The sequence below is a fragment of the Poeciliopsis prolifica genome, unplaced genomic scaffold, assembly GCF_027474105.1.
Source record: "Poeciliopsis prolifica strain line A6 unplaced genomic scaffold, Auburn_PproV2 SCAFFOLD039, whole genome shotgun sequence".
NCBI lineage: Eukaryota > Metazoa > Chordata > Actinopteri > Cyprinodontiformes > Poeciliidae > Poeciliopsis > Poeciliopsis prolifica.
Genome location: NW_026562414.1, coordinates 550,345 through 671,035, shown reverse-complemented (window position 1 = coordinate 671,035; position 120,691 = coordinate 550,345). Strand labels below are relative to the sequence as shown.

General features: G+C 38.5%; 7 protein-coding genes across 13 annotated transcripts in view; 2 read left to right on the top strand and 5 right to left on the bottom strand.

The window, feature by feature from the left end:
- Positions 1-5,468: 5,468 nt before the first annotated feature.
- Positions 5,469-22,357, bottom strand: apobb.1 (apolipoprotein Bb, tandem duplicate 1). Its single transcript, XM_055054209.1, has 28 exons — positions 22,271-22,357; positions 21,233-21,441; positions 20,365-20,397; positions 20,159-20,271; positions 19,932-20,077; positions 19,679-19,826; positions 18,934-19,086; positions 18,560-18,684; positions 18,363-18,448; positions 17,626-18,070; positions 17,417-17,531; positions 16,385-16,531; positions 16,081-16,292; positions 15,804-15,999; positions 15,526-15,705; positions 15,218-15,421; positions 14,945-15,112; positions 14,641-14,846; positions 14,369-14,551; positions 14,156-14,286; positions 13,869-14,079; positions 13,614-13,795; positions 13,201-13,361; positions 13,007-13,119; positions 12,562-12,917; positions 6,086-12,031; positions 5,837-5,991; positions 5,469-5,756 (listed from the first exon to the last, which is right to left on the bottom strand). Exons 2-28 carry the CDS (start codon positions 21,285-21,287, stop codon positions 5,469-5,471), a joined length of 10,458 nt encoding a protein of 3,485 aa, XP_054910184.1. The 5' UTR covers positions 21,288-21,441; positions 22,271-22,357.
- Positions 22,358-31,043: 8,686 nt separating this feature from the next.
- Positions 31,044-41,897, top strand: hpcal1 (hippocalcin-like 1). Its single transcript, XM_055054392.1, has 4 exons — positions 31,044-31,436; positions 37,813-38,306; positions 40,014-40,119; positions 41,428-41,897. Exons 2-4 carry the CDS (start codon positions 37,929-37,931, stop codon positions 41,523-41,525), a joined length of 582 nt encoding a protein of 193 aa, XP_054910367.1. The 5' UTR covers positions 31,044-31,436; positions 37,813-37,928; the 3' UTR covers positions 41,526-41,897.
- Positions 41,898-41,946: 49 nt separating this feature from the next.
- On the bottom strand, positions 41,947-48,387 carry pdia6 (protein disulfide isomerase family A, member 6). 2 transcript variants are annotated; one of them, XM_055054391.1, is made up of 13 exons: positions 48,259-48,387; positions 47,832-47,973; positions 47,098-47,155; positions 46,680-46,806; positions 46,461-46,567; positions 46,237-46,361; positions 45,872-45,986; positions 45,045-45,185; positions 44,467-44,551; positions 44,264-44,336; positions 44,025-44,183; positions 43,844-43,940; positions 41,947-42,626 (listed from the first exon to the last, which is right to left on the bottom strand). In XM_055054391.1, the coding sequence occupies exons 1-13, from the start codon at positions 48,275-48,277 to the stop codon at positions 42,555-42,557; spliced, it is 1,320 nt and encodes a 439-aa protein (XP_054910366.1). In that variant the 5' UTR covers positions 48,278-48,387; the 3' UTR covers positions 41,947-42,554. The 2 variants fall into 2 exon arrangements, with proteins under 2 accessions (XP_054910366.1, XP_054910365.1); XM_055054390.1 differs by having other exon boundaries at positions 46,237-46,364; positions 48,259-48,382.
- A 2,501-nt stretch (positions 48,388-50,888) lies between these two features.
- Positions 50,889-54,514, top strand: LOC129375208 (potassium voltage-gated channel subfamily F member 1-like). Its single transcript, XM_055054131.1, has one exon. The coding sequence runs from the start codon at positions 51,084-51,086 to the stop codon at positions 52,581-52,583; it is 1,500 nt and encodes a 499-aa protein (XP_054910106.1). The 5' UTR covers positions 50,889-51,083; the 3' UTR covers positions 52,584-54,514.
- An 11,549-nt stretch (positions 54,515-66,063) lies between these two features.
- On the bottom strand, positions 66,064-71,929 carry si:dkey-90m5.4 (leucine-rich alpha-2-glycoprotein). The gene is made up of 3 exons (XM_055054162.1): positions 70,506-71,929; positions 69,363-70,357; positions 66,064-68,125 (listed from the first exon to the last, which is right to left on the bottom strand). The coding sequence occupies exons 2-3, from the start codon at positions 70,353-70,355 to the stop codon at positions 67,100-67,102; spliced, it is 2,019 nt and encodes a 672-aa protein (XP_054910137.1). The 5' UTR covers positions 70,356-70,357; positions 70,506-71,929; the 3' UTR covers positions 66,064-67,099.
- Positions 71,930-72,333: 404 nt separating this feature from the next.
- On the bottom strand, positions 72,334-118,788 carry LOC129375452 (rho-associated protein kinase 2-like). Of its 5 annotated transcripts, none has more exons than XM_055054542.1 (35): positions 118,355-118,788; positions 113,167-113,248; positions 110,882-110,982; positions 110,136-110,273; positions 108,252-108,512; positions 107,046-107,190; positions 106,814-106,952; positions 104,853-104,944; positions 101,237-101,396; positions 100,199-100,295; positions 100,036-100,115; positions 99,337-99,385; positions 99,106-99,241; positions 98,932-99,023; positions 97,847-98,093; positions 97,122-97,228; positions 96,842-97,001; positions 96,066-96,226; positions 95,475-95,659; positions 95,254-95,323; positions 94,977-95,080; positions 81,059-81,245; positions 80,112-80,205; positions 79,655-79,749; positions 79,165-79,356; positions 78,128-78,296; positions 77,745-77,960; positions 77,149-77,216; positions 76,969-77,057; positions 75,559-75,637; positions 75,190-75,454; positions 74,717-74,993; positions 73,538-73,628; positions 73,266-73,349; positions 72,334-72,857 (listed from the first exon to the last, which is right to left on the bottom strand). In XM_055054542.1, exons 1-33 carry the CDS (start codon positions 118,448-118,450, stop codon positions 73,595-73,597), a joined length of 4,467 nt encoding a protein of 1,488 aa, XP_054910517.1. In that variant the 5' UTR covers positions 118,451-118,788; the 3' UTR covers positions 72,334-72,857; positions 73,266-73,349; positions 73,538-73,594. The 5 variants fall into 5 exon arrangements, with proteins under 5 accessions (XP_054910517.1, XP_054910518.1, XP_054910516.1 ...); XM_055054543.1 differs by lacking the exon at positions 73,266-73,349 and having other exon boundaries at positions 118,355-118,462; positions 118,555-118,788; XM_055054541.1 differs by lacking the exon at positions 73,266-73,349.
- Positions 118,789-120,048: 1,260 nt separating this feature from the next.
- The window catches only part of LOC129375451 (sine oculis-binding protein homolog), a 14,706-nt gene continuing 14,063 nt past the window's right edge, over positions 120,049-120,691 (bottom strand). For both annotated transcript variants that reach the window (XM_055054539.1, XM_055054540.1), the window contains exon 7: positions 120,049-120,691. This exon is cut by the window's right edge and continues 1,803 nt beyond it. The gene's annotated coding sequence lies outside the window, so the exon portion shown is untranslated.

Genomic DNA, 120,691 nt, shown 5'->3' with positions numbered 1-120,691 from the left:
CAAACAGAGCAGCCAAACCCTGAGTGAACAGAGAAAACAGTGAATGAAAGACATAAATATGACCATCCTGACTAATACATCACCTGCTGGCTGAGAGGAGAAGGCTCCCTGTTGATGACTTTTTGATGGATGACTGTCTCAATACCCTTCACTTCTAGTGATGGATCACAGCAGGATTTAAGAGGATGTTGACTGAACCAAAACTGTCGGCTAAGGGATTTTGTGAGACGAGCTGTCACAGAAGAAGGAAACATGCTGATGTAGTCTATGGATAGCAGTTGTACATTTATCTAAATTTCCCTGAACACCTAAAAGCGTATTTCTTCAAATGAGACTTTGCTTTGCAACAGATTCGACACATGCAAAACTGTTCATACCCCTCAAAGTTTGTGCTTCTGCCAGAAGCACATTAATCCTTTCATCCTTTAATTGTCTGCTTGTCCTTGCAGGGTTGTTGTCTGTGTCCAGCAGTGATTGGATGAAAAGTGGGGACACCCCATAGAGGTCTCCAGTTCATTGCAGGGCAACAAACTTTGCTGTGTTTTATTATGCTGTCTTGATGTGAATAAACCTGCTCTCTGAAGGTTTCTGGGTTGCTAGAGAAGATTCAATGCCAGGAAAGTTAGTGCACAGGTCAGGGGTAAAGTTATGGAGCCTTAGGATATAAAACACTGCCATGAGCTCTGGACATCCCAGAGAGCACAGATTGATCCATCACTTAAAAATGAAAGGAGTATCTCAAGCTGCTCAAGGACAGCATTAATCAGTGAAGCAGCAAAAAGGTGCAGTGAAAGAGCTGCATAGCTCCTCAGCTGACATGGCAAGGTCCTCTGATTAGACAGCTTTTACACATGAACACCAAGAAATCTATAAGATTGGCAAAAATAAAAAGTATTTGATGAAACTTCCAAAGATAAGGTGGATTAGCAAAGTGTGGACTTAATGAGTTTGATTACAAACCATATTACACCTTGCATACATACATCACATACAATCCTAATATGATCAATTGAAATTAGCTGTGTGCAAAGTCACCACATGTGAAAGTGTTAAAACATGAATAATGTGTTTTTATATTTGTTTTTGTTGCTTATTATCAATTAAAGATCATAGAGTAACCGGGGTGACTCATCTTGGCATTTTAAACAGCAACCAGAAAAAAAAAGTATTAATCAGTTTATTTAGGAAAATGTTCACATCAGCACATTGAAGATGAAATTACTTTAGCTGTGAATGCACTACATGTCCCATATAATATCAAAAGACACTATGTCAAAGTACAACATTAGTGGTGCTAAAAAGTCATTCTGGGAGTTTTTACACATCATGGCATCTCTGATTAATGCCATGATTTTCTAACTGCCTACAGCAACAAACCCCAACAAACTTTACACAAGGTCAGTACTAAATGAAAATGTGCTTTGGAGTGTCCTTGTTACAGTTTCCCTAAAGGAAATCCTGCTTGACTGCAGTGTCAGCAGTAAATATGTCCTTGTATATGAAAGTGTCTTTGTTGAGGCTCAGGCAGGGTGGGCCAACAGCTCTCGTTTTCTCATGAGATGGACACAAGTCAGGAAATGAGTCTGAAATTGAGAGCACTTACAGTGAGTGCGTTTGTTTGGCAGGACTCCAGCCACAACTTTTCACAGTCATGGGTTGTTTCAAGTTTCTGCTCTGTGGCATTTCAAGGCACTTTATTTTTGCCAAGTCAGAGTAGAAGGAAGGATCCGGTAATTTATGAGCCACGTCAGCTGGATGTGGGTCGTTCTGATGCTGTTGCTGTGGCAGCTTGAATAGCGGCTCATATCAGAAATCAGTTTCATCACTTTTTGAAATACTTGCTTCTTCTCTTATGAAGTCTGAAAATAAAGCACTTTTTTTATACCTTATTATAATCCAATGAGAAAGGGTTTGCATTAGCTATTGGCTAGTCATTTTCTTTTTTATTAAGTAGAACTTCATTTGCCTAGCTGGTCCCTATTCCTATATTTGATTGCACTTTTTCATCCATATTAAGGCCAAAGCCAATAGCTATGATGGAAAAAATGAAGCTTTCTCTCCACCAGTGGAAAGGTTTGTTTCATATTTTTAAGAACTGATCAGAATCTGACAATAAATGTGAAATACCGGGTTATTGATTCAGGAACTGACTGACATACAATAGTTCCACCCATGCTGCCCAAATCTGCACACTTATCAGATTACGCTTCTGATGTGCAATGCTTCTTAAACTTCTTCACATATTATTGTCACAAAAATGCATTTAAAGGGCTATTTTGTGATGCACCAACACAAAGTAGTGCGTAATTGTGAAATAGTAGAAAAAGGCTGTAAACATTTATAAAGTGTGTAACTTTATAAGCCACACTGGGTCAATGTGGCTTCATTCATCAACTCTGCCCAGCCTCGCTACCATTTCTGAACAGCGTCACCGCAGCATAATGCTGCCACCAGTGTGTTTCACCGCTGAATTCTGTTTTCAGGGTGATGATCATATGATTAAAGCACATGCATTCTGCTTCACCTGCATGGTTTATTGAGAATGAAAATACTTTAATCTTGATTGAGAGAATTGAAAAGATTTTAATTCGCTTAAAATTCAAGATTTGAACAGTGCAAAATAATCTTGATTGTTTGAATGTTGAGATTATGTTGAAGTAATAGTTGCTTCAATTTTAGCAACTGTGAATTTTAAGTTGGAATTTCGTTGTGTGACAACAATTCAACTTCCTCAAGTCCTCCTCAAGTCCTAAATGATTGGTTATCCAGAATAACTTTTGTACTGATTTGCAAAAAGCTCCGTTGAAAAGGCGGTGCTCGGTGAAAACCAAGCATTTTGCACAACCAAATAACTGCCGGCATATTAAAGGATTTCTCTTTGATGGAAGAATCAAAGCAATACTCCACGTATGTGTTTGATAAGGGAATAACATTATAACCTAATTTAAAGCTAAGAAAAGTCAAACTCATACTCATCAAAAACATAAGCAAAGATAGAAGAAATTTGTAAGTGTGCAGACACTTCTTCACAGTGCATATGTTTGAGCTTTTCAAGGAAGATTTCCGGGAAGACGAGACTCTGATTAAGATAAAAGTATTGCCCTTCCACCAGATGACAGCAGGAGTGACTTCCTTACCCGGCTCAAAGACTAGAACTATAGAGATTAAATTGAGATGTAGATCACATAGAACATGCAAGTGTGAGTCACACACAGCTAACACCTTTGAGGCATCATATCTTGCTTCAGTGGAGATGACTGATTTTCCGTCAGGGCTATTTGCATTATAGGGAGGAGGGAAACTGCTGCTGACTCCGGCTGAAATACAGACAGATTGATTTAATTCCATTAAGTGAGTTACAGTGGATGAGGCAGCAGCTGATCTGTAACAGAGGGCAGGACTGTTTAATGTTCCCCTGGCAGGACGTGACGGTGAAATCCTGCAGTGTGTGCATGTCTGAATATCACATCACATTACAAGACATAGTGAGACTGGTATGAATGAGGAAAGGGGTTGGTCTAATTCCATATCTACAGTAAGAGCCAATGGCTGCCCTGCAGAACTTAGCAGGGTTTTTCCAGCCTTTTGTCCAATATACTCATGATAGTTTTATTTCTCATTTTGTTTCAGAATCAAGGACAGATAGATTAAAGTAACACTGAATGAGATTTCCATTATACAAAGTATATTAAACCTATTTTCTTCACTTCTTCACGTAAAATAAATTATTCATGTTGCCAGGTAAAGCTAAGCAAATTTTATTCAGGTGATCTTTGAATCTTATTGTCTTCTGATTGCAGCATGTAACTACAGGGATCACATAATCAAATCCATGAAAGGAAAAGTTACTTTCTCTGCTGAAATTTGTATCATAATTCTCAAAACTGCAAAAACAGAAAATGATAAAAAAATTTTTTTTTATAATTTTGCATCTTTTAAGAACGACTGACATTATTAAGCACCACAGTGTAACCTGAACATTTTTAACCTTGTTGTATATGTATTCCAGATTCTCTTTAAAATATTTTCTTGGATTTTTTGACAACATAAAATAATGGATTAAGAACACATTGCTCCTCAGATTGTACCTGTATTCTTCTTTAATTAAAATCTTCCACTAGAGGGCAGAAGATACATTTATCAAAACAGCAGATGTTTTAAGAAAGAAATGTGTTAGGTTCATATAGATCCGATAAATAAATATACATATTTTTTTCTACTCAAAAATAGTAGGTAAATTGTAAATAAATAAAGTCTTATGACTGATACATCTGGCATTTATTTGCAGTAAATTCTTGATTTACTGGAAATAAAGTATATCAAGAAAACTAGTAAATATATACCAATTTGAGTACATATTTACAAATTATGTACTCAAACTAGTACATAAATTGTAAAGAAAGGTTTCTGAAAAAAAAGCTGAAAATAAAACTTCTATTAGCGACAAGCTGCTGTGATCAGCGATTCTAATGAACTGTTCAATCAATGAACTGTCAAACAGGGTGACATGCCCAAAAGACTGTGTGAAGTTTGGCCCAAAATTATCTATTAAATTAAATAATAACTTTATTTTGTTTTTTTGCTTTTCGTAGGGTTTATTAGCCTTTATGGAAGTACAAACAAATGGAGTAAATCAGTCACTTAAAGTTTGTAATACTGGCTTTTATTTTTTGTTTGAGTTCCAGTAAAATGCTACAAGGTCAGAATTTATACAGTAAAAACCAATTATAATTAAAAGAATGTGACAGGTGTTCTATAAAACACACCTATAAATACAATTGAGTTATTCACGCTCTGTCCAAACATTTGCGGTGAACAGATTGTAACATGCAGACTTATATTTTCAGTCTAGGTGAGTTTTTTTAATCCTGAAAATGAAAACGAAGATCAATCCCAAACTTGCCATTGCTTGTCCTCATGTAGGGTTGTACTTCCTCTGAAGTTTGCTGCACAAGACTATAAATAGCATTGTTTAACAGATGTATTAGTTCAATGATCCTGTCCATAATGGACTCACACAGTTTGCTGATTTCATCCAAGTTGAAAGGAGGAATCTGGTCAAATATTTTCCTAACCTCTGTAACAACCTCCCAGTAGACCTGATTGAAGTTGATGAATACTACATCTAAATATTCAGACTTGACAGAATCGACAAACTCCTGTGTTTTCTCAATCACTGGCTTCAGGGTGTCATCAAACTTTTCCAGTATCATGTCAAGACTCTCAACATTTTTCACAAAGTCTATTACGTCATCAAAGATCTTTTTGATACTTACTTTGATCTCAATTATCTGCCTTTCAGTAATCACCTCACCACTTGACAATTCCACTTCAAGACTGCTAAATTTCTCAAAAAATAGTCACAGTACACCTCCATGTTTGCATAGATGAACTGATTGGTTGCCTCCATCTTACTTGCAATGCTACCGGTTAGCTTCTTTAGGATTTCGGGAAGAGTGCTCTGCTCATCATTCAGGGGTGTTCCTAAAGTAAAAGGTTATCTGGCTCATCTGATCATCATAACTGATTGCAAAATTATAGGCTTCGTTGACATGGTTAGTAACAGAATCCTGGAGCATCTCCATGCTGCCTATGATTCGATACTTGTCAGAAAAGGCTTCAACAGAAGACATAATTGATGGGAGTTCTGTCTTCAATTGAGCAATCACATCCTCAGGTGCCTTCATGTACACAATGTTTGTGTTGGTTGTAGAGGATATGATCAGCAAGATGTCAAAATCAGTTTCTGAGGACATCTGCATAGAGAAAAGGAATGTTAATTCAGTCAGCTTTTTAAATCTCTAAATGGTAGTTATTTTGTAAAAAAACAACTTACAGGAGAACGGCCATAGAACCTAGCACTCATTTGGGATTGGTCTCTGCAATCAAGTTGAAGGCCAAAGAAGCCAAACGATGGAGTAGAAACAGAGACATTAATATGGTTGCTGACCATGTTCAGGAGGTCGTTCTCAAATGTTGCAGTGGTGGAACCTTGAAAAGGAATAGAAATATTAACTTCTGAGGTCAGCAGGATGTTAGTTATGAGATGATAATGTATGTATTAGAACTATTTTAATCAACTCACCTTCCATGTCATGTTTCAAAACCACAATAGGAGAAGTGCCAGTGGACCTAAAAGTGATCTTGAGGGCAGGGGCACTCCATTCCACGTCAGTGAACATGTTTGTGTTGTACACTGGGCTAGCAAGCTTTGCATTTGTAGTCATCTTCTGCTTGGATGCATTCAGTTCAACATCAGTCTTTTCAAAGTAAGCAAGGTCACCCAGGCTGCTTGGCTGTTTTATATCAATCTCAATATTAGCTTTCAGTAATGAAGGTTCAAAGTCAATAATTGCCTTTGCACTGTGTTTTCCCTCAGTTTTGAAATTTAACAAGTTTGCTCCATTGTTGCCTGAATAGGCAAGCTCTGCAAAAATACGGCCCATTGAGGCTTCGGCAGCCATCTTATGGTTTACATCTATGCCAAGGACTTTGGTGGTGCCATGATTAACCTTGACATCAGTAATAAACTTGCAAGTTGAGCGGACATTGTTTGTATTTACATACACAACAGCCTCATTGTCCAAAACACCTAAAACTAGATAGTTTTCCAAAGCTCTGCTGTCCATATTTGACTTAAAGGACGACTCCACTGAAAGGTACTCTTCGTCTCTTTCTACTTTCACAGTGTGCTCTGCCTCAACCTTTCCAATTGCGTTTATGGTGGGAATGCTGAGCTCACCCTTTAGCGTTAGAGTGGACAAGGCATTGGGTTTGGAATATGGTTTTGCAATCAGATTTTGGCTTGCTTCCAGATTGAGTATGGGTAGGGCAATAATCGATGATGTTGATATAGAGACAGTGTTCATGCTATAGGTACTGTCATGCGTGCCTTTAATGTAACGATTTTCTAGGGAGAGAGAATTGGCTACCTTAATTCCTCTCTTGGTGCTCAGATTGGTAGTTCCTTTGAGTTTTGAGTTCAGACCTTCAAACACAGATGTTGCGGTAGCTCCTAGGCGGAAAACAAGATCATCTTGAGCATGAAGCAAAGTCTCAGCATTAAGGTTTATAATCGCAGACTTAAAAGAATACTCTGAGCTCAGTTTACCCATTGAGGGTATCTGAATCAGACCTGCCACATCAATAATTGGGACAGTGGTGCTTTTTGTGTAAAGGATCTTGGCATCCATATTAAAAGTCTGCTCAGTAGAAGACAGAATATTTTTGAGTCCACTCTTCTCAAACAAGTTCAAATCATCAATAGGTGGAGAATGGAAGTTCACAAAGGGTAGGTCAAGTTCAGGAATGCTAATTGGATATTCCAGGAAGAACAGATCAGTCTGACCATCCACTTCAATTGAGACACCAACATGATTTCTGGTATTGTCTGCAGTGAAGTTGGAGAATATTTTGTACTGATTGAGGCGAGCTAGGAAGGCAGCATTCACCTTTTGAAAGTCAGGTCTTATGTTGAGCAAGTAATCATTCTGCAGGTCTATCTTGGCATTCAGAGATTTGAAAATGTTGACCTTGGCATTTGCTTTGTTTTGTACTTCAAAGAAAACTTCAACAGGGCAGACTTTGAAATTGGCTATGTTAGAGACCACTCCACTAGCGGCACCATACAGCTCAGTGTCATGTTTTGCTGTAATCTCAATCTTCATATCATAAAGATTGGCAAGTCCTGATGCCTCAAGGACACTACTCTTGATGAACGGTGCCTCTCCCTCATTCTGAACATTAAACTTAACGTAGCTAAAATTGCCAGATTCAACTGAAATGAGCTGTTTCATTTTTAGGATTTCAGACTCTGTGTCACCGGTGAAGGATAGGCGGACAGTCTTGGGGTTGAGAGAAAGTTCAAACTTGCTCTTGTGATTGCAATCATGACTGTTAATTTTCCCTTTTCCTGTACTATCTACATCAACATTTAGTGTTAAGCCATCTTGTTGCACAACTGACTTCTGGGTTGCAATAATGTCACTTGAAATATCAGCAAATGGTATATTTACTACATGATTGTAAGTTGTATGAACAGTAGAGGTCATTCCCCCTGCCACTGCAATAAAGGCTGTGTTCATCAAGTTGGCCGAGTAGGGTGCAGTATCAACCTTAACTGTGGTTTTTGCTTGTGCTTGGGCTAGTGCTTGAGCTAAAACACTATAGAGAGTCACAGATGCCTGATGATCAACACCAAGATAAGTGTGTTTGAATGTTAAAGTTTCTGCGAGGACAAAACGTTTCATCTTTGGGATTGCGATGCGAGCATTGCTGTCAAGCTCATAATTAAGAATTTCTGAAGTGGGAGATTTGCCCTGAGAACTAAAGGATCCAGTGAATAAAGGTGACAAGTTGTTCACAGTGGAGTTCTCGAACTGAGCAGATGTCTTTATAGTGTACAGGGGAGATTGGAATCTAATCTCACCATAAAGTTTACCAAAGCATGGAAGCATAATCTCCTTTGGAATTGTTGGCAGCTTTATTTCTGGAATCTCCAGAGCTTTGGCAAACTTTTTTGTATCTACTTGTGGAATGCTGGGAAACGTGACTTCTAGAAGAGGGATTTCCGGCAAGGTGATCTCAGGAAGCGTTGGGAGGTAATTCAAAGTCAGATCTCCAAAGAAAGCATCTAGATCTGGCATTTTGATTTCAATGTTTACAATGAAATCAAATAATTCAATGATCTTCTGATTGATGGCATCAAATGAAACAGTGAAAGCTTTCACAGTGTACATGCCCAAGATGGTAAACTCAGGCATGTTAATTTCTGCTGGAATCTCAAACTTATGATGGAGCCCCAGCTTTGTGGAAGGCACAACAAGATCTGTGAAAGGGAAGGTGAAGGATGGCAAATTGATTTCAACTGATCTCACTTCATTCAAAAGATTTTCAATGATCTGGAAAACCTCACGAACAATTTCTTCATCAGGCAACTCCTCTTTTATTATACTAATAACATGATTGATGTTGTTTAAAATAATATCTATTCCAAATCTGAATAGGTAACTAACCTCTTTCAAAATGTCGTTAAGATCTTCTCTGATGTTAGGATTTCTGAATTTCTCTTTTATGAGTTCAACAAATGTCTTGGTGACATGTTCATAGATGTCTGTTGCATAATTAACTATTTTTGCAACTTTTATTTCTCTCAGATGCTCTACAAAGTCTCGAATAGATGATAGTACTACATTGGCAAATTCTCGTGCTGCCTCAAGTTTCTCAGAAATCTTGAGAGTCCTGATTATCTCATTTGAGTAATTTCTATACTCTTCAATAATTTGATTAGTGTTGTCCACAATGTCATTGTAGTTAATGGACTTTAACTTTTGGAGCATGGTTTCAATATACACATTGAGCTGTTCAATTATTTTGTTAACCTCAGTTGCTTTTAAGTACTCAATAGTGGCTTGAAAGATTTTTATAAATCTGTTGGAGATGTCTGAATCCTTCACAATTTTTACAGCAGCCTGGATGGTTTCCTGAATTCTCATTTGTTTAATGAGGTCTTCTGCTTTTTCTAAGACAGCCTGAGCCTTTTGGTCAACTTGAAGATATACAACTAACTCTTTCATCTTAGTAAAAATGACATTCATTTTGCCAACAAGGTCAAAGTTATGCATCTCACGCTTGATGTCTTTCATTGTCTTATTCAATATGTCTACTGGAATAACATAAACAAAGAAATCAATTGCCTCTTTTGTATTTTCAGATGACATCAATAAGTCTGAGAAGTCAAACTTGTCAATTTCATTTCTAACTTTAGTCACGATGGCCTGTACTTTAGCTTTGATCTGAAATCGGGCTTCAATATTGGACAGGAATTCAATACTGCTGCCTTTAAGTTTTTCTAGGTCAAATTGTTGGATCAGTTCACTTATAGTTTGAATCACATTAACAACTTTAGCTTTGATCTCATTAAAGTTTTCCAGAACATTTTTTATCTCCTCACTAAAATTTTGATAGAGGAAGTCAGCGAAGGTTTGGATGTAAGATGAGAGATTGATGAAAAATGTCTCAATGGCTTTCCTGAGACTTTTCAAAGCTGCATCCACATTCTCTCTGGTGATAAAATTTTGGCTAAAATTGTTGAAAAGCTGTTTCAATTGATTCACTTTATCTTCTAAGTTAATTTGAGTAATAAGATCACTTACTTCCTGGGGAAGAGTCTCAAGTCTTGCCCTTACCTCACTTTTGTTGAGGAAATTTTGTAGAGATTCTGCTACAATAACAATTAATTCCTTGACGCGCTCCATGAAGACAGGCAGACTTTCAATCAGGGGGACATGAATAATATGACTTTGCGTGCTTTTGTCATATTTGAGGAAGCCAGAGATGGTGAAATCTTGGTTCTCTGTGGAGGCTGTGTTAATGATGTTTGTAAGGATTGTGCCTCGAACCTCAATTCCTACCCTCTCCTGAGTATTATAAATCTCTATGCCTTGACTAAATTCATGCTGATTCATTTTAGATTTAACTTTAAAACTTGTTTTTTGTTCCTGAGGTGTTAGGACAGTATCTATGTTGTTATCATATGTGGTCTCAAAGGAAAGGCGGTTGTCTAGCTTCTGGGTCACTGACGCTCTACATTCATGGGAGCTGACAAAAGCAAGGGGTTGTGCTCTCAGAGAAGACTTGCTATAAAGTTGGCCACTGTGCTGTCGATAGAAGGTAATATCTCCATCTCCACTGAACATGGCATCAAGGTTGAAATCAAAAGGGACAAAATTGCAGCGAATGGTGTGTTCAAAGCGAATAGGCTCGGAGTTAAAGCGGACATTGTTACTAAACCTTGCAGCAAGGCCAACAATTTCAAGTTCAGCGTCGTGCCAAATATGACTGCTCAATATCTTTCCAGAGGTGCTGTACTTTGCACTTGCACTTAGATCTGCATAATTAATCTGGTATGTGTGTTTTATTTCCTCTACTCCATATAGGGCTGTCAGTTTTCCAGTCAAGTCAATCTTGTAAAGTTCTGCCAGTAACCGTGCATCATTATCAAAAGTGGCATCCAAAAGTTTCAGGTGGTTGTTGAATTTTGCAGAGGCAGTGTGAGGCTTTAGGCCAAAGATAATATCATGATTATAAGAGGCATATTCACTTGCACCAGCTTCCGCCTTTGAGTTGAAGTCCAGACTAGAAAGAGTGATTGTCAGACTGTTAGAATTATCCACTTTGATATCATGAATTGCAGCCTTGTTGGTAATGGATAGAGTTGCTCTTGAAGCATCTATTCCAGCATCGAAGGTGTTTTCTAGAGAGAGTGGGCTTTGGAGAGTAGTTGTTCCACTTGTGCTTAAACCATCTTTGTTCATTTTCAGTCTGGCCTCATGTGTAACTTCATTCTCAAAAAGCTTTATGTTGGCATTGCAGCTTACTGTCAGACCATTGTCATCGAAGGTGGACATGAGTATGGAGTAAACGCGATTATCAGAGCAGTCTCCATTCGTCTCTATTCTTATAGTGGCTCTACCAGCACCAGCAGAGGCTTCAGCCTGGTTGTTAATCTTGAAACCAAGAGCTTGAGCGCTTGCGTCACATTTCATTATCAGCTGATTCTCTTTGAAAGAAATTTCTGCGACATGTGTGAAGATGTCCTCCAAGGCTTTGGTGTTCGATTTAACCAAAAATTCACCATTGCTAAGGGACCCTAAAAATTGGTTCTCGGCTGTAAAAATGGTTGAATCAAGTTGGATTTTAGAATCAATCTTTGCCTCAGGCTTGAATGGGAATACAGAAATATCCTGGACTGAAGTGGTTGTGCCATAAATTGGTCCAGCCTTGAATGATCCCTCAAAGTTGTTGTCGACATGAATTTCTTGAGTATTAATTTCAGTCATGCTTGTGTGCTGTAGTTTTGCATTAATACCAAATTGACTTTTGGCTTCGATTTTGGTGCTTGATTTCAAAGTGAATTTGTCTGAGATAACTCCATCTTCTTCAGTACTGAAACTAGCTTCGAATAATTTATGGGTGAAAGAGCTTCTCAAATGACCCTTGATGGATTCAGTTATGGACACCATCCCAGAACCTAAACATAAAAGAAAAGAGAAAAACATATGTGAAGAATAACAAGATGACCTACTAATTGTGATGCCCTAATAATTATGTACGACCAAGCAAATTACATGTCTAAAATTTTCCCCATGAAATGTATAGCATAGTGTCTCTGCTTTCCCAAAAAGATGTGAGCAACTGGTCAGGCCAAGTAACCTGATCAAAGCCAGCTCATAACCTTAAGTGTGCTTATATAAAAGACCTTACATTTTACTTCTACAAATATCTGGCGAGACAATTCAAAAACTTTAAAAATAGTTATCTGGGAAACCTCCATTAGTTATTCTCAAAGAAGGCTGTTTTGTTATTGGCAGCTTAAATACTGACATATTGGTGACACCTTGGGGAAAAAATAATCTTATGCAAAGTGGCAAAATGATTTCAGAGCTTTAGTAATAGTTGTAGTAAAAAAGTAACTAAAATATTTTGACAGGAGACCAAAGTGTATCTTCACTGAAGGAAAGATGATCGAAATTATTAACACATTTAACAATCATGATATACCTTCAACTGCTACAGAGAGGATGTCAATCGGGGAAGTTCCTTTTGCATCAAACCTTGCAGAATAGCTAGGTGGTTCTACGACATCTTTTCCAGCTGCAAGTGTTGCTTCCACATCATAGAGATTGCTGTTGATCAAAGTTGAAAGCTCAATTTTGCTAAAGAGAGGAACAGACACAGTGAAACTCTCTGGAACAGCAATGTCGGGCATCGGGATTTTTCTGGAGGCAATGTCCAATCCAAACTGGGGTATAGACAGCCTAGGAATGGTAAGAGCCGGTGGTGTCTTTCCTCCTAGAGGCAGCGGGATTACAAATGTGAAGTGATCATCGTCGAAGTAGAAGATGGCCTTTGCGTCACTGTTACAAAAAAAGCAAGTCCCATATATAAATGTTTATGAAAACATATGTAAACATTATTAAAATTAGCTTTGATTTACTAATCTTACGCATTCAGGAAGAGTTTCTCTGGCAAGGAAATATCTGGTATGTCAGGCAATCTGAAGTTTTGCATGTAAGGGAGCATTTCAGCACCATACTTTTCCATGTAGTTGTTTGCCGCCTAAAAAAATCACAGGCATGTTTTTATTGTTTTTGGTTTGTCCACATCTTTGACAAATAAATTCTGATGAAGGACATATACCTCCACAAACTTTCTGAAGATATGACGAACTTTCATGTCGGTCTGTGCCACTTGCATGTCAAGAATCTTATTGCCATACTGCTTAATGATGTTACCATTAGGCAAGAAGGTGGTTTCTGTGTCCACATCAGATTTGAACTCCAGCTCAATCTTGCTGCCATCTGAAAACATAATTCAATACCTGCATTACTTAAAAAGATCTGTCATTTATGAATGAATCAGTTTTAAAAAGAGTTTGGAAAAGGTAGGTAAGTTCAAACAGATTTTAGTGACTAGCTCAATTAATCAATTGTTTGGTGCATTCTGCCACAAACTAGTTGTTGCCAATGTATTTCCAATTAGAAAACTACCAAAGTAGAATTAGTTTTACTCAAACTTTCTTACACATAAGAAAAAAAGTCAAATGGGATTACCATATTTAATTTCAATTTTCTGCTCAGAGGAGGCATCCATGACCTTAATTTCATTCTCAAGCTCCAATTCCAGCTCATCATCCAGATCATCATGTTTCAGACTAGCAGTGACAGTGGATTCAGCGTTGATAGAGGGCACCAGGAGCTGGACTTGCAACATGCCTTCCTTTGTTTCCTTCAAACTGAAAAATGTATCAGCCAGTCAATCTTGGGCCCCATCATTGTTATTTTATGTATTCAAATTGCATTTCTTACTTAGCACGTCCAATCAGGGAAAGCTGAGGGACGTTCATGTTGATGAAATCAAGAAAGATGGAATGAGTTCCTTTGGCTTGAGTATTCCCATCAATGACACCGAGTCTGATTCCGACCTCCACGTCAATGTCAGGGATCTGAACGTCCGCTGTGATGACATTCTTTTCTCTGTTGTATTTCATCACTAGTTGGGCTTCAGTTGGTGCTGCTCCTATGGTTGGTCAATCAACGGTGTCTTAATCCTTCTTGATTTGTCCAATTAAAGCAACATTTATACTGATCCCTACCTTCAGCTTTCAAGATAAACTTCAAAACATCAACCTTCTGCCGGCCTTCGTCTCCCTCCTTGAGGAGCTCGTACGTAACAGTGGATGTGTACTCCGTAACTTCTCCTGTGGGATGGAGCTCCACAACGAATCTGTGTTGTTCAGTTAACAGAACCTGTTAGCTAATCACATGCTATTTTTGACATCACTGGTAGTAAGGAACTTCAAACTTACTTGCTGTCACCGGTCAGGGGGAAGTAGGGTGCAGTCTCATGAGAGAATGCATCAGTGTACTGCAGAGCAGAGCAGTATTTCATGCCAATGAAGGAAGGTGTGCACTTATTTAATTCAACTGTGTCTTTCACCACCGGAGGTAACATTTTCACGTTTGATCCGATTACTGCCACGAAGGAGTTTCTAAATTGTAAAAGTAGCAAGAATTTAAGTTCGCCTAAAAGCTATAGTTCAAAATGAAAACAGTTTGAGCATGTTTTTGTATAGCTTACGTCATTTGGATTAGCTTGGTGGGGGTTGCTGGGGCTGGAATAGTCAGCTTGACGTGGTCACGTCCCATTGAGACCTTGGCTTTGACCCCACTCTCGTGGAAGAAGTTAGTGTGCATCTCTAGTCCAGAATTGACATATTCAGGGATGTAGGATCCAACCTGAGTGACAAACTCAATGCCACCAAATGGCATGAAAGTCACTGTGCTCTGTAGGTAAACATAGTAAAAAGATTGATGCAACAAGACTTGAGTTGATGCTGTGAAAAAGTTATAAGCATCCTGTTACTGTAGCCATAGACAATCACCATGTCACGAGCAATCTGAAGTCCGCCTTTGAAGCCAGGGGTGAAAGTACCAGACAGTGCGATCCTTAGAGGTACTCCAGTAACAGTTGGAAGGAAGAATTGATTGTCCATGAAGATGTAGTGGGCAGAGATTGTGTTGTCAGGGCTAGTCATCAGGGATTTTAGTATCTGTGCCAAAAAAGTCCACAAAGGACATTTAGCACATAAATTACAGATTTTTAACAAAAACTAACATTCAACAAGAACTGCTAGGTTCTGCTTCTTTGAACTCACTTCATGTGGGAACATCTTTGGCATCTTGTCAATCAGCGTGCTAGCAGAGAAGGCCATGTCAACGATGTCATTTGTCCTGAGATATCCCAGCTCATTTCCCAACAGTTTCAGATAGACCATTGCTTCCGGAGATGGAGCTGTCTTCAGTTCATTGACCATCTTCTCAAGGTTTTGTCTGACCTCGCTCACCAGGTTGTTAGAGGTCTACATGAAAACATGCACAATTCCTTAAGACTGCCTGCTCTATCCCACCTTCCCAAAAAATCATGAGATGAATATATGTGAGTATAGAATGTTGCTGGAAGTACCTCCCTCTTCATCCTGTTTCTCTTCAGTGCAGGTATGGCATTCTCCAGGATCTCGCTGACTCCTTCTGGCATGTTTTCGGACACGAAGTACATTGTCTTTAGGGCAGTATCGGGGAAAAAACCATTCTCTCCAAACAGGGCCTCGATTGTTGGTTCAAATTTTTCACCTGTTATACCAATCTGCAAAGATTGAGATTTTTTTTTATTCCAAAGAAACTGTTTTAGTTTAGCAAAATTCCTCAGGGCACAAAAGATGTCAAATAGTTTAAAGTGTTTACCTCCATCATGTCAATCTCAAAGCCAAAAGCCCTCAGAGTCATTTCAAGCATAACCTCCTTGGGCAAGTAGCTGACACCCTCAAAAATCATGTTGCCCTGCACGGATCCAATCTTATAGTTGCGTGAAAACTTGATTGGGTCCATTGTGGGTCCGATTTCATTGCCTTGCAGGGCATCCTGAATCTTCTGCCTCAAGCTGTAGAAAGAAAGAACACTCTACTAAAATAATGACAATAAATATGCCTGAATTTTATTCGGCAGCATCGCTGAATCTTACGCTTCGGTTTCTGATTCAGTCGAGGACAGAATGTTGGTTATGTGGGAGATTACAAAGCTCCTGAATTGTTGGTCAGGCTCACTGGACAAAACGTTGATCAGCTGTGTGAGCTCACTCGGCTGTGGGTCCTTCATAATTATAAGATATGCAGCAATGCGTTCTTGAACAGGGTTGCTGTTGTCCAAAAGCACCTGCATAAACACGTCTCTTGTCTGCAATCGACAGACATCAATTAAAAAAAAAAGATTAGAAATGAAATACTGACAGGCAAAATAAAAATACTGACTAGAGTTGTTTTGCTTACCTCATCTGGGACTGGAATCTGCCTGTATACTTGAATAGCAGCCTGCTGCACTATTTGGGAGGCTGCAGGCTCCTTCACACACTGGATCACAGCAGTCCGTAGTGCTGGACTAACAGGAATCACAGCTGGAGCCATATTTCCAATCACCTGAAAACAAATTCAAGCCAATTTTCAATTGGGATTAGCTCACCTTGGAGATTCTTAGAAACACATTCAGATGAAGAAGCGCTGAAGTTTGACAGCTCAGACTTTTATGCCCAAAATTTACGTGGTGCAGATCTAAACTTAGGAAATTAGCACCTCAACCTTTTTCTTGACATATATATTTTTGAATTACTCTTACTGATGGAAATTTATACTGAGTATCATTAATATCAGACATAATCCGCACATTAAAAATATTAGTTATTTTGACAACCCAAATGCCAAAAGGAGAATTTTGGAGGCAGGAGCATCACATTGTGGGATGTTTGTTACTTTTCTGCAAAAATCCTACAGTTAAAGGAGAAACAATGGGAACATTTTTGCTGAACATTCCTAATATGAATGTAAAGAAAAAACTGAGGTGTATTTTTCAACAAGATAAAGTTCCCAAACATGTAACACCAAAACCTCTCAGAGGCAACAAGATGATGCAATCAATAAGTCAACCAGTGTGCAACTGAAAACATATCAAAAGAACTGTAGATCTGACAAGTTTTCCCATTACGGAAACATCTTGAAGTTGTCACAAAAACAATTTTCTACTGTTGAATATATTTAGGTTCATATGTTTGATCCTTATTCCATTCATCTTCCACTTTGTACAAAAGTTACTGGACTGTGAATCTGTTAAGTTTCTATATGTAGGTTACAGATATCATTGCTAAATCCAGTATGAATTTCACGTCACTAGACTCATTAGAAATATGTTTGCCAATAACATGTGGATGTTTTTGATACTTATATCCCCTCCCATATGTTACCGTCATTACATATTCAGTACATTCTGGACTTTTGTTTGTATTGTGAGGTAATAGCTGTGATACTTGCCCTGAGTGTCATGAATGTGTGATCCTTCACCCCAGTACAGTCACCCAACTGGGAAGCCATGAACTCAGCAACAGAGTGGATCTCTGGAATAGTTTTTTTCTCAACCTTGTAAAATCTGTAGAAGACACAATGATAAATGCACAAGAGTAAAATCATGCACATGGTAGAATAATAGTAGTCTGATGCATTTTACACAAATGGTCACCTACCGTTTGACAACATTGCTCAGGGCATACATGATGGGCTTACTAGGTTTGTATTTGGCCATTTCGAGCAAATCATTGATCAGGAGCGCAGAGGGATTGGATATGAGTCCCAATGCGAAAACAGCAGCATCAACCTCAATGTCTGCTGTGTCGAACGTCCTGAGGATGTGCATGATTGCACTGCTACACTCGGGGGTTCCACACTGGGCCAGAACCTGGTAGGTCAGGAAGCGGGAAAAGGCGACGACCTCGGGAAGGGCAGCTTTCAGGGTTTCAATCTTCATTCCACGGACTGTGGAGATGAGGGCGTGGAAGAGGTGTGCCCTCCTCTCTCCTTCGGTCTCAGGCAAATTGACCAGTTGTCTCATGAGATTCACAGCTGCGTCTTTATCCTGGATGTTGCTCTTGTCCTCGACAATCTCCATGGTGAGATCCTTGACATTGTTGTCTTAATATAAAACAATCAGACATTTGTAATAATTGTTATAATCTGCAATCCACAATGCAGTTTCCAAAAAGATAATTTAATTATGCTGGTAGTTTATGCACATAAGTAATCACAAATATGCTTACACAACTTCATTTTCTGTTCTTATCGTTCTTCTGTAAGAATTGTGTTTACTATTTATATATAATAATAATTAAATAACCACAGTCACTAAATTACAACAATTTGTCTTGTTGCCTGACTGAAATTTTTTTAATGATTTTTGAAAAGTGACCTTTAAGAGTGTACTTACCATGTTCAAATACTCTGTCATTATGAGAAGAAACCTGAACCAGAGTCAACTCCTGCTTTCCAACATTGGTAAATCCATATTTTCCCCTGTAAAAAAACAACAACAACAACAACAAAACATGTAAAGATAAGTGAACAGAAGTCTAAGCATGAATCTTTGTTCATTAAATGATAACACTCTTGAAGGATTTGATTTACTTGTGGGAGAAAGGTATGACGAGGTGTTCTTCAGTGCAGGAACCAGAGGTCATGTGTTTTTTCTCATTATCAAATTTGTAGTTACATGTTTGGGAGCTTCTGATCAGCTGAGCCAACGGATAGTGCTGCAAATTAGGACAGCGTGAAGTTAGTAATGTAGACCATTTAAAAAAACACAGATGAAATGTTTGTGTCGTCACATAACATCAAAGTTTTATAAATTGCATTGCTAAATCTCATATTCAAGCACAGATTCAACATAGGAAAATGAATACGATTAAATCTGTCAAGAATACATGTTTTTTTTTTCACAGATTGTTTGTGCAAAACCATTTCCTGTGACCTCCTTGCAGCATGTCTTTAGGGAGTCTTACCATGCCAGTAATAAGTGCCAGAGGGCTGCTGTGATCTCTGATGGGCACAAACTTGTCACATGTGGACAGATCCCTGTGCAGGTTGATGTCAGTGTCAATGTCCTCTCTGGCATTGCTCGTGTAGGAAGTCATGCACTTGCCATGGATAGTGGGCTAACATAAAGATGGAGAATTAGAGAAGATAACTGCATGATGGAAATTAGAAAAATACATTTAAAGAGCTCCCCATTCTTAATGGCAGCTTCAGTAAAGCCTTGTAAGAAGCCTTTAAAATCATATTATGTTATATACACACACACTCATATATATATATAGATATATATATCTATCTATCTATCTATATATATATATATATATATATATATATATAGATATATATATATATATATATATATATATCTATATATATATATATATATATATATAGATATATATATATATATATATAGATATATCTATATATATATATCTATATAGATATATATATCTATATAGATATATATATATCTATATATATATATATATATATATATATAGATAGATAGATAGATAGATAGATAGATAGATAGATAGATAGATAGATAGATAGATAGATAGATAGATAGATAGATAGATAGATAGATAGATAGATAGATAGGTAGATTTTTTGTGTGCTTTACTTTTTATTTTAAGGCTTTTTGCACATCTTTTCCAGGGGTGCCATTAAGTTCAACCATTAAGCATTTTTCTTAGTAAATCCCACTACCATGTTGCTGTTCTTGTCTTCCTCCAGCAGAGGCACAGCCAGGGCAGAGACGATGCCTCTCTTGAAGTTCAGAATAGTTGTTGTTTCGCCATCCGCAGGGAAGAGCTTCACGTCATACTCACCCTCAACAACAAACTTCAGAGGATGCCTTTTAGAAAATGTGATATATTTTTTGTTACTTATATATCAATTTTTCTTCAGAAGTTTTTTATTTCTTTCTTTTAATACCCATACTTCAGGAGGTTTATCTTACCGTTCCATTTCAGCGGCAAAGCCGTCAGAGCTGGCGGCTGGAAGGAACACGGGGTTGCCATTTGCATCCGTGTCCACCACCTCGCTCAGGCTGCAGCCTGTGGTGTGCAAGATGAAACTGCACATCTGTGGAACTTCAATCTCAACCTGTGTAACAAATCAAAAGATTTTTATCCTGTCTTATGAGCAGAAAAAAAATGTAATCTGATTATTATAAGACAATGCTACCTTGCAGGAGGCCTTGGGTCCATTCTTGAGCTCAGAGGCCCCACTGATGGCATTCAAAGATTCAGCTTCATATTGGTATTCATATTTGTGCAGAGGCTTGTACCGTTGGGCCACTAGAGGAGATCAAATAAAGATTTGAAGCATCTTGATTCTGTATTGTGAATCTTTGATCATTTTATAGGAACAAATTGCCAGAAGCAACTTACGCAGACAACTTGACAATGTTTCATCTTGGGCAACTGTTAATGAAAAATCAGATTATTTAGCTTTTTTTTGTAATATTTCCCAAAAGGGTAACAAAATAATTATGTATACTTGACTTGTGCTAGTACAGTTATAAATTATTATGGTTAAGTGTTTCTTAATTGATTGTTTATGGATTTGCTGACTTTTTGAAAACAAAGACGTCATCACAGTCCCCTGATCCAAAGTGATGCTTTTAGTTGTTGAACAGTTTAAACTTCAAACTGATTTGGTATTTTTGTGGCCTTAAGCAGATTTTTTTTTTTAATTTTTATAAATAATTAGACTATATAATAAATACTGTAAACCATTTAATATAACTAGTATATTAGGTTTGGTAACACTTTATTTGACGGATTGTGAATAAGACTCTCATGTCACCGTTATAAGCATGACATAACACCTGTCATGAACATGAATAAGTCTTCATGAATGTTAATGACTGTTGTCATAAAGTGTCATGACATTTTCATACTAAGTTGACATTATTCAAAATGTTTTTGTTATGACAACTTGACATTAACCAAGAAATCATGACCTGACATAAATTTGTTATAAAACTGTTACTGATTAAACTTTAGCTTTAATAACATAAAGCTACGTAATTGTTTTAAGTTTAAACAGTAATACTTTTAGAACAAATTTATGTATCATTTTCTTTAGTTGCTTTTTCAAAAAGGAAGCATGAAAAGTATTTTTACCAGAGATTATGGAGAGGACATGTACAATTCATTAGTTGCAATTCATGTTAAAATATTTTGCCTTTACTGTTTAGATATGATCATATTTAAACATAGACTTGTGATGTGAGATGCGTTGAAAGGTACTCACGAGCCAAGGATGATATACTGAGGAGCAGCAAAAGGCAGAGCTTAGAGACCCCCATGGCGGGCTCTTTGTAGCTCTCTCCTCCCGGGTTGGCGAGTTCTCAGACTGATGTCTCCGTCTCAGCTCGGCTGTTTTATACCAACACCTGAACTCTGTCAGAAGGCTGCGAAGCACAGACTGTGCTCTGAACTCTCAAAGTCCACTGCACACTCCTGTGTGGAGGGACAAAGGCAAAAGGTTTGAGAATGTAGATCGAAGCATGCTTACAAAAATTTGTGCTTTATTTTAGATATTAATTTCTGGCAAACAGTGTTTGAGTGAAATGAGAGAGATATTTTCTTTCTTTGTGAGGTCATTAAAAGTTACAGAAATGCTCTAATTTTATTTGTTGCTTTCAACAAGAATTTGATGTGTTGTCAGCAATTAAAACACACTTTGAAATTATGCTTAGTGTTCACTATTTTTTGAATGTGCATGCACAAAAAGATAAATATGCATCTTGTCAATAAAAGTCATTTAACTATTGCATTCTTTAGATTAAAAGAATTTCATTTGATTTTGTCAAATATTCTAGTGCAACAATGAAGAGATTAGATTTAGTCCACAAAGCATTTCAAAAAACAAAAAATGTCATTCTTGCTGCGGAACTCAAAGGTCACTCTTTCCAGCCTGATGCTGCAGTCTGAATTAGGTCACATATTAGTGATCACTGAGTGATCAAAGCATGATTTAGAAACAAAGTCCCTGAAGTCTTTATTGGGAAAAGATAATCTTATCAAAAACTTCATAACTTCTGAAAACCTCTGATCTGAAGAACAACTATTACTCTAGATTTATTTTCTTAATTATGTTCAGTTGGTCATTTAACATTCTTTTTTTTTTTTTTTACTGATCTTCCTAATCAGTGTTACTGTTAGTATGTTAAACACTAACATTTAACATACATTTTTTAAAAGGATATTTGAGAACTAATCAGACATGGACTTTCAAATGTAATTATTGCTTATTAAGACAAAAAGATGTTATTCTATATGCACTTACTGTGTTTGTCTCTGGAACAAGAGTCAGCTGCTTGTTGTTCCTTTTCCACTGTCAACAGTGAAGACAGAGAAAACATTTACCAAACCTTTTTGGGGGTAAGAAGATGAACTTTGAGACTTTGATCAACAAATACCCAGAAGTCCCTGCATGCATCGATTTGCTGTTAGAATTTGGGACGACAGTTTCATTTGTGTCAGCTTTTTTACAAAACTTTTAAGTTGTTCCTTTCATTTCGTCTTACAATACACATTTCAAATGGCCACACAATGTTTGAGATATCAGAGTTATTAACTTCTTTTAGTTCTTTTTGTTAATCTTTTTCTGTTTCTGAAACTGAATGTTGCGCAATGGTGAGTTGCATTTTGATCTTTAAAAAGTGATGCAGTGGCTGCAGTCACAATCTTCACTAAATACTTAATTTTTAGCCTTTTAGCAGACAGGGACAAATGTTCAGTATCAGTAAATGAATAAACCTGATTGAGAGCTTGGAAATAGATTTTTTTTCCACGACAGTAAAAAAGAGGATTTTTTTCTAATAATAAAATTAGTTCTTAGTAGCAAACTGACAAACTGTCAAAGGGGAAAAACAAGAAAGACTTTGAAATCTGTGATTTTACACTATAAGGACATAATAAGGTAGAAATAGTGTGTGATTGAGAAAGAACCTCATGACTCAATGACTTACTAAATCCCATTTCCGCAGCAATAACCAAAAAATTTATTTTATTTTGTCTGACTAACTCTGACATTGTTATTCCGACACCTTGACTCTGAAGTTATGAAACGCCTATTTTATAACTTTTCATCTTCTCTACCAATTTTCAAACAGATGTGTTCACATTTGCTTTTCCACCAGCAAAAGGCTTGTTGTTCATTCAGATGCAGCTTTGTAAATCCTAACAATTTTGTAATTGTCTTTGCAGTGAGAGGAAGTTCTTAATTGCAATTCTTGTACAGGCTGATATTGTACTGCCTGTGGAAATCAGCAACTGTGCTTCAAATTTTCTACACCAGGTGAATAATCACTGCAGGTTGATCTGCCTCAGTGTGTTTGGAAATGATCTTATGTTGCTTCTCCATTGGAAAGGCAGCAATAGTTGCTTCTCTGATGTCTTTTTACATTGCCTTGGTGTTAACACAGCCTTGTATGCTATAGATAAACTGCAAAGTCTGATAAATAGCAGCATTGTGGTGTGGAAAGGTGTGATGTAAGGAACTGCACATTTAACACTGACAGGTTTATCTTGTCCTGATACGTGAGCCCTATATCTGAAAGATGTACTTTTCTCTTTAGCTATGACTGTGCCAAAGACTAATGTTGTTTACTGGATAAATTATTCAGTGAGCAATATGCTCCCCTCTGTTGGGAATTCACAATGTGCAAAATATTCTAATGTTGTGCATACTTGTTTACTACTCCTACTGATTGTTCTGAGAGAACATAGTCTTTTCTCTTCTGTATATCCTAAACCTGCTCAAAGCATTTACATCATAACTAAGAGATTTTTTTTCTTATCAAGGGCTGCACATATTTTTGTAAACAAGCTTGTTTATGAGACATGACTATGGATTTGCAACCAAGCTTTTTTTTTTCTCTGCTGACCTGAATTGAGTTCAGTTGAACTGACTGAGGTTTGGATGAAGAACAGTTTGGGACTGAGAAAAATCACAAGTGTCAAAAGGAAACAGGATTGGGTACGGGTCTGCAGGCAAACAGTTCTGCGAAAATATACAAGTGCCTTCTCTGAAATACCTTCATAGTGGAATATGTGTCCTTACAAGTAATGGGGCAAAAATGACTGCTGACCAAAAAGAACACAAAGTCTGTCTGAAATTAGCACACACACATAAATTTACCTCCAAAACTTTGGAAAGTATTTTGTGGACTGATGAGACAAAGAGCACATTTTTGCTGTTTGTCCATCTCAGTTCATCTGGCATAAAACATGACAGCTTTTCACAAGCTGAGGACATCAGACTTCTAGCCAAACATTATGGCCGTCCATATCTGGAGCTGCTTTGAAGAAATTGATCAGATCATAAATTTTACAATTTCCCTTCAAAAAAAAAAAAAAGTCTTAGTGAATGTATGTATATAGATATACAACAGCACAAATAGTTCAACAAATGTTTAAGAGTGACAAAAATCAAAAGTAGAGAAAATCTGTAAAGATATTCTAATATAAAAGTGTTCACTGTGTATTAATGTTGCAATATATCAACACTGTATTCATTTTCCGTAAACACCTATTTTCATCAAATTTGGACTTATTTCGGCATTTGACTTCTTTTTCCTTGTTGTGATTTCAAAGGCTGCAATGAACCTGCTATTTGCTCCTGCTTTTATTTTTATCAGGGCAAGGGGATTTCATAAACAGCCGATCTATTTGCTCACATCTTTTGCAATCAGCTTGTGAAATCTGGCAGCAACTCCAGATGAAAATAAAATGATCAGAAAACTAAAAGGGAAGAGCTGAGAAACAAAACAAGCATTAGAAATTATTCATAACCATAAAAAAAACTATATGATGAAATTAATTTATGATACCAAAAAAGAAAACTTACAGAAAACTTGCCAGGCAGCAATGGGAGCTCTTACCTAATCAACTATTAAGTTAAAGGTCAGTGCTTTAATCAGCTGGAAACCCTGGAATTTAAAGCTGTCATTTTTAACAATTATTTGCTTCAACTTTTGAAACATAAAACACATCAGTCTCCTGATTGTAATATTTTCAGACGGAACATGACATGAGAATTTGTGAAAGACAGTAGTTTGTGCGTAATCAGCTGTGCTTTGTTCGGTGTAATCCTTATCTCCAGGCTTCTTAGTCACATTTCCCAACCTGCAGCACAGCTTGTTGCTCTCAGTGGTTTTACAAAGAGCTTTTTCAAACTGGAGTCTCAGCATGATTCAATTGCAGATCCAACACTGTTCATGTCTTTACCTCCTCCGACGCATAATTAGAAGAGATTTATTTGGAAACCAAATGATTGGAATTTGGTGCAAAAATGTCATGAGTTGAAACAAATATGGAAACATCTAATGTGAAATATTTCACATATAACAATATATAATATATGTGATATTTCACATATCACATATAACAATTATAATAATATTCTGTTTGTTCACCCAGTGTATGTCTTCAAAATTATTATAAGGGTATCTATTCAGTTAGACAAATGCAATTAAACAACTGAGAGCTGACATGTGTCCTTCTATCATCTGTCTGTACCCGTTTGCTCTTGTAGGGTCATGTCCCCAGCAGTTGTTGAGCAAGAGACAGCATAAACCCTGGAGAGGCTACCAGTCCATCAAAAGCCACTGATAACACTCATGTGTCTATTTATTTAAGTTTTGCCTTGCAGCACTCCTCCACTCCGTTCACCGAGGACAGAAACTCATGCCACCCATATCAAAAATAATCAGTGTTCATGTTATCTTCCACATACATACCCCACCCTCCCATCCCATAATGTCTTCGGCCTGCTGGGACGCTGTGAAACCTCTGAGCTACAATCAGTCTCATCTACCATGGGAGGAAGTTCAGCTGTGTCCCAGCTCTCTCACCTGGCTCCCACTGAACTAATAAGACATATATCTAAGATTTTGTTATTTTTTTTGTTTTGTAAAAGTAGTAATACATGGCATGTTTTTGTTTTAAATGAAGAAGATAAATCGGTGTGCCTTGCTATGTTAGGAACACTCCTGCATTTGTCATTCCAGTTCTTTCTTTTAGATGTGTGTTGCTCTGTGACTCCATGAGGAGCAAATTTTCTATTTGTGTGTGTGTGTCTAGCAAGGTGACACTACAGCTGACTTTGATTTTATGATTTCTTTTTAAGTTCTGCTGTCTTTTCCTGTTGCCATATTCATTCTTTCATTCAGTTGTTAGTAGTTGTCAGAAAACTGTTCCTGTTTTGTCACTTTTTCTGAAATATCTAAGAGCAAAGTCGGATCCAGTTTTTGAAGTGATGTTAGCTGTTCGATGACGATGCATCTCAAAGAAACGACACAATGAAAGCTTCATATATCACCTGACACAAGTATTCTGCATCACTTTATGCTGCTATCTCCTGCAGTTTGCTCACCTATTAGTCAATCAGGTTGAGCAAACATTGGCTGAAAGTCCAGACACAATGAAGTCATGCACCAGGTATCGCTGTGTCATAAACTGGTTCGCCATATTGTTCTCCTGCTTTATCAACAGATGATAGACAACAGACATGACTGCTCTGATACAACCTTTCCACAGAAGGAAGTCAATGTTCATTCATAACAGAAAAAAATATCCCATAGTTAACCATTTTAAAGAGCTCATTTAACTAGACGGACAGAGAGGTTGTTTTCCAGTTTTAGAATTGAATTGAATTTAATCAACAATTTTGGAACTTTTTTCCCCCCGTTCTCTTGAACAGCTTTATTTGCAGACTTGTAACAGTGCAGTCGATTGAGTGCAATAAAAAGTGCAGAAAAGCAATTGTGATGAGATAGGTGAAGGTTTTATGTCGCTTATCAGCATCAAATAATTCTACTGTTTGAACCCTAATTACATAATTTTACTTTCTACCTTAAATTGAACAAATCAAAGAGCATTTATCCTGAGAAAAAAAAGTTAATTAAAGCAGTAAAAATATAGATAAATCGATTATTTCTCCACTGCCAGTCAAAAAGTTTTGTTTGGTATTTTTTTCCCCAAAAAACTTTTTGATAAAGATCTGTAGTTGCTGAATGTTTAATGTATTTATATTATGAGTGTTTTACCAAATATCATCAGGAGATTTCTACTGTTTGCACTGGTAGAGTTAAACTGGTGCACCAGTGGATCAGTGATTAAAGTGCCCGGTACACTCAGCAGAACCCCTTTAAAACGTGTAATAAGACTTCAAACATATTCATGTTTTGCTGTTGCATAAGCTCACACAGCTTTGTGTTTTTCTGATGTTGGTATGACATTAACATAATACCTGATTTTCTGAGAAGCTGTGAAAAGTATGACACTATCACACCACACAGAATCCAGCAGAATCATCCTTTACAACTAAAAATGGGGGCAATGCCCCGCAGTCTGTTCAATGTAAAGAAAGTCAGTACAATAACTAACCAAGGTCTTGTTGAAAATGGTTTAAAGGTGATGTGACAAACTATCAGTGACCAATAGGACGGTATGACACAGCATGGCACCACTACATCCTAATAAGGTAAACCCTGCCCCCACCGGGTCTAAGCGGGCCTCAGCCTCACTCGTCCCATGAAGCCCACCCATCAGACGAGCTTCAAATGTGACCTACTTAATATCCAGTAACAATTATCTCGAAGCAGAATGGAGAGCATCTGGTGCCCTCTACTGGACGAATGCATTGCCACTGATTTGCACTGTATTTCATCATAACTTTCTTTCTTTTTTTGGTGTATTTTTTTTTTGTATGTGTGTAGCTTGTGTTTTAATGTGGGTTTGAATTTACTGCATCATGTATTTTAATGCTGATTATTCTGTCATTAACCATTTTAACTTGCAGGGCTTAATTCACACTGAATTTCAGTGACACCGATTTCATCATCGCTACTATTCATTAAACAAACATGAATTTAAAAGCTTTGAGTGATAAGTACACTTTGTAATTTAATAATATTGGACAGAATGAAACAGAATAGACTAGTCATTTTATTATTTTCTGTAGGACTAATGTCTTAAAGTAAGGGATTTTTTTTTCCAACTCTTGATGCAACATTGATTTTGTATTTCCTGGATGCTTAAATTTAGGTAAAGCTTCAGATTACAGATGGATGATGCACGTAAACTAGTGACTGCAGAAAAAGCCCAAACATGGCTCTGTATATTATCCAGACCTCTCCACTTTGGTCTCATCTTTCCAACTGAAGCTGTTAAAAAAAAGAGAGAAAAGTTCTTGCTTTCAAAGTCATTGCATAATGTCACTTAAAATAAAATTATTCCATGAAAACAGAAAGCAGGTGATCCAGTTTTAAAAAATTTGTTACAAGTGATCAAATTTAGTTTACCCAAGTAAATATATTAAGTTGTCATGCTAACCTCTGGAAATAGGCACCAGCACTCTTGGCGACCCCATTAGGAATAAGTGTCTAAGATAATGGATGGCAATTGTCATGTTAAACAAATGTAAATAAATTAAGTTTTATAAACTTAATTTGATAAACTTAGTTTGATAAACTTAATTTGGCTACACGGAAAAAAATAGCTTTTTTTTTTTAAGTTGACTAACATTTCTCTTTAACCTTCCTATTATGTTGTAGGTCAAAAGTAGTTTTTTTTAAAAAACTTTTTCTAATTGTCGTAATAGGTAGACTCTAGATATAAATGGAAAATGTATTCATTTTACACATTTGCAATTCCCCACTGCGTCTATATTTTACATAGATACCGTTTGGGTCAATTTGACCCAGCAGTCAAGTTGGAAGGGAAAAAAAGATTTCAAAAAATTCCAATTCTATATGTTTCCTTGCAGTTTGAACTGTATTTCACCACACACACACGCATATGCACACACACGCACACGCACGCCCACTCATCTACACACATACAAATTTTTATGGGAACCTCTTCTGCTCCTGTGGGCAAACTCCACCCACACTGAGCGGACACTCAGCAGAAGTGGGGGAAAACATAAATACTCTCTGTTATAAAGATCATCCCTTGACAAAAAATTCAAAATGTAAAAAAAAAATAAAAAATCAACAAAAAAATCTATTTTAAGAATAATTTTTGTTTTTTTTTTCAGCTGTTTTTTTAGTATATGAGTCATTAGTACACTTGATGCGTACTAATGAGTAAATTAGTAAATTGTTAGAAATAAAAAAAACATTATTGTACAAATATTGATTCAGATTGTTAATGTTGGAGTTAATAATCAGATGCAAAAATGTTTTGGAAAATATTTTTGGTTTTTGATACTGTTGCATGATTAAACACTCCATGGGTCAAACTGACCCAGGAACATTATTGGTGTAGCTCAGAAACAAGCAAAACAGGATTAATTTAGTCATGTTGACCTTTGGACATTTGGACATTCTCTTTACAATGTCATGCTTTTAGTAGGTAATGAACTTGTTCTTTTTTGGGGGGGGGAATTTAATCTACTTGTGATTATAGACTTGGACAATTATACTTGTCCACAATGACTGCTGATGTTTTAATTTTTGGGATTTTGTTAATGCACATCTACAGGCTCCCGATCAGTAATCTCATCCCCTTTCTGCTTAGGAGAATATTTAATTTTAAACATTATTTTAACAATACCAGACTGTTAATATCAGATGTCAAACTGGGTGTAGCAACAAAAGCAACTTCAGGCGTTTATTACTTCTGATCCCCTCCTCCATCTGTATTGAAGTCATGCTGCGGTCTAGATAAACACTCTATGTGCTTACAGAAACAGGTGTCAGGCTTCAGCGGGTTTTACGCACATACATACACACACAGACTCATGCCAACACGCGTACATACACTCATGGTTAATTATTTATCCACCCACTGTACCACTGATATACACACCATCCTGCCTGTGTCACCAGAGAAGTTTCTGATGGAGAATCAAGAGAAAAACCCTGAAAGAAAGCTTATAATAAATTAGAATAGCATTATAAAAGTAATTTATTTTCATAAATAAGTTTAAACAGTTAAGATAAAATACTGGCTGATGATAATGGATCCCCAAACCTTGAAGAAACATCATGTGAATAATGCGCCGTTCCGTCCGCTTACTGCTCCTGAGCTTGATCTCCAATGAAAAATATACTTTAATATTTTAAAAAGAGGATTTTCAATCACTGAGCAAAAGTCTAGCCATTTTTATCTTTGGCCATAATGAGATGTTTTTGATGTCATCCCTGGTTTAGGAATGGTTTAAAAGCAGAAATGTGTGTGAGAAGGCTATCACAGCGCTGACTTCAGCTCAAGTCTCAAAGTCAGCAATGACTTTGCTTCTCAACTCCATCAAGGCTGTTTTCATCCCTCGTGTTGTGCATTTCATCTTTTTACCAGACTTTCCCCTTCCACTAAATTTTCCCTTGATATTCTTGGAAACAAGCATAGACTGTGCAATGTAAGGCTGTGAAGCCAGTTTAGTCCGTAATAACACATTTATTTAGGAAACTAACTTTGTCATCGACTTCTTATTCCAATTTTCCAATTTTCTGACAAAATAAACTCGAGGTTTTCCTCGGCTGTACCTTTATTTAGAGCTTGAAATACAGGACTTCATGTGTAATAATCTGTATGAGTTCCACTTTTTGAACTGAACTACCTAAATACATTTATTGTTATGTGACTCGTCAATTTATGGAGATGGACGTGACTGATCAAATATGAGAAGCTGATTGTAAATGTTTGAAAACTAGGAACTGACTGTCAAATATGCTGCACAATGTCAACTTCCCACAACTTCTGACAGACCAGAGCGATAAGTGAAGAACATGTTCCCATCCCTCCCCTCCCCCCCTATATAACTCGCATCTTTGGTGCACTTGGGCAACGTTTGCGTAACTGTAACATTTTTGCCCTGAAATGCGTAAAGTTTATTTTAGATATTGCGCTAATAATAGTCCGAGGAGATATTTTTCCACAGTGTGTGTTTCTGGTGGTGTGGAAGCAGCGAGTTTGGGCGGAACCATTCAGCGCGCGAGGGGCGTCGAGGAGCAACGTCGATAAATTGTAAATATCTTCCTCCACACACGACAGGCTCCGAGCAAGAAGCTTTTCCTCTCTTATGCTATTTTTACAAGGCTTCCATGTGCTGTAAGAATATTTACACGGTTTCAGCAGCCATTGGGAATCGGTTTTAATTGTTTTCTGGAAGAAAAAAAAGCCCCCCCTTCGGTGTCAATTTGGTGGAGTCGGATGAAAACCGAGCTGTGCGTGAGTGTGCGTGCGCCACATCTTCCACTAAATGATAAAAGCCACTTCAAACTGCCGGGGACCGAGCTTAAACAGAGGCGTTCAAGTCCATGCAGACCAAACTCGGCTTTTCTCTGTTACTTCCCGCTGAGGCCGCACAGACTCAGTGGAGCGTCGTGTGTTTTTGGCTTTTTGCTTTTTCTTTAAACCGTTACAAGTTGACGCGTAAGTTCGGCTGCCTGCAGCGGGATAAAGTGGACTGTTTCCTAACGAGGAGCCGAACCTGTACAGAGGTGAGTTTCAGTTGAGTTTAATGTATTATTTTTTTTCTACTGTAACGTCCAGTGTGTCACAGTCTGGTCAGTTGGACAGAGGCGGGTTTTACAGACGGACAACACCCGCACACGTCACACCTCTTCTGAAAAGTTTATTCAGACAACCAGATGTCACAGAGAGGAGAGTTCATCCCAAATACTGACACCGCCACGCGAGAAATATTTGCAGATTTAGTGAATGGCTTTCAATGTGCCTTAACAATTAAAAAGTAATCTGAGTAATGGTTATAATACAGTTTCTTCTTCTTCATGAAACTGTGAAAAACGTAATTTGACAAAAAAAGCAATATGGCTTCACTAGCTCCATCTTTTCTTTTATTGTAGTGAAATGGTATTAATATATGTTGTACTTGCAGATACTTTTTTTGTGTCTTTAATTGTGAAATCAACGTGCAGTCAACTTAAATAGAACTGCTGTTTACCAGCTTCTAGCATCAGTGGCCATAAGTTGTCATTTATTCCTCAGGACCTTCACTGTTTCTCAGCTTTCTAACCTCTGGATTGCTTTTCTGATCACATGACCTGATTTTGGCCAAGCTCCTGCTGCTAAACAGATGGCCTCACATTTGACTCCATAAAATATTTGGCATATCAAGAGGTTTATGGTCAGCTTAATAACTACAAGATGCCCATGTTGTTGGGTCGCAAGACAAGCCCAAACCATGACGTACCCACCTCTGTGCTGCGAAAACCCCACCGTTTGCAGAGGCTTTTGCAAAACCACACAACTGCCACTACGGACATGAAGAAGTCTGGTTATTCCTTATTATTTTCCCAAATCCAACTTTGGAAACCTTTTTCAAAAGAGGATCCATCTTCCAGACAACTAACATGATGGGCATGGCATTGTTTAGAAAAAGTCTGGAAACCCTTTTCAGATTGATAAGTAGCAATAATACAGTCACACTATAACTGTACTAACACACAACTGGATGCTCTGGATGCTCCAGCTGCCATAATAGAGTTGGTCACACTTCCTGAAGACCTGAATCCACACGAAGGAATCAGTGCATTCGATTAGCACAACCTAGTTGCTACTTTCCCTGTGAACTCCAAGGGAAACTGCAAGAGCATGGATAGTTTTATAAACTCAGCTTATGACAAAATTTGTTTAAATCTTTTTTGTACACATGATGGTAGACTGATAATAATGATAATATTTAAAAAGGTTTGCTTTCATTTGAGTATGTATTTGACCATTTTTTGCATCCTGGTCTCAGTGAATTCTTGGTTACATTTGTACTGAACAGGTTAAGTCTTGCTTGAAATGTTGAAATTTATCAATTAAAATGTAAGTTTCATGCAGTCAGACGTTTATGAAATCAATACATTCAAAATGTACTAATTTGACATTTTAAAATTGAAAATGGTAGCTCCAACTGTTTTCTAAAATGTTAGCTTTGATAAAGGAAAAAAAAGAGACAAAGCTGGAACAAATGGATGCAGAACAAAGTGTCTACTTCCAATTTGGCAGCTCTTAAAGTTGAACATTTTAAAAGCACACTTGCTGAAAACGTGCTTTGTTTTCTTTGGTACCAATGTACCGTATTTGGTTTTACGATGCTGTTGCCTTGACTACCGGTGTGTGTCAGGGAACATCATCCTGAACCGTTGCCTGATTTTCACTGACACGGGTAAAAAGAGGCAAGGCTGGAAGCAAGAATTTTCCAGAGGCTCAGTTTTCTCATTTTCTTCCTGATGTTCTGGCTCCTCACCCACCTGCTGCTCCTGTATTGACTGCAGGAGAGAGAAATATTTCAAGATGAACTTTCGTTCATCTACACAAAGCATGAATACCATATGGTCTTTGCTTCATATTGGTTAATTTTTTTAGTCTTCTTAAAAAAATGGTCAAAAAGCTTTGCCTCAATCGAGAGTTTTCTAAACACATTGGAGCGATTTTATAAATAAAAGTAGAGATTTTATTAATTGTTTTTGTCAGGTAATTGAAAAGGCTCTGAGTGCAATAACTGTTACTACTGTTTGATTTATGATTAGTTAGCAATCATAACTAATCAGTTATGATTGGATACATAGTTTTGGATACATGGTTTTTATTTGTATAACAGATTTGAGAGGAATACATTTTACAGTTTCAAGTGTTATTTCTCCACCTCTTTTGCACATCCAGAAACAGACATTTTCAATCTTAGACTCAATTATAGAGGGATGGAAATTCTTTTTAAGAGTTGCTGTATAATCTCAGGCCTGGACTTTGACTGGGCCATTCTAACTTTTAATTTATAGCTCTGGCTGCTTGTTATAGCGTTATCTTGCTGAAAGATGAGCCTGTGTCCTGGTCTCAAGTCCTTTGCAGCCTCCAGCTTCTACCAGGCTTGTCTTATATTAAATTCTATTAATCTGAGGAAAGGCATTCATGCTGCATGGTGCTGCCTTAAACCTGTTCCACAGGGTGGATGGAGATTTCAGGATGATCTGCAGTTAATTCTTTGTCTCATTTATCCTTTTGCATGGAGGCCAGAAAGTAAAATTTTGATCACATCACACCAGAAGACCCTTTTTCCCAAGCTTGCTTTGTCTGAACTCTGAAATCAATTGGTTGATAGGTTTCATTTAGGAGTATCAGAGTAAAAGGGGCAGAATTCTTATTCACAGCACTTCTTTAGTGTTTAAAAGTGACAAAATGTGAATACGTAAACGAGATCCTCCTAAACTTTGACCCTGCAAATGTCACCAAGTCAACGCCAAATCTGCACATTGCAGTAAAATGGGCCAAGTGGCTTACTTACAGTCTTTTTCTGCTCTGAAAACAATTACAGTATTACATTGTGCAGCACTTTGAAGAAGAGATCTGCTTGAACATTAAAAAGCCCATTTATCCTCTCACTTCCAAAACACTCAGAGTGTTATTTAAACACAGAGTAAATCATATCAGAGAGTTTATATACTTAGAATCATTTCTCATGTCTCTTTTAGGTAACTTTTTTTCTCCTTCCTTGTGGATAAAGCTTAAAACAGACAATAAGGTGAGCCTAAAAATGGAAAACAGCTGTAAAAAAATGGCCAGGGGTTTACAGGAAGCCTACACAGGGCTTGTGGAAGGGGTGAGTGCTGCTCTGGAGCTTGTGTGAAGCAGTCTCATTAGGCAAAGCAAACCATGCAGACCAGAGATGGGGGTTGGGGACAGGGAGGGAGGCTGTTGCTGTGTAATTGAAGAGAATTGCAAACATAGAGCATAGAAAGGCAATCTCCAGGGGCTGCTGTGTATCAAGGACCGGTCACAAACTCTCAATGTTTTCCATGACAGTGAGCGTACAATTTCATCTGCAAAAGGATGTCTTGAGGGCAGTGTCTATATCTATCAGCCTTTTCTGTTTCATTTCTCTGTAAGAGCAAAAACAGAGGGGCATATGTCACATTATAAGCAGAAGGAAATAACCGCCCCTGCAGGAGGTTAAAAAAAGAAAAGCGAGTCAGGGACTTAGAATAATCTATTAAGTTGTTTACCTAGGATTAATTTTGCTACAGTACACTTCTTCTTCAATGAGGACGTCCTCTGGGAAGTTAATGTTTAATTTCCAAGCTTGGTATCTGTAAAACACTTCAGTTTCCCAGTTTGGGCCCTGCTGGGTTTCATGTGGCTTTGTGGGGATAAACAGTAGCGCCCATATCTACGTCTGTTTCTGCTCAGCCTGAACACTGAGCTGTCTTGGAAAAGTCCATTCTCTCCTGCTTCCTCATCCTGTTGCATGTGCGAGAGAAAGTCATACGGTCAGGCTTGCAGGCTAGTGCGTTATTTATGCTGCAGTCTAGATAACACCAAATCGACAGGAATGACATTATGTTCTGAATTCAGAAACACTGAGTCGGTCTTTAGTTTTTCTTGACTTAACACTAAGTCAAGCATTCAAAAATCAACACACATTAAAATAATGAGCATTGAGGATTATTTTATTTTTTTACTTTATCACAATCTTCCTAAAATAATAATAATAATATAAAAAACCATTTTCATAAACTTTCATTGTGAACTGAAGAAGATTGATAATGAAGCAGGAACAAACACTACGGGCAACATTCAATGATATGAAAAAAAAGTACATTTCAATATTGGTGTCTAATCATATTTTTAAAACTTGTTTTAGTTTTCGAACAAAACCAAAATTTGCTTTGTTGCTCAGTAGGATTTCAGGTCAACTTTTGAATCAACATCTGCACAAGGTCATCTGAGGAAATTTTATAGTTACAACATTTTACTAGCATCTAATTAAACTGAATTGACCACAAAGATGCTGTGATGGAAAACCTTTGTTTACATTAGTAACAATAAGCAATCCAAGTCTAATGCCAGACTTGGTAAGTCTGAGAGAAGCTAAAAAAAATTAAGAAAAAAAACAGGATATGAGGAGATTTTGTTTTTTTTTTTTAAAGCAAAAAAGGCCTTGGAAACTTAAATCAAAGCTACAACACTTTGCAACTGTGCTTAATCTATTCCTTTTTCATTTAAGAGCCCCTGCTGCATTGTTAAGATCAAATTCTCACATCTGCTTCTCTCATCACATTGTGACTCTGGTTCAAAGAAGAGCAGGAAATTAAACTTGTGAGGCAATTAAAAGAAATGACAGTGTCTATGTGTACTCAGATTCACACTGTCTTCATCTGTTCTTCAAAAAGAATCAGTCTGCTGGCAGTGAAGAGCGAAGCGATGAGATCTAATATCTTTCAGCAAAAAAAAGAAAAATCATTAGAAGGAATAGGGAGAAGTGGAGGTGTTATATAGAAAGGTTATTATGTAATAGAACCTCTGGTATTACCAAAGCAACTCATACTGTATGGCTGGAAATAGTTTTTCTTCTATGTGTCATACTTTTTCCATTCTTCCCAACACCCACACACCCCTGTTTTCCATCCTTCCCACTCACACTTAAACAGATACAAGTAAAAGATTAGCTCGGTTTTATCGATTTTTGCCTCCACACTTTAGCAGAAATGCCATTTGCTTAAATTTACTTGGAAGCTTGTGTTTTTACTAATCTGTTCTATCGCGTTTCGTGTATTGGAAACATTTACTTTTACAAGTAACCAGACTGCCTTTTCACACTATGAGCCATTTGCAGTGTCACAACCACCAATTTCTGTATACTTTATAAAATATGATTTACCATTATAGTATAATTGCAAGGCAGAGTGGAAATAATTTTTTAAAAATACAAATTTTAAAAATGTGAAATTGTCTTAAAAATGCATTGCTACAAAAAGTTACATAACTAGTAAAAATTATCTTATTTTTGATATCAGTTGAAATCCAATTTTGTAAAAACTACAGAGGATATTCACTAAGAGCATAGTGAAAGCAATGCAGAAAATATGAAGCATTTAAAATTTGGTCCTGCTCTTACACTCACAGGTAAGTAGAGCATGAACATTTGACTTTGTGCTTGAAACATGACAAAGTGTAAAATTTGTCTGTATTCAAAAGGTTTTCCGACCATTCTTTGGTGTGTTGTTTTCAAGGTCAGATTCAAAGCTGCCATCACCATTTTTCTTATTTGATAAAACAAAATCAATTCCCTTATATTTGAAATAAAAACAAATCCGCCTTCACAAATTTTTCTCGCCAGATAACTTTTTTTTTGTGTTTGCTTACCAAAACAAACCTTTATCTTTACATCATCATGCAAGGTGTCACTTTCAAAAATTAGATTTTGTTCTGGATGTGCTGTATTATCATATCACCAATCATGAATGCCCCTGCATGCATGAATAAACAGTTTTTGCAGAGTATACCGTAACCATAGGAGCTGAATTCGGACAAACCACAGAAACCAAAGGTGAATAGACCCAGGTGGCCAGATGCTTTTTAGCCATCATTTGTGTCTGCTTTTTATTCAGTAATAAATTACACCTGCTTAAATTAAATTAGATTACCCATTTTCCCAGGATGGAGGGGATTGTTATCGAGGTGAATGTCTGGTTCTCTGTCGGCTACAGTAGTCTGTGTCAACCTGACCTTTTACAAAGTTGCTTTATTAAGATTTATAATTCCTCCCCCAGGATCCTTGTCCCCTTTCCAGTGGAGGGCAAGGTTAACAAATTAACTCTATCCACACACACAACCACCTACACGTACACAGACAAACACATTTATTTATTCTCTCCCAAACATAAGCAGAATACTTTCCCAACATTGTTGAAATCTTTGATGTCTTGGTGTTGAACAATCCACCTTTTTCTTCTTCGGCTTGATTGAGAAGAATTTCTAGCACATGTTTAAGAAGGAAACGCTGTTGAAAACTGAGAAGAATAATTGATCCAATGAATCATTTATGAAATTCACACAAGGTTGTTAATGAGGTTTGTTGGTCCCCTGCAGGAGCAGAGGAAGTGGAGCAGCCTTTGACGTGGGGCGCAGTAGTGCGGCTTGAGTAGAGACACTTAGAAGAGAAGGTAGAAACGCCAGCTCGGCTGTCCGCCTCGGAGCGCTGCATCATGGGGAAGCAGAACAGTAAACTGCGACCTGAGGTCCTGAACGACCTGAGGGAGAACACAGAGTTCACCGACCACGAGCTGCAGGAGTGGTACCGAGGCTTCCTGAAGGACTGTCCCACCGGCCACCTGACAGTGGAGGAGTTCAAGAAGATCTACGCCAACTTCTTCCCGTATGGCGACGCCTCAAAGTTTGCGGAGCACGTGTTTCGTACGTTTGACACAAACAGCGACGCCACCATAGACTTCCGGGAGTTCATCATAGCTTTGAGTGTGACATCACGTGGCGGGCTGGAGCAGAAGCTGCGCTGGGCCTTCAGCATGTATGATCTGGACGGGAATGGTTACATCAGTCGGGCGGAAATGCTAGAGATAGTTCAGGTGAGGAAAACATGTTCTGCATTATAACTGATTGCATGTTAAATATGTCAGATTGCATGAAGAGGTAGAGAAGGTTTTACATCCGCAGATGAGAAAGACAATAGAGGCTGTCAGAACCAGTTGGTTCTTTAGTATTAATTATTCTAAACTTTTAACCCCTTCTTGGTTGTTTGTTGTGTGCATTTCTAATATCTATGGTGCTTTAAGTAAATAATTTCCACTGATGCTGCGAGAGACTCACAGCTTACTCCTCCTTTATTACAGCCTGCAGCTTGCAAGAGCGTTTCTAAGAATGTGAAGGAGCTCAAGAGGAAAAAAAAGCATTTTCTGAAATAAATCTAAAACCAATAACTGTATCATAGCTTCTTCACTTTAAAATTTTATTGTCTTGCAAACGTATGTACACCTCGTTTCATATTTTAGCAGGTTACAAACAGCCCAGGAAGGGGAATTCATTTGACTTTTACATATAATAACTGCAATACACAAATTTGACTTTAATTCTAAAGTGGCAAGAAGAAATCTATTTTTGAAGGAAATCTTTAAGAAGTCTTGCTTGTAGTTTCCCACAGGTCATGTAAGGGTCAGAGCACTGACTGCACAAGTAAGCGAGAAATATTGCACGTTTATGAGGCAACTGACAGATCATCTGGTGCTTGTGTGCTCCCCTTTGTAATGGCTTGCAGTAAATCTATTGCATTTTAATCTCTTACAATTGTAATAGAAAGTTGGTGTTTAATAGAAAACACCAACTTTCTACTAGGAAGACTAAATATCCTAAATTTCAGTCTAGAAATGCTTTGCTGCCATTCTCTACAAATCTCTATCTACCAAGTACAGGTTTGCCAGGTTTTCTGGGTAAACAGTTTTTCTTTGGCCTGCTAGTTTCAGAGGAAAGAAAACGAATGACCTCGTAAAACTAGCCTTGTATGTCACTACCATATATGACGCTGAAATCTACACTCATGCTCTTTTAGAAAAACATACTAGCGGAGGAGCACTTTCAAGTACAACTCATTCAATGGGTTCTCTCTGTATCAAAATAACTCCCCACTACTTTAAACATTTTAAATAACATTTCCACTCAATTATGTTCAAAAATTCTTACAATATTCTGACTATTTTTAACTGTTTTTGTGTTTATTTAGTCCAAAGATCCATCCAGTAGCTCTCTCTGCTTATTTTTTATTAATTGACGAAATCAAACCAAATCTCCAGTCAGTTCTATGCTCATCACTGTTTGCAAAATGCTGGAACATACTATTAAAATTACATTGTTTTCAAAATATATTTATATGTCATTTTAAGATGTGAATTTATAAGGAACTGTAGTGTACTCTTTGTTATGCAGGTAGGTTTTACTCACTGTGCGTCTTACTGCTGCAGATATATTTACTCTTCCAGAATGGAGAGCAGAGCAGAATGCAGGGGCATCTCATTATTAGCTCTGTTGTGTTTGCTGATAGAAGCGAATGTGGAAAAATCAAAGTTGGGCCATGAAGCTGCTCTCTGTACTGTGGAAGTCTGTCAGAGAATCCTCTGCAGATTCAGTTCTCTGAGCAACGGAAACAGGTTTGAGCATCAGTAAGCGTAAGGTTAATCTCACATAAGAATAGATATTTTTCCCACATAACTCTGCAGCAACAAAGATATAATTAGAAAAGTCCTCATGTACATAACTGCATTCCCAATTATGTTAATCTGTAGGCCATCTACAAGATGGTGTCATCAGTAATGAAGATGCCAGAGGATGAGTCGACGCCAGAGAAAAGAACGGATAAGATCTTCAGACAGATGGACATCGACAATGATGGTAAGACTGGTGTGATGTGTATGTTTTGTCTGTCATACTCATGCTATAACTGATTTTTCCTCAGCATTTTCTCCTTAATGGAAATAAGTTGTTTGCCTTGTAAGAAGGACACACGTGTTCTTTTCACACAGACCAGAGTGCATGGCACATTGGCTGACATGGAGTTAAAATCTTAAAATAGAATTTCAAAAAATGAATTGCTGAATTTAATTTGTTTCACTTTCAGTTTTTCTTTAGCAGAACTCACCCTCATTTTGTTGTAGCAAAAAAAAAAAAAAAAAAAAGAGGGTGATCTTTGTAGCAAAAGTTCTCACGTTTCATTTTATTTCCACTCTACGTGGCCTACAGCCACGTAGAGTCATAGGTCTCAAGAAGGTTCCATGATGGATGCAGCATTGTCATCCATATATGGCAGTAACTTCCTCTCAGAAGTGCTTTTACTACAGACTGACTCACAGGTTGATGGAACAGGAGGCCTACCAACAATTACTCCACACAATACAGTAAACTGGGAACAAAAGTATGGAAAATCAGGAAGAGAAGTAGTACTGTCCTGGACGGGTTTGTCATGATCTCAGCCATTTCCTCTCCATAGAAAGGAAACTGAAGCAGTGGGGATAAACTAAATCTGTATAATGTAGAAAATTCAAATTCTAAAACAATTCTACCTGGAAAAGTTAGTTTATTAGTATTCCTAATAGTTTTAAAATAAATATTACTGAGGCATTTCTTTATGTACAATACAAAACATCCTTTTTAGAAACTTCTAATCAGGAAGCTGTGACTTGAAAGCTCATTGCAGCTGACAGCAGTTTTTTGTGGTCACTGAAATCTCCATCACAACAATTTGATGCCATCTTCATGACAACCAATGGATTGGTAGTGATGTGAGGACAAAAACCTTTTTTTCTAACCTACCATCACAAAAGCAAATAGAGTTTGCTAAACACTATTCAGATTTCAAATGGAACTGTACGGCTTGTTTGAATGAAACTAAAATGTATGTAAATGTATTTTTTGTTATAGGAAAACAATTAATATTCTTGAAAGCTTAAATGAGGCATGTGTTGCCTAAATCAGTGTGTTAAATCTTTTCTTAAACTGATTGGAATGAAATTAGTCTTGTAAGAAATTGCACAAAGCTTTCTGCAAGTAAACATGACGTGTTTTTTGAAAGGATTTTTTGGATTTCACACATATCGGTAACTGGGGCAGAAGTGATTGTGTTGCGACACTGAAAAATCAGATGCTTGTTTTTCCTTCGTCAGATGACTCATTTCGCGCTTCGTGTCGGTTTGTGCTCTGCAGGTAGATTGTCTTTGGAGGAGTTCATTAAAGGTGCCAAAAGCGACCCGTCCATCGTCAGACTGCTGCAGTCGGATCAGGGAACCTCCCGCCAGTTCTGAGGATACAGAGAAATCCACTCTGCTGCATGAGAAAAACCTACCACATAAATTCAGCTTTACACCATTCCTTACCTCCCCTTTTTAGCTAACACTCTTGTTTACATTTATGTGTCTTCTCTCTGGAGCCGTTTTGAGTATTTTTTTGTGCTTTTCCTAAACCTTTCCCATTTAGCCTTTTTGTTTAATTTAAGTGCCATATAAGTATATTGACTGGATTCAAAGGTTAAAGTGTTATGGCTACCATTACATTACAAAAGGAAACTAATTAAATGACTTAAGAGTTTGATTCAACTGTGGCTTATTGTGGTTTAAGAGAACAGATGCTTACAAAGGTCTGTATGCCTTGATATAGCATGGCTCACTTATTTGTATTTTTGGATATTGTGAGTATAATGTATGTGAATAAGGAGGCAGGGACTGGTTGTTTTTATTCCTTTTTATTTTTGTAACAAAAATGTAATTTTGTTTTCACACGAATGAAATAAAGTTGTGTAAGAAAATCTACACAAGTCGTCCCACAGATTCTCCCCTGTCCTGGACAGACATGACGCAAACCCACCCAGAGTCTCATTTACCGTTTTTTTTGTTTTTTAAAAAAAGGGAAAATATGCCAAGTCAGGTTGAATCATCACCTTTCACGAGTTCACATCTTAAAACTGTTACTTTAAGGCAGCTGAAGAAGGGAGAGGGAGTCGCATTTGGAAAATAAAAAATAAAACACTTAAATGAACCTCCCCCTCCTCTCTCCAGCTGGTGGCAGCTTTATAAATATTCAGCCTTAAACATTCAGTAGGTTTGTGAAAATGAGTTCACCTCAGGGACAAACACAGGCGCGCACACACTCCCCTCCCTCTGGGTGACAGATAAGATGGTGTGAAAAACCACAGGTGACTCTCATGCGCCTCTTCTGGAGTATTTCAGTAACTGGCCAGTGTGGCCTCCCATTCGTCCACAGGAAGGGGGAGGCGAGGGACAGGACCAGACAAGACCAAACCCAAATCAGTCTGGGTCCGATCCTTACGTTTGGACTCATAACTCGTCCTTCTCAAAGTCCTCGTCCAGATCGATGTCACTGAGGTCGTATTCCTCCTCCACAGGAAGCTGAACGTGACAGAGAAAAAAAGAAAATAAAAGAGAATGTTAGAATAAATGATGGATTGTGGTCCAAATATAAATTCAGCTTTATTGTAATTGAATATTTTCTTTTAACTACAGGTGATTTTGAAAGACAAATGATGAAAACTTAAAGAAAAAATTCTAAATGATTCCCTTTATATAAAGTTCTGAACAGCAAGAGCTAAATCATAACTGCACTCAATCATTGTTGAGCTACATTAGAAAAAAAACACAAATCTCATTCATTTAGCATCAGATTTTTTTTAGTAAATAATTTTCTCCACAAAAGCCATTTAGTTTATATATTCAGCAATCAGTTTGCACTCATATGTACAGAACTAATTAAGTGTAATGATTAGAACTTTACACATTATTCAGACTTCACAGTTCAACATTAAGCATGTTAAAACATTTAATGCAGCCAAATGCAAAAAAAGGTCAGCTTCAGTTCAGTTAAATTAGAGACTAAATGATATACATACACACAGGTATTATGAGTTCATCTACCTTATTTAGATATTAACATCAGAAAATTACTACAATGATCCAGAGCTAATTAGTGAGGCAAACGCACCAGATCGAAAATAATTGAAATAAAAAAAACAAACAAACAGCTTTAATCTTTAATCAGAACCCACTGTTTCATCTCCTCAGCTCCTTTTTATGCAGGCAGTTGTGCTGTGGCTCCCTTAGTACCCAAATGCCATTATGCTAACCAACTTGAGACCTTTTCAACCTTTGAAATACAACAATATGACTATATTTTTGCAAATTGCCTCAAGATGATGTGGTGTGAATTGGAGCTATATAAATAAACTGAATTAAAGTCATTCAACATGAAAGCACACTTTGGTCAGCTTTGTCTGAGTTTCGAAATAAACGGTATCTATTAGTGAACACTGCAGCGATATTGTGGAACCCTCTACACAGTAGTCTGCATGAAAACTGAATTTTGCTTGAAACATTTGAGTTAATGATTCTGTTGACTGATTGCGACGAACACAATTAGAAGCCAAATTCAAAAAGCTCTTTTTAAGTCGCAATGTTAGTGTTATGCTAAATAATGATAATAAATGAAACCCAGTTTATTTTCTGTTAAGATATTAAAGTTTAGGCTTGTTCATTTGAAAAATCGTATCTTTATAATGCTCCTATCAGAGCACCATTGCCTCGCATCAGAAAACTGATGCAGCCACACTCACCTGTCCATCTTTCCCATCCCAGGCTTCTACAGCGTTAATTTTTGGCATGACTCCGCCTCCCAGTGTGGCGGTGGAGCCTCGGCCCACGGAAAGTTCCCTGAAAACAGGTCCTCCATTTAGTCTGCTGTTTGCTTTCTTTTACTAAAGAAAACTAGAAAAGCAGGAAAAGTGCGCCCTCTACCTGAGGAACTCGTGTATGCCAGTCTCACTGAAGGAGCCTCTGAGGAGAGCGAACTTCATTTTGCGAGCGTTGATGGCGGCCATGGCCGGGTAGCCGAATCCGCCAATTCCTAGAGAGGTCTCCAGCTCCAGCTGAGCACCTGCCTCCGTCCAGAGCCAACTGGAAATAAAACAACAAAAAAGATCAGAAAACTGTAACTTTGATAGAATAAAGTAATATTCCGTAGCATTAATCCTCACCCCCACAGCTTCTTCTTATACTTTTCTGCCATCTTTACCATCACATCTAGATAACCATTTCTACCGGATGCACCTGTTTGGAAACAGCAGAATGGTATTAGGATTTCTGTATGTAATCTGTGTTTTAGATTTTTGGTGTAATTTGGAAACAAAGTTTTAACATGGGAGATGGGGGGGAGGGGAGTAAAGACGCATTTCAGCACCTGTATCCAGGATATGTGGAAGGACGGCAATTATACACAGCTGACTGTCGTCACAGGTCTTCTTCAAGACGTCTTCATTAAGGATCTGAGAGAAAAAGTTCATTTTAAACTCAAAGTATTTTCTGTAAAATAAAAACGGGTTCATATAAATGTCTTATTTCTTAAAAAATGCAATTTTACACATCTTCAGATCAACATTTATCAAATGAAATTTGCTAAATTATAAAATTTTTGTCCATTTGTAAAATAAAAAACTCTCTAGCATATCAATGTTTTGAATATGAGGTCACATTGACAGACTGCTGGATGCAACCGATTTAAAAAAATAAGAATAAATCATAAAAATAAAAAAATAAATATTGAAATCCTTTTAATACATCTTAAAACCTTAATTTTTCTTCATAATACAAACCAATATTTTTTTCATTCCATTGCTTCTTGAGGACAGAATGAACATTGATTAAAGCTTCTATTTTAGTCATAGCTTTAGCTTTAATTGTACAACACCTGAAGCAGTCATACTTGTTGCCACAGTAATCAATCAAAGTGATTAGTATATGATGGATGATCACTCTGACCTCCAGCAGCTCAGGAGCAGGAGCGTTGTCAGAGAACAAATCCATGGCCTTCTCGATGATGTCCCCTCGGGTGCGGCCTCCTTGGTAGTCCTCAGGCTCCTCCCCTTTACGGAAAATTTTGATTGTGGGAAATCCGCGAATCTAAAACATACAAAAACATTCCTTTAATACCAGTATCAGCTGTCTGATGTGGGAAACATAAAAACAAAAGGAAAGCCATTATTTATGCTTAAAAATACACCCATGCTGGGGATTTTGGGGCATAAGTTTAAGCCACCGAATGCAAAAGACTGAATCGCAAAAATGCATGTACTATTCTAGTTTTAAAAAATATTTTTAAAAACCAACAATCTGGCAAAATTTATTTATCTCTTTTAGAGAACAGAGGAGATATTTCCTGAGTTTATCACTCAATGAAGTTTCAGCTACTGAAGATAAACATCCAGTGAATGCTCAACACCAGATACTGTATTAAATCATTTCATACACCTAGTTTCCAATGATATATTTAAATTATTTTACACTTCCAAATCATCAGCACCAAAATATCTGCAGTTGATCACTGGAGAGCCAAGGCTTTGATTTTAGCTGCTGAAATATTTAAATCAGAACGTCACAGTCTGCCCTCCGCTTCTTACAGATGTAAAACTCAAGAAATCTCTCATTAAGCAGCTTCATAAAGATATATTTTTCAAGCAGACCAAAAGCTCTGTATATGTAAACCACTGGAAATGCACTGGTAGAAATTCACAGCCCAGTTTTGCACAAATATCAGGGTTGTTTAGCATTTGGAGAAATGATGACACAGCACTGAGTTTTTAACTCACCCCATAGCGGCTGGACACAACCTGATGCACGGTAGCGTCTACAGCCCCAAGGCGAACTTTGCCCTTGGTCTGCTCCTTAACAGCTGTGGCTGCAGCTGTCCACTCAGGCTCCAGGCTGTGGAGGAGGACACAGTCACCATTACAAACACACACACACACACAAAAAAAATCACCTCAAATTTAATTTTTGTGCAGGCTTATGGTTTCTAGTTGTGGAGTTGACAAATTTTATAACTTCTAGAAAAATTTAACTAAAAATCTCTGCTTTATTCTAGTGCCTGAACAAATCTAAGAGATTTAAGGTCTACATATTGCTTAGTAAAAGGGTTTATCTTGAGACAAGTCTGTTAGCTACTGAATCTTACTTCTTGCAGTGTCCACACCAAGGTGCAAAAAACTCCACCAGCCACACGTCGTCACTGTTCAGGACGGTCTCATCAAAGTTGGCGTCGGTGAGCTCCACCACATCCTTCTTGCTGCCACCGCTGCTCTGCTGGAAGACAGCAGGAAGTAAAAGGAAAAACCTTTCATTTCCATCACTTCCATTAAGAGAGTGAAAGCTTCAAAAGGGTTCCAGTCGTTGACTTACCTGCTTGTTGTAGCTGGAGCCACCAGACTTTCCACTCAGCCTCTCTTTGACGAGCGTTCTTAAAGCATTCATTGCTCCATCGACAATCGCCTGACTACTGCGTCCTCCTAGTGGCATCAAAGATTTATTCAGTGCATCATACGTCTTCAAACATGTGGTTATTAAATCAGCCACAAATCATTTTATGATAGCATCAAATAAAATGCTTCTAATACTCACCTTGGTATTCCTCTGGTTTATTTTTATTTGCCCCAAAGACCTTGATGGTGGGGAACCCTCTGACGCCATATTGGCCTCCCAATGACTTGTGCTGGTCAGCATCTACAGCCCCAATCTTCACAATACCCTGAAAGATTGATCAGACACGTTTATGTTTGCCACATAATAACTTAATTGTAATTAACTTTTTGTTTTTGAAGAAGGTTTCTGTTGTGGTATTAGAATGAAACATTTTGTGTATCAGTTATTCTGCTGCAACAAGAAGCAGGCTTGCCAATTTTTAAGCTTCAGATAAAAATTTATCACCCTGCCCCTTCTTTTTCTTGGACACATATCATTACAACTCTACTTGTCTTGTCTTCTCAAAATAAATGCAGAAGAAAGAAAAGAATGACGTGTGACATCTCTGTTGGATTACCTTGAGGGCTGTTGCTGCTTTCTTCCACTCTGGAGCAAGATTTTGACAATGACCACACCTATGAGAGAATTAAGAAAAAGGAATAAAAAAAAAAAAGCAACAACAAATGACTGACCAAATGGCCATAAATTTCTGCAATTAGAGACACACAAACTGGTCAGCAAAAGACTGGAATCCAACAAAGTTGTTTTTGGATGAGCTCTAACAGCTTAACGGTAGCTAAGCTGTTAGAATATCTGCTTATTCTTTTCACATTCAATAAATTCATCAAAACTAAACATTTTTCTCTCTGTATTTGTAACAGTCACAGAAACCCAAAATGAATCAAAAATTTTTTGAACTGCTCTGAGACTCATGCATCAAAACACTGTCAACTCTGAATCTTCCTCAGCTTTTGTTTTTTATTGGGGGTCATAATCAGGACAATTTCTAAGATTGTGCGGCTCTAAAACTTTTAATGCCAACACAGGACAAAAATTAACTCAACAGTTGTATTGTTCTTTCAGATGAGAACAAAAACTTGTGAGGGTTGTGCTCTTCACAGCTAAAAAGTGGAAAGCAAATTTTGCATGCAAGCCTTGCCTTTTGTTTTTTTGATTCACATGTAAATGTTTAAAAGGGAAGGAAATGCCTCAAACAGGCGACTGTCACTTATCCACAAATCCTTTCTCATAAAACTATCACTGCTGCATCATTATTGTGATGAATGAATGCGTACATCTGTATGAACTCACCAGGGAGCATAGAACTCCACCAGCCACAGACTGTCACTCTGGATCACATCCCTGTTGAAGTTGGACGGTGTGAGCTCAATAACATCATCACTGGAGGAATACAAGGCTTGGACCGACAGGACCAGCGAGCAGCCCAGCATTCCTAAAACACAAGGTGAACGACCAGCAGGTTTATCTCAGCGACTAGTGATGTTAAATCAAATCAAATAAAATACTAACTACAGAAGGACAGCAGAGGACTGTTTATGCAGAGCTAAAGATTTGATTTTGAAACATTACATCAAATATAAAAGGCCTACTCCTGCACCGAAACTTAGCCCTCCCTGCAAGCTAACAATAGTAGCGAAAAACGCACTAAAATACTTAAAACACAAGCAATTTTCGTTACTAATGCAGCACAATAATACTACAACATTCAATAACTTACCAAATAAAAGCGAACTCATGGTTTTCACTTCTCTCAGCTCGTCTCCTCGATCGAAACAACAAACAGACTACTGCCGCTGCTCACGCTCTCACAAAAGTCTAATGCAGAAGGGGGAAAAAAAATCTCACCGTGGCCCACGCTGATTGGTCCGTTGTCGGAGACGGTGAGGTTGGACCAATCAGCGTGCGCCGTGTAGTTTTGAGGAGAGACGAATGAAGGGAAGGAGGAGGACGGAAGCAGTGTACTTTCTCTGCACCAGGATGCGTTAGAGATAACTAGGCTGACTCATTCTTAAAATTTAATGACAGCAGGATGCGTGTGGATTTGTGTTGAACCGTTTTTTTAAAAACTTATTTTAGAACTAGAAAATACAATGAAGAGCAAGATTATTAATGCTCTTTGAACTTTTGCCATTTTTTTCCCACATCATACCCCAAAACTTTAGTGTATTTTGTTTGGCTTTTAAATGATAGGTTAACATAAAGTAGGGCACAAATTTGAAGAGGGATAAAAATGACAGCAAATAATATTCTGAACGCCCAACGTTTGTTGGGCATTTTAATTTGATAACACAAAATAAAATCACGTGAAACCGATTCAAATATACTTACCAAATAGAATCCATCTCTTATCAGCGAATGAACACGCTTATTCACTAATCATTTGTGAACAAATAACATCTTGAAGATCAAGGCAGGCAGGGAACACAGCCAGTATAAAGTTTCTAGCTATAATTAGATCAAAAGGTGTTCAACAAGTTGTGCAAAGTTCAGATTATCTCTAAAAATGTGTGAAAACAGACCATCTTCTTGCACTTTACAACTAAGCGCTGCTTTTCTTCATCACATAAACAATAAAATGTTTTGCTGAATAACTTTATGGAGAAATTAAATAAACAAATTTAAGTTAACGTTATTATTACAACAACAACCTTTCTTTAAAAAAAAACAATACAATCCATCTTAAATTAAAAATTATTAGCCAAAATAATATTTTCAACTCACTTCATTCCACAATAACAAACAGAAAAATAACTGAAAACACAGGATTCAAATTCAAAGGTTGAAAAGGATCGATAAATTCATCGGTTTTTCTTTATTTTTTCTGAACTTTTAACATGTTTAGTTCCTGAAACCCACAACTTTCGCACAAATGTAATTTCTCTTTACTAAGCAATTTCAAAACAATACATGTTAAACAAACTAAGAAGGGGAAAAATACTCCATGAATACTCATAAACACACTATTAAGCAATAAATAAAACAGATATCAGATTGATTGGTTGTGATCAGTGCAACAAAAGATGAGCTGCATTGGAACAATGTGACCACTAGATGGAGACAAAGTCCAATACTCACGGAACACCGAGGAGTACCGTGAGTATTACTGTAATACTTGTAAAAAAGAAAGTGGTTAAAAAGTGTTCATTTGTAAAATATGAAATTTGATAAATAAATAAATACAGTTATTTGTAACAATTTTTATAACTATTGTAATACGTTCTTTTCTCAGACACAATGATAAATGTATTGGTCATAACGTGTGTGTATGTGTGTGTTATTTGTGTTTGTTATTCGTGTTATATGTCTGAAATAAATCATTCATCCATTCCTTCACGTCCTTCTAATGAGCTTTCCATTAATTTATCAGATCAGCTGTCAGGTCATTATTATCGTCTTAAAGGCCAAATGACTCACTTGTCCTCGTTACTGGTATAATAATGACAAATAATAATAATAATAATAATAATAATAATAATAATAATAATAATAATAATAATAATAATAATAATAATCCCCACTGTAAAAGCTCTTCATCTTCATAATGCTGTTAAAACTGTTGCAGAGAAGCTTTCAGTTGGAGTTTCATAATGATGAATCCAGTATGGATGACAGGACGGCCACATTTTGGGCTGACAGAGAAAGTCTTGTGGATATTTCTTCTCAACAGGTTGCTCTCACGTTGCGACGGGAAGCTGCAGTTCTCATCTGTAATTTCGTCAAGCTCACACCTCACAGTGCTTCTTCCCACGGAGCGCGGAAAATTGCGATCCGCAGCGCCTGGCTGCACTGCGCCGCGTCCAGACAGTAAACAGCAAAACACGCAGCAATCCCGCGTCACAGCCGGAAATTGAGAAAGCAGCTGTAGAAATAAATGTGCGTGGGTGCACAAATCGACTTCTGAAGTCAAATGTTGAAATGTAGTCCATCATATTTATAATTTCAATGTTAAAAGTGATAAGTTTGAGAAAACAGAAGTCCAAATGTTGATATGGAAAGTAACAATTTTGGCTTTAAAGTTTGGATTGTGCTGAATTTCACAAGTTAAAAGAACAAGAGAATCTTGATTTCAGGGAGGCTTTTAACTTTAAAAGTCAAAATTGTGACTCAAAACTATTGAACCTAATAATCATGACATTGCATACAGAATCGTGACTCTGTTTGCCATTTTTATCCTCTAAGTGATTCCACATTATTCCACACCTGTGTTAGTTAACTATGAACCCTTCTTATCATTTGAGTGTTTCATTTTTGAAATCTCTGCCGGAAGTTAGGATTTCAATTGCTCTGACTTGACAACAGGCGCACTTCAATGCCAACTTTTGCAGCGCGCACAGGCGCACTGTTCACTGCCAAACAAGGGTGCATGGAACTGACAGGACTTCATGCTGCAGTCAGGTCGAAGAAAACAGATCTTCTTTTTCATAACTAATATATGTACATATATATATTCTATTTAGAGGAATCTAGCGACTACGTAAGACGCGCCAGGACGCCTGGTGACATTTATGTGGAAATTTCATTCAGTTTTGAATCTTCGGAATAATGTGGGGAATCCAGAGAAGTCGGTACGCGGACTGCAACGGCTCTGAGGCGAGTGAAGAGGCGGAGATCGTGGTGAACATCGGCGGAGTGAAACAGGTGTTGTATGGCGACGTGTTGAATCGGTTCCCGGAGACTCGGCTGGCAGAGCTGGTGGACTGTTCTCTGAAGTCTCCCGAAGAGATATCCTCATTGTGTGACGATTACGACCCAGACAGCGGGGAATTTTATTTTGACCGGGACCCTGAGGCTTTTAAGTGTATAGTGGAGCTGTATTATTACGGAGAGATACACATAAAAAGGGGCATCTGCCCGATTTGTTTCATGAAGGAGATGGACTTCTGGAAAATCGGCGCAGATTTTCTGGATGAATGCTGCAAAAGCCACCTGAAAGAGGTTCAGGATGAACTTGCAGAGATCGCAGAAAGAGTGAGAACTATCTTAGTGGACAGAGAGGGAGACCCGTCAGCAGGAGGCTGCCAGCGCTTCCAGGCGTCCCTTTGGAGGCTGATGGAGAAGCCGGAGTCCTCAGTGCCTGCGCACGTCATTGCCATACTTTCTTTCATCTTCATCCTCGTCTCCTCGGTGGTGATGTGCGTCGGGACAATCCCCGAGCTTCAGGTGGAGGACTCCGAAGGCAACCTCACCGAGCACCCGACTCTGGAGGTCATCGAGACGGTGTGTATCGGTTGGTTCACCATAGAATACCTCCTGCGTCTGATCTCCTCTCCGAACAAGATCAAATTCGTCCTGTCCTTCATGAACATCATCGACTTCATGGCGATCATGCCCTTCTTCGTGGTGCTGATTCTGACCTCCTTCGGCGCCGGAGTGATGGAGCTGGCCAACGTGCAGCAGGCGGTGCAGGCTTTGCGCATAATGCGCATTGCGCGCATCTTCAAGCTGGCGCGCCATTCATCCGGTCTCCAGACGCTCACATCTGCGCTGAAGAGCAGCCTGAAAGAGCTGGGTCTGCTCCTCATGTACATGGGGGTGGGGGTGTTCCTCTTCTCAGCGCTGGGCTACACCATGGAGCAGAGCCACCCGGACACGCTGTTCACCAGCATCCCGCAGTCGTTCTGGTGGGCTGTGATCACCATGACCACTGTGGGCTACGGGGACGTGTACCCTAAGACCACTCTAGGCCGGTGTAACGCGGCCATCAGTTTTCTGTGCGGGGTCATCGCCATAGCGCTGCCCATACACCCCATCATTAACAACTTTGTGCTGTTTTACAACAAGCAACAGGTGCTGGAGACCGCAGCCAAGCATGAGATTGAACTGATGGCGCTGCGCTCCACTGAAGGCGAACTGAGGGCTGCACCCGAGCACCGCGAACATGTTTGCGATACCCGCGTGTGGGACTCCTCCATGAGCTCCTGTCACAGCGATACGTTCCTACCTCTGCTGAAGGACACCAGGGGAGGGCCGAGTCTGCAGACCCCGAGCATGGAGACTAGCTTTGAGAGCACAGCAGAGGCCTCAGAATATTTCATCTCATGAATTTGGAAAAACTTGTCTTACCTGATAAGAAAAAGCATCCGCAAGATGATCTAATCACTTTGTTTCTTTGAAGTACTGCATATGCATGGGACATTGGTTGAGGATTTGAAAATATCCCCGCTCTCAAAAGAAGATTAAAAATAAAAATGCATTCGCTTTGGACTTGATAAACTCGCAGCGAACCCAGATTTGCATATGGCCTCCACCTGAACACCCATACAGGCATCTTACTTCAGCCAACATTTACATATGCTGCCCAAATAGTTAGAAAATTCCCTGACGAAGGGGTCCCAGTAAGGACTGTATGCAGGTCACATTAGGCTCAATGACTTTATTATTTGCCACTGAGGGGTTCTGGCAGCTTTTTCTGTCCAGGCAGCAAACATTTCCATGTGGGACCAAACATGTAGGGAAAAGTCAAGTGAATCTATTTTTGCTGAATGGTACAACATTTGTTTTCATGTTGGTATGTTATGAAGGTAACATTGGATCCATTATGCATATATTATGAGGGTAGGAAATGAGTTGAAAATACCACCCACTTATATTTTACTGCAGGTTGAATAATTGCCCCATGTTATTTGCCTATACTTTGCCTACTGCAGGGAATCAATGTTTCCTGAAAGGTTTTCCCTATGTCAGCGTCTTATGCCCGCTACCATTTACACATGTGGCCCAAAAGGGTTGGAAATATTGAAGCTTTTGCTCAGTTGCAATTGATTCACTGTGAAAAGTGAATCAATTGCCTTTTTCAGTAAGTCCCTATTTGAAGAAGGTTTTTCTTTGAAACGCCACTTTTCCCCATTTAGGCATCTTGTCAAAGTTAACATTTACACATAATGCCAGTGAGACATGGGGTTTAAAATGGGCCTCAACTGTGCTAAATGCCTCCATGTCATTTGCCGACATATCAATCCTTTCATAGATAGCAGTGGGTTTAAGTTTGTTCAGATGTTCTGTTCCAGGATTAGTTTTTCTCTTTTAGTCACCTTATGACAAAAAGAGATGGCTCTTTTAGTCATGACATTTTGGTAGGACAAGGGTTGAAAACAGGCACTACGTGGGCAGGTTGTATGAATGCAGGTTATATGTTATCTGATTGTACTTATTTGATCAAATCCGGATACAAAGATTACCCATATTCATCTATTTTATTGATTCTGAATGTAAATTCTTTACACCCAAGTGAGACCCCACAAGGACATTTTTAGGATATCCTAAATGAGGTTTTGCTGAAATGAGGTTTGTCTAGTAAACCCAAGTTGGACCCATACATGAAGCACATTGTGAGCTCACACCCACCTACAGTAACCATCAAGTCTGAGCAAAATCCACAAACACATACTGGTTGTGATTTAACACTCCCATACAACTAAATTTCACTTATACTGTAGATTGGTCTGTAGCTTTGTTTTCATGTGAGGCAGCTTGTTCAGGAGAAAATTTAAAAAAGTCAAATACCTTCATGATAACTGTATGAGCATAACAAAACAATCAAACAAAAAATCAGATTGTACTGTGAGTTTGTGATTTAATTATGGACATTTCACTGGCGTTGCTGGAAGCATGGAATTGGAGATGCAAGCCCTCATGGACTCTTAAATGTTGTTTATCACCCGTGATTTACATCAGCGTGATTATTGTTTCTGTGTCAGTGCAGGGTGAAATCAGATGAAAAATGCACAAGAGTTTTTGCAGCAGCTGCGTCATTTGCCTGACTTTTTGTTAAGCAGATTTTAGGGACTTTGAATGTTCCTCTTTCTCCAGGGTTCGTTCCAAGTTGCCGTCTTTCCGCTGATAAAAGAAGCAGAAATCGGGAGGTGAAGAAATCCCAAACCACATGACTATACTCCAACAAAATCATCAGCAAAGAGAAAGATGAAAAAATGAGGAGCTGTGTGGAATATGTATTTTATTGTGATTAAAGTTGAATGCAGCATTTTTGTGCGTCATGCTCCAGGTTTCTAAATTATCCTGACAGGTGCCATTTTTAAAAGGAAAATGTTCACATTTTTGAAATGCCTTAACTCCTACACTGACAAGCCTGAATGATTTTGAGTTTGCTACACAATTAGAACAGTCACTTTAGCAGTTAGCTGGCACAGCAGGGATGCTGCAATGCCCGACACGACATGATTCAAGCAAAGACTGTACATCTTTGCAGAGCCTTTTGTGACATTAGGGTCATCAAATCATTAAATGGACAATCTTTTCACAGGAAGCATGAGCAGGAAAAAGAGGCAGAAAATAAAAAGGCAATTGTTGAGCACTTAAGAGGCTTGATTGTAAGTAGACTGATAAGTTGATTTTTTTTTAAGCAGCTGAATTTGGAGTATGTTCATGTTTATGTGCTGGTTAACTATTTTTACACATTAAGAACATTTAATTCGGTGGTTGCCCAGTGAAATACTAGTCAGAGACAAAAAAGGAAACATTGGTTAGTTTCAATGACTATTTGACTGGTGAATTACAAAAAATAATTCATATAAACAAATAAATATATGCATGTACTTAAAGCTATATGGATTCTTATCAAGAATTGATACACTGACATGATCAATATGGGTGCACAAAAACACTGCTTAACATTTTTTTCTAACTTCCCAACTAAAGTAAATAAATTTAAAATCAATTTATTATTATCTAGAGCATAAAATACAGGACACTGCTGCTCTCCCAGTGACGAGCTTTGTGAATATGTCACTTCTACAACATGTCAGTTTGGAAAAGAGAAACTTCTCCATCACCTCCTCCTCGGTGATGTTCTCAACTGAGCTCTAAGTCTTCCGTTCTGCAGCCTGAAAGCGAGAACATGAAGGTGGTCAGAAGGGAAGGGGACTGTTCAGACTGTCCACCCACATCTTTTACTCCACAGCTATCTCCTCTGGCCAGCAGGAGATTCACACATGTCAAAGACAGAGAAGAGGGCCTTTGTTGGCGCTGACAGGTGAAGGGAGGAATGTGAAAAGCATCCATTGTGTAACAGCACAATGCTCCCCTCACAGCAGATGCACATGCAAATACACACGTGTACTGTCAAGTTCAAATTTAGATCCACAATCGCATGCGTGTCCAAACATCACTCCTCTCCTGTCCGCCGCCTACCCACATCAGCAGACAAATGATTGCACTCACCCAAATCCAGCCCTGTTTCGTCTTTACACTTGCAGTCACGTGTGATGTACTGTACAGTGACCTGCTGTGATCTGCCAGCTATTCACAAGTTTTAACACCCACATGTTGCTCATTTGTTGCATTTTGTGGGTGTTTGAGAAGCAACAACAGACAAAATGCTCATTATCCCCTCACCAAAAAACACATACATTAACTTAACAACAGACTGCTTTCCTCTTAAACACAGTTGATTTAAAATAAAAGTTGTCTAAAATAAAATCTAGCAGAAGAGACTCCAATAATTTTTTTAGCATCTCTGTTGGAATAAATGGAGTCAATATGTTTTTTTTCTGAATTACTTTATTATATTCTGACATTTAATATGATACTTTTCTTCGCAATGGGTAAAACTGCCATGCTAGTAAATTATTGTTTATACTAAAGTCACTTGTATCATAATTATTGCCACTTTGGCTGCTATTGCTTCTTGCAACCCCATACTGCCATGTTGCCACTTCTGCCATGTAACACAGTTCCTCTACAATGTGAGCTTGATCCAAGGTCCATCAGAGAGGGAGAGCCACAGCCAGACAACCTGAGGCCACAGGAGCTTCCACTGTTTCTGCCTCCTCCCTCTTTCCCAGTTTTCAGCATCCGACTCTAATAATAAGCACGTCAACACTTTTAACTTGCTGTCAGATTAATTGAAAGACTGACATGTCTGTTAGATTTGTCGGACAACATTCTGCTGAGGCAACTAGTCAAACTGATCGACATCTTCTATTGTGGAGTGTCACGGAAGTTGCTGTCATGCGCGAGGTTACACAGTGAGACTTTCAAGTGTTGTATGAATTTTAAGAATCGTTCTAGTGTGTGCAAGGCTTAAGGTTCCAGCTTTACACCGACAATGAGATAAAGAAAGGGTGAAAAACAGGAGCATCTGGAAAAGGCTGGCTGAAGCTGGAGTGAACAGAGGAAATTACACCAACTGACTGTGCAGGAAATGGGGAAACTAACTAAACACAAGTAAGTGCCATGAAAACAAAGTTAAATATAAAACACATAACTCCAAACATAATAATCAGAACATTGAACTCAATCAAAATCAAACTCTTAAGTCTACGCATGTTTTCCATCTTTCTCTAACAGTTAACAATAAGGTAAAGGTCATTTTATTTACATATCTCGTTTTCAACAACAAGGCAATTCAGAGTGCTGATGAATAAAATAAAAATGTTGCATGAGTCCAAAAAGAGACGAGTTGCATTTACTTTTCAAGGTTTTGTAATTTTAAAAAAATCAAAAACAATAATTTCTCAATGTGTGTTTTCTTCCCTTCTTAATAAGTTGGCTCAACTTAAAGGTTTACTTTTTCATTGTGAAATTATACACATGGCACTGAATTTGTACACATTTATGACTATTATTGATATATCGTGCAATAGTTACAGTAAAAATATAACTTTTAAAAAAAAATACACAGAATTATTCTGACTCCTGCTTTTTCATAGTTCATAATGGGTTCCTGACTCCCTGCTTTGAACATGTATTTTAGTGCTTGTTGTCACAGTGTTTACATTAGCCCGCCTCAGATTTTCATCAACAGCTGCCCGCAGAGATGGCTGACAGCAGTCATCTGCAGTGCATGCATGTCATGTTTGTTCGGTTCGACGCCGCAGTGGGAACGATCCTGCTTTCCCGCCCCGCGTCGTGCCTGAATGATTCTGTACATAAACACCCAGACTGGACCTTTTGAATGCTTTCAGAACAGATTTACTGTATGCTCCAAGCAGATTGGGTGTCACCAGGAGAACTGGTATTGGTTGGCTTTCAGGGAATCAGTGTGATTCCTGAAATGTCACATTGTGTCCAGTCGAGCCTCGGGGCTGATTGTTGAGTGTTGACGTGGCCGGTTTTGAGCGTCACCCAACAGTTTCGATGACAGCGCAGAAGCACTGACTTGTCTGCCTCTCCCCTTCTCCCTCGACCTTTTGTAGGGGGAGATTGTCAACACCTGTTCCCCCTCTAAAAATAGGGAAACCTCTGTGAACAAATGAACGGACACAGACAAACTCAGACAAATCATGTTGTAGAGTGGTGCTTTTTTTTGTGGTAGGGGAAAAGATTCATCTCAACAATTTATTTCAACAAACTTGAATATTATTATATCGACAAAAGATAAAACCTGCATTTATATCCTGCTAGAGTAAGAATGCATGTGCATAATGCCTTTAGCAGCCTGCCTCACTGAGACATTTCTTCATTCAAGAGATATTTGCAGCTGCCAGAAAGGGAAAAGGTAATCTCCCCGATGTCAGATTCAGAAGACGACAAAAAATAAAAATCATATTCCAGGAGTGTTTTAAATGCTGCGTAGGTGCACCCCGAAGCACTTCAGAAGGCGAGCTGCATCAAAATTGCCTGCAAATAATTATACAGATTAAGTATGACCTTCTATGAAGCGGTAGGAGATGTACCTAACCCAGAAAAACACATCTCTCCAAAGTGGATTCACATTTCTCTCTTCGCCTTTAAACCGATCGGTTTTAGAGCTCCTATCTTTCAGAACGTTCTCTTGGAAAATCTTCCACTTATCTGCCTGTGGGGTTTCAAATGTGCAGATGAAAAATGCGTGAAATTTATTTAACCTAATGCATCTGCAGGTGGAAGCTTTAATACTTTGGATCCCTTGCTACTTACAATTCAAGATGTTGTTCTGAAGGATAAAACATTGCAGCAAACGAGATGCAATGAATTAATCCTTGCCACATGGTTTATATCCTTTTAAAGTTTGCACATTTTCTCAAACCACAAACAAAGTTCAATAAATTTCACTGGGATTTTAGATGATTGATCAGCCCAAAAATAATGCATAACTGTGAAGAGGAAGGACAAAGAGACATGGTTTTCCATTTTTATGATAAATAAAACCATTTGGCATGGATATGTGTTCAGCCCCATTAATTGGATACCCCGGAGTTAAATCCAGTGTGAGAAATTGCCTTGTCATTGAACTTTCTGACATACTTTTAAAAAGCTTAGCTTATCTTTAGTACTTTTATTTTATTTAAGGGTATCAAAATGAGGGGGCGGCAAATGGTAAATGAAAATCACACACACAGATTACATTTGTGTTCAACTTTTTCTTGCCCAATCACAAGCAAATAACTAAACTAATTTGAATATTTTAAGGTTTTTGCTTCTAATGTGAATTTCTGTCAATTTTAAGGATTACATTTGGAAGACCAAAAGACCAATGTTAGTTAGCAGCAGAGTTTTACTATTTTAATTTTTTTTGGAAAAGTTCATAACGTACCTGGATTATCAATGGAGCCAATAAAACTGAATGATAGATAAAACTTTCTATGTGAGAATGATTTGCATGTAGAGTTGCTCTCGCATGGATTTTTCATTTTAGGCAATAACTCAGTTCCGCAGGGAGCTGAATGTGGCTTTGAGAACGTTTAGATTCAACATGTAGACTCTGAGTAATGCTTACGAGTGCACTGAGAATACTCCAGTGGTAGTGTATCATATTGTCAGATATTTTTATTACATGGTAATTTACATTAATACTTAGAGAATATTCCGCAAGGAAACATGTAATGCAGAAAGCAAGGAAGAATAATGTCAGGAGTGGCACTCGGTCTGCGTCTAGTCTCAGTATCCTGAGGTTTACTGGAGAAGTTATGCTCTCATTTGTTCTGGTTGTGAACCACTTTTGTGGGGATTTTTACATGAAAGACAAGCTGAGAGCCTCTGGGCCATCACAGTGAATGCCAGTGAGTCTCAAGGAGATGATGTGGTCTTATTACTGTGAAAACATCCAGACGCTTAACGACACCTGTTCTCTGCTGATAATAAATGAAAGCAGAGCAGATTCACACCAGAATGTTTCTTCTGATGTATGTAAATCAAATCACAGGTTTCTACCTGTGCTATTATGAACTGATTAGTTTAATCTGTTATCTTCTTCTGTAGTATTTAATTGGTTTAGTAAATTGTAGTTTATAAAGTCTAACATGGAAGGATTTGTTTTCAAGTCTCATGCACAATTGGAGGTCTTGAAATAATTATTACAGCTTATTGTTCATGATTATATTAGTTTGATTCAGTACATTGAATACCTATAAAAATGAAATATTGAAAATGTAATAGCTTTCTCATAATAATGAAACCACATTGCACTTCATGATAGGGGGCTTGCGGAGGCTCAAAGCTAATCTACTCAGAAACATTTTAATACTTTTAATACTTTACATGTATTTTGGTGAATGTAGCTTGTCGTGAAAATACAAATTTAATAGATTTTTATCTTTACATTTAAAATAAATCTATTTTTTTTCCTTTGTTATTACAAAACCTTCTCATTAACTTTGCTGTGGCGATGATCTTTACACCACAGCACCTTGCTATTCTGCCATCACAGCCTTTATCAGCTTTACCAAGGCCTTCAGCAAAAGCACCTTACAAACGTATTGACACCATTGGAGTTTTCCCAGATGTTATACGAGATACAAATGTTTAAATCGAAAAAGTGTGGCTTGCATTTGCATTCAGCTACGTAGTCACCAATATGTAAAATTACTACATGTTTTAAGTGCTGCAGCTTCAAGCAGGTTTTCTCCCCCATTATGCCCAACAAGCTTCTGTCACTGTTGAATCTCCACAGCATGATGCTGCCACCATCATGCTTCACAGTGGCAATAATGGGTTTGAATAGATGTGCAATATCAGCTCCTCAATACACACATTGTTTTGCATGTATGTCAAATGTCATCAATCACAAGTCAAAATACATAATCGGATTTTTAATTTCAAAACCTTCTCTTTTCTCTTAACAGTATAAAATCCCAAAATGTTCATGTTTGTGGTTATAACAGGTCAACATGTAGGACAAAATCACGAGGCATGACTAGTTTTGCAAGGTACTGAATGTGAAGAGCCTGAACCCGAAGCTCACTGAAGAGATTATAACTAATAGCCGCCTCAGGATCGATTGTGATTCCTCCAAAGAACAAGAATGTTCCTTGGGAACAGACAGTTAAAAGTCAGACCTTGAATTGAACTGAACAGTCTGGAAACAGTCTGCATTAACAATGAGAAGATGAAGAGTCCTCCAGAGTTATATCTAGTTACGCTTAATTCCCAGCTCCTCCTCTCGTCAGCAGCTTCATACAGAAAATTCCCAGTGGGTATTTCTTTATCTTCTCCCTCAGCAAAATGGTCCCTTTGAAAGTAGAAATTGGAGAAATAAAGTAAAAACCATTATAATTGAACTCAGTATTGGCTTCATATTAACATGTAATCTCTTCTTTGCATTCCATTTACTTGGCTGACATTGCAGAGTCTTCTGGAAATAAACCAAACTTCAATCTAGCAAGAATGCATACGCAACGTTTGATTTAAAATTCAGAACCTTTAAATATTTATTCTCGCTGTTCCTCCCTTTTCGGTGCAACGCTCAGGGTTTGGCTTGTCAACGATTCTATGCATCGCTGTTGTGCAGGAGCTCCTTTGATCAAGCCTTTCGAGGACAGGTCGCTTCAAATAACTTGTTCAAAGCCAAAGCTGGTTAAAGCCGCCAGAGTTTATTTAAAAATCAATCAGTCCTTTGCTGGGTTTTCTTAGCAAATGGATTTAATTAGCGTTATAAACAGCAGCATAAAAGGCAGGGCTTTCCAGCTTTGTAGAGCTTGTATTGTGAGGAGCTGAAACAGCTGTCTGTTGTTTAAGTCGTAGTGTATGCCCTTCACTGAAAGGCTTTAAAAACATTTACAGAGGGCATATTTTAATTAATCTTCCATGTAGTAATGGCCCCGTGCCACTTTGTTTAAAAGCAGATATCCAATTATTGAAACTGGTCTGAGACCAGACTTGATGGAACGGATATGTACACTTATGACCCCTGTTCTTCAGAGACAAAATACTTTGATGAAGTAGATCATTGTCCTGATTCAAAAATTATAATTAGTTCAGGCTTGTATTATATAAAAATCAGATTCCGTGATGTCAATAACCGAGTTACCTGTCCTCTGAGACTCGTCTTTCTTACAAGAGCGTTCACACATGCATTTTTTATGTGTGAAAACATGACGGTTGGCAGTATGGAAATGTGCAGCCTCGGGCTCAAAACTACTCGAGTTAATGTGGAGAAATGTCTTAAAACTAGATGCAAATGCGTTATATTTGTCTCATAATAAATGAAGCCCTCTCAGCTCAGGATACTGATATTTAGATCAACTCCTCACATTTAAGAGTTACATAAGAGAGGAGTGGAAATGCATGCAAAAATAGGAGTTGTGAAATTAGGTCATTTGCTGTGGAAAAATAATTTCATGAAAGGAACAAGTACATTTTCACAGGAACTTGTTGCATGCAGTCTCTTTAGGACATGCATTTGTTGCATTCTTGTTGAGACTTAAGGAGGAACCATCACATCTGTCTGAAAGTTTCATCTTCAGGTTCCTCCAGTTTGAGTTTTATCAAAAGGATAATCCTGCACACATCAAACATTGATGCAGGCTGCAACCCTAACCCTAACAAACTGTTCTGTAGAAATAATCGGTGTTCTAAATTTATGTAAAAATACTGGTGAATATACATTTGCTTGCTATAATTGTGATTGCTTTTAAAAATTCTAATAATCAAGAGAACAAGATCCTTCAGACAAGCGTCAGAAGTTAGCTTTCTCTGTCTCAGCCTCAGAGACAGAAGTGTACTCATTGAAGCTTGAAGTGCTTCACACTGAAAGGATTCAGTTGACGTGCTTCAGGCATTTGTTAAACAAGTAGGAGGGGGAAACTCAGAACCCACTAGAGGAGCTATTGACCTGGGAATGTGGTTCCCCGAAATCAGCTGAGGTGTCATTTGGAGAGGGATGTCAGGATTTTCCCTAAGTATCTGCTAACCCCAATAGTGGATGGATGGACAGCTTGTCCTAACCTTGAACCTTCATAAGTTGTTTATAAAATCTTCCAGCAGTTGTTTGCTCCTTCCTGTTTTATTCAAGCTTGACCTCATAAACAGCTGTACTGACCTCCTCTCACAGCGTATTAATGACACATGATATCTGTTAGTAGCCCTGACCTTTCTGAACATGCTGCGAACCCGGAACCTCAGCATGACTCTACACCAGGCACAAATATAACAGGTGAAAGTCCTGTTACAGGCACTGCAGAAAGCCTCTTGAGATGTAAAGAAAAAAGAAAAAAATATGAGCAGACATGACACTTTACGGTAGCGGATTCAACAAGTCACAGTGGATATACAAAACGTCAAACAGTGATGAAATGTGCTGTCTTTGTGCCTGGAGGCAATAAAATCCTTTGGAACATTTGCCTCTTGTGTGGGTCATTGCATTTGATTACAGATGAATGAATACCAATGGAGATGTAAATCAGCCACTGCTTGGAGAAAAAAATCAAGTGGCTTAAGAAAAGTAGTAAAAGAATTCCTTGGACAAATTTCAGCAGGATTTATTTCACTCACCACAGGAGGATATACTTATTCATAAAAGCAGCTCCAGTCAGGGAGAACAGAAGGTCCTTGAGGAGGAGTAAAAAGTCTGACAGTTTTAAAAAGGTAATGCACTCCTCGGTCAAAGAGATTTGCAGTTCTTCAAGCTGAACCTAGAGGTGGATGGTGTCGTCTGAAATTATCCCCAAGCAAAATTAACAATATAGTTTTACTTATGTAGTAGTAAAAGATATTCTTCAATACTTAGATGACATAATCTTTTGATCTTCTCATTCTGAAGATTGACAAGGAGAAAGAGTCTGTGATATTTCAAAAAGTAAAAGTAAATTACAAATTAAATAATTGACCTAATTTGGTAATATTTTCGATAATAATTTTAGGAGATGTTTTATTTTACTGAGCAAAACAATGTCTCAGCATTTTTTATATGATTTACTAATATAATTTTGTTTTCAGATTTTGCACACATTGTTTCCAGTGTGATAAACATTTTCAGAGGTTGGTGCCTTGAGGCTTTTCTTTCAGAAAAGAAATCCAATTTGACTGAACTAATCCTCTAACAGAACTGGGTCAGTGTTTTTTGCTTAAAATGAGCACCTTAAGCTCTCTCCTCATTTTCAAAAAGAAAAAAAATATATATTATGTGCACCTGCATTCAATTGTTGTCATTAACTGCATGTCTAAATATATGCTCTGGTCGGTAAACAGCTGTCTCTTCGAATTTTGCCTCTCAGGTTTCAACAACACTTTATTCCATCAGGAAAATGGGCTCAGTTTGTGGTAAACTATTAAGCTTAATGTCCATCAACAGAAAGCCAGCTAATAGCCCATTTCCTTGGAGATCTGGAGAGGCCATTTTCAAGACCGAATTATATGGCAGGGTAAGTGACCTTACCTATAACAAGATAGACATGTGGTAAGGCCTCTGTGCACTATCTCAAGTGTGCTGTTATGTGGAGTGGAGATTTATGAGCCAGGGAATAAGATTTCGAACATTTCTGAAAGATGATGATAAATGAAGATGCATTTGAAAGCATGTGATCATCCCTGGCCCACACTGACCTTTAACTATATTATTGATTAGTTGTGCAAGCAGCACGTGTGTGTTCGCAGGCGTGGGCGAAAAGCTTTTGAAGATTGATAAAAGGCTTTGCTGGAATGTTTTTCTTTTTTTTTTCTTTTTTTTTTTACAGGGCATTAAGTTTCATGATAATAGTATTAAATTTCTAAAAGCAGAAGCAGTCTGACTTTTTCTCCCACCATGACAAAAGCTTTTAACGAGTCTAACAATTTCTTTTCTTATTGTAGACTTAGCCGAACGTCAAAAGGTTAGTGTGACTAAAGAAATGTCAACGATGAAGAGAAAAATGGGCCCTACAGCAGATAAAAAAGGCCTTTTATTCTTGTACGTGTTCTTTTTTTTATACATGTTATATTTAGGGGATTTTCTTTTAAACTGTTATCCAATGAAGTAGATAGAATTTGCCGAGACCAATTAGTGTTACTCTTGTCCATAACTGCATCTATAAACCCAAATGTGAGAGCCTTCATTTTGCCTCAGCTTTACAATCACAAGACCTCAAACCGTGATAATCCATCAAGAAGCTGCATCATCTTCAATTTTTAACATATTCTGTTCACATAAAACCAATATTTTGACATCTGATATGCTTTTGATGTAACATATAAAGCCCTTGTTGCAATGTGTCTTATTTTACCTTACTGGTGTATCTAAAGATCCCATTTTTGCTCTGCACTCAGTATGTGAGTGTCCTCTAGTGGTTGAGTTGTTATAATCTGAATTAGTTAATAAATAGTTCCAACCCCCCATGTCAGACCATTTAGAATTAATGAAGCAAAACTGAATCTAATTTCATCAGTGTAGACTGAGTCTCTGCAAGGCGTTATGTGTCATTCAGTAATATTTCCAGTTGAGGTTGCCGCCTAAAGTAACATTGTGCAAATTTCAGTGGATGTCACTGGATGTGAGGTACATGTTGGGTCAGTAAGTGGCAATGCAGCTCTGCTCTCCCATCGCTCTCTGCTGGGCTACAGCAGGGAACAAATTGGTTTGAATATAATTAAAACCAAATGTCTGGCTTTAGAAAAGCCAGTTTTGTTTTACTGATGATTTGTCATCTTGTGGAGAGGAACCCTGATATACTGACTATAATTAATATGGAAAAAGCTGCCAACATCAATGTTGTGTTGTAAATTGTCTAATATATACAGCTATCAGAAATAATATCTACATTTTTACAACTTGAAAACAGAAACTGCCTGAAAAACCTTTCTGTGACCTCTTTGGTTTCACTATTGTTCAGACATCAGTAGTAAACACCAACTGGCAGCACACCAGCCAGAAAACACTATACCTACTAATTATTGCCATTTCTCCAAGAAACGCAGAGTTGTCCACTTAAATATGTCCAAGCCTGGGGGTTTTGAGAAGCACAAACAGATTAAATGTCCCACCTCAGAGGAAGCAGGAGTTATAAGGAAAGAGGAGAAGACTCACTTTCCTCAAAACAGATGCTCAAGTCCTGAGGGGGTTCTAATAAAAGAGAATTAGGATTCAAACCACTTCCTCTACCTTTAACCTTCAGGATGCAGTTCAAACATAAAGAAAGACATACATCAAACGTCTTAAGTTTAGTTTTCCGCCTTTTGGGGAACATCTATGAGCGAGGTTTCATTTCCATAAGTTCTGGCATCCAGAGACTGCTATGATTTATGTTTAATAAGAGTTATAAATTAGAGCCCAGCACACCTCAGTGTGATCGAGGCTGCAGGACCGGAGTGTGTGGGCACACCGATGGTACACACAAATACAAATAAAGAAAATGGCCAAAGAAAGAAGCAGATATTTAAACACATCCAGCAGAGGTCAGTTTCAAGACTCAGCCATTTTTATTGCCCACACACCCATGCCCACGCACTGAACATCATTACAAACAAAAGGGCATCACTGAAACAATGTAGCAATCTGTGATGCAGCCGATTGAGACAGATTTGTTGCAAGGCTGCTCTGCATGAATCTTACAAGAGAAAATCCTTCAATTTCACACAATTCTTCACCCATAAAAACGTGGGATTTGACTGCAGCTGTCTGTTTCTGTCCAGTATTTTTAGTTCCTGTGTTTGAACACTGCAATTATTTTAGCAGGCATAGAATAAATGGAAAATTTTTGTACTTTGTTTTACAACCAGATCAATTCTGTAAATGGAAGGCAACAGATATGTGATTTCTGAAAATATTTGCTATTAAAATTGAAAAAAAGTAGAAAGATTTTCATTTTTACAATGGAAGCACTCAATGAAGTTCAGTGTGACTAATTCCCTTTTGAAGTAAAAGTCAATGACCTTGCATAGTTTAGTTTTATGTAAGCCTCAAGGACTTATATATTTTGAAAAATATTATCAGATATTTAATTGATCATTTGTGCCGACACTTGAAAATTGTTCACAGACACGGTTTCTAGTCAAACTAGGACTGAACAGTTTTGCAAAGGATGTGGAACCACTTTAGTCTCTAGACATGCAACTCTGATCGAGACACATCACCAAAGACTTGTGGCAGCAACTCCGGTGGAAAATCTTTCTACAGACTCAGGGGAGACGACCTTCACTACACAATGACGATTAGCACTTTTGTCTACTGCATGGAATCCAGTAGACAAATAAAATACACTGACGGTTTTGGTTGTAGCATAACAAAACGTGAAACAGTCTGTTTGAAAAAGCATTGTAAATTGATTCATGGCATGCACTTCAAGGACTTTAGAGAATTTGAAAATATTAGAAATTAAGAAAACACCGCAGGAGAACACCGCAATGTTTATCATTATTTGTTTACTTGACATGCAACCAAAACGGGAACAAAAGTAAAATATTTACGTTTCTGCATTTTCTCACTGCACCATTCATTGTAATCTTACACCAAGCTGGCTGTGAGTTAGAGATGAAATTTGCTGATTTTTTAGTGTGTTTGGGTTATCACACGTCACCTCTGTCTCAAAGAGAACATTTTGCCGATGGTTGGTGAGCCACCTCCACAAGTACTCCATCTTCCCATCACACTCCCAGGGGTTCCCTGTCAGGATTATCTGCACAGAGGGATTAACCCCATCCAGCAGGCCTGTGGGAAGGTGGCGAAGCCGATTCTGATTCAGCAGCAGAAGCTCAAGGTTTTGAAGTCTGTGTAGGAGGTTCCCTGGTAGATCCTGAAGCTGATTCTCCTGCAGGTACAGGTATTTTAGATTTAAATTATGAGAAAATAATTGCGGTTTTAGGGTTCTTAATTTGTTCCCAGCCAGATTTAACGTCTCCAGGTGATGCAGGTTCCTGAACACATCGGCGTGTAACTCTTGAAGACTGTTACCGTCCAGATCCAGGGTCTGCAGAAGGGGGAGTTTGTGAAGCAGAGCGGCTGAGATGCTGGTCAGATGGTTACCGGACAAATCCAGATAGAGAAGGCTGCTGTTGCCAGAAAACCATGCTGGGTCGGCTTCCAGCAGCTGGTTATTTTTTACCACCAGGTTGCGAAGCGAGCTGTTACTGAACACATTCGCAGGCAATTTAACGAGCTTGTTCCCTGTGAGATCCAACGTGTCCAAGTGGGATATGGAGACCAATAGATCTGAGGAAATGTTTGCCAGATTGGTGTGATAGAGCTGCAGCTTGTTTAGGAACGGCACAGCGCCGAGATCGCCGGCAGTGATGCTGCTGAGGTGAGTGTTTTGGATGGATAATAGTGTGGTGTTGGTAGGAATACCAGTTCTGGGAAAAATTGTGAGGCCACCTTTGCTGCACACCACCTCTGCAGCTGAAGGCTGAAAAGCGCATGAGCAACGATCCGGACACGAGTGAGCACTTCTGCTTTTGAAGTCAAATTCAGCTAGTGCAATGAAAGTGACCAGGAGCAACAGCTTCATCTCTGCTGCGAAACACTGGAAAAAAAAAAAATCACTTTAAGAATAAATCAACACTTTGTCATATAAATGGTTCTTGTTAACGTATGCCTACCTGAAAAGAGCAGCAGGGACTCGTCTCTTTTCAAGTCTGGACTGTTTTTCCACACAAGGCTGAGCATATTAGGACAGCGAATCAGGGTGAAATGTTGCAAAAGGCAAACAGAACAGAGCAAATAAAGTGGCTACCGTTTTCCTGTACTTTGAAACAGCAACAATGTAGCCAAGCAAATCAATAACTTTTCCTTTCTGTGTCGTAAAAAACCTTTTCAATGCATATACTATTGCAAAGGATTTCGTTAAGTATGCATAAACTAAAAGCAAAAATCCAAAACACATCCAAGGCTGATTCACATATATGTTTATTATAAAAGAGATGTGTGGGAAGAGGTGATAAAGACATGTCACTTAAAGCCTTGCTACTACATTCACATTCAATCCTGGTTGAAATTCAACAACAGAAGACAAAATAGTCGTATTCCTCTCTTTTTATATTATCGACATGTGAAATGTAATTTATTAATTGAAGCAGAAACAGGTGGGATTTTTTGTTAGATTTCAGAACCACTGTCAAGCACTTAGTATTGATAGAAACCCATCTAATACCATTTTATATTTGAAAAGACTGAAAGAAAAAATAAATCTCATAAAAATAAATCTCATAAAATTTTTAAATGGTCCCAATCGACACCTAATTATGGCATGCTGGAACAATTGCTCCAAATTTTAATCGAAAAGGAACACGGCTAGATTAAAACTCTTGCAGTAAACAAGTAGATGCAAGCTATGCTAAACTATCATTGCAAATTTCAGTCTAGTCCCGTCAAGCCTTTCTGAGAAGAGTCAAAGTCCAGAACAACCAGACAACTCTCTGGAGTAAAGGTAAATTATCTTTAGTACTTGAATTAACAAATGATCAATGAATACATGTCCTTGCCTAGACAAAAACAAGCAAATGGGGAATCTTAAACATTTAGTTTGTATTAAATCTTGTTGATATTAAATGTTTCTTAAAGGATAGCTAGAGAACTAAGAGTAAGCTTTTTCACTGCAATGTCAGGACGAGCCAGAATCTAGTTTGGAGCACATAACTTCTTGTCCATATTAGGAAGCCCCAGTAGCTAAAGCTAACTGCTAACCCAAAAGGACTTCAGTCAAGAAAAAAAATTAATTAGCCATTTTATACATCTAATCACAGTCAGAATCAGGAAGGTTGAGACCCGATGTTCAGATCGTTTTCTGTAAGGGAAATTACTGAGCGCCCTGTGAGAGACTCAGGCAAAGCACAAGTGATGTTGTCTGCCAACAAAACCTTCTTGTTGTTCCTCTGAAGCCACCGCCACAGGTACTCTACTTCCCTGTCACAAAGTAATGGGTTGCCAGACAGGTCCAGTCCGCCTTCCTCAAGGGAGCTCAGCGAGTCAAGGAAACCTTTGGGGATGCGACTGAGCTGGTTGTCATCCAGACTGAGATGTGTGAGTCTGGTGAGTCCCTGGAGGAGGTTCTGTGGGAGTTTGGTGAGCTTGTTTTGAGAGAGAAACAGAGAAGTGAGGTTGGGTGTGAACTGGAAAACAGATGCATGCAAAGTCTCAAGCGTGTTGTTTTGCAGGTTTAGCCTCTCAAGTTTAGTCAGATGGTCCAAGGAGTTTGGTGGCATCTTTTCCAGGCGGTTGTTGGACAAGTCAATATTCTCTAGGTGAGGGAGCCTCTGAAACAAACCAACTGGGATCTCTGTTAGATGATTTTCAGAGAAGTCCAACCAGGTCAGGCTGCTGTTATGAGGAAGCCACTTTGGATCTGCCCGCTTAATCTGATTGTTCTTTAGAACCAAGTTTCGAAGTGGAGCATCGCCGAAGACGTCTACAGGCATATCACTCAGCTCGTTTCCGGTCAGATCCAACGTATGTAGCTGAGGAACGCCTCTGAGTAAATGAGACGAGAGGCTCTGAAGCTGGTTCCCATACAGATGGAGCTCTTTCAGAAGCGGCGTTGCTTTGAGGTGGTGTTCTGAGATGGAGGTGATGTTTGTCAGCTGAATTGTCAGCATGGTGGTGTTCTCTGGAAGACCCGCTGATGGATACTCTGTCAGAGGAACTTCATTACAAACGACCTCCATACTTGTGGGGTAGCATTTGCACAAAGCCGGACAGGAAAAACCACTGCGGCAGAAGAATGCCAGGAAGAGAAAAGCAGCAACACAGAACTTCATCGCTAAAATAAAACAGAATAAAAGCATGAAGGTTTAAATACCTGGACAGATATTGCAAAATGAGCGACAGCAAATAAAACTGTTCCGAAATCTATTCGAGTTTTCACAGGAAATGCTCAGAAACAAAAAAAAAAAAAAAAAAAGACTTACTGCGGTATTCCAGTTAAGGATCAACTAGACTGTTCCAGTAATGGTCACTTGCAAATTACTGTCATTTAAGGGGTCAAATCCTGTGATCTAATCATTACTTATTGTGTAAATAATGGAATGTTCCTGCACAGTCACTTTTCAAGGCCATGAAGTTGCAACAGAGTTGCAGGGAAAGTCCAAAACCTTAAAAGGGAGTATTTTTCTGTGTGACTGAAAAGATGCAGAAAAGGTCACACAGCAAGGGAGGGATTTAAAATTAATCTCTATCAGAAAACTGGTCATAACTGAGTCTTTTGGCAGGATAATGATCCAAAACAAATGGTGAAATCAAAAACACAAACTGTTAATCAGAATCAAATTGAAACCTCTTTCATGTTCTAAGAAAACCTGAGAAGACAACATGAGGAAAGATGCAGGAATCTGCAGAATCTCTCTAGATCGTCCAAATAGTAATTGTCAGAAATCCATTCCAGACTTTTCCAAAATTGTGAAATCTATTAGAAGAAGAACTGGTACACTATTGGACACAAGGTGGTGGGTTCAACAAATATTTCTCAATGTGGGATTTTCCCCCCTCCACTGAATAAGCTAAAATTCTGAAATTTTAGCTTATTCTACTGGGCCTGGCAACTCATTCATTTAAAGGCTTTTATTTGCACTAGAAGGTTCAAATATCAAAACCAACACAATGCAGAATTGATCTCAGCTGAATAGAAACTGATTAGTTTAAAAATGTAAATGAAGAGAATTCATAATGAGGAGGCAGTCGGCAGGTCGAGCAGGTTTCATCTGCTGGTAAGTTTTCCAAATTGTGGAGTCACGCTCATATTTAAAACTTTTGACATGGGATAGGATTTTAGCATTTGGAAACATGGAGAACCATTACATTATAGATAGTGGGAGCCACTTGGCTTTAGGGGTTTTGAAAGATTTATTTCGGACCAGCCCACTCAGTACTCATGCACTTGAGAGATACAGGCAGAAGTGTCCTAGAAAATTTCACAATTAAAACAGTCGCTTTAAAATACATGATCAGATGTCACTTAATGATCTAATTTTATTTTCTTAGAAAAATAATTGGAAAACATGCAGTGTTGTCCAAGATGGCCTGAAATACTACAACTATTTTAAAGCATCTAAAGCAGAAGAAAAGCATCACATCTTTCTAACTTATAAAAATTAAGTGAAAAAACTGAAATATGCATTGTCCTTCTGCAGATCAACTGTCTGCCAAGTTTTCAACTAATGGCTCTCTGGGTCAACATAGATTTTTCTGTCCTTTTTTTTTATATTGAGCAAAATAAATGGGGACAAACTGTCTTTGTGACAGCCTTGTAGTAGACTGCTGTTAAAAAAGGGCAACATTGGAATTTATCATACATTATTCTCAAATAACCATGGGGCTCAAATGATCATACACACACTATTTGACCATTATTCGTAGAAATATCTGGGCTCATTTAAAGTGCCATAGTTTAAATAGGTTTTCCTTTTCTTTCTTTACCAAATATTTATTTGGATTCAGTGTCCTGTTGGAACAACCACGTCCAGGTTTCAACCATCTAAGACAAATTTCTACCTGAGGAAAAGAAACTAAAATGATCAGAAACCACAGAGGCACACCATGCTGGGACCATCAGCAGAAACGCTTTTAGTGTCTGGATGGAAAGAACATTGTGTTGCTCTTCGATTGAAATGTGTTGCATAAATGTTACATTTTTCTCCTTATTTTGTACAATTTGCTGGCTCTTCATACCATGGACTCCTCCAGAGATCCTCAAATATTAGTCAGCATGCTTTGAAGTAAGACATGAATACACAAAATGGATCCTTGTAAGTTTTGTATGTTTTCTTTTTAATGTCCTGAATACTGAACTGAAAGAAGAAATACATTTCACATTATTCCATAATGCTGTGATGGCTATATTTAGTGTGATAAAACAAGTCCAGGACATTAAGGCTCAAAAAGGGTAAGCCCTCCCTCTCTAAAACTCTGTTCATACATTTACAGGATACCCTATATAATATGCCCCTGCAATACCCATAAAAATGTAACAATCATATAATATCAGGTCTGCTTTTAGTGTTCATAAAGAAGCAGAACATGTCACAAATGATTTTGAATGAGTCCATCGGTGAATATAAAAAAGGCCGTCTCATTATGAAGATGTGGTTGAGTTTCCTCTCATCAAAAATGACAAAAACCATCCCAGTTCTCATGACAACAGCCAGTTAATCTGAATCTCTGTCATGTGTTTCGCTATTATTTTCAGGCTTCCCCCCCCTTTACTCTTCATGTGCAGGCAACTGGGTCCATACAATCCACATGGATGAAAACACAGCCGGGGTTAACTGGAAAAGAGATGTAGGAAAAAAAAAAACAGAATAATGTGAGAAAAACTTGAGATGCAACCAGCAGAGTGGCAAGAAATCAAAGGCAACGCCCACACAAAATCCACACATACAAAAACAAGGAAGCTGCCCTGCATCTAAACCCATGAGGGCTGTAAAACACACACAAGAAAACAGACCAATCCAGGGATAAACTGCAGACATGTTTGCAATTGTGGTGAAGACTTGAAACATGCAGAAAACGCCGCCTACAAGGTTTGCATAAATTCCCTAAGCTTGAAGTTACACACTATAAGGCTCGTTTTGCACTCTTCTGTTTAATTTAGGGCTTACACAAAAACATGCTTCAGATAATAAATATGGCTCCTGGACGGTTTTCACACAGTTGTCATGCAGAGGTGGAGTTACCCTCTGACTCTGCGATTTCAGAAGAAAATATCATCATCATCATCGATCGACCAACTCCAGTCTTTCAGGTCTAACTCAAGCAGCCTGAAACAATGAGGGTTCAGGGAATGACATTTTGTTGATAGCAATACCTGCCACAGTCACCAGGGGACAGTGTGGAGCAAGGACTGACTTCTGGGTTACTGTGCATGTACATGCTGCTTGGTATGAGGCAAGTGTTAATTGGCACAGCAACAAAGCAGGTTGGGGCTCACCAGGCTTCTCCTACTTACAGTCTCCAAGTGTGAGAGATTTTAGAAATGTGGGGTCAGAGGTGAGGAGTTCAGGGGTCAGTGGAGAATGATGCGGAGCATAGGGCCAGTGCTGCAGGACGAAAGCCAGTTAGGGAGTGGCTGAGATGATAAAGCTTCAATAAAATACTCAAATAATGTGATTAGTGACTCTGCTAATAGGTCAGGAATAAGTGTGTTTTAGTGCCGAGTTCAGCAAGTGAAAATGACTCAGGAAGTCTGCTGAAAGCAAAAACACTCTGTCCCAGCAGCAGCTTTTTATGGCACAATAAAAGAAAAAAAAAAAAACTGCCACATTTTAACTACACAGAAGGAATTTGTCGACATATAATGGGTTTGCAAACGAAGATTTTTATTCTTAGTGTGGAAATGTTTGGAATTTTATTTCAGTAGAACCAGAATGGGGGAAGAAAGTATAGAAAATATTTCCATACTTTATTCCCTTTCTCATTGTCTAAATGTGGTGTTCTTTCTTTCGCCCTTGCTCCCTTCTTAATGTCCTATATTTATTCCGTTAGTCCAGTTTTGTGACCTTTTCTTATTGTATACTTCCCTCCTATCTTTTTGAATGTAGGACTTTTAACCTTGAGTCCTACATGTCTGTTTTCTATATTCTTTATTCTTTTCTTTCTTGTATCAAATCTTACTCAATGTTGCCCTAATTCCTTCCTCCCTTGATATTTATTCAATCGTTTTCTTCCTCCCTTCTTTCCTCTGCTCATTTCATTATTTGCATTCTTCCCATCTTTTTCTGTCCTTACATTGTTCTGACCTTTTTTATATCTTGCTCTTGAGTCCAAAATTGTCTTAATTCTTTCCATTTATTATTTTCATCCTCAATTGTGTTCTTCCTTCTTTCATTGTCTCCTACGTACCTCCTTCGTCCTTCATTCCTTGTCTTCCCCTCAATTTTTTATTTAATTTAATTTTTTTTCATGTTGTACATCCAGAAATATCTGCCATGAATTCATAATTTACTTAAGTTCTTCTCATTCTAAAACTATGTGCTGCTCCGAGGTGGTCATTCACATAATTCCAGTTAATCACATCAAAGTTGATGCCTTTAATGTTTGACAGGTAGGAATACTTCTGTAGTTACGGCATGTGATGATCAAAGCTTTGCCGCTTATGAGTTTGTGACCCGTTTCCTGTGTCCCTCACCTGGACTTGTCTGATGTCTGCGGCTGTCTGGCGGACGGTTTTTTCATGGCGCGGCGGTGGGACAGGCGAGGAGAGACCTTGGGGGAAGACTCCGGCGACACGTGAGGAGAGGAGCGTGGCAGGTACTGATCGGGGCTGTTCCCTGCTACCGGCGGAGGACTTAGTGTTGGATTTTTCTTCGGGATGCGCTTGAGGAGGTGATTGACCCAACGCTGTTGTTCCGTCTGGGAGCTGGTCAGCAGCAGCAGCTCTTTGGCAGTGGACATATCGTAGTTCACTAGGGAAGATTGAAGACATGAAAAGATTCAAATTAAGACCAAGATTTGAGCTTTTCAGTCTTTTTGTTCTAAGATTTTAATCAAATCACTTCAAATTAATGGTCCTCTTCACAGTTTGCAACAAGTTCAGTGGGGATAACTGCACAAAGATTTTTAGAAGCTCCAAAAGAGCTTGTTAAAGGAGAGAAATAACACCTTTGCATGGAGCAATAACGTCTTCTTTCTTGTCCAGATGGTCTTTGTGGTACTTGGTATGGCAGCAGCGACACTCGAGGGCCGCCGGAGGTTTGAAGACATTCCACAGGGGCCGGACGCAAGCCTCACAGCTGCAGGGCAAGTGGTACATGGTGCTGATGAACTCATGACCTTTGTGCATAATGTAGTTGGATCGTTCGCAAGGTGCGGGATCCTCCACCGCCTCCTGGTCACGTTTGCTCTCACCCTCTTTGGCATACAAGAGCTGAAGGAAAACAGGAAGGTCATGAAATGTGGTGCAAAAAAGGATTTACTTGATGATAATATTATGCACAAGATGAACCTGGACAGAAAGAAATCAGAGAATACCTGGAATATTCTAGGGATTTCTTTGACGTCTGCTCGGTAACAGTCAGTTTGAGTGATGGGTCGAACGTGAAATAGCTTACTGTAGGGGAAAAAAAAAATAAAAATAAAATCAGGCAGTTAAAGAAAGTTTCAAAAAATTATCTGTCTTAATATTTTGGCACTTATTAAGCAGAAATGCTTAATAAGTGACAAAAAAATGACAACTAAATAAATGTCAGACTAGAAAGATACAGTAGCATCAGTCAACTTGTCAATGGGCACTTTCATAAAAGTGATCTATTTTGCTTGAGATAAAGCAGTTCTGCTCAATGTTTTTTCTGTCCTCAAGACATAAAAAAAAGTTTAAAATTTGCTAAGTGTCAGCATCTCCTTAAGTAATTCTAAGTCACAGTTTCTACATCACTGTGAGAAAGTTAAGAGACGCCATTCCCTTTTTGCAGAATGATTTCCCCAGGTCAAATTCATGACACTTCCCCCTCCATGCTTCAAATCATAAGATTCTTTTTCTTGAATTATGTGACTGGGTCATCTGTACTCTGTCCAACTAGTTTAGTTTTGATTAATCTGTTCGAAGAACACTAATCAAAAAGCCTTGGTTTTAATCAACCCTTCATGTGTGTCTTATGTTTTCCTCCGTGCTTACCTCCTCTGAAAGTTAAACCTGTGCAGTCTCTGATTCTACAGAGACCAATTGCTGTAGAATCAGAATCTGCACAAGACACTTGCCAGAGCCTACTATAAGTTCTATGATGACATTTTTGAGAACATTTTACTATTTACTTTTGAGGTGAACCCGAGTGTACAGTAAGGCCTGAGTATAATATTTTTTAGTGCAGGGTTATGACAACATCTTGAGAATATCACTGAATCCCTTAACAGACCCATGAGGCTCTAACCACCGTGTTCCCTCTGAATCTAACAGGCAGCAGTGTGCCAAACTCAATGTCTGAGGACTAGACAGAGCAAAACCTATTAAAAATGCTGTGTGAAGATATTCTAATCAACTGTGCATGATGTGTCAGCCATCATGCACAGTTGCAAGATATTATTATGTTAAGATTTTATATATTTATACGACACATTTCTGAAGATTTGAGTACCAGTTTTTATTGTTTATCTTTAACCCTTGAATGTCTCGGTATTAGTAGTAAAACAAATAAATAAATAAAATGTTTTTGGCACTATTGGCCTTTTATTGACAGTTGCCAGACAGAACATGGGGAGAGTCCCAGTATTGATATCAAGCATCCATATCTAGAAATGTGTTCAAAAGATACACAGGCTGGCATTGGGTGTGGTCATTTTTTCATGATTGTTTTCCCCCAACGTTTTACCACAGTTCCCATTAGATTTCGTTAGTAATCCTTGTTTAGTACGAGTGGGTTAGATGTTCAGCTTTCAGTGACTCACTCGATGTCCAGGGTCATGAACGGGTTAGCTTGTTCTTGGTCCATCTGACTGTTGTAAAACAAGATTTTCTTACTGCTTATGACCACATACTGCAAAAGAAAAGAAAATAAAGGATCAAAGATTGCTAAAAACGAAGAAAACACAACCCTTAAATACAAGAAGCACTGTTAGACTGATTACTTTTTTGTCCCAGCCAAATCGCTTTGTGTTTTTGGAAGGAAGTGAGATCCAGTCCTCCAGCCTGGAATCTAAGGAGCAGAAAGGAAAAAAAAAATAAAATAAAAAATACAACAGGAAGATGCTGGCATTAAAAGGACAGCCTTCAATCACTTAAAATAACACCTTCACATTTTTAAGTGTTTGTGGCATTTACTTCAAGCAAGGCACTCATTACTCTGGGAGGAAATGATTCATTGCTAAGACAAAGGATCTTCAGACAGGAAATCCTGCTTCCTTGCTGTCATGGAGCGCAATTAGTAATGACAGCAGTATTTACAAGAAAATGTGCACACAAAGCAAGGAGAGGATTTTGGTAGAGAAGGAAGAATTAATCTTGAGTCTGTAAAAATCTCAACATTAATTCAAGTCTGTCTCAATTTCAGGACAGTTCAGCAGTGCCATGCTATGGCTTTCAATGTGTTCCGCAAACACTGAAAGTCAAACCAGGGAGCGGATTAGCTGCATTAAAGTAGTGACAAGCCCGAGGACAAAAATTGCTAGAAACAGTTTTAGCAAAATAGGGTTGCGTTTCAGACTTCCACACCATGCAGGGTCACCTCCAGCTTCTGGCTCACGGGACGGCAGATAGGTCAGAGCCAGAGGGCGCTGCCAATGCTCCTTAGGCTCTTTGTCTTCTTCCTCATCTTCGGACTCAGAGTCAAACAGAGCCCGGGTTAAGTGAAGGTTGGGCCGAGTGTCAACGCGGACAGATTTGTGCGTGCGCTGGTAGGTGAAGGACATTGACTCGGCGGTGTGAGAGTGAGTAATGCTCACTGTACAGGAGCACGAAAGCAAGGACGTAGTGAGGAAAAATAGAAAGCATTGAGAAAGAAGTGGAAGAAGCAAAGAGTTGGAATCCATGCAGAAGTTTGTCGGAGGTTTCAATAATGGAGTTTAAAACCATGAAATATGTAGCGACGATTTCAGTTTGAGGGCCTACCTGGGAATCCGTCCGCCATTTCCAAATCGTTGATGCTGCTGATGCTGGTGGAGTCCAGAGAGTGAACACTAAGGGACGTAATCTGACACCGAAGCCGCTCGATGTCGCTGTCTTTACTATCCAGAGCCATCTGCAGGTCCTGGCGCATGTGGGTCTCTTCGATCATCATCTGTGCACACAAACACTCAAAACTGAGTTGGGTACATGTAAAGTTGACTTAGATTTCTTGTAATTTAGATTTTTCTTAGATTCAATTGATCCAGAACAAACAAATAGTGGTACACAAAGTTTTTTTAAATTTATTCTTTAGCGTTGGCTCAGAATTTAAATTTGTCTGATGAACTTTTTCACATTACAGTGTTATAGAGTCATCATGGGCATGAATGCTCCAATAATTTGTGTTAGTTACTCTCAACTTTGGCCATCATTTTGAATGAACTGATAATTTAAAAAATTAATTTCCATAATTTTTGAACAGTTGGGTTCAAGAGGTTTTCTTTAAATCACACAGGATCAAATGTCATATGGGCACAGGATCAGATATACTCAGACACTCCCACTTAAACTTAGATGATTGTCTATCAGTAAGATGCAGGGATGCAGGAGTTTGTGCATATATTTGAGCTTACATGACTACATTTTTGAAAAACCCACAATGAATTCAAATAGGAATCCATTTTTGGTTTTGAAAAAAAAAAAAAAAAAAAAAAAACACTCAAGCTTTATATTTGATTATAAATCTGTCCTGGAAAATAACTGCTGAGCCACATCACCAAAATTAATAAGTTAAGCATGAATATGACGTGTGTATTTAAACTTCTGACCTAATCTCAACATATAGTCATGGGTTCGACAAACAGTTTATTCCTCTCTTGTCTGCATTGAAAATAAAGGAATGTCAATCTACATCCAGCTCTGCAGAACAAGCTGACCAGTAAAAAGAAAATGCATCTTTGTTTGACGTTTCAAAACAGCAGATGTTTTCTGGTAACAAGTATATATTCTGGGTGTATTTTGGGCATCGTGGGTGCACTGACCGCCTGCATGTCATCCAGCTCCTTCTGGTATTTGAAGATGATGCTGTTAAGGTTCTGTCTCTCTGCTTTCAGCTCCAGCTGCAGCTTCCTGTTCTCCTTCTCCTTCTTGTGCACCTCTGAGTCGACAGCTCGGACGCCCCCTCGCCCCTTCTCCTTTTTCTGGTTCATCACCTCGGCCAGCTTGTTCACAGCCTGGGAGCAAAAAAAAAAAAAAAAAAAAAAAAAAAAAAAAAAAAAAAACAAGCTGCAGTAAAACAAAGCTCTTTTGTGGTAAATATAAACCCGGGGAATAAGCGAAGAGGGCTGCAGGAATCGATGCTGCTGTGAGAAAGGGAATTTTTATGCTTCTTTGCAGATGTCCAGAGTTTAATACAAGCCTGTAGCATTGAGCTATTCTTAACAAAAGCTGGCATAACAGAGGTTATCTGTTTTTATCTTGAGAAGTGTAGAAAATATGCATATGTTTTCAGACCTGTGTAGGTCCACACACCTGAATTTTCAGAGTCCTTTCAGTCTGTACTTGTCTCTCAAAAGTCACTTTTAGACTTTCCAGCTCCTCCTTCAACTCTTTGGCTTTTTGCAGTTCTAGAAAGGCAAACATGCATATAATTTTAGTAGTTATGGACATATATATTCTTCAATACATATAAAGTCACATGACAAAATAGGTTTATTTTTATCTGGGCAAACTGGTCTCAAAAAATAAAAAGGAGACTAATCTGGAACTGGTGTTTTGAGAACCATTTTATTTTACTATATAACCTCCATCTTGGTTAGACAAGTAAAACTGTGATCAGTGCAGAAAGTAGAAAGAGTGTTTAGTTATCTGTAGTTTTGAAATAGAGTGTTTGAAGTAGACCAAGACAGCTTTCACACCCGTCATCTCAAATTGTCCTTTTGTGGAGATTTATTCTGTCCGGTGCTCATAAGCACAATGGGAGCCTCACCTTGCTGAAGGTCTTTGAGCTGGTTGTTCAGCTCTTCTTTCTCACTGGCCAGGTTGGCCACGTCCACTGTCAAAGTTCGGTTGGACTCCTCCAGCTGAGAAAGAAGACAGAGGAGATGTGAGCTGATTCTGGCTACAGACAACTAATCTGTTGAAGTTATTCAAAAACAGAAGCCTGCAGGAAGCAGAAAAAGTGAAGGTACCAAAACATGATGGTGCTTGCTGCTGATCATACTGAGCATCTATTTTCTTTCATGCCTTCGCTTTTTAGGTTACTGATATGACTGTCAGCACTTTGTAGTTGAAACTAAGCTGAATATTTTATATGTAAATTAGAAATGTGAGTCATGAATGCAAACAGTCAGGGGATTCAAGTCTCTTATCTGAGAGTTGCAGATACCAGAGTGTTACGTTGGAAATGTAAACAGACTCAATGAAATAAATACCTTTAGAGATAAAACTCCCAACATTTTGCTAAATAAATCATTTCAAAAAACAAACTGTTGAATATAAGGTTAACATTAATGACATCAAAGCAGAAAAATGATGAATAAAAAAATGGTTTTCCAATAATCTTAGCATTTTTGTAAAATATAAAACAAAGAATGATTTCTAATAGAGTTTGGTAAATATATATATATATAAAAAACATCAATCCTTACAAGAAATACATTTTTGGATAAATCACCTTCTACAAGTTTACTTTAAATATAATCTCTAAGCCTTTGCTTGCTACATTTTAGGTGTTGTTGATATTCAAAAAACACATTTTGTGTAATTTTATTATACTGTTTAAACTAATTAACTTTATTGGCATTAATTTTAAGAAAAATATTTTAGTGCAAATATTTTCTGTATGATGCCGTCAAGTCTGTAAGTGCTGAGGCCAAATAAAACATTATTCTACACGATTACTGCCAAACTCCAGGCCACGTGACCATTTCTCACCGAGCCGATGGTGGCCTCCTTCTCACTCAGCTCCTGTTTGTGTCTCGCCATCATGTCCTTGATCTCCAGCTCCTTCATGATCTTCTCCTTCTCCAGAAGCGAGTACTGCTCCTCGGCAATGGAGCGAGCCAGTTGTTCAGAATCCGCTTTGGTCAAACTGCTTTCCAGCTGTGCTGCCAGAGAATCCCTGATCAGGGGACAGAAACACATGAACCCTTATTAAGCTGCTGGAGCTGGATACATTTTTGAACAGAACTAAATCCCAGGCATCATTATGCCAGTTAGAAATTTTCTGCCTGTGGCGAGTCGGAACACAAGTAATCAATGACATTTTTGTCATTGACAGATCTTCGAAAGAATGCTGAACCAGCTTCTTTAACAGTAAACTTTTTATATTTGGGACATCTCCAAACTTCCATAATGGTGTAAAAAATTATGTTCCGTTTTTTTGGCTGCAGGATGAATTCACTGGGAAGCAAAGGCACTAATCTGGGAAGTCTGCTCCATTGTCAAATGCTAGATAGTACAAGCTTTCTGGTTTTGAGACACAGCAACTCACACTAACAGTGCAAGACAAACATCCATAACAGCTGAACTCCTTCAGATTTTGCCACAAATTTCAATGTGTTTTACTGAGGTTTTATGAGGAAAAAAACCAACAAAATATCTAGTAACTGTGAAGTTTAGGGAAAACTAAACCACTTCAAAAAATGTTGGCAAAAATGATAATGGTAATGGCATGATAATGCAAGGAGACCCTTTCAAGGGTCAATAATTAGGCCCGAGCAGCTAAGCGCTGCGAAGGCCTATTGTTTTCCTATTGTTTATTAGGCCCGAGCAGCTGAGCGCTGCGAAGGCCTATTGTTTTCCTATTGTTTATTATTAGGCCCGAGCAGCTAAGCGCTGCGAAGGCCTATTGTTTTCCTATTGTTTATTATTATTATTATTATTATTATTATTCTTCCACCCAAATGAATTGGCTTTTTGGGGGCTTTATCATATTCAAAAACTCACCAAACTTGGCGGAGGCCTTAAGCCTGTTTAAAATTTACGTATTTTAAAGTCGTCGAAAAAATTGCAACAGAAATGGCTCTACGGCGCCACCTAGAAATTGTAAAAACACCCCTTTTTTACCCTCTGCTATTCACTTACTCATCGTAGAGAGATAAAATTTGGTACACTTGTAGAACTCCCCAAGACGCTCAAAATTTACAATTAATGTCATAGTGCAAGTATCACAGGAAGTGAACCATTTTTGATTGAAGTTCCCATTTTGACCCCATTTTTGCCGATTTTTGCCATTTACAGCCTTCATATTTGATCTATCTCCTCCTAGGGATTTTGATTGATCGACTTCAAACTCGGTCAGTCTGTTCATAAGGCATGTCCCATCTAAAGTTATCTAAACGGTGAGTTTTTGAGTATGCTGAAGGGGGGTTAGCAGGGGTCAAAGTTCACCTACTCGCCATAAATAAATAAACTGCTATATCTCCTACACAGAAACTCACAGAAGCATCAAAGTTTCTGTGATTGATCATCATCGCGTGTCCTACAATACCCTATGGTCGAATGATGACATCACTTAGGCCACGCCCCCTGAGAACAGGAAGTGTCATGTTTTACTGTCAAAGGTCGCTATCTGACCCCTTTGACCTCATCAACATAAAACTGTGCCCAGACACAGAAGACATGTTGGTGTATTGAGGATTCCAACCCCGACCAGCTTCGATGGAGCAGGTGGGCGTGGCGGCGTGGCGAAGTGACCTGTAACGCCATTGCCATACGTTTGGCTCTCAATTTTATTTTTAAAGTTTTATTTTTTTTAATAATTTTGTTTTGTGGGTTAGAGTACAAACATTCATTAATTTTGGCTAGAAATAATACAAACATCGTCATTCAGCAAAACTTTTATTGTGTTACTCAGCCCGGCTGAGTAACACATTCTGGTCAGTGTTGATGGAGTACGACTGGCCCCTGGTGGCGCAATACTGGTACTGCTGGCGCAATACCATTATTGCGCCAGCAGGTGTCAGTGGTACTCCATCAATGAGAAAACAGATTAAGTTCGGTTTTTTTTCCGACGGCCGTAAAACGTTTCCAGCGCGTCTGCCGTGAGATTTCCAAAAGGACAGCGATTACATTTAACCTGAAATGTTATATGTAAGCCCTAAGATAATTTTTGTTGGCTTAAAACACGGAGTAAATGTAGCGTTTTGTTAATGACTGTTATTTCCTACCGCAAGTAAATGCATCATTTCCCTCGTCTCTGCCTTAATGGCCAGTCAAGGGCAAAAACAAATTTAAGCAATTTGATTGGTTGAGAAGGACTGCACGTACTGTAGCTGTGCTAATACTTACTGTACGTACTGGCAGTCGGCAGGAGATCGTACATGGTTGAGGTTCGGCGCATTACGCTGTGGACTGTACATTTTTTTTACTAAACTGTTGGAGCAGCTAAGTTTTCCTGAACATTATGCCTGGTTTATGGAGCCACAGAACCGGACCACGCTAACGTTTGCTTCGGTTTTGGAGCTGCAGACCCGAATGACGCTCATGAGCCGGAACGGTCTGTTGGAGAGGAGTTTTATTGCCGTTCGTCTTAAAATGGTAACTGGAGATGCGGTGAGTGAAGCTCAGTTCACACTACACGATTTTAGAAAAGTCGGCCAATTCTGAAAACGTGAGAGAACACACACTAGCCTATTTAAAATCGTAGGTGTAACGGGTTCGTTCTAAGAGTGTGAGGTTTCACTCGAACACATTCTAATACCAGCTACGAAATACCTTCAAATTAAAATTCTGCGCTACCACAGCTGAATTTGGAGTAAACAAACAAACATGGACAACGACGTTGAAGTGGTAACTTTAGTTTGCGGACTTATTTTAACCCAAAAAAGACGTAACCAAAAAATCAAAGCTTTGGATTAAGAACTGGAGATATCGTAAGCAAGGATTATATTTGTTGCATCGCAACATGGAGGTGAGTTTTTTTTTTTTTTCATAAAAATACTGTTTTCAATGTTTTTAGAAAATCAAATGGGAGTTATCCTTTCCCCCCAACTGACCGCGAAAGCTTAACGTAGCCTATTCCAGCTCCTTTAATTGAAACTTATTATATTGTTTAAAATTGTATTATGACTGCAGAATAAAATCAAATGCGCCATTTCAACCAAAGATTGGAATGTGCTTCTCAACCAGATGTACTCTGTGCAATAATTTTATAATTACTTTCATTAAAAGATAAAAAAAAGTCGGAGGAACACCACAGAGATTGGATGAATGAGCAAAGATGATTAAAGACAGTCAATATCCCCGATTTTAGATCAAAGCGGTCCCGACGTTCCACCGACTGAACTCGATCAGTCGTAACACACCACACACTACAGGATGATCGGTTACGATTGTTGAGAGTGACAATCTTACAACGTTCTGAGTTCTTAAGACTGATACATTGGGGTTGTAATATTTACTTGGACCACTTGCTGTGATTAATACCTAATTATTGAGAGAGATTAAACCTGTGCTTTTGTTCTAATGTACTGAAAGTTAACTGTGCTCTCTGAATGTGCATTGCCCTTGGTTTATTACTGATCAGAAGGGTTTATTAAACTGATACATCTTAACCTTTACCATTTTCCTGACTCATTTTAGGAAAATGTTAAAGTTGCACTGCATTTAGAACTCAGTTGCAGTTAACATCAAAGCATGTGGGTGTGGCTTAGTGTAAAACTTTCACTATTTGCCATGAAACATAAACATTAAAAAAACTTCCAAATGCAAGATCACAGCTGCATCACACTTCCTGTGTTTCTCTATAGAACAATCCTGAACACATTTCCATGGTCACTTGATTAAATCACCCTAGCCCCAACCACTTTTCAAAGGCAATCACCAGTTTTTTCTCCTGTGAGTTTTACTGTTATTGTATCATATATGGGTTTCATCATGTGAATACTGACTTAAAACGACAAGATGATGAACTCTGTGAATGCTGGCTGCTGACCAAACCGCATTGGGTGTAGAAATGGCGAACTGCAGTTCTTCACCATGTGCATATAATAGGCTCTAAATGATACGTTGATCATCCGACTGGCGCCAAATTGGATATGTATGACCTTTGTTGACCTCTAAACACCCCAACAACATTGAAATGTATTTTGACTCCACTGCGCCAACTACATTAATACGCCAGCTATATCTCCTCGCTATATCAACGAATCTGCACCACATTTTTTGTGCGTCGTCAGGAAGTGCCGCCGAACGCATCGACGCGTACCGCCTGGTGGACGGGCGCGGAAACCGCGCAACGACTTCTGTGTTAGAACGTGGGGAGCGTTGATGGAAACGGAGCAACAGTTTCCGCGGTGCGGGCGGAGGTGCTGAAAACCGCGTGAGAGTATCTGTGGTGGCTGGCGTCGGGCGGCGGTTGCTAGTACCCTGCGGTGGCAATAGGCCGGAGCGGCGCTTGGCTGCGAGGGCCGCTCGAGGCTGCTTGCAGCTTTAATTATTATTATTATTATTCTTCCACCCAAATGAATTGGCTTTTTGGGGGCTTTATCATATTCAAAAACTCACCAAACTTGGCGGAGGCCTTAAGCCTGTTTAAAATTTACGTATTTTAAAGTCGTAGCAAAAATTGCAACAGAAATGTCTCTACGGCGCCACCTAGAAATTGGAAAAACACCCTTTTTTACCCTCTGCTATTCACTTACTTTATCGTAGACACATGAAATTTGGTACACTTGTAGAACTCCCCAAGACGCTCAAAATTTACAATTAATGTCATAGTGCAAGTATCACAGGAAGTCAGCCATTTTTGATTGAAGTTCCCATTTTGACCCCATTTTTGCCGATTTTTGCCGTTTACAGCCTTTGTATTTGATCTATCTCCTCCTAGGGATTTTGATTGATCGACTTCAAACTCGGTCAGTCTGTTCATAAGGCATGTCCCATCTAAAGTTATCTAAACGGTGCGTTTTTGAGTATGCTGAAGGGGGGTTAGCAGGGGTCAAAGTTCACCTACTCGTCATAAAAAAATAAACTGCTATATCTTTACACAGAAACTCACAGAAGCATCAAAGTTTCTGTGATTGATCATCATCGGGTCTTCTACAATACCCTATGGTCGAATGATGACATCACTTAGGCCACGCCCCTGAGAACAGGAAGTGTAATGTTTTACTGTGAACTGTCGCTATCTGACCCCTTTGACCTCATCAACATGAAACTGTGCCCAGACACAGAAAACATGTTGGTGTATTGAGGATTCCAACCCCGACCAGCTTCGATGGAGCAGGTGGGCGTGGTGGCGTGGCGAAGTCACCTGTAACGCCATCGCCATACGTTTGGCTCTCAATTCCACATTTTCGGGCCCAGCTGCTGCAAACTCATAAGGATGGACCCTCATCCACTCCCCAACAGGAATCCATCACAATATTTGGTGGGCGTAGCCTAATTTCTCTATAGCGCCCCCTAGAAAACTTTAAATGATCAGCCCCAAGCCATGCTTTAACCTACAAATACGAAACTTTGTACACATGTGTACCTTGTCAGGACGTACAAAAAGTCTCTTGGAGCCATGGTCTAAACCCCACAGGAAGTCAGCCATTTTGGATTCAAGTTCGGTTTTTGACCCCATTTTTGCCGTTTACAGCCTTCATATTTGATCTATCTCCTCCTAGGGATTTCGATTGATCGGCTTCAAACTCGGTCAGTCTGTTCATAAGGCATTTCTCATCTAAAGTTATCTAAACGGTCAGTTTTTGAGTATGCTAAAGGGGGGTTAGCAGGGGTCAAAGTTCACTACTCGCCATAAAAACATAAACTGCTATATCTCCTACACAAACTCACAGAGGCACCAAAGTTTCTGTGATTGATCATCATCGGGTCTCCTACATTACCCTATGGTCGAATGATGACATCACTTAGGCCACGCCCCCTGAGAACAGGAAGTGTAATGTTTTACTGTGAACGTTCGCTATCCGACCCCTTTGACCTCATCAACATGAAACTGTGCCCAGACACCGAAGACATGTTGGTGTATTGAGGATTCCAACCCCGACCAGCTACGATAGAGCAGGTGGGCATGGCGGCGTGGCGAAGTTACCTGTAACGCCATCGCCATACGTTTGGCTCTCAATACCACATTTTCGGGCTCAGCTGCTGCAAACTCACAAGGATGAATATTTATCCACTCCCCGACTGGAATCCATCACAATATTTGTAGGGCGTGGCCTAATTTCTCTATAGCGCCCCCTAGAAAACAGCAGCCCATAGGTTATGTTGTTATTAATTATTTAAATATACATTATTATAACTTTTTATATATATAAGTTTATTTTGTGGGTTAAAGTACAAACATTCATTCATTTTTGCTAGAAATAATACAAACAAAGTCATTCAGCAAAACTTATGACACAGCGAAGTAAGAACACACTGGGGTCAGTGTTGATGGAGTACCACTGGCACCTTGTGGAGAAATACTGGTACTGCTAGTGCAATACCAGTATTGCACCAGCAGGAGGCAGTGGTACTCCATCAATGAGAAACAGATCGACGCTACGTAATAACATCAGCCGGCGACAGCTGGAGCTGCAAAGTTTTCCTGAACATTTTGCTTGCTTTTTGGAGCCACAGAACTGAATTACGCTCAACATTTTGCTTGGATTTTGGAGTTGCAAATACGAACCACGCGTTGGAGCAAGAAGGCTCTGTTGGACCGGAGTTGGAGAAGTTTAATGGGCTCTTTGCACCTCAGCTTACACGTTCGGGAAACACGGCTGAAATGTTTTTCCAAGGTAACAATTAATAATGTACATCGATCCGAAACCCCAACAAGTAAGGCAAAGAAAGGTTTTAAGATGTTCGCCTCGTTATACATTCACAGATATGAAGGTGAGTTTTATTTTCTTTAAACTGCTAGCACAAGCCTGCTAGCTTTCTAGTAAAAATCTGCTATTTAATTATCTAAAGATTTCTCAGCCATTCTAACGGACACTGTTTGTGCCTTATTTTCAAGCATATTACGTGTGTTTATTGTTAACTGGAGAGGGGGTGGGGGCAGATTACAGTTCAGACTTTTTGCTTGAAGTATGACGAAGAAAAACGAGCACAGAGCTTACTCTGGTATCGGAGTTCTAGTTCAGCTGACTGTTCAGATTCAGAGTTATTACTTTTAGAAAAATATGGCCGTGTTGCTTAAGATTTCTGTGTTATTTCGTTTTATTACTTTTGCATGCTTGTTGTGAATGGCTCATTAAGACAGTGTTTAGAGCGGTGTGTACGGCGTTAGCTTCAAGTGGTAGCTTTAACTTGTAGCAACGAATATTTACAAGCTGTCTTAATTGAGGATGGCTTGGAAATCCATGAAAACTTAAACAAAGTACATAGTATTGTTTTATTTGTGTCTTAAGTACGACTTTGTCTTTTATAGCAGTCATAGTTTCTGAAAGTGGAAAAAAGAGCCGCATTCGGGTATACAGTTGTGACGTCAGCGCGGCAGGTGCAAAGAGCCCATTGCTGTTTCGTTTAAACAGTCGTAACTCGCGGTGCGGTGAGTAATTTATTCCTTCCTGCTGGTTCTGGAAGCCGTCATCTTTGGAACAGTTATTCTGAGGACGATGCTAACCCAATGCCTGAGGCCTGCAACGTTTTTAATGCTAACGAAGCGCTTTACTAATTCAATAAACTGAATAGTGTGTTTGATACATCCAGTTTCATACATTCAGAGTTGTTTGTTATTATGTATAGAAGATGTTTAAAATGTCGTTTGAAAGAGCTCTGAGAAAATGCTAAGTATCTTTTTACAGATCCATTGGGGTTGTAATATTTAGTTGCAGCACTTCCTGTGATTAATACCTAATTAATGGGTGGGATTGAGCCTGTGCTATTGTTCTAAAGTGCTGAAAGTTAACTGTGCTCTGTTATTGTGCATTGCCCTTGGTTTATTACTGAACAGTGCGGTTTATTAAACTGATACATCTTAACCTTCACCATTTTCCTGACTCATTTCACGATAACGTTAAAGTTGCACTGCATTTACATCTCAGTTGTAGTTAACATCAAGCATGTGGGTGTGGCTTAGTGTAAAACTTTCACTATTTACCATGAAACATCAACATTAAATGACTTCCAAATGCAAGATCACAGCTGCATCATCACACTTCCTCTGTCTTTCTAGAGAACAGCCCTGAACACATTTCCATGGTCACTTGATGACCTCACTGTAGCCCCGCCCACTTTTAAGAGGCAGTCACATGTTTTTTCTGCTGTATGTTTTACTGTTATTCTATAATTTATATGGGTTTCATCATGTGAATACTGACTAAAAACGATAACATGATGAACTCTATGAATGCTGGCTGCTGACCGAACCGCATTGGGGTGTAGAAATGACGAAATGCATTACTTCGCCACGTGCATATGATCGGCTCTAAATGACACGTGGATCATCGGACTGGCGCCAAATTGAAAACGTATGACCTTTGTTGACCTCTAAAGAGCAAAACAGCATTGAAATGTATTTTGACTCCACTGCGCCCCTACATTAATCCGCCAGCTGTATTCCTCGCTAAACCAATGAATCTATACCACATTTTTTTGCATCTTGAAGGATAGCCGCCGAACGCATAGATGCGTACCGCCTGGAGGACGGGCGCGGAAACTGCGCAACAACTTCTGTCTTAGCACGTGCGCAGCGTTGATGGAAACTGAGCAACAGCTTCCGCGGTGCGGGCGGAGGCGCTGAAAACTGCGTGAGAGCTTCTGTGGTGGCTGGCGTGAGGCGGCGGTTGCTCGTACCCCGGTGGCAATAGGCCGGAGCGGCGCTTGGCTGCGAGGGCCGTTCGAGGCTGCTTGCAGCTTTAATTATTATTATTATTATTCTTCCACCCAAATGAATTGGCTTTTTGGGGGCTTTATCATATTCAAAACTCACCAAACTTGGCAGAGGCCTTAAGCCTGTTTAAAATTTACGTATTTTAAAGTCGTAGCAAAAATTGCAACAGAAATGTCTCTACTGCGCCACCTAGAAATTGGAAAAACACCCTTTTTTACCCTCTGCTATTCACTTACTTTATTGTAGATACATGAAATTTGGTACACTTGTAGAACTCCCCAAGACGCTCAAAATTTACAATTAATGTCATAGTGCAAGTATCACAGGAAGTCAGCCATTTTTGATTGAAGTTCCCATTTTGACCCCATTTTTGCCGATTTTTGCCGTTTACAGCCTTTGTATTTGATCTATCTCCTCCTAGGGATTTTGATTGATCGACTTCAAACTCGGTCAGTCTGTTCATAAGGCATGTCTCATCTAAAGTTATCTAAACGGTGAGTTTTTGAGTATGCTGAAGGGGCGTTAGCAGGGGTCAAAGTTCACCTACTCGCTGTAAAAAAATAAACTGCTATATCTCCTACACAGAAACTCACAGAGGCACCAAAGTTACTGTGATTGATCATCATCGGGTGTCCTACAATACCCTATGGTCGAATGATGACATCACTTAGGCCACGCCCCCTGAGAACAGGAAGTGTAATGTTTTACTGTGAACTGTCGCTATCTGACCCCTTTGACCTCATCAACATGAAACTGTGCCCAGACACAGAGAACATGTTGGTGTATTGAGGATTCCAACCCCGACCAGCTTCGATGGAGCAGGTGGGCGTGGTGGCGTGGTGAAGTCACCTGTAACGCCATCGCCATACGTTTGGCTCTCAATTCCACATTTTCGGGCCCAGCTGCTGCAAACTCATAAGGATGGACCCTCATCCACTCCCCAACAGGAATCCATCACAATATTTGGTGGGCGTAGCCTAATTTCTCTATATAGCGCCCCCTAGAAAACTTTAAATGATCAGCCCCAAGCCATGCTTTAACCTACAATACGAAACTTTGTACACACGTGTACCTTGTCAGGACGTACAAAAAAGTCTCTTGGAGCCATGGTCTAAACCCCACAGGAAGTCAGCCATTTTGGATTCAAGTTCGGTTTTTGACCCCATTTTTGCCGTTTACAGCCTTCGTATTGATCTATCTCCTCCTAGGGATTTCGATTGATCGGCTTCAAACTCGGTCAGTCTGTTCATAAGGCATGTCTCATCTAAAGTTATCTAACGGTGAGTTTTTGAGTATGCTGAAGGGGGGTTAGCAGGGGTCAAAGTTCACCTACTCGCCATAAAAACATAAACTGCTATATCTCCTACACAGAAACTCACAGAGGCACCAAAGTTTCTGTGATTGATCATCATCGGGTCTCCTACATTACCCTATGGTCGAATGATGACATCACTTAGGCCACGCCCCCTGAGAACAGGAAGTGTAATGTTTTACTGTGAACGTTCGCTATCCGACCCCTTTGACCTCATCAACATGAAACTGTGCCCAGACACCGAAGACATGTTGGTGTATTGAGGATTCCAACCCCGACCAGCTACGATAGAGCAGGTGGGCATGGCGGCGTGGCGAAGTTACCTGTAACGCCATCGCCATACGTTTGGCTCTCAATACCACATTTTCGGGCTCAGCTGCTGCAAACTCACAAGGATGAATATTTATCCACTCCCCGACTGGAATCCATCACAATATTTGTAGGGCGTGGCCTAATTTCTCTATAGCGCCCCCTAGAAAACAGCAGCCCATAGGTTATGTTGTTATTAATTATTTAAATATACATTATTATAACTTTTTATATATATATAAGTTTATTTTGTGGGTTAAAGTACAAACATTCATTCATTTTTTAGAAATAATACAAACAAAGTCATTCAGCAAAACATGACACAGCGAAGTAAGAACACTGGGTCAGTGTTGATGGAGTACTACTGGCACCTTGTGGAGAAATACTGGTACTGCTAGTGCAATACCAGTATTGCGACAGCAGGAGGCAGTGGTACTCCATCAATGAGAAAACAGATCTACGGCGAACGGCCGTCAAAACGTTTCGTGCGCGTTTGCCGTGAGATTTCCAAAAGGATAGAGGTTACATTTAACCTGAAATGTTATATGTAAGCCCTCAGATAATATTTGTTGGCTTAAAACACGGAGTAAATGTAGCGTTTTGTTAATGACTGTTATTTAATACCACAAGTAAATGCATCAATTCCAGCCGTCTGTGCCTTACTGGTCAGTTAAGTGTAACTGTCGTGGAGCTGCTACGTCATAGCAGTCGGTCGGCGACAGCTGGAGCTGCGAAGTTTTCCTGAACATTTTGCCTGCTTTTAGGAGCCACAGAACTGGACTACGCTCAACATTTTGCTTGTGTTTTGGAGTTGGAAATCCGAACCACGCTTTTGAGCAAGAAGGCTCTGTTGGACCGGAGTTGGAGCAGTTTTAATGCGCTCTTTGCACCTGAGCTTCCGCGTTCCGGAAATACGGCTCAAATGTTTTTCCAAGGTAACAATTAATAATGTACATCGATCCGAAGCCCAAACAAGTAAGCCAGAGAAAAGTTTTAAGATGTTCGCCTCGTTATACATTCACAGATATGAAGGTGAGTTTTATTTTCTCTAAACTGCTAGCACAAGCCTGCTAGCTTGTGCTAGCAGGGATTCTCTGACATTTTTCTTGTAAAAATCTGCTATTTAATTATCTAAAGATTTCTCAGCCATTCTAACGGACATTGTTTGTGCCTTATTTTCAAGCATATTACGTGTGTTTATTGCTAACGACAATAAACGCAGCGGGGAGATGGGGGTGGGGGGGACAGATTACAGTTCAGACTTTTTGCTTGAATTATGACGAAGAAAAACGAGCACAGAGCTTACTCTGGTATCGGAGTTCTAGTTCAGCTGACTGTTCAGATTCAGAGTTATTACTTTTAGAAAAATATGGCCGTGTTGCTTAAGATTTCTGTGTTATTTCGTTTTATTACTTTTGCATGCTTGTTGTGAATGGCTCATTAAGACGGTGCTTAGAGCGGTGTGTACGGCGTTAGCTTCAAGTGGTAGCTTTAACTTGTAGCAACGAATATTTACAAGCTGTCTTAATTGAGGATCGCTTGGAAATCCATAAAAACTTAAACAAAGTACATAGTATTGTTTTATTTGTGTCTTAAGTACGACTTTGTCTTTTATAGCAGTAATAGTTACTAAAGCAGAAAAAAGAGCCGCATTCGGGTATACAGTTGTGACGTCAGCGCGGCAGGTGCAATGAACCCATTGCTGTTCGTTTAAACAGTCGTAACTCGCGGTGCGGTGAGTAATTTATTCCTTCCTGCTGGTTCTGGAAGCCGTCATGTTTGGAACAGTTATTCTGAGGAGGATGCTAACCCAATGCCTGAGGCCTGCAACGTTTTTAATGCTAACGAAGCGCTTGACTAATTCAATAAACTGAATAGTGTGTTTGATACATCCAGTTTCATACATTCAGACTTGTTATTATGTATAGAAGATGTTTAAAAATGTCGTTTAAAAGAGCTCTGAGAAAATGCTAAGTATCTTTTTACCGATCCAATGGGGTTGTAATATTTAGTTGCAGCACTTCCTGTGATTAATACCTAATTAATGGGTGGGATTGAGCCTGTGCTATTGTTCTAATGTGCTGAAAGTTATCTGTGCTCTGTTAATGTGCATTGCCCTTGGTTTATTACTGAACAGTGCGGTTTATTAAACTGATACATCTTAACCTTCACCATTTTCCTGACTCATTTCACTAACGTTAAAGTTGCACTGCATTTAGATCTCAGTTGTAGTTAACATCAAGCATGTGGTGTGGCTTAGTGTAAACTTTCACTATTTACCATGAAACATCAACATTAAATGACTTCCAAATGCAAGATCACAGCTGCACATCATCACACTTCCTCTGTCTTTCTAGAGAACAGCCCTGAAAACATTTCCATGGTCACTTGATGACCTCACTGTAGCCCCGCCCACTTTAAGAGGCAGTCACATGTTTTTTCTGCTGTATATTTTACTGTTATTCTAGAATTTATATGGGTTTCATCATGTGAATACTGACTAAAAACGATAACATGATGAACTCTATGAATGCTGGCTGCTGACCGAACCGCATTGGGGTGTACAAATGACGAACTGCAGTTCTTCGCCACGTGCATATGATCGTCTCTAAATGAAACGTGGATCATCAGACTGGCGCCAAATTGGATACGTATGACCTTTGTTGACCTCTAAAGAGCAAAACAGCATTGAAATGTATTTTGACTCCACTGCGCCCCTCAATTAATCCGCCAGCTATATTTCCTCGCTAAACCAATGAATCTATACCACATTTTTTTGCATCGTGAAGGAGAGCCGCCGAACGCATAGATGCGTACCGCCAAGTGGACGGGCGCGGAAACTGCGCAACAACTTCTGTCTTAGCACGTGCGCAGCGTTGATGGAAACTGAGCAACACCTTCCGCGGTGCGGGCGGAGGCGCTGAAAACTGCGTGAGAGCTTCTGTGGTGGCTGGCGTGAGGCGGCGGTTGCTCGTACCCCGCGGTGGCAATAGGCCGGAGCGGCGCTTGGCTGCGAGGGCCGTTCGAGGCTGCTTGCAGCTTTAATCTTTCATTTCTAATATTTAACTGGTACTGGAAGACATTTTAAATATTCAAAACAAAATGAATTCTGAAGATTCTCTAAACAAAACTGTCCTTCAAAAAAGGGGCTAGTTGAAGCCTTTTGTCATCAAGGTTTTGGTAGAAAGAGAGAAAAACAATCAATCATGAAAATGGAAGATGGATTATATAATTTTACTTCAAATTCACACATATTGCTTTGGTTTGTTCAGAAGTTTGTGTCTCAGCTTGATAAACACTTTCACAGCGAATTGTAGTTGTGTTTGCTTTGTTTTTCATTTTTTTCCCATCCTTTCTCCAGACATCTCACTGTTTCTTACTGAATTACATTTTTTTCTGTTGGAACAGCTGGATTATTATGTGAATGTTGAAAGGAGTTGAATCTTGGCAGGTACAGTTACCTTTCCTCCTGGTATTCTGCCAGCTGCTGCTGCACCTCTTTATACATCTTATTCTTCTCATCACATTCATTCTTCAGCTCACGAAACTGTGTCTTGTAAAGGGTCTAAGGGGGAAAAAAAAAAAAAAGCACAGAAGTTGCAGTTTTTACATTGCACATTAGCGCTTAATGATGCAGATTTATGATATTTTCTCCACTGTGCTGAACATTCATGCTGTTGCTGACTGTAAAATATTCAGCTGTTGCTACTGTTTGACAGACTAGAAAAGGAGAGTTACTGTGAAATACTGCTCTGCCTCCAGCTGGTCCTTCAGTTCCTTCAGCTGGCCATCAGCCTCTTGCTTTTCCCTGAAATGGTACCAAAAATCTGTCAATCACAGGCGGAGGCAAAGCTGAACACGAGAGCCAAAGCAGTCAAAAAAACCATGACAGACATCAAAGCTGCTGCCGTGAGCGCGGTTGCAAATTGGGCTCATTCTGAAATGCTTTTGAGCCTGACCTGCGTAGCTCCTGGTTCTGCTTCTCCAGGCTCTGCTTCATGTCCAGCAGTTGGTTGAGTTCCTGTTTGAGCTGTTTCTCTGAGGAGGCGAGCGCCGACACCTGCTGTTTCTGCGCTTTCAGATCGGACTGGCTCAAACTTCGCTTGCGGGTCTCCTGCTCCAGGCGGTGGTTGAGGTCCATCACCTGGACACACGATTTTATACATGTTTATTTAATCCCAGCTGCTACAGCAACAAGAAAGTCAAGTGATGGAAAATGTGCCCTCAATACATTTTAAAAATTGATGCAAAATTATTTATAGAAATATATTTACAATAAATTCCTTAGTACAATTTTAATTCATCACAGGCTAAAATAGTTTCATTAAAAATATATAGTTTTTAAATAATTTTAGTATTTACAGACAAACTTCAATGTACCATAAAATGTTTTCAATAAGATTTTTCATGATATTCATCATTTTAATTACAGCATATGAATTTGCACTCTTTGCATAAAGAAACAGGCATTTTTTTCTACATTTAACTCCTATTGTCACAGTCAAATTTTGAACGGCTCATGCATTTCTACATCTTAGAAAAAAAGTTACCTCTTCAGAAAGTTTCTTCTTTTGTGCCTGCAACTCCTCCAGCTTTTGCTCTGCTTGCTTGTGATCACAGTCTAGCATGGAGTGCTCTTTCTTTAGTTGCAGCAGTTGTTCTTCCACCTGCAGCTTCAAGTTGCGCTCCTCCTGCAGGGTGCTCTCCATCCCTGGAACAAATGAAACAAAACCAAAAAAAAATAATAAATTGTTGATAGGATCAGTAAAACATTTGTGCCTTTGCTATACATTTGCATGTAGTACTAAGGGTTCTTTATTAGCAAAGGACTAGAAGACCAAACTGAATCCTATGTCACTTTTTAGTAGACATGGCGTTGCTAAACTATAGAATTTATCTGCATAAAACCAAGTTTACACCTGCAGACAAAAGTTAAATGTCTTAAAGCCCTAAATTGCATTCATTCCACACCTGAAAACAACAACAACAACAACAAAAAAAAAAAAATCACAATTTCTAATTGAATGCATTCATTACTTTTTCAATACATTAGCTTTTGGAAATGTGTGTGCGCTGGTAGGTGAAGGACAGCTAAATAAAAAACTGGCAAAACTGCTCAGTAGAAATAGTGACAGAAAGAAAGAAAACAATTATAATCAATACTTTCTCAAGGTGATATTTTTCCCTACTTGAATGAAAAATGTTTACGTTGAGATTTTTTGTAATCACAATTTCATAGGGTGACATTTTGCTCCAGTAATAAAAGATCTATTAATTTTAAGGCCTTAAATTCTTACCAGGGATGCCTTTTGATCTTTCTGCTCACCTTTTAAGGCCTCAGCTTTGGCCTCCTCGATAGATTTGTAGATTTTGCTTTTATCTGTGAGTTTAGCTTTGGTAGCCTTATGCTCCGCCTCCTCCTGCTCCAGACTCTGCTGGAGCGACTTGAGCTGGAACGTTAGGTCAATCTCTCGGTTGTTCTTTTCCTGCAATCAAAGCATATACGTTATGTTTTTTAGCATAATGTCTTTTACACATTAAAGTCTTTAATGGAGGAATATTTTACATTTAAGTACAATAAAAGTAATCGGGAGAGAAGGAAATACCTTTTCGAGATTGTTTAGCTTTGTCTGTAGTTCCTTTTTTTCACTCTTGACCTTGGAAAGAGAAGATTTCACCTCCTTCACTTCGTCTTCTAGGACCAAAATTGTTCCTGAAATTGAGTGTAAAAACAACAACACAATTAGATGGATGCATCTATTTTGACACAAACATGTAATAATTTAACACTTGGTCCTCTTATTTTTGGACATTCCCTATGTGACACCTCATGTTTGGAAAAAAACACACAAAATACGGCACTTTGAGTTTGTTTTCCTTTTCTTTTCCATGAATGGACCTTAAAGGAGACATTGACCAATGGAAGAAAATGGCATGAGGCATCACAGTAAACAGGTAAAACTTTGACCTAACAAATTCCCCTCTGACCTCAGAAGGCGGTGTCTCTGAAATGTAAAGCCACCTCTCAAGAAAACAAAACAAACAAAAAAAACCCTGCAATGTTCTGGCATCTTGCTTCACTCTCCACCTCTTTCAGCAGATGTTTCCACCTATGATCCAATATTTCCCAGGGCTGAATCCAAAAAACGATTCACATCTAATTCTCAGTTCAACTGCACACTCCAAGTTATGTAATGTCTTTCTTTTTCCAAAACTGAAGAGAGCACACTTCAGGAACACTCAAAAATCTGATTACTTTTAATTGTCCAAATCACGATTAGTGTGATGAATGATGAGTTGAACTGTCTGTTCAGCTGTTTCCGTGTCTCACCCTGCAGGTCAGCGAGGGTCTCCGTCCTGATGTTGTGTTCTCTCCTCTCCTCCTCCAGCTCGACTTGCAGCCCCCTCATCTGCTTCTCCTGCTCCGCCTTGCTCGCTTCCAATCCGCTGCACTTTTTCTCCAGCTCCCTGAGGCTGACTTCGAGGCTCTGGGCTTGTTTCTGTGCCTCCGCCTGGCTCTTCTTCAGCCGAGCCACCGCCTCATGCTCGGCCTGCAGGGCATCGTTGGCTTCATGGAGCTACAGGTGAGAAACAGATGAAGTTCATTTTCATTTAGCCGAAAAGGCTAAACTTTTTCATGATAGCAGCAGATTTAGAAACATAAGGGGAAAACATCTGTTGCTTCAGAACAAAAAAGAACACAAATATCCTTCAATATGTGATGAAATAAAAGCAGCAGCAAAATGATAGGAAAAATAGAAGAAGCCAAAATAATACAAAGGTAAAAATATAAAACAAAAATAAGATTTTTTTTGTTTGCATGTCTTTGAGTCTTGTGAATCCGTATGAATCATACATTTTTTTGGAGGTGGAAATCTTGCTTCTCTCAAGTAAGAAGAGGTCATTACATTTTAATTAAGTCAGTGATGTCATGCACTCCAACAATGCTCACATTGACTCTTAGAAGAGAAACAGGCCCACTCACAGATCTTCTGTTACGCTAAACATTAGATTTATCCTCTGGAGCCACATGTCATGCAGATGTAATGGTTGCTGTACAGATCATAAGATCTCCAACTATCATTTTTATCACTAAAATGGACTGTTCTCCTGTTTTCCACATTTTAAGGAGTTACTAAGAAAACTCTGTCATGTCCAATTTACAACCGTGAGTGGCCAAGTTAAACAAAAAGCAAATACATGCATATCTATACAAACGGCAACAATGAAGGTCAGAGACAATGCTAGATGTTTTTAGTAAGGTTAAATATCAACTTGCATTCAATCATATGCCTGGGGAATATTTTGTTAGTTATTCATGATACAAACAGATAAAAATCTTTGATGGCAAGTTCAAATTTTTCTGCGAGAAAAGTAAATCATGCTGTGGTGAGTAACAATACAGAGTTTCCTTACCTGCTTTTGCAGCTCGAAGTTCTTCTCATTAGATATTTGTGAGTGCTGGTTCCTCTTCTTCAGGTCCTCCATTTGGTCCCTTAAGTTGTTTACTGTAAAAACGGTCGAGAAGAATGTTATTCAGATTTTGAAAAATATAAACCCAGTGTCAGATAAAGGTTGCTGGATGCTCACATTCGTTTTCCAGGATGCGCTTTCTGTCTGCTTCCATTTCTACCTTGCGGAGGTTCTCCGCACTCTGGTGCTGCAGCAGGGCTCGCTCTCGCTCCAGCTGCCTCATGGAGGCTTCCATTTTCTGCCGACTGTTCATCTGATAAAACAGGAATGGAAACGCAAACTTAGATCTACCGTGTTATATCAAGACTGGGTTAGAGTACCTGTAGCCACTTCTGAGTCCATTTTTACCTCCTTATCCAGTTCATTGACCAGCTTGTCTAAACGATTGGTGGCATTTCTGAAGACAAAAACAAACTTGATTACACATTTTTAAAAAACAATTTCTTTGACATATAACCACTTGTTAAAAACAAAACACATTTGACCTGTTCATTGAAACATTTTCTTCACTTTTCAAAAACAGCAAACTGGTGAAATACAATAAATAAATAAAAGAACAAAAATTAAGCCAAATTTGACTCCAACACTCTTCTTCTTCTTGTTTCATTTAAACCAGGGGTGGGCACTCCTGCTCCTTGAGGGTCGGTCTCCTGCGACTTTTAGATGTGTTTCTACTTCAACACACCTGAGTCAAATAATGAGGTCATTAGCACAACTCTGGAGAACTTGACTGCACTTAGGAGGTGCTACAGCTATTGGATTCAGGTGTGTTGGACCAGGAAGAATCCTGGTCCAACACACCCACTCCTGATTTAGCCTATACTGCAACTATCACTATGAGGATGTTAATTACTACCTCTTTCCTAAGTGATTCTGCTAATATATTAACAAAACATAAATTTGAAATGAATTCTGCTTATTCTTAAAATCACAATTTATAGATAAGTGTATCAAAAAGTTGATTTATAGTTTCAAATTGTACATACTGTGATATAATCCATCATAATGATGTTCAATTGTGTGTGTGTGTGTGTGTCTCATTCATACTTGCACTTCTGCTCCAGTTCATCTTTGGCCTGCATCTCATGATCAAGCTGCTCCTCCAGCTGCTTAACTTTTCTATGCAGCTGCTCAGAGGAAAAACAAAGAAAAATGTCTTCCATCTATCCTCTCTTACAGGACAAAAAACTTTGCACACAAAGTCACTCACATCTTTCTTGCTATCCAGAGAATTTTCTGTGTCCTTGCAGTTTTCCTTGCAGTTGTCTGAATCCTCCTCAGGGCTGCTGCCTGTTCCACTCAGGAGCCTACAAATAGAGAGAGGAAACCCATGAATGTTTGCAACTGCTTTAATTGGTAGAAACACACAAGTCCAAACTTCAGGGAGGATGTGAGGTTCAAAGATCAGTCATAACATAGTGTCAGTTTGTAAAACCATTAATTTTATTCTAGGAAGCCCTACTTTCTGACAATGTTTTGATGCGGCCAAACTCATAAAAGCATCTGCAGAGCCCTGCAAAAGTATTCAGCTAAAATTTATAAAAAATTGCTCACATTAAAAACATACATTTAATTGTAGCAAGTAAAAAAATAATATGAAAAAAAGAGAAAAGCATTTAAGATTTTCAATATTTTTTCCTAATGTGATATTAATAATGTGCGCCCACTCCATTATCAATTTAAACTTCTGCACCCAGTTTTTATTATGAAATCAATTTAAAAGAATTAAAAAGCAATAAAAAAAATGAATTGTGACGAGTTAGGTGCAGAGTTGCTGCACTTGGTTAGTTTATCATTTTGTTGTTAATCATTTTGACAAATATTCCCAATAAAATTTGGCTACATAGGAACAGTTACTTTGTCGATTGTATTTAAGTAGCAAGTTTGTGGATTAAGGGACTTCAGCAACATCACTTTAACAAATAAATGTTATTTTTTTCCTCTCAATTTTTCTACTAGGCTAAAGTAAGGCAGGAAACTATGATAAACTAGACACAGAGAGAGCGTTTTAAGAGACTGTCAGAACAAGGCGGCAGTATGGCTCTAAAACAGGGATACAGTGTCTGGCTTCAGTGTGAAGCTGTTGTTTCCCTTTAAGCATTCCTGTAAACAGTCCTTCGTCAGTGCAATGAACTGACTTTTCTTCATATTAACTCATTACAGAAATACAAATAAATCAAAAATAAAAATATAATATAGCCAGATAAATACCAGTCAAATGAAAAGAACACAAGATTAAAAGACTTACTGATCCTCCTTGAAATAAGTGAAGCCGATAAATGGTAGCTGGTTGCCCGCAAAGGCTCTGGGAGAAGGAAAAGTCTCAGCAGTTCCCTTTTCCACCTCTATTTCATCAAAGTTACTGGTGTCTATGTCGCTGTTCAGCTCTGGAACCACTGGAGCCACAGCTGGAACACAGGAGCAGAGGGCGAGTCGTTGAGTCAAACGGGTCAAGAAGGAGGAGGCGGTGCAAACCAGGAGGGTTAAAGTACAAAATCCTGCGGATGCCCAGAGTTTTACTGATCCTCTGTTCATGCCTCAGAGTTATTTACTGATCCTCTGAACCATTTCACATTTTATCATGTTACAAGAATTAACAGCAAATTATAATAATATTATATTAAAGTGTGCAAATGGGAGGCGGAACAAAAGCTTTTCAATATTCTTTCGGAACAGAAATAATTCTGTTCATTTCCATTTGTATTTATTATGGCAGAATTCTGTGGATCCACCTTATTCTGCTATAACACATTTCCTCCGCTGCCTTCTTTCTTTTGTCTCACTCACCTTCTTGTCAACTCTGAACTCTTTGACACAGGGCACAGTCTGTTCAGGCTGACGATGTTAATGTTCCACTATAAAAGCATTCTGCATCTGATCATCTCATTTCACATGACTGCTGTGTTCCTTGCAAATGTTAAAATAACTTGATGATGCCGTTTCTCTGAGGTCTTCACAAAACAGCTGTGCTACATTCATCTTAAGAGATTAAATTAAAATGAATAAGGTGACTTTTAAAGGCCACTTATTGCATTAGGTTTTAGATAAGTGCTTCAAGATAAAGTAGCCTTGTTTTTAAGATTTCACTTGGCAGAAAACTGTGGGGAAAAAAATTATAGCATCCTCCCTCCACTTTAACATCACAACTTTTGGTCCCTGCCATAAATGCAGTAAATATAGAGGTTGCAATGGGGAAAAATGTGAAGAAGCTCCAGAAGGCGAAGAGCATTAAAAACTCTTCCTTGAAAACATTTTACCACTGAATTTTTTATTTTTTTTCACCCCTCTCAGCCAACCCTGTGCCAACTTTGGCACGGCCTGCAGTAGGAGTACGTTTTCTACAGGTTGGCGTGAGCTTTACACCACTCCTTTTCCCCACACAGTGCTTGCTTTGTGCCCCACACACACAGCTACCTTTCACAAATGAATCCTGACCACAGCAGCAGAAAAAAAAAAAAAATACAGCACCGTCTGCTCTCCTTTCAAAAGAGCAAGCACACTTTTGAACACGGGACGGCATGCAGACACAAATCCGTGCAGGGGCCAATCAGATAAAAATGGTCTTTTAGACTATAAAAAGATTCCAATTAAATAAAAAGCAAGCAGCCTCAGATGAGTGTAATTCTGGCTCTATGTAAGCAGCTCATTACTGTTAGGTCGAGACTTGCCCATCAGCTTGATGAATATGCAAGAATGAAAATCAACGTAGGGGGTGATATAAAACTGGAAACTTAAAAAAAAAAGAAGAAGAAAGAAGTCAAACATGTGGTGAGACAGAAAGAGACATGGATGGCCTTGTGGCAAGACTTCCCAGAATGCTCTCTGATAGGGAGAGTGTAATGACAGGCAGCCGCGGCCACAGTGAGAGTGAAAAAGAGAGTCGAAACCCTTCGAAACGGGGCGCCCCTCTCATTAGATGAGGCCACATGATCGTCCCGCCCGCTGCTACGGAGGATGCGCCTTTCTCAGCCCCTGCATCCACTCGTTCGTCATTTCACTGCAATCATCGCCGTAAGCAAGCAAATAGAAGAAGATAAGAGTCGCAGCACAGAGCAAGGGCCTTACTTAGCAGGGAGTTATTTCATTCTTAAAGATCTAAAGAGTGCACAGATAGAGCTCTGCAGGGAACAAGAAATAGATCTGGCTCATGTTTCCAGTGTGTGTTGAGCCTGTGTGTGTGTTGTAGAGGGAGTGAGAGAAGGAGGACATGCATGTGCAGCGTAGCAGTGGCACAGCGGTGGTTTTATGTTCCAGACTGCAAGGCTCTGATCAGAACTTTAGTCTGCCCTTATAATCAGAGCCAGGTGCAGCGGAGAAATGGAGAGGAGAAAGGAAAAGGCTCTGAATGTAATCACTTACAGACACAAAGGTGCTCTTCATAATCCTAATGTAGAAATTCTAATTTTCTTCCTCTTTTTTCCCTCATATATCCTACCATTTCAACAATGTACAAAGAGCTTCTTGTGAAGACTATTTTTTTTGTTTTGTTACAAAGAGAAGTGCACACAGTAGACTAATGTTATCCAAATATCACACTTAATCTTACTGACCTGTATTACAAGATTTTTATCCGTCATATGTACACAAAACTGTCCAGATACAAGAATCTGATCAGAATCAAGTAATATTAAAACATTTTATGAGTTATGAGTTAAAATATTGAAGATATCTATGTTAAACAATCTGACTTGAAATTAAATGTTTTGAACATAGCAATTACATAAAATGCTATGGAAAAAAAAACAACATAATGTGGCAAGAATATGGAAAAATAACTTACTAATTAACTAAACGTCAAAACAATATGACATTGCTTTCCACAACAAATATTTTATGAATCATAAAAGCAAAACAAACGATTAAAATCAGAGTTCTAGAGAATAATAATACTTTGGGTGATGCTCCAGAGGAGAAGGAGAAACAAAACAAAGTTTCTTTCACCACAACTGTTGCTGCACGCTGCTGATCAGCTCCGTCTTATTATGGTGACGCTGCTTTACAACCGCAATTCAGAAGGCCTAGGAATGTCTGTTAAGCAGCAGGCTGCAGGATGCCAACCTCAGAAGAAAGAAGACTAATTAACTAGCTAATAAAAGGTTAATTAGTCATTTGATCTTCAACTAATCCGCAAGTGTGCATGATTTTAGAATTAAAAACAATTCAAATAGTGGACAATGTTAGTAAAACTGCCATAATCAAGTCATTTAATTTCACCAACAGTGGCTGTAATTTCTATCATTCCAGCATGTTGTCTTTTAAATTTTAAATACATTAAGTATTTAAATAATTTGAAGACAACACATTTGTTTCTACTTCCATGTTATGATATCTTACATTTTTGAAAAAATAGAAATTGTTGCATTTTTATCCCTTGTTGGAAGCTTCCAAAAACTACTTTATGTTTTTTGTTAAGTGGGCCAATCTCAATGCACATTGTGTTTGGTTAACGACAATAAAAATATGGATGAATCTAAGTTCCAAAGCAAACCCACACTGGATTTCAGTTAAAAATAACTGAAATCTGATTCAGTTATTTTTAATGCATTTTTATGTGAGCTGATTTCCAGAAGGATTTGAGCAATAACATGATGTCCTGCTCTACAAAGCATCCCATTATTTGATGCCAGATATGAGACCATATGGAGAGCATGTGTAGCATAAGTGAAGGCTTACTGGTGCAGGGGCTGGAAATAAACTGAAATCACAGGCTAAAGCGGAGCAAATCTGGAAAAGGGAATGGAATGAGCTGGAGGTGATAAGACAGAAATGGCAACAAGACTAAGCCACACATTACCAGACATGGGAATAACAGAGGAAGCCTACACCTGCACAGGCTCAGAGACATGCACCATGTGCCCACTTACTGTCACGGATGTTGTCAAAGGTCCACTGGTCGTCCTTGAAGAAGGGGTGACGTTTGATCTCATCCACTCCGGTGCGGCCCAGTCGAACCTTCCTGCACACAGCAACAAAGAGGAGGCAGAGACACATTGACAGGCGAGTTGCTTTAGTGAGAGTGCAAAACACTCCCCACCTCACCCCGCCCCTCCACCCACCATCACTAACATGTCATCCCAAAAACACAGAGCCCAGTGGAATGACTGCTCTGATCAAACTGGCCAGAATGGAGAGCCGCATGACCGCTGCTGCAAAGAACCTCCTGTGTTCAGCCAGAACCAAGATAGTATAGTTTCAGAACGGCAGAAAGTTAGCAAGAGGAACCATCGGTAACACAGAACTTTCCCTCCTTCAATGCCTCTCTGCATCTCCCCCACCCCAATACCTCTGGGTGCATGGCAGCAGAGGGGTGTGGCAGTTTGGAATTGCCACGTGTGGGACATTCCAGATCAAGCAAGAAGGAGAGAGCGCAGAGTTTTCTAATGGGTGCATTAAAAAAAAAAGAAAAGAAAAAAAACATGTGCAAGCGAGCTAAGTTTAAAAGCTATGTCTTTGTGCCCAGAACACTAAAGGAGTAAATAGGGGTAAGAGAAATGGAAATTGGCAACAGTCAGGTAGAAAATGTTGCATATCATGAATTGAAAAAAAAAACCATAAAGGAAAAATTAGATAACTCAAAGAGAGAGAGGATGGGGGGGGGACGAGACCGAATGAGTGATCCAGCAAAATGGAAAGACAATGACAGAGTACGTGGGTTAACTGCATGCAGTGATTAGCGAATGTGTGTGAGACTGCCTCACATACACACATCTGATTCTGCGCGTGGTGAGAGAACAGTGAGTGAGAAGGTAAATAAACTCAGTGAGAAGGAAAAAATGAAAGGCTGCTCTGTAGAGAAGCAGAAAGAGCCTGTGTTTAAAGCCTTTTCTGGGGAGGGGTCAGTAATGTAAACAGGAAGTGGTCACTTCCACTGGAAACGGCTATTTATTCATTGGATGAATAAATGGGTAGTGGTCCTGTTTTGTTCATTGAATGAATAAATAGGTAGATGACCATTCATTGAATGAATGAATAAATCAGAATTTAAGCATAAATTCTGATGTAATAAACAAACATTTGAATTAATTCAGCTATTTTAGGCAAACAGACTCATAAAAAAGCATTGTCTAATTTTAAAATACTTCAACAATGAATAATTCCTAATTTCACTATTGCCAGGAGTGCATCAAATTGAATGACTCGCTGACTGGGGTGGAATTTCTTAGATAACACGAAAAGCAGTCAAAAACAAATCTGTCAGCTGCCTAAGGAGATTTTTATTAGGTTATAATCTTTTTAAATTGTTTTACGTAAAAATCCCCAATGTCATAATAATCATCTTCAAATCTGTTTTTTCTTCAGCATATGCCTGAAGTTGAGCTAGTCATTCGATTATGACCCACTCAAACTGTCAGGCACCCAGAGATACTGGGATGAGGATTTTTGGTTTTGTTCACAAATTGGTTTCCATTTTTGAACAAAACAATATAACTTTACATCAAAGATCAATAATTAATCAAATTATTACAATTTTGTTTGGAGTTCTCATTTTTGTTAAGTATGACTGTCCAGTTTTTTTCTGTCAGTGTACTGCTACTAGAAATTTCACAAGGCACATGTTTTTTTGTTTTTTTTTCTTTGTGTCCTTTTTGAGTGAAGGCCCAGACGACCAAACTTTTAGTAGGTCTATATGATTGGGTAACGCAAACAAACATACACCTCTCACATTCTCATATAATGTTAACTTACAAAACAGAATTTTCTGTCTTTCCAACAGACAGAGAAACCCAAAATGGCTCCAGCTTATCAGCATGTTCATGCACATAAAGTGGATTATGATTTATGAAAAAATGGTCTAAGAACATTTGGCAATGTTTGATGAGCACACCTGTCAGTGAGAAAGGCACTTATGAGATCTTTGGCATTTTGAGACATCTCCACATCGTCTGGAAAGACCAGAGCGTTATGGTGGTTCATGATCTTCCCATACGTTCCGATGAGAGACTCAGCATAGAATGGAGTTTCGCCTGTGATGAATATCAGACATTAAAACTTTCTAGATTTTTACCAATGAACCTACAGAAATAAATTTATACTTGTGAATTTAAACTGTAACTCACCAACAAGCAATTCATACAGAGAAACTCCAACAGACCACCAGTCACATTCCCGACCGTAGGTCCCATCACCGCCTTGAGACTGAAGCACCTCAGGGGAGATGTAGTCTGGTGTGCCTACAGCTGTCACACAGTGCACCAGACCAGACTGCAGACAAGCACACACACAAACACAAGTATAAGATTCATAGAACAAGAAAATGCTTTTTTGGAATATATACCAAAATGATCCATGTCAAAGTTCCCAACTAAACCCGTCTTCCAATACGTGTTGTTGATGTCACAGAACACATCATGGCATATTTTCATGACTTGCAAAACTGTTTTGTAAGCTGTGTTAGTTTGCTGATCCAAAAAAGTCAACTTTTTACTTTTTACAATGGTAATTGCAAAATAAGAGACAGTAGTGGTTGCGGAATCCCCCGTTTCGCATTGCTTATTTTTAATTTAAATTAATTAGTGTCTAGAAAGTAAAACTTTGACTAGAATGATTATGTTTTTCTGTCAGGGTGCCAATATTTTTTCTCAAGGTTTTTCTGTTTTTCTTTGAGTTATACCTTTGTTATAATTATTATTTACTTTAATCTTAAATTTTATTTTTAGTTAGCCATTTTATTTTTATATATTTTGCTTCTGGTACTCATTTCTTATTTTTGATTATACAGTTTTTACTTTTCAATTCTATAATTTTTTAAATCTTATTGATGCACTTTGTATTTTCTGTCTTGAAAGATGTTAAATAAATGAAGCTTACTGTTACAATTTATTTAGTTACCAGCAATTCAAGTTTTTTTTTATATCTACACAAGAAACAAAATTTCTTGTGTAGCTAGAAACCATAATGCATGTCGAGGTGTTTGTAGCGAGTTCAGAGGATTTCCCCAAAGGCACAAATATGTAGGAGCAGCTATTTTAAAAGGCTGTGGTGAAAAGCTGAGAAATACTTCCTGCTCCACACCAGAGGCAGAACCACAGAGGCATTTTGATTTGCTAGTTTAGCAAAGTAAATCCTGAAGCTTTTCAAAACAGCTTGAGTGCAATTTTGAGCGCCACTTCCACTATTTGAACACCTGATGGTGCACTAGAGCTCTAAGCAATAATATCACAAACATATTTCCCTGACAAAGAATAACTAAATGCATTTTTACTTCTAAAATTTCTGAAATACTGAAACATCTCATTCCCTCCAATTCACAACAATCAGCCTACCGAGTTCATCCTCATGCAGGTGCCAAAATCGGCTAGTTTGAGGTGTCCGTGCCCGTCCAGCAGCATGTTGTCCGGTTTAATGTCGCGGTGGATGAAGCCCATAGAGTGGATGGCATCCAGTGCCAGCACTAGCTCAGCCGTGTAGAAGCGAGCCCACTTCTCGGGGATGTCGTAGTTTATGGTGAGCGTGACCACATCTCCGCCCGGCATAAACTCCATCACCATGTAGAGGTTCTGATCATCTTGGAAAGCGCAGCAAAGCTGGAATGAAGTTCATTCCACATGTTGATGTCATTTCTAAGTGTTTAAAGATTTTGATACAGATTTGACAACACTGGTTTATTTCTACACAATTGGTGTGCATTGTTTAACAGCCAATAGCGAAAGTCAAAAATCATTACTGCAAACTTGATGCCAGGATTATATCATTCAAAATTACAATCAGGTTGAACTGATTTATATAAAATATTAAGTTATTTTATCTTAATTAGTTTAGTTTTCACATTTTTAATTTAAACATATGTTGTACTTCAATCTCATTCAAAATTACCAACATAACACACAAGTTCCTTGTTACAACTTCATAGCAAATAAAGTTTGCCATTTGTTGTAACTAAACAGTTCTAAACTATTGTGAATTCTTATTCCACATCTTTTGATTGGCGTAGCAATAAATAAAACCATTACATTTGTGGGATTTGATTGAAACATCTGGATTAACAACACAAAACATATCTGCAAGACAATCTAAAGAGGCATTGTCTGTACAGAAGTGAAAATGCTTTTTTTTCTTGTTTTCTTTTCCTGTGTGGGATCCTATTATGTTTGGGATTCTTGTCGTGTTAAAGGTGTGCCCGGCAAATAGCTAAAATCTCAAAGTGAAACCTTGTGGGTGGTTCTGTTGCTGCAAGAATACAAATGTTGTAAACCTGAGTAAGGCTAGAGTGAGCCATTTGCAGAAAGATGCAGCAACATTACACAGCTAAAGCTACAGAACACTGATGTATTGTTTATAGTCATTTAAATTGTGACCATATTTTAATTAGAACACGGTAAATTTGGTAGTTGTCCTATAACTTACTTTGGGATTAACAATCTCCATTTACCAATAGCTTATAACCACTAAGTGTTATTAAAGTAGCAAGAAAGCAGAGGTACTTTACAGTTTCTATACTTTTCTAGACTAACATTTTCAGATTTCCCAGTCTATTTTCATGCCTATGTTAATTATTATCTTTCAATACCTTTATCCACCACTACAGTAATTTATTTCAGTGACTCTACAGGATGTGTTTTAGTCTGAATGCGCCAGTGGCTCAACAATCAGAAATTCAAAAAGTAAAAGCCTCTTGAATGTGCAAGTAATAGTACTGTCAACAGATTCTCTCATCTAGCATAGCGCGTTTTCACTGCTTTGCTGTTTTAATCTCTCATTGTCAGGCCTACTAATTTATGTTGACAGGTACGTCAAGAAAGAGTCGCAATGTCACTTTTCAGCACCGTTGTGTAAGATATTGAATGCAGTGTTACAACTTAAACTTGTTTTAAACTTCTCTTAAACTTCTGTTTTTTTATGCTGTTTGTTCATTAATGTTCTCTAAGAAACCTCTTAGGCCGGATTTATAGTGAGATTAAATTACACTCATGTGACACTGAATTTACCTTTAAGGTGACTTCTAAAGGTATTTCAGTGTTATTAATTCAAAGGTACCAAAGTAAAGGTATAATGATGGATACCCTCTATTTTTTCCTTCCATTTTGCAAGAATATACCACTTTGTATAGGTCTATCACATAAAAGTGTATGAAAACACATGAAAAAGGTTAAAGAGGGTAGGAATATTTTTGCACTGTACGTGTTGCAGAAAGAAATGCACATCCACACCTGAACAATCCAGGGACTGTTGGAAAATGCCATGATGTGCCTCTCCTCCCAGAAGAAGGCCGAATCTGATCTTTTGATCATTTCAAACTTACTGAGCTGCTTCATGGCATAAACCTTCTTCGAGGCCTTGTGACGGACCTGTAAATAAAGCCAGGCAGACAGAGAGAGGAGGTGATGCTGGAATGCAAGCTGTAGCGACTCCACAAGGACAATAAGGAGAAAATTGTTGGAATGTCACCATCCTGCTGAGATAACATCAGAGATTCAGACATGAAAAGGGAAGCAGTGAGTGTTGTACACACCCATAAGAAGACATGCTTACACAAGTGCTAAGCACAAACACAGACGAGTACCCCTTCACACTGCCTCACCAGACTTCATATTCATACCCCACACAAAGCCTGTCCGGACTCGTTCCAATAGACAAACATCTTATCAGATACCTGATTCTACCATCAGAAGGAAGGCAGTTAAAAGACGAGGCCAAGATGAGAGCGAGGATTTCAAAATGCATGATTCATGATGTAGGAAATGATGTGAAAAATATTTTACAGTTCTGTGTTTAAAACAGGGTGTTTTTAAATTTGTCTTGATGGTTGCTCCCTCTAGTGGCCCAGAAGCAAAATGTTAAAATCATTAAAAGCAGGAAAAATTCTCTACTTCAAACGCAGAGTTCAACAATAAGATAAAAAGATTAAAGTAAATATTTTCTTCTTTTATAGGACACTAGAAGAGAAATGCCTCACCAGCTGTACTTCACCATAGGCTCCTCTCCCAATCAACTTCACTTTTTCAAAGTCGTCAAGCTTCACCTGCAGCTCTCGCAGTTCATCCACCAGCTTCTCATCTGCAGATAAAAGAGAGGAGTAAAATAATTCAGCAACACAAAAGCTCAAGTTGTTGTCAAAATGCCTTTCGAAAATTTTTATTCAAAGATCAAGAAAAATGTACTTTTTGTGATCTGCATAGTTTATCATCTCAATTTCAAATGGAACTGTAGAGAAAACATGAACAATATTATCGATTTACTGCGGTCCAGTTTATAATCGTACAAAAGGAAATGACACTTTTTGAACTAGAAGAATATCAAAAGCTATTAGGAGAAGAACTGGAATCTTCTATAATAACTAGAATAATATGAACTAAAAGAATGCTTATTTAATTAGAAGATGTATTTAGGGGATACATTACTAAAACTAAAAACAAAATAAATGGCAGAAGTAATCAAGATGCTTGAATGGATAATTTTGAATAAATATGAACACATCTCAAAATATATCTAATAATTACACACATCTGCATTAAATTAATTTAGTTAAACAGACATTTAATTAAAACACTTTGTGGGCAACAAATCTATGTGAGCTGAGACTAAGGGGGGGAATTTGATCACAGCAACAAGTTTCAAAAGTGTTTCCAATAAAACCACTCTATACATCGATCATAAACAATGTTTCAGATTGTTTAATCAGCCTCTGAAAAAGAAAAGTCTAAAGATAAGAGATAGAAACACTCCCGCCCATTTTGGACCTTGGTATTAAGGTGTAACTCTTGGCATCAAGGTTTATTGAGGATTAGCATTTTAAAGCCGCTACAGGTTTTTGCCATGCCCCTCTTATGGTTTGAAATGCATTTAATGACCAGAGTAAAGAGTAGTGAAGTGTTGCCCCTCCCTACCTGTTGCTACATGCTGCCAGAAAAGGCAAGGAAATTTGCCTGGAAATAATTTTAAAGGCACAGAAAGTTGTTTAAGCAACTGGAAATTAAGCAAATCCACCCTCCCTTTTTTTATGCTAATGTTATACATAAAATCACATGGAACAAATGACGTAAATTATGTAATGGTCACCTCAGCAGACGAGCCTACTAGTTAAACATCTGAAATCTGTTTTTAGCATATACTATCAGTTAAATTTGCATAACTCTAATATAAAATGTCCTGTGTTGTATTTATAAACTACTGAGTCAATTCTATACTATATTTTTGATTAATTAAATTCAAATCCAGATTCACAAATAATAGACAAGGCCTTATTATTGTCTATTATTTACACAGAACTGTAAATAATAGACAAGGTCTTATTATTTGTGTCTTTTGGTTTTAATTCAATGTATCAAAACCATTTTATTAAGTAATAATGTATGAATAAAATTGTACACATAACTGTAAAAATCAAAACCGCCACCTTTCTACAATTATGGTCCAAGTTATTTTTTGCAAAGACTGATTTTGAAAAAGAAAAAAAAAAAAAAAAGATTTAGGGGAACAAATCCAAAATTACATAGGCCATTATTTTGAAGGTGACAAAATGCTACTTTTTTAACAGTAGCAGAAATACAGCTAGACTCTGTTACACATGTCTGTGTTAGGTTTTAATGTAGACACCATGAAATTATGGCAGTTTTACTTACAACACAGGCACTTATCTCAGTTTACATATTTGGTTAATTGTTCTATGATTCGTCAAATCAAAAAGCTGAAGCTTTTATTTTACATATTTTCCAAATAAATATTTTCCAGGAAGTGGAACTGGCATTTTACAGCTTCAGAAAAATTCATATTTTGGTAACTGCCACCCAGCCCTCAGGGTAGCTTGCACCTACAAGTTTAGACAACATCAACATATGCATGCCTCCAGATGATGATGATGATGATATGTGTCACATTAAATCCCTTTATTATTCAAGGAAGAATAAAGAGCTGAATTTTCATGACATGACTCTATTGTAAAAGAATGCTGTTACTAAACTCGACTGCCTGAGGCACCAACCTATCACTCCCTGAAAAAAATAAAAATAAAAACACATTTGACCCTTTTGAAAATGAGAAAAGCAACAAACACAGCTCTGGCCAAGAAGCGAAAAACAATTATTTCAATTATATAAGTCTTGCATATTTGACGTGACAACCACTGTAGTATTGAAACATGTTAGTTGGGATTAAATAATAAACTGAAGATGAAAAACATGGAAAGACAATATAAAAAGGGCAAAGCACCAAAACACTAAAAACACAAAGAGTAGCTCTTACATCTGTTCAGAAATGCCTCAATGTTCTTGTTCTTTCGCAGGACTGGGTAGTTGAGATCATGAGCTAAGGCATTCATGGAATCCTGAAAGACGAAACGAAAAACAATTTATTTTTTAAGTGACAACTAAGACAGAAAACAAATGCTAATATTATATTTAAATTATTTAATTTCCAAATTTGGATGCCTTTTAACACTCAAAATTCAATTAGAAACTCTTACAATGTTTTACATCACTATTTATTTATAGAACACATAAGCTTGTGATGTATATCAAATTATACATCACAGAAAATTCATATATTCACTCTCTTAAATCATCGATTCATCTCTTCAACCTCAGAATTATCTCACAAAAATTAGACACCAATTTACAAACAATATATTGCTGAAACACTATAGAATAATTGGCTACAAATGGTTGACTATTGAAGGTTAAAAAATATGTTTGAAAAGCTAATAATTGTGTTACAAATACAACATTGTATGATAATATGTTTTGTTTAATTGATTAACATAATTTGAAGAATGCTTTCAAAGAATGGAAAGACTCTCAATGTCAGAAAATATCAGTCAGAAGAAGGAGTGCAAACCAGTTTACCTGGCATTAAACATACCATGGAGCACAATGGAGGAAATATGACACATCAGCAACGTTACCAAAAACTAGCTTTCCATTGAAGATTAATGACAGGCTTCCAAGAGGAGTATAGGAACAATAAAGGAGCTGTGGGAATTTCTGGCAAGTACTGGATATATTAATCATGTAATGACAATCTTCCTTGTTTTTCATATTTCTGGGCCAATTCTTTAAAAAAAAATGTATTCATTCCTAAAGAACATCTTTAGTCTCTCGAAACTTGTATCTTTTATGTAAAGTCTGAACATTCTGCTCCATTCCCTAGAAGGTGTTCTTTTTGTGGGCTTTATTGTTCTAAATAAACAAGACAAAACTTAACTATGTTTCAAAGCCAAATGTCTCATTTTCATGTTTACTAATCTGTCTGATGACCTACTTTTGCCTGATAACAGATATCAGAACCAAAGAAATGGACAAAGCAGTAAAAACCAGGGGAAGTATTTTATTAACCAAATTTAAATGGGAGAGAAAATTAAAGGTGATAAACACAGTAGTACAATATATTCTGGATCAATAGAAAACACGTCTGACAAGTTATTTCAGAAGGGCTAATCACAAGAGGTTAAGGCTGACTTCCAGAACACACAGACCATTTCTGTGCCTCAACAGAGGGGGTCAGTGGGAGCATCTGACTAACAGTCAGGGTCTCTGTGGTGTCATCAGAACTCAAATTAGGGGTTTCAGGTTGCATGTAAATCCAAAATGTCTCTGTGATCCTAGATCTAAGGGGTTGGCAGGTCAGTTGGACAGGTGGGTGAGGGAGGTGGGGGTTAGAATGCAGAGTGACCCTCGGTTCCCGCAACCAGGGGTCAAGTTGAGTCACCCAACATGCATATGTGTGTCTAGGGAAGTTGAGCCATCGGTGTGTTTGTTCGAGGACTTATGGGGGTTGGGGTGATCACGGGTGGAACAATTCTGCACCTTTAAATAGCAGTGGTGAGGCGAAATCCCCCCCACCAGCGCAGGCGGATGGAAATAGACGTAAAGGCTCAGAAGCTATTGTGGGATGAGCTGCACCGAGGTTCAGATTCAGTCTAAGCGATTAAAGATTTGTGATCACTTTCTACAGTCGGTATTTACTCAGATTTTTATGACTGTGGTGTGTTACTGCAGGGGAGAGTGAGGTCTGCTTAAAAGATGTAATAACATGTTCAATAGAACCGGAGGAAACATAAAGTCGACTGTATGTGGTTAGAGCTGAAAAACCTTTGAATCACATTAATATTATTCTTTGTTAACTCCAGTGATAATAAAGTTCCAAACGCAGTTATTTTCTTGTATCATCTTCTCCAGAAAAGCATTCTTTGTGAATAAATACTGAGCTCACACTTTCATTAAACTCTTACGAATGACACCCCTTATAAATGAGTTTCTAAAATAAAAATACTTTATTCTACATGGATGAATTTAGTTCAATCTGAATTGTTGCTAATGACTTTCCCCAGCATAGAAGTGACTGCTCAGCTCAGATCCCAGTCTGATGCAACAACTACTTCTACTACATGATCCTACAAGACACTGTTACCCAAACTTGCAGTACTTCAATGCCAGTGCAATGCATGATCATACCCTGGTTGGATTTGTAAATATCAGACAGATAGTTGTTTAACTTTGTTTGCATTCTTACAGAGATCTAGGGTATCTAACTCCACTTCATTTATCTTTATCTACATCTGGGCTTTTCAATGAATGCAGCACATTTGGCGGCTTTGGAAAACTCTCTAACATCTGTTTAACACATTAAGAGGATAACGGATTACAAATGTTCAGAATGTCAAAAACATCCGCCATTTAGAGCTTGAATTATTGACACATGGATCTTTGCCAGTGAAAAAGAGAAATAAAAAGTGGTGTTTAAGGTTCAGGTGAAAGTGGTTGATTCCATAGAGCCATTGGATTATTGGCTATGATTAATGAGTCAGACTTGCTCCAACAGTAGTACTTTGTTTCATCTACCCTGGAGACATGTAAAGGCATTAAGCTTTAAACAAAGCAGAAACTGAAATTCAGGGACTATTAACCCCGTTATTTGCATTTGTGCTGTATTTGTACATACACGTTTTTGTTCTTTGGCACGAAAGAGTTTGCATCAACAACTAGAAAAACAATTGTAAAAACATCTGAGAAGTTAACGTTGCAAACACCCTCGCAAGAAAGACAATGTTGCTGAATTAATGTAATTTGTAGCAGTGAAAATTTTCAACTTCTTTCAAACAAGAAGTTTGACTTCTTTTGTTCTCAGGAATTTGGAAAAATCTGAACATGAGCCAGTTGCTACCAACTGTGTGTCTCCTCATCACAGTAGAGTATTTTTGTAATAAGGCACGACAAATGATACCATCAGGTATGCATTCGATAACAGGCTTGACGAAAAAGATCAGAACAGAAAAGGCTCATCTTGTATTAACCAACAACTATGGATAACTCAAATGATTTCATGTCCACACAGCAATTCTTTTTTTCTTGAAAACATAATTGTTAGAACTCCATAAATATTGCTGATAAAAATAAAAGCTGTGTTTTACTTATCATGAACACTATAGGCACACAGACAAATGGTTGAAAAGAGGAAATTAAATGTTATAAGCAATATGTCAATATTGGTTTCTCTTAGTTAAAGACATAAGCCACCTATTAACCACTCCACGAGCCACTAATCTTAAGCATACATTGTAAAACATTTCACGTAATCATAACATGGCGCTTCATTTATGTAACCTTAGGAGATAAGTCACTTTAATGAAAAGGTGTTTCTCTTTTCTATTCAAATTACATGACTAATTCCCCAAATAACTGCTGATCTTTCAAACAAACACTCCTTTGTCTTTGAATTTAAGAAAGAGGCCATCATTAATAAATGAAACATTTCTGAACAGGATTTGTAGCCCCATACATGCATTGTCTTAATTTTATCTGAAATCGGGTTGTGAGGGCAGGTTCAGGAGGGAGTCCCAGACTCTTGTTCTCTTTCACCCAGAGGAACAATATATCCCATCTGCCTTGTGATCCCCAGAACAAGCTGGAGTTTCTCATTAGAGAGAATGGATTTGTAGTTCAGTAAATTGTTAGTTATTGTCCCATTGATTAATAACCCCTTCAATATAACCAAAACAGATTCTAAAAAGAAAAGGGTTGAAAAACTTTCTACATATTTATGCGATACTGTTAATCTTATGTTATATTGCCAAAACAAAAACAAATATCAGACCAACAGGAAACGGTGAGGTGAGGTCATAACTAATTATCTGACTCAATTCCAGGAAACGACTCCAGCTTCCTGCCCGTTTTTCCCCAGCATCGGGAAGCACGGTGGCTATTGTTACGTCAACTCAGAACTGTTTAAACAAGGGGAGTCAGTGCCGAATAGACATATAAAAAATACAACATTTTGAAGAATGACCACACAGAGGTGGACATACCCAAACATCATTTGTTGTCTGTTTACGCAGCAATGTGAGGCCAGCTGGATTTATCAAGTATTACTGCCCTGTACTGAGGACTTTACTTGTGACTCATCAAGCCCAAGAATAGACACAATTCTGTCATTTAACAAGCAGAGTGGTCACAAATTCTCCTTAAACTTAAACCTTATTTATCAGTCATGTTTTCCTACTGATGATTGTTCCACAAATACAGACCGCTGATACATTTGTCATGCCTAACTACATGCCTAATTGTATTTTATTCACATTGTATGCTACAGACCAGCACAAATTAGCAAATAATAGCTGACTGGCAGAATAATTTATCATATATATCAAAACACCTTTTTTTCCCCCCTAATATTGATTCATAGTGCAGCCCTGCCTGAATCTTATCCCTGATCTCTCTGGAGTACAAGATGTTTTCTGGAACAATTTTGAAATGTTCCAAAGCTCACTTACAGATGGATGCTCAACCTTTCCCTGAGCAACTGAATAACTAAAATAACTTTTTCTTTCTTTTTTTGGTATCCAGTTGTATTTCCTTGGTAAATTGTGGTTCTGATAAGCTGAAGTGCAGAGGACATGTTGATCAAGCCTATCAATCATGGTAGAGTAGAGTTTCAGGATTTGGGGTGGTACGCAAAATCAGTTAAGGTACAACAGCTAGTTTACTATCTAAATACATGTTCACTATTTAGAAAAATAATCCAAATAGATTGAGTTGCTCTCAGCCGCCTACTTTTTAAATGACTTTCAGTTTCAGTTAGTCTCTCGTCCGCTGATGAAGTCAATCACATCTGATCCTCTTTACACTCATATAGTTCTGCTGTAGTGTGTAAACATGGGAGTTTTGCATTCCACGCAGGAAAAGCGGCTGAACATTAATAGGTGGGGCTCCTTCTGCCTCTTTCTTCACCCCAGTTTGATGTTAAGCCAGTTCAGTAAAACGCATTAAGTTGTAATGTAAAATATATTTTTTATTCTAATCCTGTGCTTTTCCGCGTGTGTTTACTTCGGCTGTGATCTCTCTTTTATGGAAAGATAATTGTGCTAAAGTATGCCCGCAGCTCGATCCGTCTCATGCCCGTACCTGCGTGGGGCCCCCAGGGCATGTTACTCACTCACCAGTAACGTTGATAAGTTAAGCGACGACAGTGGATTCTTCACCATGGACTCCAGCTTCTTCAGCCGGCTCTCCACTCTGCTCTCCGCTCCCAGCATGGTCACAGTCCACTACGTCCAGTTCAAATGCCGAAAAAAAGCTAAAAGACGAACTAAAACAAAACACCTGCAGTTTATATATATATTATATATGTTTTCTCTACCGGTGGTGGAGGCGAGCGCCGATCCGTGGCTCAGCTTCTCATGTCATTGCTCCTCTGTGCACGAGGGCTTGAGTTGTCAGGTTAATTATTCATCCACAGAAAATAAAACCTCCCGACTTTTTTTCTCTCTCTCATTAATAAAACATTAAGCGACTAAAAAAAAGAGAGAGCGAGAATATCCCTATGTCTCGACGTTCAGAGACGGGATCTTTAGTCACAGATGCGCCCCGTCAGCGTCACAAACCAGGTAGTTGCATTGAAATCACACAACCCCGCAGGGGGGTCCAACCTGTGTGACACTGTCACCAACGGTTAACACAACCGAACAACTTCCGGTTAAGGATTGTTTACCAAAATAAAAGAAAACAAGAAAGAAAGGAATATACTAAGTGTTTGTATTGGCCAACTGTGTGCTGCTATTTATATAAATATCTTAATTTTTTTCCGAAGCAATATTGACAATCTTTGAGTTCAAGAAGTCACTGCAGAGGGCTAAATATTTTGGACATGAAAGTGCTATTTAAATAAAAACTGACTGACAAAAATTGAAATATCCTTATTGATTAGATACTAAAACAACTTAACATGTGTGGTGTTTTTAATATGTTACTTGCATCATAAAGGGTGGTTGGTTTTAATCTCAGATTGAGTCTTTTTGCATGGAGTTTTATGGGATTCCATTCATGTCAAAAATATGTCTTTGCTGGGTGTTCTTGTTGGGTACACTGGCTTCTTCGTTGAGTCAGATCAACCATCAGATTAAACGATTAGTCTGAACAACAAATATTAGTCTAAAGTGCCCATTTCTGTAAATGCATAGCTATCTGTCCCCTCTCTCTTTGTTGCCCTTGGATGGACTGGTGATCTGTCCAGGTGAACCCTGATCCCTCATTCCTCCTAGCGGCCCTAGAAGAAGATGAGGGTGCAGACAATGCTGGATAAATAAATACATTTTGAAAAACAAAATGCTTTTATTTTTGAAAAATTTCTTTACATCCGGTTCCCGTAGAGGGGATTGGTAACTTGCTGCAAATGACTCTTCGCACATGTCGACTTCCTTTAACAAGTTCAGTATTCCTTGCTTTTAACTTTTTGACTTCACACCTGACAAACAGCATGTCGATCAATCACTTGTCTCTCTATAATGTTGATGATAATAATGAGAAAAAACTTTTTTTTTTGTTTTTGTGGCGACTGAAATTAGCTGAGATTCCTGCTGTCTGATCTCATTCGTCGGTTTTACCGCCACAGCACATAGGCTGGAGCAGCTTTCAGTATTTTAGGAATGTTGAGTCGCTGCCTTTCAGACACGTTGGCACTAAGAATAGATGTTTACAGGGTCCATGGTGCGTCACTGTCACAATATAGTTATTTATGTGTTTGATGATTTTATGATGTAAATTGTAGAACTTCAAATGGGACCAGAATTGAAAATAATATATATTGTAAAGAAAAGAAAAAAAGGTAGAGAAGAAAAACACCATACCATGAACGTGTCTTTGCTCATAGAATAACATTTATTTATTTTTATTTTACAAAGAGATCTCAATCAAGGATCTTGGATATATAATATTTATTTAATACAAACAATCTGACAGTTTCATTCCAGACTGAAGGCTAAATGTGTGTCAAGTGGAGGTCAGACAGTATCTATTGGCCAGGCTACAAAAGCAACAAACCTTTGTTTTCTTGTCAAATTCCAATAATTAATCAAAAGAAGTAAATGAATAATGACAATTGTGATTGTAAATAATTTGGCTGTTGTTGACAGTGGAGCTGTTTTCAGGAGAGATGTCACCACTGACTCACAGAGGTTGTTGACAAAGCTTCCTTACTGGCTGAGGATGAATCCACCGTTATGTCATGACCTGCAGAATATAGGTGACCTTGAATTAACAGAACAAAAGAAAAGTGCTGCAATCGCATAAGTAAGCACACTGAATTTTAGAATCGAAGCTCAAAAAGTCTTTGGGACAAACTGTCACCTCAGCCTCCATTTTTTTATTTGTATTTTTTTCAGCTGTAAGGTGTTCTTCTGCCAATGATGCAATCAGCTTGGTTAGCTCTGCTTCAGAAAGAATCCCCACACCATGACCCTTCCACCACTATGTTTCACTGAATGAATGGTGAATTCAAA

Bases quoted from the DNA above. Each gene is read 5' to 3' on its own strand.
- apobb.1 (XM_055054209.1), bottom strand. From the start codon at position 21,287: ATGGGGGTCTCTAAGCTCTGCCTTTTGCTGCTCCTCAGTATATCATCC. The intron at 20,078-20,158 runs GTAGCATTGTCT...TTTGTTACACAG, and splicing joins GACCCAAGGCCTCCTGCAAG to GTTGAGATTGAAGTTCCACA. The intron at 14,080-14,155 runs GTAGGGATCAGT...GACCAACCATAG, and splicing joins GTTTATCTTGAAAGCTGAAG to GAGCAGCACCAACTGAAGCC.
- hpcal1 (XM_055054392.1), top strand. From the start codon at position 37,929: ATGGGGAAGCAGAACAGTAAACTGCGACCTGAGGTCCTGAACGACCTG. The intron at 38,307-40,013 runs GTGAGGAAAACA...GTTAATCTGTAG, and splicing joins AAATGCTAGAGATAGTTCAG to GCCATCTACAAGATGGTGTC. The intron at 40,120-41,427 runs GTAAGACTGGTG...TGTGCTCTGCAG, and splicing joins GATGGACATCGACAATGATG to GTAGATTGTCTTTGGAGGAG.
- pdia6 (XM_055054390.1), bottom strand. The intron at 47,156-47,831 runs GTGAGTTCATAC...ATTCTCTCATAG, and splicing joins GTGGAGTTCTATGCTCCCTG to GTGTGGTCATTGTCAAAATC. The intron at 44,337-44,466 runs GTGCTGAAATGC...GTTTCCAAACAG, and splicing joins TCCACATATCCTGGATACAG to GTGCATCCGGTAGAAATGGT.
- LOC129375208 (XM_055054131.1), top strand. From the start codon at position 51,084: ATGTGGGGAATCCAGAGAAGTCGGTACGCGGACTGCAACGGCTCTGAG.
- si:dkey-90m5.4 (XM_055054162.1), bottom strand. From the start codon at position 70,355: ATGAAGTTCTGTGTTGCTGCTTTTCTCTTCCTGGCATTCTTCTGCCGC. The intron at 68,126-69,362 runs CAACCTTCCTGA...TTTTTTTTCCAG, and splicing joins ACGATCTGAACATCGGGTCT to TGTTTCGCAGCAGAGATGAA.
- LOC129375452 (XM_055054542.1), bottom strand. From the start codon at position 118,450: ATGCTGGGAGCGGAGAGCAGAGTGGAGAGCCGGCTGAAGAAGCTGGAG. The intron at 79,357-79,654 runs GTGTGTGGACCT...TTTTGCTCCCAG, and splicing joins AAAGGACTCTGAAAATTCAG to GCTGTGAACAAGCTGGCCGA. The intron at 74,994-75,189 runs GTGTTATTTCTC...AATCTTCCCTAG, and splicing joins CGTTATTGCTCCATGCAAAG to TGAACTACGATATGTCCACT.